Genomic DNA, 144,179 nt, shown 5'->3' on the forward strand with positions numbered 1-144,179 from the left:
CTGAACTACAAGTGGAGAGAGTTTGTCACAAGGCTAAACTTTTCAGGCTCCTCCAGTGGACAGGGGTTTGTGGGGGGAAATCCTGGCTAAAGGAAGCTTGGACCCCAAAGACCCCAGCCCTCTTCAGCCTACACAAGCGCTCAGTTAGTGACCGTTCCAAGTTACAACGGCACTGAAATGTGACTTATGACCATTTTCCACGCTTCTGACCATTGCAGCATCCCCACGGTCACAGGATTTACATTCGGATGCTTGAGAAGAGACTCATATTTATGACGGTTGTGGTATCCCGGGGTCATGTGATTTACGACCTTCTAACAGGCAAAGTCAACAGGGAAGCCAGATTCACTTAACAACCGTGTTACCAATGGAACAAGTGCAGTGATTCACTTAATGAATGTGGTAAGAAAAGTCATAAAATGGGGCAAAACTCACTTAACAAATTTCTCACTTAGAAACATAAATTCTGGGCTCAGTTGTGGTCATAAGTTGAGGACTACCTGTACTCAGTGTCCAGTAAACCACAGCCGACTCCAGAAGACAGCAAAACCACATGGTTTCTTCATCCAGGAAATTTCCCCCCACCCCATCTCCCAATTCTACACCCAGGAGACAAAAGCACAGAAACCTTTGATACAGGAAATATGATTTTATTCTTTTTACTCAAAAATCCCAGCACACAACTGTCTCAAATACATCCCCAGGTAAACATTTTGCATATCAAAAACAGTTATGCAAGGTTTTTTAGCTTTTTAATGGAACAATGACTGAAAAATTGTTCCTTGAAAGAGCTCTGATATCCCATCCTAATCCCAAATCCATTTTCTAAATTTAAGTTAGTTTCCTATAGTTAAGAAAAAGCAAATACAAATTCATTTATTTATTCTCCCCATTCAAGAAATATATGGCTTTATACTGAATATGGCTTTCACCTGGATTTGGGGTATTTTATGCTTACTCTTTTCATCTCTATCAAAATGCTTTAATATTCATATTTCCAGTAAAATAAATCTGAGTATAAAAATACATGATTCAATTCATATTTTCTATAGATGAAATCCCTGAAGTCAGTTAAATTTCAAGCAAAAATGACTTTTCAAAAGAATCCCAATTTTCAGGTGCAAAGTATTTCCATTCGCAGAATAAAAGGGGACTCCAGCTTAAAGTGCTTTGAATGATAAAAGTGCAAATTCAAATAGTCCTGAAGAACTCTGGGGGGTTAATTTTGGGGGTTATGAATCCATCAGAGTAAAAAGGTAAACTTCCTGAGTATATGAAATTTTTCATACAGGAAAGTATTAATGTGCCTTTCCTTTCGCAGAGTCCCTGCTGAGACAAAAAGAACAACAAAAGAGATGTTGTTCTTTCTTCTAATGTTGGTCCAGGAGATCCTGAAGAGACCTAGTTAGCCACCAGCTGGATCCAGCCATGCAGGCGTGGGAGATTCCCTAGAATTCAATGTGGGAGAGGTTTAATTAGAAGGAGGTGCTGTCCTTTTGTGTCCCCAGGTCCTCTTCTGTGGCATATATGGTAGGTTCTGAGTGATGTATAGAACTGGGCCTGGGATGAATTCCCCATGAAAACTACAAAAGATGCTTTGGATTTGTTCAACGCTCGGTCCTCATGGCTATTTGTCCAACTAGGCCATTTATGAGTAGCTGGAAGAGCAGAGAGAAATATGTGGCTGTTGGGAATCTTGATCTCATTCTCCCTAAATCCTGGAATCCTGTGGAAGAGAATCAACTGAGGGCCAATCTTTGTGGGTCAAAAGGACTTACCAGCAAAGTTGGGGAATCTTCCTTGGAAGGCAGAAGATACCTGGAGGCCTCCTGGAATTCTCCTTCGGAGGGAAGAAAAGGAGAAAGCAGCGTGAGGCACATCTTGAACTCCAACAGGAAAACATCCTTGATGCGATTTAACTGCAAATATTGTTCATATCTTTTCTGGATACAGTCAATCCTCAAAATTAAAAAAATCTGTCCGGCTTCTGCCTGCTTTCTTTTTTCTTTTTTTGTAAAGTTTTTTTTTTTAAAAAAAACACACAAACAAACATACATCTTTTCTGAACAGAATATTGGCCTGGTATTAAATTTGTACAGACTTTTGTTCATCTTTAACATAATTTTATATGTTCAATTTTTCTCTTTACATTTATTCTCTTTAATTTTAAGAAACCAATATTGCCCTTCATCTTGACTTCTCATCCTATTATAGCTCAATTTTTCTTTTCCCTCTTTAAAATTTGAACCCCTAAATTTAGATTCACATAACATAGTACAATCCCCAATTATTTCCTTAAATTCTCTTCTTCTAATCACCAATAATTCTTTTATCAACTATTCCCAATAATACAACTCAACGTATTAGTTGAGTTGAGTTAACCAATTAACTATATATCTTAACCCAAATGTTCTAACTACTGCAATTTTATGTATTAAAGTCTTATTTCTGGGTCTTATTTTCAAGTCTTAAACATCCCTACATTTTGTCATTTCATATTGACTTAGATAATTCATTATTACCATTATATTATTTCATCAATTATTTATATTCTTATCTCTTATTTTAAAAGTAATCCATTTATCATAATTTCATTAATTAATGAAACATATTCAATAAAAAATCAATTAAATATCAATCTTACTCTAGTATCCCTACATTTAAACTCATACAACATAGTACAATTCCTAATTATTTTCTTAGAATCTCTTATTCCAGTCTCCAAATTTTTTTCTTTATCAACTGTTCCAAATAATACACCTCAACATTTTTATAAAAACCAGTTAATTGTATCTAATTCATTGATAATCCAATATCATTTCAATTTTCTTTTCTCATTTAGTTAAGTTCCAAATATCCATTTGAAAATATTCCAGTTATTACAATCCCCTTAATTAAAAATATTCCAATTATTATGGACGAATGGATGGACAATGAGAGAGAATTCTGCCCTTTCTCTTCAAACAGAAGTATATCAAGGCTGGAAAGGGCCACTTCCTGGAACTTACCACCAATTGCTGAACAGCCTAAGAGCAGAATAAAATATGCTGCGTCTCTGGATCCGCCCTGACCTGAAATGGTAAATATGAGACACTTGGAGGCATTGAGAAAAACTGGATTTAAATACTGGATATGGGAATATCCTTCAAATTCATAATGGGAATTGATGGAAGGGAATATCAGTGCTTGGAATATTTAATTTTGTGCTTTTTACACATCAAATACTCTATGAATTGGCAGACACCAGCATTGGGTCTTCCAGAAATGAAAAACTGAAAATTAGGGGAGGGGGGTGAGCTGGGGTCCTATTCAGGGAGGGTGAATTCCCAAAACTAGAATTTGGGGTAGACCCTTTCCCCCCATGCAGTGAAGTATGAACAGAGTCCTCATTCCTCAGCTGTCCAGACCAGACTGTTGGTTAAAATGGGGAGTGGGATTTTCAAAGAATTGCACTTTGAAGTATTAGAGAAAGGAGTGAAGTTTACGTAAATCCTGACTGATTCTCAAACCAACCTAGGAATATCTTCCAAAATCTGCTTACCTTTCCCAAAGAAAATGGAAGTTCCAAGGAAGCAAAGCTGCCCCTGGACCTGTGAAGAAACAGCCATGAGACACTTGTGATAGCTGAACCCCCCAGAGTCTGAGCAAAGCTGTCCCACAAAACATCTTCCCTCAATGGGGATTGTGAATTTCCCCCCAGGACCCAACTGTTCCCCAGAGCTCTCTTGGAATCCTCTGGACCTGTGGCTCCCCCTGATCCCAAGATCCAAGGGGGCTTCCATGCAAGGAGAAGGAGCTGCCACTAAGTCACCCCCCCACACACATTCATGCTGCCAACAATTCCTCTGCAGGACAAGATTCCCACTTCTCTCCCACACTCACCTCTGATCCCAGGATTCCCAGCCTGGATTTGAAGATGGGCTGCAGTTTGGAATCCATCCTGATCTAGAAGAAAAACAAAGAAGCCCCTTCAGAGAGTTGGTCACCATCAGCACTTATGGAACAGCTGTGCAACATGGGCCACACTACGGACTCCAAACACCGCATTCTGCACCAGTTTAGCTTCTGAACAGTCTTCAAGGGTGGGCCCAAGGAGAGCCCAGTGCAATAGTCCAAGCAACAGATGGCCACATTTTCACTTTTTATGCCTGTTTAGCCCCAAATACACAGGAGGTGTTCAAATGAAGTCAATATACAGAGAATATACTGAGAATTTGTGGCCTTTTTACTCTTCACCCCTTTCTGAGTTGTATCCCTGTGTTCTGGGCAGGGAGAGGGTCTCTTCTGAAGGGGTCCCACTGGCTGGCAAAAGATCTGACCCTGTTGGGCTTATGGCTTTCTCAAGTAGAGGCTGCACAAGTATTTATCCAGGAAGCTTTGATCTGGATTGGGACTCTCAGGGGAAACCAGATTTGGGGGCCTAAAAACCCTCCTCTGGGATTCTGCGGCCGGACAGGTCGGGATGGGTCCTGGTGGGGGAGGGCAGGGCTCAGCTACCTTCATGGGGGGGGGCAGCCCCTCCCTTTCAGGGGCAGCCAAACTCCAGCTTTTCTCCAAAGGTTTTCCTGGAAGATCCCTCAAAAAAAGTGAGTTTAAGGAAGCCGGAAGCCATTCATTGCCAAGAGTGTCTTTTACTCATTTGTTGTTGTTGTTTACCAGCATATTTTGTATGAAGGGGAGGTGAACAGTCAATATGTAAAATGTGAAATTTTGTGGAAAAGGCAGGGAGTTGGGGAGAGAATTGCAGGCTCTCTTGCAGGATCTTCTGGGAAGCCCTTGAGGGAGCCAAAAGGAGGAAGGCGAGCGCTTGGATTGGGGCAACCTGGGTCCAAGCCCTACATGACCCAGGGCCCCTGGGAGAATTTGGAGCCTTCCGTCTCCAGCTGGTTTCTCTCACAAGGTTGTTATTGACAACTTCCCAGGAAAGATTCTTGGGAGAAAAGACAAAGGATGTTAATGCAACAAGAAACAAAGAAAACCACAAATACAGGAATGGCAGAGGCTGACCTGAGACTAGAGAAAGGCCCAGTTGTATGTTCAAGTACAATCCTCTCCAGGCTTCATTTTGACCTGCAAGGGGAATAACAGTAAGAGAGTTGGAAGGTACTGTGGAGGTCATCTAGTCCAACCCCCTACTCACGCAGGAGACCTGTACCAGGGATACCGCCTAACTGCCGACCTTTCTGATTGACAAGCTCAGTGTGTTAGCCACTGAGAATTGACTTGAAATGAATACTCTCCCTCCCTCCCTCCCTCCCTCTCACACACACACACCCTCACACAAACACACACACACATCAAGTTGCCCCAATATTTTTCAAGAGATTCCCTTTTACTTCTGTGTGATAAAGAAAGTAGTTGAAAGCAAGGAAAGAAAGGATGGTGGTTTTGGAGTAAAAGTGGGAATGATGGGAGGAGCCCCCCCCTCCGAAACCATAATCCAAACTCTCCCCTCTCCCCCAACTCCTTCTTCAGAGGGAGGGCCTCCCTCCCATCCCCCACTGGATGGAGGCAGGCGGCAGGGAAAGGCCCAAGGAGTCCCACTGACCTCCGAATCCGGGGGCTCCTGGTCGGAGAGACAGAAGCAGGGACAGCTCGAGTCTCCTGGGTCCTGCAACAAGGAACAGAGGGAGAATTATCCAGTTGACCCCAAATCAGGGTATTGTCTTAAGGCCCTCTGCTGGTCACAGCTGGAACTGCATTCTCATTTCTAAGGTCGACTTCCTTTGGGAACTTCCACCAGATTCTGACTCGTCGAATGAGAACCCAGCTTTATTTATTTATTAGTTAAGCATATATAATATTACAGAGAAAAGTATAAACATGATTGTGAATACATGAAATATATAAACATGATTGTGAATACATGAGATGTTTACAAATAAAAGGGGACATTAGGACAGGGACGGTTGGTGCCCTTATGTACGCCCCTTACAGACCTCTTAGGAATGGGGTAAGGTCAGGGATGAAATGCTTCCAGTTCGCCAAACCGGTAGTAAGAAATATAACAAAAAAGTTCCGATGATCAGCTGAGCGACGCGCGACCGTCAGAACTTTTTTTTAAAAAAATTTTAGAATCTTTTTTACTACTGGTTCTCCAGAACCGGTAGTTAAAAATGCTTTAAAAAGTTTTTTAAAAAAAGTGTAGACAATCGCGCATCACTCAGCTGATTGTTGGAACTTTTTTTTTTTTCTTTTTAGGCATTTTTTTACTACTGGTTCGGTAGTAAAATAAATAGTAAAAAAATGCTTTAAAAAAGTAGAAAAAAAGGCTCCGACAATCACAGCTGTGCCACACAGTCCGCGGAGCTTTTTTTTTTTACTTTTTAAAAGCATTTTTTTACTACCTATTCGCCGAAACTGGTAGTTTAAAAATGCTTTTAAAAGATTTAAAAAAAGGTTCCAATGATTGCGTGGCACACCTGATCACCCTCCCCTCTGCGCTTTCTACCTACCTTCCCAAGCCTCCTTTTGGCTCGCGTATGGTGTGCACTATGCATACGAGCACGCAATGCATGTTTAGCATGCAGTGCGCATGTGTGGCCAACAAACTGGTAGTAAACCGGTTCAGATTTCACCATTGGGTGAGGTCAACAGTAGACAGTCTAAGGTTAAAGTTTTGGGGGTTTGGGGAAGAAACCACAGAGGCAGGTAGTGCATTCCAGGCATTGACCACTCTGTTGCTGAAGTTGTATTTTCTGCAATTGAGTTTGGAGCGGTTTACCTTAAGTTTGTACCTATTGTGTGCTTGTGTGTTGTTGTGGTTGAAGCTGAAGTAGTCATTGACAGGTAGGACATTGTAGCAGGTAATTTTATGTACTACACTTAGGTCAGACCGAAGTTGTCTGAGTTCTAAGTTGTCTAAGCCCAAAAGTTTGAGTCTGGTGGCATAAGATATTCTGTTGCGAACAGAGGAGTGGAGGACTCTTCTTGTGAAATATCTTTGGCCCCTCTCAATTGTATTAATATCCAATATGCAGTGCGGGTTCCAGACAGATGAGCTGTATTCGAGAATTGGTCTAGCAAATGTTTGGTATACTGTAGTTAGTAGTACAATATTAGCAGAGAAGAAGCTACGCAAGATTAGATTAACAACTCTTAATGCCTTTTTGGCAATGTAGTTGCAGTGGGCTCTGGCACTTAGATCATTAGAGATGAGTACTCCAAGGTCCTTGACAGAGTGAGTGTCATCTACGAGGTCCTATCCGCCCAGCTTGTATTTTGTCTTCTGATTTTTTTTGCCAATGTGTAAGACAGAGCATTTGTTGGCAAGGGATGGGTTGCACCTCACAAAGACTGGGAAGAATGTCTTTGGAAAAAGACTGGCTCAACTTATCAGGAGGGCTTTAAGGTAAAATTGAGGGGGGAGGGTGACCAGTCTTTAGGATCTCCAGGACCTAATTCCAGTCAAAGATTCCTAGAAAGCAAGGCAAGCAACGAAGTAAGGAGGGATGGGAAGGAAGACAAACTCAAACACCAAATAGGAGACATAGGAAGCATACCCAGAGTCAGGCATGAAGATCTCAAGTTCCTATATACAAATGCACAAAGTCTGGGGAACAAACAGGGTGAACTTAATACACGAAGGTAGATACGACATAGTTGGAATAACAGAAACTTGGTGGGACGAAACCCACGACTGGGACATACTGATAAAAGGATACAAACTCTTCAAAAAAACTAGACCCCATAAAAGAGGAGGTGGAGTTGCACTGTATGTAAAGGACCACTATATTGCTACAGAATTGCATGAAAGCAAAGACGAAAACCTCCTAGAATGCATATGAGTCAACATAAAAGATAAAAAGAATGACATGGCCATAGGTGTATACTATAGGCCATCCAATCAAGCAGAAAAAATAGATGTCCTTTTTGCCAACCAACTTACAAACATGTGTAGGAAACAATAGTAATGGGGGATTTCAATTATCTTGATAACAATTGGAAAACTAATTCTGCACCAAGTGAGAAATCAAATAGGTTCCCGGGAACTACCAGAGGACTGGAAAAGAGCTGATGGTTCCCATCTTCAAAAAAGGGAAAAAAAAAAAAACAGACCCAGATAACTACAGACCAATCACATACTGGAAAAGATAATAAAAAAACAGGTCTGCCACCATGTAGAAACGAGTAAAGTAATAATTAACAGCCAGCATGAGTTTGTTAAAAACAGATCATGCCAAACCAATCTTATTTCATTCTTGAACAGTGACTAAATTAGTAGACCAGTGAAATACTGTGGACATAATATACTTAGACTTCAGCAAGGCATTTGACAAAGTAGACCACAACCTACTTGTTCATAAACTAGAAAAAAGTGGGAGAGATAGCTTCACCACCAGATGGATTGAAAACTGGTTGACAAAGTAGTCAATGAGTCCAACGGTTGCAGGAACTGGGCCTGGCTAGTCTAGTGAAAAGAAGGACCAGGGGAGACATGATAGCAGTCTTCCAGTATTTGAGGGGCTGCCACAGAGAGGAGGGGGTCAAGCTATCAAAGCACCTGAACACGAGACAAGGAATAATGGATGGAAACTGATCAAGGAGACATTCAACCTGGAAGTAAGGAGAACGTTTTTGACAGTGAGAACAATCAAGCAACGGAACAGAAGTTGCCTTCGGGAGTTGCCTTGCTCCCTTGTGGGAGCTTCATCACTTGAGACTTTCAAGAAAAGATTGGACTGCCACCTGTCAGAAATGGTGCAGGGTCTCCTGCTTAGGCGCGGGGGGTGGGGTGGACTAGATGACCTATAGCAGTGGTTCTCAACCTTCCTAATGCCGCGACCCATTAATACAGTTCCTCATGTTATGGTGACCCCCAACCGGGGGTGGGTTCTAAATTTTTTTACTATCGGTTCTGTGGGCGTGGCTTATTTTGTGGGCGTGGCTTGTAGGTCATGTGACTGGGTGGGCGTGGCTAGCTGGTCATGTGACCGGGTGGCCATGGCTATGTGTATAGGGACTACTCAGAGGGCTGAAAAAACTCATTTCTGACAGATCCTCACACTTTTGACTGGTCCTCACACTTATGACCATCCTCATATTTATGCCCGTGCAGCATTCTTAACAACCATGTCACTCATTTCACAACTTCTTCTCTTCACCATGGTGATAAGATAGGGCAAAAAACGTAAAATGTGAGGACAGTTGTAAATTCGAGGATTGGTCAAAAGTGTGAGGACCTGTCAAAAATAACTTTTTCAGCCCTCTGAGTAGTCCATGTGCACAAAAGGACTACCCAGAGGGCTGAAAAAAGTGATTTCTGACTGGTCCTCGCACTTTTGACCGGTCTTCGCACTTATGGCCATCCTCACATTTATGCCCATTGTGGCATTCTTAACAACCATGTCAATCATTTCACCACTACTTCTCTTCACCATGGTGACAAGATAGGGCGCAAAACGTGAAATGTGAGGACAGTCGTAAGTTCAAGGACTGGTCAAAAGTGCGAGGACCGGTCAAAAATAACTTTTTCAGCCCTCTGAGTAGTCCATATGCACATGGGGACTATCCAGAGGGCTGAAAAAAGTGATTTCTGACAGGTCCTCACACTTTTAACCAGTCATCATTTATGCCATCATTTATCTTTTAGTCCAGAGATCTCCAACCTTGGCAACTTTAAGCCTGGCAGACTTCAACTCCCAGAATTCCCCAGCCAGCTATGCTGGCTAGAGAATTCTGGGAGTTGAAGTCCACAAGTCTTAACGCTGCCAAGTTTGAAGACCTCTGAGCTAGGGCTTTGGGACCAGCCTTTTGGGGAGGGGGTCCCATTCGGAGAGACCCCCTGCCTCTCAGGAAGCATCAGGTCCAGGCAAAGAAAGTTGCTAAGGTTGGAGATCTCTGGACTAGAAACCTCCAAAGGTCCCTTCCAACTCTGTAATTCTGGTATTGACAAGCAAGCACAGTTAAGCTACTTAAATCCTCCAGAGCAGGGGTCCCCAACCTTTTGGACCTCAGGGACCACCAAGTTCATAATTTTAAATTTCGCAGACCACTAATACGAATCCAGTGTGCCACTTGCTGAAGCATTTGGACTCCCAGTGATGGAATAGAGTCCTTCAGGCACTCTCCCCCCCCTCTTTCTCTCTCTCTCCCCCCTCTCTCATTCTCTTTCTCTCCCCCCCTTTCTCCCTCTCCCCCACTCTCTCTCTCTCATTCTCTTTCTCTCCCCTTCTCTTTCTCTCTCTCCCTCTCTCTCTCTTTCTCTCTCTCCCCTACTCTCTCATTCTTTCTCTCCCCCTTCTCTCTCCCCCACTCTTTTTATCTCTTTCTCTCTCCCCCTCTTTCTCTCATTCTCTTTCTCTCTTCCCCCCCTTTCTCTTTCCCTCTCTCTCCCCCACTCTCCCCCACTTTCTCTCTCTCATTCTCTTGCAGGGGGCCGATCTGGTGTCTGCAATGGAGAGCAAAATCCAACTTCTTCTCTCTGCTGTAAGTGCAGCATCAGGATTCCGCCTTGGTATATTTGCGGTGCAAGGCAGCCCTCGTTTCCTCCCAACTCGGAGCGGTAAACAGCGTCTGGTTCGGGGAGCAGCTGGATTTTGCTCTCCATTGCTCTCTCGGCCCCATGCAAACTCTCATCTCTCGAGAAGCCCAACCAAAGTTTCCCGAGAGCTTGCAGGGGGCTGAGAGAGCAATGGAGAGCAAAATCTGCTGATCCCCAAACCGGATGCTGTTTACCGCTCCAAGTCCCAAGCTGCAAGAGAGGAGGGCTGCCTTGTGCTGCAAATATACCAAGGTGGAATCCTGATGCACACTTACAGCAGAGAGAAGAAGCCGGATTTTGCTCTCCATTGCAGACACCAGATCGTATTGCACCACCTGCAAAAATGCAAAAATTTCCAAATGTAGCCCTGCCCTCTTACAACCCTCCTGATATTCAACTGTTGTCTCTCAAGGAGGATACTTACTTGGCCATCTTCATGCTTGAAAGGATTCTACAGTGTAACAGCAGATGTCTCCCACCTTGGCAGCTTTAAAACTTGTGGACTTCAACTCCCAGAATTCTCCACAATTCCCCAGAATGGGCTAGGCGGGAGTTGAAGTCCACAGGTTGAAAAAGAGCCACAATTGCCCAGCCCTGGGCTAGGGTAGGCTGATGCCGCGCGGGTGGGAGGCGAGGGGCGGATGAGCCCTCAATTTAACAAACAGTTTGGTGTGCTGCGAGGCCAATAAATTGCAAAAAAACACTGAACCGTTTGTTAAATTACTGGCTCCCCCACCCCTCCCCCACTATTTATTGGCAAGGGGCGGCGAGCCAGCAATTTAACAAACGGTTTGGCCAAACCACCTAGAACCGGCAGAATCCCACCACTGGTTTGTTTCCCTCTAGCCATCAGCTGGGACTCCGGAGGCAGCAATAGATTGGGAGTGGGCGGGGTAAGCGAATGGCGACCGGGCGATCCAACAGAGGCAGAGGGTGAGGGTGAGTGAAGGCGTGGGGGGGGGGGGGGCGAGAGAGGGCTTTGGCGACCCCTGTGAAATGGCCGTTCGACCCCCAAAGGGGTCGCGACCCCCAGGTTGAGAACCGCTGACCTCTAGGGTCTCTTCCAACTCTGTTAATCTGTTAAAAACATACTTCATTTGTTTGCGTGGAATTTAGCTCCACCGCCTCTCAGCCACGACCTATAAATTAAACGTAAAGAGCTAAAACTGCATAAAACATAAAACTGGACAATCTCTCAATGAAAGGATCCGCTCAGGCGCCGCTCTCCCCCCCCCCTTTCTGTGACTGCCCGCAGAGCAGATCGCAGCCCCCCCAACCTGTCTTTGGCCCCCAGAGGCTCCCGCTGCCCTCCTCCTCCCCAAGGCGAAGGCGCCCCTCTTCTCTTCCCCCTGCGCCCCATCTCAGCCTCACCGCGCTGCAGGGCTCCTTCTCCGCCGAAGTCCCAGCCTCTAAGCGCCTAACTAGCGCACAAGTGCCACTCCCGCCGGCCTCGCCCGCCCGCCCGCCAGCCTCACCCCGCCCCGCCTTCCCTTTGCCGCCTCAATCTGATGGGCTGAATCACGTAACATTCCTCCTCGCTGTGGGACGTATTCCCGCCTTTAATAATTGCGGCGGAGCTTTCTAGGCTCCGCGAAAGCGTCTGCATTGCTTTCGCCCGCCTCCTCGTTTCTTGGGCCCGTCCGTCGCGAAGAAACGGTGACTGAGGGCAGAAGCCTTTCCAAGATCAGGGAAAGCCGAGGGAGCTAAATCTGAGCAAATATTGTTGCAATATTTTGAGGATCAGACTCAATAAATAATTCAGGAACAATTTCTTCAATCAAAGAACTGTTTATTTACAATAGGCATTCTACGTTCTCTGCTGAATTACAGATAGAAGCAAGGAGGAGGTGCATACATCCTCTTTTATATCAACAAGGCGGAGTAAAGGATGGGAGTGGTTACATATGAATATATTAAGGAAGGAAGAATAAATTAACCCCTGATACCCTGTGTATATACATTTCCCCTATTAGAGAATAAGGCATTTACTTGTGACAAATATTAAATACATGAAGCGCGCCAACAATAGTACTGGAGGATCTTAACTACCCTGACATCAGCTGGGAGACAAACTCTGCCCCAAGGGGCAGATCCAACCTGTTCCTGGCAAACCTAACAGACAATTTTGTCTCCTAAACTGTAGAGAAGGGAACTGGGGGGTCAGCCAAATCCTCACAAACAGGGAGGAAATGATAGAAGGCATTGAATATAAGAACCTTGGGGGAGACCGACTGTGATTCTCAGTCATCCAGGTCACGGTTGTCCCAAAGTTTCTTTTTCAGGAGGCAACTGGACTTTCTTGTTTTTTCTTTGAAGATGTTTCTCTTCTCATCCAAGAAGCTTCCCTAGCTCTTGACAGGATAGTGGGGAATGGAAGGATTTCTATTTCTTGCAGACAGCTGGTCATTTGCAACCTTTTAAGAGGGTCCTTGAAGCCCTTGGAGGTTTATCTGTGTCCTCAGGGTCTCCCTGCAGAAAGGGCTGCCACGAGCAGTGGGGCTGAGCGCACCTTTGGAGGGCTACCCAAGAGCCCGGCAAAGTCCTGGAGCGCAGATCAGTGAGTCAAACAATCCCATGGGGGCAAGAGGAAGAGAGGAGAGCTGTCCAGGGAGCAATGCTGTCTGTCTGTCCTGGTCTGAGGGGGGAGGGTGGATCCCGCAAAATACAGGTCATCCTCAACTGACTTAAACAGTTCATTTGGTGACCATTCAAAGTTAGAAGGGCACTGAAAAAAGTGATTTATTACCATTTGTTTGTCATTTACCGTATTTTTCAGAGTATAAAATGCACCTCCCCCCCCCAAAAGGGGGTAAAAATTTAGGTGCGTCTTACCCACCAAATGTAGCCCCGCCCATCCACTGGCCTCCACCCTTTGGCCTCTGCCTTGCAGCAGTTACCTCCTTGCAAGCAAACAGCAAGAAAAAACAGCTCCTTTCAGCTTCAGCCCAGCCTAATTAGCACAAGTTGATTCCATCTGCCTCCCCACTCTCAGATGATTTGCTCTCAGCTGTTTTTCACGGGGCTCTGCTGCTTGCTGCAAGGAAGAAAATTGCGGGAGCAGATTTTTCCCCCCTTGTGCTAATCAAGCTATGCTGAAAACAAAACTGAAAGTAAAGCAGGCTGTTTGCTGCAATGAGGCAGAATTGCTTAGAGGCAGAGGGAGATTTCTTTTTCTTCTTTTTGTCACCAAAAAAGCTAGGTGTGTCTTATACTCTGGTGCGTCTTATACTCCAAAGTCCTGGTCTTACGCCTGGACTACTGCAATGGGCTCTACATGGGCCTATCCTTGAAGGCTATTTGGAGGCTTCAACTGGTGCAGAATCCCATGGTGTAGGCAGTGATGGCTGTGCAGCCTCCTCAGGAACACGGGATTGCAATCGGGATGCTTGGCAACCCATCCGCACTTACCACCTATTGCCAATCGCCCTACAACTATGAGATCACAAGAGACAAACTTTCCTGCTGGTTCCCCTGAAGGCCAAGGGTGAAGCCAGAAAGCCAGCAGGCTTGAGGCCTTCCCACCTGACTGGTTCCTGAGGGCTGGCTGGAAAAGGCCCCCCCGAAATCCAGACTGGCTTTTTCCAGCCAGCCTCTGGGAGAGCAAAACTGCTGCTTTTGGCAGAGAGAGTTTGTCCCACACAAGGCTAAACTTTTCAGGCAGGCAGCTCTTCGCTCTCTGGCTGAAAAACTCCTCCAGACACACACACACACAAACAAACACAAACAGTTAAAGGCCCTGAATCTGGCCTTTTAGAGACTCAAAGCCTTGAGCCTTTTCTCTCTGGAGAGGGGAGGACTGAGGAGAAGACGCTGAGGCTCTGAGGCTGATCCCATTAAGAGACACCTGGAGCAAAATAGCAGGAGGCCCTGTTAACTGGTCCAAATCAGGATTGATCCCAGGAGGTGAAAGTCCCTGGAAGGCCCGTGGGAAAAGGACCTTCCCAGGGACGGGATCTGAATGTTCCTGAGGCCTCCACGGAGAGATCCAGGACCCACCTGCCTTCCTACCTGCCTCAGCTCAGTTTTTGGCTGGGAGGCACCTCCAGCTCTTGCCAGTCAGATTTCAGGCCTGTGCAGGTAGCCCTCAACTTACAAGAGTTCAGTTAGTGACCGTTCCAAGTTACAACGGCATTGAAATGTGACTTATGACCATTTTCCACGGTTATGACCATTGCAGCATCCCCATGGTCACAGGATTTACATCCGGATGCTTGAGAAGACTCGTATTTATGGCAGTTGTGGTATCCCGGGGTCATGTGATCACCTTTTACGACCTTCTGACAGGCAAAGTCAATGGGGAAGCCAGATTCACTTAACAACTGTGTTACCAATTTAACGACTGCAGCGATTCACTTAACAAATGTGGCAAGAAAAGTCATAAAATGGGGCAAAACTCACTTAACAAATTTCTCACTTAGAAACATAAATTCTGGGCTCAATTGTGGTCATATGTTGAGGACTACCGGTACTCCGTGTCCAGTAAACCACAGCCGCCTCCAGAAGAAAGCAAAACCACATGGTTTCTTCACCCAGGACCCTCCCCCCATCTCCCCCCCCCCAATTCTACACCCAGGAGACAAAAGCAATGCAAACTTTCATACAGGAAGTATGATTTTATACTCAAAAATCTCAGCACACAACTGATCTCAAATACATCTCCAGGTAAACATTTTGTATATCAAAAACAGTCATGCAGGGTTTTTTTTAGCTTTTTAATTGAACAATTACTGAACATTTGTTCCTTGAAAGAGCTCTGATATCCCATAAACCCAAATTTATTTTTTGTTATTTTTTACAAATTTCCTGCAGTTAAAAAAAAGCAAAAAGAAATTCATTTATTTATTCATCCCATTCAATAAATATCTGGCTTCATTCTGAAAATGACTTTCACCTGGATTTGTGATAGCACTTAGATTTATATACTGCTTCATAGTGTTTTATAGCCTTCTCTAAGTAGTTTACAGAGTCAGCATAATGTCCCCAATAATCTGGGTCCTTATTTTACCAACCTCAGAAGGATGGAAGGTTGAGTCAACATTGAGCCTAGTGAGATTCGATCTGCCAAACTGCTGGCAGCTGGTGATCAGCAGAAGTAGCCTGCACTACTGCACTCTAACCACTGCGTCACTGCAGCTCATGATATTTTATGCTTCCTCTTTTTATCTCTATCAAAATATTTTAATATTCATATTTCTAGTAAAACAAATCTCAGTATAAAAATAAATACAATTCATATTTTCTATGGGTAAAATCCCTGAGGTCAGTTAAGTTTCCAGCAAAAATGGTTTATAAAAAGAACCCCAATTTTCAGATGCAAAGTATTTCCAATCGCAGAATAAAAGGGGACTCCAGCTTAAAGTGCTTTGAATGATAAGAGTGCAAATTCAAATAGCCCTGAAAAACAGTGTGGGGTTAATTTTGGGGGTATAAACCGGGGGTGAAATGCTCCCGGTTCAGACTGGATCGCCCGATCCGGTAGCGATGGTGGCAGGTGGTTTGTCTCCTTCTTTCCTTCTTTACCTCCTTCCTTCCTTTTTTGCTTCCTTCTTAGCTTTCTTCCTTAACTTCCTTTATTGCTTCCTTAGCTTTCTTTCTTCTTTCCTTCCTAGCTTCCTTCCTAGCTTCTTTACTTCCTTCTTAGCTTCCTTCCTTCTTTGCCTCCTTCCTTCATTTTTTGCTTCCTTCTTAGCTTCCTTAACTTCCTTTATTGCTTCCTTAACTTCCTTTATTGCTTCCTTAGCTTTCTTTCTTCTTTCCTTCCTAGCTTCCTTCCTAGCTTCTTTACTTCCTTCTTAGCTTCCTTCCTTCTTTGCCTCCTTCCTTCATTTTTGCTTCCTTCTTAGCTTCCTTAACTTCCTTTATTGCTTCCTTAACTTCCTTTATTGCTTCCTTCCTTCTTTGCTTCCTTTTTAGATTGCTTTCTTTCTTCTTTCCTTCCTAGCTTCCTTTTTTCTTCCTAGCTTCCTTCCTTCCTAGCTTCTTTACTTCCTTCTTAGCTTCCTTCCTTCCTTCTTTGCCTCCTTCCTTTTTTGCTTCCTTCCTTCTTTGCCTCCTTCTTTCCTTTTTTGCTTCCTTCCTTCTTAGCTTTCTTCCTTAACTTCCTTTATTGCTTCCTTCCTTCTTTGCTTCATTTTTAGCTTCCTTCCTTTCTTCCCGCTTCGGGAGCGGGGCAGAAGCTCTGGCGAAGGAGCCAAGCGGAGTCCGTGAAGGGAGAAGCGACTCCCAAGCGCCGCTCTTTCCTGCTACCGCAGCAGCTCCGGCCACCTTCGGGGCTCAGTACCGGGTAGCATCTGAGGCTCCTTTCCCAGCTCCGGGATCCAAAGAGAAGCGCCCCCCACCCGACCCTTCCGCCCCCTCTTCCCGCTTTCCCCGGAGGGGAGAAAAGGCGGCGCGGCTCCCTCGCCTTTTCCGCGCCTGGGAAGAGCCGCTGCCGCCGTTTCCCGCCAAAACCTCCTCCGCGCTCAAGGTCAAAGAGTGCGGGTTCCTAGAGGGGCAAAGCGCGGCAGGTGCCCCGCCCCCTTTCTTGCCCTTGAGCTAGAGAGCCTCGCTGGGGGCATTGATTTCAGTTCGCGCAAAGGCCCTGGTGCGCATGCGCCTTTCGTGCTCACTAGACACTAGAAAGCCGCCCCAGCTCCAGCGCTGGCGGAGCTTTTGGTTCGGGGCGAGGGAGGGCGCGAGGGGTGGAGAAGGGCGAGTGGGGGTCGGGGATGATGGCGGAGGCTGGAATGAGCAAATCGGCCTTGGGATGGAAACCGTTTTTATGGTCGTTTCCCTGCAGCTGGGATTTCTCTGTTCCCGAATCTCCTGGGAAATGTGGGTGTCTCCTTGGGATAGGTGGAAGAAGTGGGGGAGACCCAAAGGTGCTTTTTTTCAAGAGGCAACTGGACTTTCTGGTTTTTCTTTGAAGGCCTTTCGCTTCTCATCCAAGAAGCTTCTTCAGCTCTTCTTCAGAAGCTTCTTGGATGAGAAGCAAAGTCTTCAAAGAAAAACCAGAAAGTCCAGTCGCCTCTTGAAAAAAAGCACCTATGGGACAACCATGACCTGGATGACTGACTGAAAGTGGGGGAAGAGAGCAGACTGGACCAGTGGTCACCAAACAGTGGTCCGTGCACCACTGACGATCCGTGAGAAAATGTTGGTGGTCCGCAGAAAAATTATTTGCATTTTTTATATTGCACTAAAATACTATTTATCTTTTTTAAAAAATCATATTAGTGGTCTGCGGGATTTAAAATTATGAATTTAGTGGTCCCTGACGTCCAAAAGGTTGGTGACCCCTGGACTGGACAACCATTTCACCCAGATGGTATAAGGGCTCCTGCCTTGAGATGGGGGTTGGACTAGAAGACCTCTGAGGTCCCTTCCTATGATTCTGTGTTCTCTATTTTCAATGAGCAGCAGGACAGACGCCCAGCAAGGCGATTTATTTATTGGTTCGATTTATATGCCGCCCTTCTCCGGAGACTCAGGGCGGCTTACAGTGCGTTAAGCAATAACCTTCATACTTTTGTATATGCCTGCTTAGTAGGGCTTTTGCCACCCCCCAAGTGGTGTTCTTTTTTATACAAAGGTTATTGCTCCCACAATCCGGGTCCTCATTTTACCTACCTCGGAAGGATGGAAGGCTGAGTCAATCTTGAGTCTGGTGAGATTTGAACTTGCAATAATTGCAGGCAGCTGGTGCTACTTAACAGTGCTTTAGTCTGCTGCGCTACCAAGGCTCTTTTTATTTGATTTGGTCAACTGATTCTTAAGTAAGGAAGTAAATGGTCTCCAGGTTCCTTCACACCAATTTGGTGGCTTTGTCATAATCCCTGTGGTTCCTCTCTATGGTGGTATCCTCCTTTGTCTACGTACTTCAGTCTGCCCTTTTCTATTTCTACTTTTTCTGTTCTGTCCACGGCTTTACTTTTTCTTGGTTGTTTCTGGCTGGTTGGTTCTTGAACACCCAATTTCCAGGGGCTGCACAACCTAAAGAAACAGAAACTGGTCCCCTGGGCTGGCTTTGCCCCTCCTAGCTTAAATGGAGGACTCAGTATTGCCGGCTGTGATGATTGGGATTCAGATAGCAAAAAAATGAATACGTAGAAGGAGATGCCTAGAGAATTACAGTTAAGAAGAGTATTAATAAAGTATACAAATACTTGGAATGTTGAAAAGTCTCTTCCCTCAAATGCATGGGACAGTGAGGAAGAAATGGCCATTGCAACTCATAAAGGATTGCTTTTATGAGGCAGATCTGATGATCCCTCCCTCCTTCCCACCATCTTTAGGGATGCTTACTCTGTCAGGAGAGGATAACAAGAGGGAAGGAACATCATTTGTTTAGTTAGATCTTAAGAGGAAAGGAAAGAAAGAAAAAGCTCACGTGGACAATAGACAGCTGTAGGAGACAAAGAAGAAGCCTAACCTTAAACTCCCTTTTTAAATTCGGGGTAGAGTCGGGGCGACTGGATAGAGCTGAGTGTTTACAACTTATCCTCCAAGCTGTCCCAAAGGTGCTTTTTCAGGACGCAATTGGACTTTCTCATTTTTCTTTGGAGACGTTTTGCTTCTCACCCAAGAAGCTTCCAAAACAAATAATTCCCTGTCAAACTATTTACTAAGTCTACACTACTATTAATCTTCTCATCGTTCCAATCACCCATCTCCTCCCACTGATGACTGTATGACTGTAACCTTGCTTGCTGGTATCCTTACAATTTTTATTGACTCTTTCTTAATGTGATTTGATTGCTTATTTGTACCCTATGATCAGTGGTGGGTTGCTACTGGTTCACACCCCATCGGGTGAACCGGTACCAGTGATGGCGGGAGGCTCTACTCACCCATCTGGACATTTCTGTGCATGTGCAGAAGTGCCCCCTGCACACGCAAGCACACATACACGAGCAAACCGTAGCAATGGGATTTGGAACCCGCACCTGCCTATGACTATCATAAAGTGTTGTACCTTATGATTTTTGACGAATGTATCTTTTCTTTTATGTACACTGAGAGCATATGGACCAAAGACAAATTCCTTGTGTGTCCAATCACACTTGGCCAATAAAGAATTCTATTCTATTCTATTCTATTCTATTCTATTCTATTCTATTCTATTCTATTCTATTCTATTCTATTCTATTCTATTCTTCGGCTCTGGATAGTGGGGAATGTAAGCAGGGGTGAAATGCTCCTGGTTCGGACCGGATCACCTGATCCGGTAGCGATGGAGGCGGGTGGTTCAGAGAACCGGTAGCAAAAATCCCTGCCCCCCCCATGCCCAGCTGAGCTGCACAATCATCAGAGGCTTTTTTTTTTTTACTTTTAAAAGCATTTTTTCTACAACCTCTTCGGCCAACAAATGCTTTTAAAAGTAAAAAAAAAAGCCTCTGATGATCGCGCGGCTCAGCTGGGATCATCAAAGGCTTTTTTAAAAAAAACATTTTTTTTTCTTTTAAATGCCTCTGACAATCCAAGCTGAGTTGCCTGATCGGCAGAGGCTTTTTAAAAAGCCTCTGCTTTTTAAAAGCAGGCAACTCACCTGGGATCGTCAGAGCCTTTTGAAAGCATTTTTTTTACAATCTCTTCGTCTAAGAGGTTGTAGAAAAAATGGTTTTAAAAGTAAAAAAAAAAAAATTGGCCATGCCCACCCAGTCACATTACCCCCCCCACCAAGCCACGCCCACAGAACCGGTAGTAACAAATTTTAGATTTCACCACTGAACGGAAGGATTTATATACCTTGCAGACAGCTGGTCATTCTAAATCCTTCCGTTCCCCACCATCCAGAACTGAAGAAGCTTCTTGGATGAGAAGCGAAATGCCCTCAAAGGAAAAAACAGGAAACTCCAGTTGGCTCCTGAAAAAGCACCTTTGGGACAACCATGACCTGGATGATGGCTGAGAATCTCCATAGCCCCACTGTTTATTTAGCAATCATTTTACTTAACAAAGCAGATTCCCTGCACTACTGTGCCCACCTTCCAAACCTTGCTGTGTCCTTAAAAAAAATCTGAAACTGAAGTTCCATAATTCTCAGCCAGCATTGCCTTCATCACTTGAGATCCAGCACACGGCAGACAATGTGATTTGGTTTCAGTTCAGCGCTCCTGCATATAGAAGTGGCCTCCTCTACACATTGCCCACCAGACCTTCAATCTGGCCCTCTCCATCATGTCTGCTCTCATTAAAACCCGAGAGTGGTTGATGCTAATCATCTCTTGCACCCCAAATGTGCTTTTCCTCATTCTGCTCATCCTCTGCACGGTCAACAATTTGATGAAAAGGCTGCTGTGCTAACAGAAGGAAGTGAAACAGGGAGAATCCAATCTCAGAACTGGAGCTGCATCTAGATCCAGCAGAGGGCGCCTAGGATCGCTAAAGATCTCTGTTATCGCTGAATCGGCCCTACAATTTCTCTAAATTCAGAACAGAACAACCCAGTTGGAAAGGATCTTGGAGGTCATCTAGTCTAACCCCCTGCTCATGGAGGACACCTTATACCAGTGGCCCCCAACCTTTTGGGCACCAAGGACTGGTTCCATGGAGAAAGGAACTAATCTCTAATCTCTAATGATCTAAGTGCCAGTTAACAACATTGCCAAAAAGGCATTAAGAGTTGTTAACCTAATCTTGCGAAGCTCCTTCTCTGGTAATATTGTACTGCAAACTAGGGCATACAAAACCTTTGCTAGACCAATTCTTGAATACAGCTCATTTGTCTGGAACCCGCACTGCATATCGGACATTAATACAATTGAATGAGTCCAGAGATATTTCACAAGAAGAGTCCTCCACTCCTCTGCTCACAACAGAATAGCTTATGCCACCAGGTTTGAAATTTTGGGCTTAGACAACCTAGAACTACGCTGCCTTTGGTCAGACCTAAACATAGTGCACAAAATTATCTGCTACAATGTCCTACCTGTCAATGATTACTTCAGCTTCAACTGCAACAATACATGAGCACACAATAGATACAAACTTAAAGTGAACTGCTCCAAACTCAATTGTAGAAAATATGACTTCAGCAACAGAGTGGTCAATGCCTGGAATGCAGTGGTGGGTTCCTTCCGGTTCAGCCCGGTTCCGCCAAGCCGGTAGCGGTGACGATATGATGTCACCGAACCGGTTCTGCCTCTCCACCCCCCGCCCCCCCTGCATTATTCTTACCTTTTATTTGGCCCCACCCCCAATCTATTGCTGCCTCCTGAGTCCCAGCTGATCGGCTAGAGGGAAAAAAACTGTTTAAACTCTTGCCACAGAGCTTCAAAGGGCCGCCCTGCAGCTGATCAGTGTTAAAAGAAAACAAACGAGTAGACCGGTGCCTGCAAAAATAAATGGGTAGACCGGTGCCTGCAAAAATAAATCAGTAGACCAGTACAGCTCTGCAAGCAGTTAAAAGCCTGGTAGACCAGTACCTCTGCTAAATCCTAAAGAATTGTCATTATGACCATCAAGCCACACCCACAAAATAAGCCACGCCCACAGAACCGGTAGTAAAAAAATTTAGAACCCACCCCTGCTGGAATGCACTACCTGACTCTGTGGTTACTTCCCCAAACCCCCAAAACTTCTAACCTTAGACTGTCTACTGTTTTGTTTTGTTTTTTTTAATTTGATTTATATGCCGCCCTTCTCCGGAGACTCAGGGCGGCTTACAATGCGTTAAGCAATAGCCTTCATTCTTTTGTATATTTTATACAAAGTCAGCTTATTGCCCCCACAAACTGGGTCCTACTGTTGATCTCACTCCATTCCTAAGAGGTTTGTAAGGGCACCAACGTGACTACCGTCCCTGTCCAACTGTCCCCATATATTCATATCTTTATTCTGTATTCATAATCATGTTTATACTTATATCTGTTATGTGTTTGACAAATAATAATAATAATAAAAAAGTTTTTCCCCGCAGACTGGAGGAAGTGTGGTTTCTTGTGCTGCCTGCATCCCGTGGATTGGGCTTCACTTGTTTGCACGACCCGGTTGCTGGCATGCGGCAGACCGGTACTGGTCGATGGGCCATGGGTTGGGGACCCCTGCCCTATAGTATTTTGGCTGTCCAAAAACTCTTCAAAAGTTCTCAAAAACTTCCAGCGATGGAGCACCCACAACTTCTGAAGGAAAGCTGTTCCATTGGTTGACTGTTTTTTTAAATAAACACTTTGTTAAACTTTTATTACATTAAAAACATGTAATAATACATGTTATTTATTGTTGTTGAGTGAAATAATATTTTATTTCACTCAACAACAGCTAATTGTGGTGTTTTTCTTGTGACAATAATTTGTGCATTATTTACAAAAATTAAATTGTGCATATTTACATTCTTATTTTATCTATTACTTGTACTTAATAACTATCTTCAATCTATCTCCATTCTGTCCAGTTATACCACTGTTCCCACACATTGTAAAATATCAATGTCTCTTTATCTTTTAAACTCAGCGTTAATTTGTCCATTTCTGTGCAATGCATGACCTTTTCTATGACCAGTTTCTCTGTGGGTGTACATGGCTGTTTCCAACATTGAGCATAGGCAATCCTGACAACAGTTAATGTGTGTAATATTAGATATTTTGTGCCCGTCACATATTTTTTTTGGCTGTTTTTGATTGTCAGAAAATTTCTCCTTATTTCTAGGTTGAATCTCTCCTTGTTCAGTTTCCATCCGTTGTCTGGCCTTCAGGTGCTTTGGAAAACACCCCCTCCTCTCTGTGGCAGCCCCTCAAATATTGGAAGACTACTCTCAGGTCACCCCTGGCCCTTCTCTTCACTAGAGTAGCCATGCCCAGTTCTTGCAACCGTTCTGGATGGATTCAGTTCAGGTGCCAGTGGGGCACTTTGGAAGAACGGAAGGATCAGGTTAGGAACAGATCCTCATGGAGAAAACCTGGGTCGTTAGGAGCCAGGTAAAAAAGTGTTTAATCTCTGGGGGTGGGCAAGTGTTAGAATGATTACTTGTTCTAACTGTCAAAAAAAAAATTCTTGCTTCTTGTCCTGCCTTCAAGTGCTTTGGATAATAGGTTGACCCCCACTCTTCTTTGTGCAATCCCTCAAATGTTGGAACACTGCTATCATGTCTCCCCAATCCTTCTTTTCATTAAACTAGACATACCCAGTTCCTGCAACCGTTCTTCATATGTTTTAGCCTCCAGTCCAGGGGTGGGTTCTAAATTTTTTTACTACCGGTTCTATGGGCGTGGCTTACTTTGTGGGTGTGGCTTGGAGGTCATGTGACTAGGTGGGCGTGGCTAGCTGGTCAGAGTCATTTCTGGAAGGTCCTCACACTTACAACCAGGCCTCGCACTTACGACCCGACTCATTTGTTTGCTTTTAACACTGATCAGCTGTAGGACGGCCCTTTGAAGCCCCGCGGCAAGAGTTTAAACAGTTTTTTTCTCTCTAGTCATCAGCTGGGACTCAGGAGGCAGCAATAGATTGGGGGTGGGACCAAATAAAAGGTAAGAATAACATGAGGGGGTGGGAGGGGGGGAGAACCGGTTCGGTGATGTCATATCATCACCGCTACCGGCTCAGCCGAACCGGACCGAACCGGAGGAACCCACCACTGCTCCAGTCCCCTAATCATCCTGGTTGCTCTTCACTGCACTCTTTCTAGAGTCTCAGCATCTTTTTTATATCGTGGTGACCAAAAATGGATGTAGTATCCCAGTTTTATACTCATATAATGTCTTGTCTCTGGAATCTGAGGTGGCTCTGCAGTGTCTCTAAATTGGTAGATTTGTGCAGGCTGCATATTATAAATAGTATTACAGTTGTTCCAAAGCACGTAAAGCTAACTTTCATCACACACCTAAGTATGAGCATAGAAGTAGGTTTTTTAAGCCTTGCAGAAAACCAGCAGGATTGCGGTCAATTCAATCTCCAGTGGGATGATATTCCCCAGGCTAGGCTACCTATAGTATGTTATTCACAGTCTCAGTATAATTCCGTACTTGGGAAAATAATCACATGCTTCTATCCAAGGCTTTCACCATTTGTCGCTAGGAAGCAAGACAAGGGGGTATGGACAAGTGCATAAGAAGCTAATCTAAACTTCTCCAGACTCCTTATCTCTAGTAACTGTCCAACAGGGAGAGCTAGTATCTTCTGTGTAGCTAGGGGATATCCGGTCTGTGCTTCAAAGCAGTACAAGTTGACTTTTCTCTAGTCCCCAATTCCAAGATAAAACAGAAGCTCAGATAAACAGGAAGAGATGGATTTTACTATGGAAACAAATACATATTCTTTTTAAAAAACCCAAACCACTAGATATGTTGAGGGTCAGACAAGGTAACTGATTCAAGGCTGTAAGGCTGGTAATGCAAAAAGTGAGGTAAATACTATTACAATTTAAAACAAAGGTTGTTTCTGAATCCTGCGTATAGCTGGTGTGAGGATTGAGATGCTCTGTATTGTGGATTACAATTCTAAATCAAAGCCATTCTGAAATATTTTGGTTGATCAGTGTTGAGTCTGGGTTACATACAGGTGGTCCTGGACTTGCAACCACAGTTGAGCCCAAAATTTCTATTGCTAAGTGAGAGAGTCGTTAAGTCAACTTTGCCCCATTTTACGATCTTTCTTGCCTCAGTTGTTAAGTGAATCACGGCAGTTGTTAAATTAGTAACACGGTTGTTAATCTGGCTTCCCCATTTTCTTTCCTTAACAGAAGGTCACAAAAGGTGATCCCATGACCCCGGGACACTGCAACCGTCAGAAACACAAGTCAAGCATCCAAATTCTAATCTTGTGATCATGGGGATTCTGCAACAGTTGTAAGTGTGAAAAATCGTCATAAGCACTGGTGGGTATCTACCGGTTCGCCCCGGTTCGGGCAAACCGGTAGCGGTTGTGGCGGGAGGCTCCGCCCACCCGCCCAGACGTCATCACAGACGCAAAAGATATCAAGAAAGGCTGCAGGATTTGGGTTTGGCTAGTCTAAAGTAAAGAAGAATTAGGGGTGACATGATAGCAGTATTCCAGTGTTTGAGGGGTTGCCACAAAGAAGAGGGGGTCAAATTATTCTCCAGAGCACCAGAGGGTAGTAGGACAAGAAACAATGGTTGGAAACTGATCAAAGAGAGAAGCAACCTAGAATTAAGGAGAAATTTCCTGACTGTGAAAACAACTAACCAGTGGAACAGCTTTGCCTCCAGAAGTTGTTAGTTGCTACCTCACTGGAGGTCTTTAAGAAAAGGTTGGACAGCCACCTGTCTGAAATGGAATAGGGTCTCCTGCTTGAACAGGGGGTTGGACTAGAAGACCTCCAAGGTCCCTTCCAACTCTCTTATTCTGTATTCTATCTCATGATCTGATTTCAAACAGCATACAAAGTCAAATTGTAGTAAGACTCTAGTGCAGTGATGGCAAACCTTTTCGGCACCAAGTGCCCAAATCAAAATGCGCGTGCACATGCACGCACTGGAAACCACAGAGAGAGCTTTGCCTGCCACCTCTGGCACATCAGAGGTGGGTTTCAGCAGGTTCTGACCAGTTCTGGAGAACCGGTAGTGGAAATTTTGAGTAGTTTGGAGAACCGGTAGTAAAAATTCTGACTGGCCCCGCCCTCATCTATTCTCTGCCTCCCAAGTCCCAGCTGATTGGGAGGAAATGGGGGTTTTGCAGTAACCTTCCCCTGCCATGCCCACCAAGCCACGCCCATCAAGCCACGCCCACAGAACCGGTAGTAAAAAAATTTGAAACCCACCACTGTGGCACATGTGCCATAGGTTCACCATCACGGCCCTACTGTGTTATTCCAAGCAGTTCTTTTGCTCCTATCAAATGAGTGCTTGGATTTGACAGAATAGGAAACTTGATATAGGAGAGTTAAGAGTGAAAACTCTAAATATTATTGCATTTTTAAAGCCCAGCCATCTCCTACTAACTCCATGTGGGCTCTTTCTCTGCTCCCCCAATAGGGAATCAGCATGCCCTTTTCTTCTTCTAGAATGCTTGTTCAACTTCCCAATCTACCCTATGGACCCGTCATTTCCTAGCGGCCTTCATTTCAAGTACTGAGCAGGTCTGGCCTCACTTCACTTCTTAGGGGTCAGTGGCAGCAAACTGTGAAAAGCAGAGAAGTCAGATCTTAGATGGTTGGAACAAACATAATAGAAATACTTGCTAGAGAATTCTTAGAGCAATGGTTTTCAAAGCATTTAAGATATGCGGATTTCAACCCTCAGAATTCTGCATGCTGGTTGGGGAATTCTGGGAGCTGAAGATCCACACATCTTAAAAGTCGCCAAGTTTGAGAAACACTATCTTAACGTGGCAGCAGGAGGTTAAAAAAAAACAAAACCATTCACCAAATCTTTGGGCGACTACTGAGATGCTGTTTAGAAGTCCAGTTTTCCACAACATGGAAGGAACCATCACAAGGAGCATTGTGTCAGCAGAGATCACATCAATAGAACCATCACAAGGAGCATTGATATGCTACAAGATTTGGTTGAGCTTCAGGCATCTCCCAGGAGTTCAGCTCAGATCTCCGCCGCTTTACCGCTGCACCCCCTTTGCCCACCTCCTCATCCTGAAGACGAATTGTTGTTGTGTTTCCATTTCCAGCACAAGTACATCGTCTTTCAGAGTCTTTCTACTCTGCTTTTGTTCCTTGGTCTAATGTTCCCTTCTTCCTCATCAGCCACCCACCCTAATCGTTCCCACCCTTTGTCCACTGTTGACAACAGTGCCCTGGGTAACAGGAAATCTTTCCCGTCCCAGGCATTGTGTGGGGCAGGAAGTCTTCGACAATGGAGAACAGAAACGGCAGGATGTGTCCTGTATTTTTTAAGGGAGGGCAGTGATGGGGTGTCACACAGAGTCCTAGGTTGTGTCTGAAGAAACTGGGGTGCTTCCCCGGGGTGCTCCCTCTAATAGCAGTCATCCTCAGCCCTGGCTTCAATTTGAGCCCGCTTTTTTTGGATACCCAGATTCTGCTTCCCAGGTCCTCTCCTAGTGTCGGATGGAGTGATGAGGGTGTGGAAGAGCGATCTAAAGGAGAATGAAACAGTTGCTACTGCTCATGTTGATCCCGTTTGCTGGAGGTAAGTTAAAAAGAGACTTTTAAAGAGATAAGTAGAATGGAGTAGATTTTTACATGAAGGCTGTGCATAGCGTCATTAATGAATTATCTTTTTTCCTGGATCTGCCCAATACCTTGAAGCCTAAACTCATCTTATGGACTGATTTCCTGCCACCAGAAAAAGCTAACCATCCCATTTACATCCTAGTTTCTAGCCTACCCAATTTTTTATTTTTATTTTTAAGGCTTAATGTTTCAGTGTTTTTAACTTCAATGTTTTTATATTCTTGTTTTTATGATGTGGTGGGCTGCTTGCTTGAAAGTGAGATGGGTGACATATTAATTACTTAATTAAATAACCAAGGTTTATATGCTGCAAAAAAATACAACCACTAAGTCTTGATCTGATCTCGTTTATTTGTTTGCGTGTTTATCAAATTTATATGAGCTGTGGTGGCGCAGTGGTTAGAATGCAGTACTGCAAACTAATTCTGCTGACTGCAGGCTGCCAGCAGTTCGGCAATTCAATTCTCACCAGCTCAAGGTTGACTTAGCCTTCCATCCTTCCGAGGTCGGTAAAATGAAGACCCAGATTGCTGGGGGCAGTCTGCTGACTCTTAGAGAGGGCTAAAAAGCACTGTGAAGTGGTATATAAGTCTAAGTGCTATTGCTATATATCCAGCCATCTCATAAAACGTGATTCTGGGTGGCCTATGACCAGTGGTAGGATTCAAATAATTTAATAACCGGTTCTCTGCCCTAATGATTTCTTCCAACAACCAGTTTACCAAACTGCTCAGAAAGTTAACAATCGGTTCTCCCGAAGTGGTGCGAACTGACTGAATCCCACCACTGCCTATGACATAATATAAAAGTAGGCAATATAAAAATATATAACAAGCACCTTGCTATGGAGCCATCTAAGCATATCTCGGGTTCCTTGAGAGGCCCATACCTGGATGACATAACCAGATCTCGAGGGACTTCTGGCATATCAAGAATATCATGGTTTAAGTGTGTTGCACACACAACACCAGCGAAGATAGATTACAGCCATTAATCAGATGTTGGAGCAGTTTCACTGCAGATTTTCAGCAGCGTTTTTGTGTATGTATTTGTGTTTTCTAGTGTTGATGTCTACAAAGAACTTGCTGCGTCTATCTGTTGTTAACTGTTTTGTGGTATCTTGTGGACTAGTACAGTTGTCATTGTGTAAAGGTCATGGATGGCAGTCCACCTCTCTATGTTCACACACTCTTGTACAATTATACCTCTGCTTGCTTGTCTTAAAAAAAAAGCTTTTGGCAGAATATGGAGCAGAGCAACCTGAGAAAAAGGATGTTAGGATGTTGTCTTCTTCGCTGCTTCTGAAATATTCTCCTTTAACAAGATTTACCTAGCAGCACAATCAGATTGCTTGTTTACAAAGCTAAAACCCTTCTGTTCTCTTGGATAATTACAGTATTTTGGAATTCAAAATGTTGATATTATTATTATTATGGTTGGATGCACAGTCAGCCAGAGGTTTAGACCGAGTTTGGTTGTTTTATCCACTCCACCTGGGAGAGGCAGATGTTGAGTTTTGCTGGTGTTAAAGGTGTCCTAGGCTCTTCCAAGTAAAGCTGCCTTTTGCAATTGACTGATGATGTTTTTGTCAATGCCGATGGTGTTCAAATGGTACTCCAGTTGTTTTGGGATCGCCCCCAAAGCGCCTATTGGCTACTATTGGTACTGCCTTTGCTTTCTTTTTTTCCACAGTTATTCTATTTCTATTTGCAGGTCTTGGTATATTGTTACCTTCTTGATATTGTTATTATAATATTATATGATTATGGTTCATTGCACAGTCAAGCAGACGGGGAGGCCATGACAATCATAAGAGCCTTGGTGGTGCAGCGGACTAAGTGCTGTTACGTAGCACTTAGCTGCCAGCTGCCTGCAATTAGTGCGAGTTCAAATCTCACCAGGCTCAAGGTTGACTCAGCCTTCCATCCTTCCGAGGTAGGTAAATTGAGGACCCAGATTGTGGGGGCAATAATTTGACTTTGTAGAAACATCGCTTATGGGGGGCCAAAAGCTCTAATAAGCAGGTATATACAAAAGAATGAAGGCTATTGCTATAAGTGCATTGTAAGCCTCCCTGAGTCTTCGGAGAAGGGCGGCGTATAAATTGAACTAATAATAATAATAAATAAATACGTGTGAGGATTGGTCTTAAGTCACTATTTTCAGAGTTGTTGTAACTTTGTACGGATCACTAAACAAATGGTTGCAAGTTGAGAGCTATCTATAGATGACACTCATTCAGAACGCACATAGAAAAACAGTTGTGACGTGTTGTCTATTTACAGGGGAAAGCGTTCCTCTACCACTAAAAAGCTCAGGTTGTGTTTAAACTGCATCGGGTATGGGTTAGGAATGAAGTAAAGGTAATAAAGGGCTGAAGTGGTGCAGTGGTTAGAGTGCAGCACTGCAGGCTACTTCAGCTGATTGCTAGCTGCAGTTCAGCAATTCAAATCTCACCAGGCTCAAGGTTGACTCAGCCTTCCATCCTTCCGAGGTTGGTAAAATGAGGACCCAGATTGTTGGGGTTGATATGCTGACTCTGTAAACCACTTAGAGAGGGCTGTAAAAGCACTATGAAGTGGTATATAAGTCTAAGTGCTATTGCTAATATGTTAAATTTATTGCCCACCCAGAGTCACCTTGTGGTTGAGATAAGCGGCAAATAAATTTAATAAATAAATAAAATAAATAAATAAATAAATATCAGAAGGGAACAGGAGAAAAAGTCCCCTAACTGTCAGGACATGTTTGGTCCAAAGTTAGGGGTGCGTACCTTCCGTCGCATGCTTAAGACGTTCCTATTTCATCAAGCTGGCCTGACCTAAATTTTCCTCTTTTAAATGGGAATTTTAAATTTGGTTTTAAATTATTGGGGTTTTAAAATGGTTCAGCCAAATTTATTTAATCGGTTTTATCTCTGTTTTAAATTTTGTATCTATATGTTTTATTTTTATGGCTGTTCACCGCCCTGAGTCCTTCGGGAGTAGGGCGGTATACAAATTTAATTAAATAAATAAAAAAAATAAAAAACGGGAGACACCCTTACCCTGTCTTCATTTACCATGTTTCCCCAAAAATACGACATACCCCGAAAGTAAGTCCTAGCTTGACTTTTACATGAGTGCCCGATATAAGCCCTACCCCTAAAATAAGCCCTAATTAAAATCCCGCCCATTCCAGGGTGCATGGGTAAAAATTAAAATAGGGTGGGGATGGGTGGGGGGTGGAGCTGTACCTTCAGACAGTTGCAGTCAGGCCTCGTACACCCCGACACCTGCCTTGCCGGCCCATTTCTTCTGCAGTCGGCAAGGCTTTCCTGAAGGCCTCTGCAGCTGATAACAGCTCCAGATCAATCCGGAGCTCTGTTATTGGCTGCAGAGTCCTTCAGGAAAGCCTTGCTGGCCACAGAAGAAGTTCCTGAAGGCCTCTGACAGCGAAAAGGAAGCTGGGGGTGACACATGCACGTGAGGTGAGTCATTGGATGACACACCCACACCCGAAAATAAGACCTGGTGCCTTTTTTTGGTGGCAAAAAAAAATATAAAACCTGGTCTTATTTTTGGGAAAACATGGGTGTTAGGCTCACCTAGGTTGATGGTTTTTGCAAAAATTTAAATTTGAAGTTAAAAAAACCACCAGCCTTTTTTTAAAAAAAGAAACAGAACAAATTCATCATTTGCAAAGGAACTGGGGAATGTTGCATGTTTAGCCATAAGGAAGTTTCAATTCCCCATAATCTAATTGTGTGTGTTCCTTGGCAGAAACTTTCTTTCACTTGAAGATATCAAGCAAGAGACATAACTTGACTCCTTCTGGGCACAAATGTTGGTTGTAATGCTTAATCATAAGCTCCCTCTTTATTTCTCACAAAAGGCTGCAAATGGAGGTCGGTGGATTGCAAGGATCTCTGAGGCAGGCAAAAATGAATAAATTAACAATTCCTTTCTTCCAGTGGTGAAATCCAAACTTTTTTACTACTAGTTCTGTGGGCGTGGCTTGGTGGGCATGGTGTGGCTTGGTGGGCGTGGCAGGGGAAGGATACTGCAAAATCTCCATTCCCACTCCACTCCTGGGGGAAGGATATTGCAAAATCTCCATTCTCACCCTACTCCTGGGGGAAGGATATTGCAAAATCTCCATTTCCACCCTACTCTGGGGCCAGCCAAAGGTGGTATTTGCCGGTTCTCCAAACTGCTCAAAATTTCCGCTACCGGTTTTCCAGAACCTGTCAGAACCTGCTGGATTTCACCCCTGCTTTCTTGCCTGGGACAGCCAAACTCTGGAGGAAAAAATATCATTCTGGCTAAATTTACACCTTCCTCTCAGACATGCTAATTTTCTGGCTGCAGGAAACATGTTTGTATTCATCGCTCTTCATCCTGAAGATCGTGTGATCCTATTGGGCCCCTATGGATTTTTCCATGAATGAATGAATGAAGAATGAAGTCTAACTGAGCCTGTCAACACCTATAGTAGCAATGTGGAAGACCATAGTTATTCTGAGGAGTTTAGTGACAAATTTTGATTTCTCCTTCATAGTAAGAAAAGTCTAGAAGTTTAGAGCTCATTCTCAGCCAGCCTGCTTGGTTTTTCTTTTTTTTATTATTATTGTTTACTGAATAAAGGAGAAGGGGGAGGAATTTTCATGTAGCTTCAAGGCTCTTGAAGGCATCTAGAACTAAGGAGAAAGTCAACCTATTACTATTGCTATTGCTTAACGCATTGTAAGCCGCCCTGAGTCTCCGGAGAAGGGCAGCATATAAATTGAACCAATAAATAAATAAATAAATAAATAAACCTAGAACTAAGGAGAAATTTGACAGTTAAGACAATTCATCCGTGGAACAACTTGCCTCCAGAAATTGTGGGAGCTTCATCATTGGAGTCTTTTTAAGAAGAGATTGGATAGCCACTTGTCTGGAACGGTATAGGGCAGTGGTGAAATCTAAAATTTGTTACCACTGGTTCTGTGGGCGTGGCTTGGGGGGGTAATGTGATTGGGTGGGCGTGGCCAATTTTTTTTTTAACTTTTAAAACCATTTTTTCTACAACCTTTTCGGCGAAGAGGTTGTAAAAAATGCTTTCAAAAGGCTCTAACGATCCCAGCTGAGTTGCCTGATCGGCAGAGACTTTTTTTCTTTTAAATGCCTCTGATGATCAGGCAACTCAGCTTGGATCATCAGAGGCATTTAAAAGAAAAAAAGGGTTTTTTTTCTTTTAAAAGCCTTTGAGGATCCCAGCTGAGCTGCGCGATCATCAGAGGCTTTTTTTTTTTTACTTTTAAAAGCATTTTTTTATCTGAAGAGGTTGTAGAAAAAATGCTTTTAAAAGTAAAAAAAAAGCCTCTGATGATCGTGCGGCTCAGCTGGGCATGGTGGGGGGCAGGGATTTTTTCTACCGGTTCTCCGAACCACCCGCCTCCATCGCTACCGGATCGGGCGATCCGGTCTGAACCGGGAGCATTTCACCCCTGGTATAGGGGTCTCTTCCCAAAGGTGCTTTTTCAAGAGGCAACTGGACTTTCTTTGAAGACATTTCGCTTCTCATCCAAGAGAGTGGAGTGCATACTTCAAGAGCTGACATCACTTCCACCAACAGAAGTATTGGAACAGGTCACAGAACTTATAAAGAAGGCACAACTATCATAACACAACAAGAGCAAAGAACAACAAAAAGGCAAATCCAGAGCTGAAGAATGGATGAGAAGTGAAACATCTTCAAAGAAAAACCAGAAAGTCCAGTTGCCTCTTGAAAAAGCACCTTTGGGACAACCATGACCTGGATGGCTGAGAATCTCCATGGACATTTAGGGTCTCTTGCTTGAGTAGGGGGTTGGATTAGAAGACCTCCAAAATCCCCTATAAGTCTGTTGTTCTGTACGCTGTGTTTTTTGTCTCTGGATCCAAAAGAACCAATTGCCTGGGTATCCGATTCCTAGCTTGAAGTTTGTCAAAACAACGTCTCCAATTTGTTCCATGATATGGTTTATTTTGTACTGGGGGATTTAATTCCCCCAGACCAGTGGTGAAATCCAATTTTTTTTTACTACCGGTTCTGTAGGTGTGGCTTGGTGGGGGTGGCAGGGGAAGGATACTGCAAAATCTCCATTCCCTCCCCACTCCAGGGGAAGGATACTGCAAAATCCCCATTCCCTGGCCACTCTTGGGGGAAGGATATTGCAAAATCTCCATTCCTTTTTTTTTTTTTCTAATACACAAATAAAATATACAATCCTGCCATCATGGTATAATATGATTACATTGTCCATAAGTATAAAATCATTCCTTTATACATACATATTTGCCACCATATATATATATACATCATCATATATCTATTCTATCCCACCTTTTCTGGACCCAATCGTACCATACTTTCCAACTGTTATAAAATTCTGAATCTCCATTCCCACCCCACTCTGGGGCCAGCCAGAGGTGGTATTTGCTGGTTCTCCAAACTGCTCAAAATTTCCGCTACCGGTTCTCCAGAACCTGTCAGAACCTGCTGGATTTCACCCCTGCCCCAGACACACACTTCTATCTGCAAATATTAAGGCAAGGGCCTTTTTCTGAACCTCTTGGTGTTTCCGTTTCCCCAGCTGAATCTTGTCCTCGGATGCCCTGCAAGAATGGTGGGACTTGTTTGAAATACTCCAATGGGACCTCTTCCTGCCTGTAAGTAGTAGTTGTTGTTTTTTAAGTGTCAAGATTCCCATAATGGTTAAAACTGAAGGACAAGCAGAGCCTCAACATGTAAAGATTTCTCTCCCCTGCTTGATTCGGTGTACAGGAAATGCCGCTGCTATTTCTGTCCATCATAAGAAGGCAGAGGGGTGGAGCTGAGCTAGGAATTCAATTCATGCCGTTTCTGGCAAAACGTGTGCAGGAGAAATAATATTCAGCCTATTGTACAGCCATGATCATGGAGATACCATATATACTCGTGTATAAGCCCACCCATGTATAACTTGACTCTCCATTTTTTAACCAACATCTCGATAGTCCTCAACTTACGATCACAATTGAGCCCAAAATTTCTGTTGCTAAGCGAGACAGTTGTTAAGTGAATTTTGCCCCGTTTTACGACCTTTCTTGCCACGGTTGTTAAGTGAATCGCTGCAGTTGTTAAGTTAGTAAGTGAATCTGGCTTTCCTATTGACTTTGCTGGTCAGAAGGTCACAAAAGGGGGTCACGGGACCCCAGGACACTGCAGCTGTCATAAATATGAACCAGTTGCCAAGCAATGGTCATAAGTGTGAAAAATGATCATAAACCACTTTTTTCAGTGCTGCTATAATTTCGAATCACCACTAAATGAACTGTTGTAAGTCAAGGTCTACCGTTATTTTCCAGATGAGATATAAGTACATTTAACTTCCAATGTTTCTACTCAGCTGGGCAGCCTGAGAACTTGCATATACTATCTATATCAGGGGTGAAATGTAAAATCTGTTACTACCGGTTCTGTGGGCGTGGCTTGGTGGTGGTGGGGGTAATGTGACTGGGTGGGTGTGGCCAACTTTTTTTTAAAAAAAACTTTTCAAAGCATTTTTTCTAATGCTTTGAGAAGCCTCTCTGCCGATCAGGGAACTCAGCTGGGATCGTCAGAGAGTTTTCAAAGCATTTTTTTTACCACTTTGGCCAAGAGGTTGCAAAAAAAAATGCTTTGAAAAGCCTCTGATGATCCCAGCTGAGCCACGCGATCATCAGAGGCTTTTTTTTTTTTACTTTTAGAAGCATTTTTTCATCGGAAGAGGTTGTAGAAAAAATGCTTTTAAAAGTAAAAAAAAAAAAGCCTCTGATGATCGTGCGGCTCAGCTGGGCATGGTGGGGGGGAGGGATTTTTGCTACCGGTTCTCCGAACCACCCGCCGCCATCGCTACCGGATCGGGTGATCCGGTCTGAACCGGGATCATTTCACCCCTGATCTATACTTTCCCTAACTCCTAGCTCCAGATTAAGTTCAGATCTTCAAAAAACATCCTGTTTCTAACATTTTTCTTTTAAACCTTTGGCTTCTCTGTTTCTTTCCCATTTTCTGACTGTCACAGGTGCTCTCCTGGCTATGTAGGAGACACGTGCCAGTTTGCAGATCCCTGCACCCCTGTGCTTTGCCAAAACGGGGGCAGCTGCTCCTCCAGGGCTCTTCTTCCTCAAGCCGCCCCCGAGTACGTGTGTGCGTGCCCTCCTGGTTTCACTGGGGATAAATGCCAGGGTGTGGTTGGTGATCCCTGCTTCCCGTCACCCTGCCAACATGGAGGGACATGTCAGCGGATCTCCAGGAAAGAGCATCAATGCCAATGTCTACCAGGATGGACAGGTAAAGTAATCAACTGGGAACTTTGAAGTTGTCCCAGTTCATGTGTTGTGGTGCATGTAAAAAAACCTGAAGAATTTAGATCAGAGATTAGCAATCTGTGGCTCTGGAGCCGCATGTGGCTCTTTCATCCCTCTGCTGTGGCTCCCTGTCATCGGTTGGCTCCACAATTGATAGGGCTTTTGGTTAGGACAGGTAGAGGAAAAAGGATGCCGTGCTAGGAGGAGACTCTATGGTGGGGGGACCGGATTTCCGGTCGGCTCCAGAATTGAACAGGGGGCTTCCGGTTAGGACCTTTATGGCTCTTTGAGTGTTTAAGGTTGCCGAGCCCTGACTTAGATTGTATGACTAAAGGAGAGTATTTGTAGCTCAGGGTTGACATGAGGGGTCCTTGGTGTTCTCTGAGCTTGCTTGTTTTCTTATGGACATTTCATTACCCAAACTAGGTAACATCATCAGAGTTCGTGGGGGCAGTCTTAGAGATTCTTTGGTTATTGTTATTATTATTAATTTAATTTGTATACCGCCCTTCTCCCAGAAGGGACTCAGGGCGGTGAACAGCCAAAATCAAAAATACATAGAATACAAAAGTTAAGATAATTAAAAAAGATTAAATCAATCGGCCTCCCAATTTAAAACCCCAAATCTATAAAATTAAAATCCCATTAAAAACCAATTTAGGCTAGGCCGGCTTGCCTAAATAAATAAATAAATAAATAAATAAATAATGGTTGGGCTGTTTACTGATGGCTCTTTGACAGTTTCTGGATCAAGGTATTGTTTACTTGATTGTTGGTCTGATGTTAACTTTGGAGTTAATATATGTATCAAGGTTCCAAGTAATACACCCATAACGAACAGAACTCCGAGGCAGGCAGATTCCGCAAAGAATAGCTTTATTGGGTATATCATATTGGCACAGATCTGGTGAAAACCGACTCTGAATGTTTCCACGGTTTTCACCTAAATAAAAGTAAAAGTTTTCTTCCTTCCCCAAACAATCAGTCACACGGTCCAATCAAAGTACCGTCTGGTTGCCTAGTAACTTCACTCCTCCTCTCTCCGATCACCTGTGGGAATGTGGCAACACTCTGGCAAAACTGCAGCCTCAAGATGGCCTCGGTCAGGTCAGCTTCAGGGTTGACACTATGCTGATGAGCTGTAGTGGCGCAGCGGTTAGAATGCAGTTGTCAATCATCCGACAGTTCCGATAGTCCCTTTTGGGCTGGTTGCAGTGGTGGGTTCCTCCCGGTTCGGCCCGGTTCAGCCGAGCCGGTAGCGGTGATGATATGACATCACCAAACTGGTTTTCTTTGTTCGGGAGCTGGGCCCTCCCGCCCCCCCGCCCCCCCCGCCCCCCCGTGTTATTCTTACCTTTTATTTGGCCCCCGCCCCCAATCTATTTGCTGCCTCCCAAGTCCCAGCTGATCGGCTAGAAGGAAAAAAACAGTTTAAACTCTTGCTGTGGGGCTTCAAAGGGCCGCCCTACAGCTGATCAGTGTTAAAAGGCAGTGTGGTGGTAGACCAATGCGCTCGAAAAACAAATGGGTAGACCGGTGCCTCCAAAAACAAATGGGTAGACTGGAACGCTCCAAGAACAAATGGGTAGACCGGTACAGCTTTGCAAGCAGTTAAAAGCTTGGTAGACCAGTACCTCTGCTAAATCCTAAAGAATTGTCACATGACCATCAAACCACGCCCACAAAATAAGCCACGCCCACAGAACCGGTAGTAAAACGTTTTAGAACCCACCCCTGGCTGGTTGATTGTCTCTTTTGCATAGTTTATAGATGCTGTTAATGTCTGTGTGTCTATTGATGGCTAATTTGTCAGGGTGCCAAACAGCCCAACCAAAGAATCTCTAAGACCACCTCCCGTCCACCAACACTGACAGGGCAAGTCATCAGAACATAAACTGGCAGCAAACTGCACACCTTACTAGCACTGATGATGTTGCCTAGTTTGGGTCATGAAACGTCTTCAAGAAAACAAGCAAGTTCAGAGAGCACCGAGGATCCCTCAGCTTAGATTGTATTGCCATAGTTGCCATTTTGACTTTTTTTGACCAGGCACTGCTCACCCTCCAAGATTCTCTATCCTGTGGATAGAGAGTTCACTTTAAAGCAACTGATTGACTTATCACTCTGCTTTCTAGATCACCCAATTCCAAAAAAAGTGACTGTGCATGAGTTGGGTGGTCTAGAAAACAGAACCCCGTCAGAACCCCCTGTCACGGTTCCAAGTTCTAGATCCATATCAAGCAAAACTCCAAGGCAGGTTGACTCCTCAAAGAATAGTCTTACTGGAAATATCATATTGGCACAAATCTGATGAAAACCGACGCTGAAGACTTCCACGGTTTTCACCTAATTAAAAGTAAAAGTTTTTCACTTTTTCAAAACAATCAGTCACACGGTCCAATCACGGCGCGGTCTGGCTGCCAGGTAACGTCACTCCATCTTCCTCTGACCAGGTGTGAGAATGTCCTTGGTTCCCAAGAGAAAATATTTTGTTTTGGCTACAGAATCCCAACTATCTCAAATCCCTCCTCCCTATTCCTCAGCTCCAGTGTGGCAACACTGAAGCTGTCAAAAATGCCTTCGGTTAGATCAGCTTCAGGGTTGACACCACCTGTAGTAAGAACTTCCTAGAACTCAAGGAAGTTCTAGGGACTTCCTAGAAGTCATTGATTGTTAGAAGATGCTGGATGAACTTGTCCTCTGATCTTCTCTTCTCCCAGACTGGAGGAGAAGCTGTGAATCACGTTGACTTTGATTTCTCTCCTAGGGAAGAACTGCCAGTTGATGGATTTCTGCCCAGCCAACCCTTGTGCCAACGGTGGGACGTGTGTCATCACCTACCCTTTCATTGTTTGCCAATGCTGGCCAGGCTTCGAAGGGCACACCTGCCAACACGACATCAACGAATGCTTTGCGTCTCCCAGCCCCTGCCTCAATGGGGGCAGTTGTATCAACAGCATCGGCTCCTTCCGCTGTTTGTGCCCATCCAACTTCTCTGGTCCTCTCTGCCAGTACCGACGGGGGCCTTGTTCCTTGGAGATCTGTCTCCACGGGGGCACCTGCCATCACGTCGATGGAGGATACCACGGCTGCCTCTGTCTGCCAGGGAATTATGGTTCATTATTATCAGTGTTGTTATTGCATTTGTTGGTTAAAAGGCATTGCAGCTCTACCCCAAGAGTATTCAAAAAATAGTTTAAGTAAGACATCCAAGGAAGGAAATGTGAATGGATGCCTTTTCTCAAAGATCAAGCGAGAGGATAAATGGGATTGTGAAGGGAGACCAAGTCACTGTTTGGGAGCTACATGGGACAAAACTCTTCTCTATGTGCCCAGCAATTGAGACCTTGAACGGGGGAAGTCTTGGGTGTCAACCCTCCAGTTTACTGCCCATAGTCTTTAGTAAGCAGGTATGTTCGTGGTGAGATAAACATCATAAACATTGGTGGATTCAAGATATCAATTCAGGTTGTAGATGGCAAGTTGGTGAGATCAAATATTACTTCTTCTTCTTCTTCTTCTTCTTCTTCTTCTTCTTCTTCTTCTTCTTCTTCTTCTTCTTCTTCTTCTTCTTCTCCTTCTCCCTCTCCCTCTCCCTCTCCCTCTCCCTCTCCCTCTCCCTCTCCTTCTCCTTCTCCTTCTCCTTCTCCTTCTCCTTCTCCTCCTCCTTCTCCTCCTCCTCCTGCTTAGCATCTTATGGTAAGTTAGTTCATTTATTATGAAGCAATGAGCGCATTCTGTAAATGAAACCATGCTTCTTTTTCCTCCCACAGTTTTCTCCCAAAATTTGCCCCAGAAACAGGGTTGGGTCTGATTTCTTTACCACTGTAGTCTAACTGTTTAATAGTTGCAAGCCAATGCCTTGAACGGAACTAACCAAAATGACTTAATGTCAATGCTCTGTTAATAGTGCCAGTCTTAACAACCAAGTTGTTGGTCCCAATTGTGGATGCTAAACAAGGACAATCGACCGTATTTTAGGATAGTTCCAAAATTCCTGCTCCATCACCATTTCAAGATTAGAGTGTTGCAACAGAAGAATGATGTTTTTGTGATCAGGAAGCTTCCCCTTATAATGACCACAGGATTACATTTTGGGTTTATTTGGTTTTTTTTTTTTTCCAATGAAGTCACTACATGTCCCATTTCTCAGCATTTTGAGGTCAACAGCAGATGATCCCAAGTCTTTTTCAGGTTGTTTTGTGACGATTTGAGGAACCAGAAACAATGTGAGTGAAAATATCCTAGGAAGTGAGAGGCTGGAATTGCTGTTCATCTGAAAGCCTCCCTTGTCTTTGCCGGTGACCCTGTCTTGTCTCCCCCCAAATGACTCTAAGTTTATTACCTCCTGTTCTTCCAATAGGCTACACTGGTCAGTACTGCGAGGTGAATCCAGATGACTGCGCAGGGCATCAGTGCCTCAACGGAGGTACCTGCCAGGATGGTATTGGGACATACACCTGCCACTGCATCCAAGGCTGGACAGGTAAGATGCAAGCAAGAAACAAAGAGGCAAATCTGCAAAGGTTTGTTTGTCCATGCCAAAATATATCGAATTATGGACTTACAGAACAAACCTATAAACATACCTAATCAAGACATTCGCCTTATTGCAGAAGAATCTTCCTAAACCACGCTAAACTTTCTTTTTCTTGATCAAAGTTGCTCTGTTTATTAACATATTACCATAACCGTTGAAAACGGTCCCCAAATAGAACATCACAACTGGTCAATCTATTAATGTGATCATCCAAATCGATATGCTGTATGGGATTGCACGGATCTTTCTCAGAGTTGGCTAGAAATATCAAGGACCAGGGGTGGGCTGCTGTGGGTTCGGGAGAACCTCTTGCTAAGATTCTGTGCAGGTCGGAGAACCCCCAAATCCCACCCCTCCCAGAAGTTACCACGCAGCCTGTTTTGGATGCAGGTAAGTGCAGGGCGCACACAGAGGCTCAGGGAGGGTGAAAAACAGATCTACTAGAAGATCAGGAAGGCTGGAAATGGGCCCGTTTCCGGCTTCCAGAGGGCCTCCGGAGCATGGGGAGGCCGTTTTCACCCTCCCAGAGGCTCAAGGAAAGCCTCTGGAGCCTGGGGAGGGTAAAACCCCCCCCGCTGTGGTGCAGGTGGTCGACTAGGCCACGCCCACCATGGCCACGCCCACCCAGCAACTGGGCAGAGAACCCCTTGCTAAAATTTTTGAAGCTCACCCCTGGCAAGGACCGGACTTGGAATCTGGCTGACGTGAAGGAGAAGCACCTGTTCTTCTAAGCACGTGGCTCTCAGTCCCTCCAAAGTGAATGGCGGGAAGGAGGTTTGGCCACACCAGGAAAGGAGAAATAGGTTTTATCATTCACAATTGATGCATGTGACCAGAATTGCCTGGCCTGTTTCCATAGGTCATGAGTGACATTTCCCATCTGGTAAACCAGGGGTCTACAGTCTTGACAACTTTAAAACTTGTGGAGTTCAACTCCCAGAAGTCCCTGGGCTAGCTGAGGAATTCTGGGAGTCCACAAGTCCTAAAGTTGTGAAGTTTGGAGACCTCTGTGTAAACTAATGTATAGGTCAGTGATGGCTAACCTTTTTGCTGTCGTGTGCCAAAAGCGCGGGGAGCACGGGGGGGTCACGCGTGCCCGTACCCACATCCATAATTCAATGCCCCCGTGCCCCACCCCCCACGCATGCGTGCATGGACCCCCACGCTCCCACTTTTGGCACGCAATGGCAAAAAGGTTACCGGTGGGCCGGTAGACCTGTTTTTCACCCTCCCCAAGTTCCAGAGCCTTTCTAGGAGCCTGGGGAGGGCAAAAACGGCCTCCCCCACCTGCCCAGAGGCCCCCCAGAGGCTGGAAACGGCCCATTTCCCAACTTCCGGTGGGACCGGAAGGCCCGACAATCAGCTGACCAGCGCGCACCTGCGCACTGGAGCTCAGCTAGGGCAACGCTCACGTGCCCACAAATATGGCTCCATATGCCACCTGTGGCACGCATGCCATAGGTTCGCCATCACGGGTATAGGTAGTCCTCAACTTACCTCCACTTGCTTAGAGACCATTTAAAGTTCTAATGAACCTTCCTGGAGGGTGTACCAGATTTGAAGTTCTGATGGTCCCCCTCCATGGTCACGTGGCTGCAGTTTGGGCATTTACGAACATTTGCAGTGTCCCATGGTTACATAACCACATTTTATGATGGCTTTGCCAAAAACTAGCCTTACTTCAGGGTTTTGGCAAAATTGCACCCATAGCAAACCATTGGTTTATTTAATGACTAGGTCATTAACACTTAGTGACAGTCACAAAAACAGTCACAAAATCATTTTATGGTTCATTTTATGGTCATTTTATAGCTGCCATGAGTTATGAGTTATGACCGTGATAGGCAGGCTCCATTATGGTTGTAACTTAAGAACTACCTGTATAAACACTCTCTGGCATCTCAAATAACAGTTGACAACCTTGGTTGGAGCTTGGGGAAGTGCTGGTGTTAATTTTGAAAGACCCCAAAAGATGGATTTGAAGGGTGGATTTTTTTTATCTCTGGAGACAAGAACGTTTTGCTTATCATCCCTCTCTCTTTCTTCAGGGCTTCTTTGCCACTTGCCTGATGCCTGCCTCAGCAATCCGTGCCATCATGATGCCCACTGTGACACAGACCTCCAAACTGGCCATGCCATCTGCACATGCCAGCTGGGTTATGCTGGGGCTCTGTGCTACGAAGATATAGACGAGTGCCGGATGGGTAAGATGGGCTGAAGGAATAAGGGTCAAGATAAGATATAAGATGAGATGAGGCAAGAGATAAGAGATAAGATAAAGTAAGGTCTTAGGTAAGGTACTAAGATAAGATAAGATAAGATAAGATAAGATAAGATAAGATAAGATAAGATAAGATAAGATAAGATAAGATAAGCTACAAGATAAGCCACAAGATATGATATAAGCTACAAGAGAAGAGAAAAGAGAAGAGAGGAGAGGAGAGGAGAGGAGAGGAGAGGAGAGAAGAGAAGAGAAGAGAAGAGAAGAGAAGAGAAGAGAAGAGAAGAGAAGAGAAGAGAAGAGAAGAGAAGAGAAGAGGAGATGTTAGGAAAGGTATGATAAGATAAGGTAAAATAAGAAGATGATAAGGTAAGGTAAAGTAAGGTAAAATAAGATACAAGTTAAGGTACAAGATAAATTAAGATAAACTAAACTAATCTAAGATAAGCTAAACTAAGCTAAACTAAGCTAAACTAAGATAAGGTAAGATAAGATAAGATAAGATACAAGATAAGGTAAGGTAAGGTAAGTTGATAAACTAAACTAAGCTAAACTAAACTAAGCTAAGCTGAACTAAGCTAAACTAAGATAAAATAAGCCACAAGATATGATATAAAATAAGCTACAAGATAAGGTAAGGTAGGGTAAAGTAGGATAAAATATAAGATAAGGTAAGCTAGGATAAGATACGATAAAATATAAAATAAGATATAAGTTACAATATAAACTAAACTAAGCTAAATTAAAATAATCTTTATTGTCACTTTGTTGTGTATACAATGGCATACTTTATAATGAAATTCCGATACCTGCTCTTGAAAGAAAAAATCCCCACTCACCAAGTATTGTCACCATCCGAAGGATAATAATAATAATATAATAAACAGCGACAGCACAGTCCAACATGTATCACAACCCAGAAGTTTACATTGTTCTTCTGGAAGGGGGGGAAAAAATACCCAATTCCCACAAGTGAGCAATACAGGTAGTCCTCGTTTAGCAGCCATCATTAGCATGAGCAACTTGGTCGTTAAGTAAAGCAGTCGCTCAGCGAAACCGCAATTTTGCTTACCATTAGCTTTTACAGACCTGCAAAGGGCACAAGTGCAAGGATGGATTGCCAAGTTGCTTTTTCATTACTGTGAATGGGCACTAAACAAGGTCGTCACTAAATGAGGACTACCTGTTTCTGGACCAGACCGAGTGTCACCCAAACACCTGCAAATTTCTAAATCGGTCTTCATTGCTGCCTCAGTCAAAAACTGCCTTAGCTTTTGTGCTGAGGGGCTGAGACAAATTTTTGCAGTGCACCAGCGCCCTCTTGTGGTAGAATGTAATTTAAATGCCACCTCTTCCAAGAAAACTTGACAAACTTTTATCCTTGAAATATAAAGTTAGCAGAAGACTTGGGCTTAGACTAACTTTATTGTCACAAAGCAATCTCTTTTCTACCCCTTTTCTCCAGTCTTGATTTCCTTAACCATTTTGCTTGAACAAGAAATCCAAAGATTTTCAACCCCTGCATATTTCCGATGATTTTTTTTAGATGGTTTGTTGAAAATACTGCTCTTAAATGAATAAGGTATATTGTTGCAATATTTTCAGGATCAGACTCAATAAAGATAATAGAAGTTAGAGATTTAAATATATTTCTCTTTAATCATAATAGGCATTCTATATTCGCTGAATATTCAAGATAGAAGCAATGAAAATGGGGAGGATGGCTCCTTATATATACAAGGGGTGGAGCCAGGAATGGGAGTGGTAAATTATGAATACATTAAAGTCCAAAGAATGAGTTAACCCCTGATGTTCCATATATACATTATTTACACATTAGAGAATAAGGCATTTACATCTGACAAATCCCCCTCTAAATGCCGGTTCGTTATACAACACCAGTTACATTCAGATTCAGGACAATATAATACATATAATTTAGAAGTTAAATATTTGTGTTGTTTAGAAGGTAAGGGTTTTGTTAATATGTCAGCTAATTGTTCAGAAGTATCACAATGTATTGCTTTGATGAATCCGTCTTGAGATAGTTGTCTCACGTGCTTAAATTTTATATCAATATGCCTGGACCTTTGTCCAATTGCATCGGATCTAGATATTTCAATGGCCGCTTTATTGTCTTCATGCATAATAAATGGTAAAGTAGGTTTCTTCCAAATATCTGTGATCAAATCATTGAACCATACAAGGTTATTTGCAGCTTTAGACAAGCAAACATATTCCGCTTCTGTGGTAGAAGTGGCTACCAGTTCTTGTTTACCAGTATACCAGTAAACTGGACAATCGTTCAATAGAAAAACATAACCAGAGGTACTCTTTCTGCATGATGTATCACCAGCCCAATCTGCATCAGCATAACAAGTAATTTTTGGTTCTTTGTCATTATTGGGTTCCAATATTAAACAAAAATCTAATGTACTTTTTAGATATCTTAAAATTCTTTTGACAGCTTCCCAATGATACAAGGTTGGTCTGCTAACATATCTTGACAATAAATTGAGAGGTAATGCAATATCTGGCCTAGTCCAATTAGATATATAAAGGAGTGAACCTATAACTGATCTGTAAAATGTGTTGTCTTTAAACTCAGGGGAAGATTCATCAATGTTTCTGAGAAAATCAGTTTGCATAGGTGTGTCACATGTTTTGGCATTATTTAAGTTACATTTGTTTAGGAGTTCAATGATTTTATCTTTCTGAGTAAGTTTGAATCCCCTTTTTGTTTTGTTAATTTGTACACCAAGGTATTTGTTCACTCTACCTAGTGATTTCAATGAGAAGTGTTCGTTTAACTTATTTACAAAGATTTCCCTGCTCTCTTTATGCTTTCCAATATATAAAATATCATCCACATAAATTAATACAAATTCAATATGATCATTACTCTTTTTTACAAAGAAACAGTTATCAGCAGTGGTGGCGTTGAAATCCATGGTTTTAAGTACTTTTACCAAACAATCGTACCATCTTTTGCCAGATTGCTTCAATCCGTACAGACTCTTATTTAATAACCAAATTTCGTTCTTATTAGTGTATTGACTGTGTGGTGCTCTTACATATATTTCCTTATCTAATTTTGCGTGTAAGTATGCAGTCTGTATGTCATATTGAAACACGTCCAGATTGAGTGCAGATGCTACTACAAGAGCTGTTTTGACACTCTCTGTTCTCACTGTTGGTGAATATGTGTCAGTATAGTCTTCTGGATATTTTTGTGCATAACCTTGTGCAACTAGTCTGGCCTTGTATAAGGTATTACCTCCTTCTAAATTCTTAATTTTATAAATCCACCTGGTACCTATAATTGTTTTATCCTTAGGTGCGATCGCAGGTGTGAATACATTTAATCCTTGTAAACTTTCCATCTCTTTTTCCATAGCTAGTTCCCATTTTTCTCTTTCTTCACGGGGAAGTTTCAATACTTCCTCATATGTATTAGGTGTTATTTGTTCTCTATCCATATGCATTATGTAATCTTTGTATTTATTTGGTATTTGGTTTCTATTGTTTCTAATATTTCTTTCAGGTTTGCTATGGTTGTCATGCAAATATCTAGCTTCCTTTTTTGTTAATGTGTCTGTCTTTATTTTATGCTGACTATTTGTCCAAGTTTTGGTTTTGTTCTTACTTTTGTTAATACTTTGAATTTCTGTTGTTCCTTCCTCGCAAGATATATTATCTTTGCTTTTATTAGGAAATATTTCATTAAGGTGCAATTTAGACCAATTGGCCTGCTCATGGAACACAGCTGTTCTGGATACTATAAATTTGTTATTATTATCAATGAATCTGTACCCTTTGGTTCCAGTTTCGTATCCCATGAATCTTAATCTCCTGGATACGTTTTCTCCCTTTCTCCTCAATTGTTTAGGTATGTGTACGTCTGCAGTAACTCCAAATATGTGCATGTGTGCTAATTTGGGTTTTCTATTGTACATCACCTCATATGGTGTCTTATTCACAATACTGGACCATGTCCTATTTTGAGTGTAATTTGAATAATGTAAGGCTTCTGACCAAAATTGTTTGCCTAAACCAGCATCCTCTAATGTGCATCTAATCATGGTTTGTAGTGTGGAATTCTTTCTCTCTGCAATCCCATTTTGAAATGCAGAAAATGGATTGGACGTGAAATGTAGCATCCCTCTATCCTTTAACCATTGGGAGAATTCTTTAGACATGAATTCACATCCCCTATCTGTCATAATTTGTTTTATTCTAATATTATGTTGTGTTTCTATGCGTTTGTAGAATTCCTTAAATTTCTGAAAGGTTTCATCCTTGTGCTTTAATGTGTAAACAAAACCATAGCGACTGTAATCATCCACTATTGTTAGGAAGTAACGTTTTCTATAGGTAATTGATGGAGTTAATGGACCAACTAAGTCCATATGTACCAAATCAAAAATATTGTTGGTTGATCTGTTAGATTTTTTTGGTCTGGGACTGGTTTTTAGTTTGGTGGATTTACATACTGAGCATTCCAAATAATTTTCACAATTTTTTATTTTGACACCTTCTGCGTGTTCAGTCATTTTTTGTACTACAGGAAAGCTTGCATGTCCTAACTTCCTATGTAAGATGTGAGCACACTCATCATGAATTGGTTTACCTATTTTTGGTTTCTTCTCATTGTGTGTATTTTTGTTATCATGAGTTATTTTACATTCATCATTGTCACTGTTACTGACATTTTCATCATCTGCTTCAATACAATCTTCCATATTTGAATCAATGTTATGTAACCATCTTTCTTTGGTTATCAGATAGGGTAGACCCCCTTTTATCATCACAGTGCCTACATTTGTTTTGTTCTTTTCTATAGTTGCTTTCCCCTTTGAGAAAACTATATTGATGTCAGATTCTCTGCTTAGTTTTATAGCACTCAGTATGTTGTGAGGTATTTCTGGGATTAATAATACCCCCTCTATTTTCCCTAAACCAGGCAAGGTCACATTTCCTCTGCCTAATACTTGAACCTTTTCTTGATTAGCTACCTTTATCACAAACTTATCTTCTGTAAATGAAGATAATATACTTTTGTTGTTAGTGGTGTGATTTGTTGCACCAGAATCAATAAGCCAATTATTGTTCTCATCTTGTTGTGTTCTGGTGCTGTCTTGTTTATTTAGCCCATTTAGTGACCCAGATTTTCTCTCTTTTGAATTTTCTCTACCCCCTCTACTTTCTCTGTAATTTGGTGGACTTCTATATTTGTGTCTATCTGTGGAAGATTGTCTGTAATTGTATTTGCTCCTGTATTCTGGCCTATGTCTCTCCCTTGGGACTTTGGGACAGTCTCTTCTACTGTGTTCCCTGGATCCACAATTGTGGCATCTAAAGGCCTCATTATATTTATCTTGAAAGACTACTTTCCTAAAAGATTTGTGTTCTGTTTGGTTACTGAAACGATTTTTTCTTGAATTGTCTTCTGCTATCAATTTGTTAGATAAATTTTCTATTGATAAATATCCCAAATTAATGGTATCTAAGTGTGACATAAAGCTATCCCATGATGGATCAAGTGAATTGATAATAACACTTTTCATTGTTTGATCTGAAATCACTTCCCCCCTCAATTGCAGCTCAGCTCTTATTTTGTTTAGATTTATCAAATGCTCACTTATAGAAACCCCTGGTTTCACTCTAGAAGAAAAGAAATCCTTAGACATTCTTGTGGTTGTGGCTACGCTATCGCTGTGAAATAGATTAAACATGCATTGAATTATTTCTGATACAGTTAGGTTTGGTTTGATGCTATGATACATTGCAGGAGACACGCTAGAAATTATTATGAAAAATGCTCTATGATGTAAACAATCTATTTTTAAAGTCCAAGGTCTTCTTGGAGGACTAGTTATAAAGAATAGTAAATTTTCTTTCATAAAAATAACCTGAAGCTGTTGGTACCACTCTTGTAAATTAATGCCATCAACTCTAAGTTTTGGGAAGTCACTGGGTAAATTCCCTACATTATTCTGTCCATTACTTACAACCTGAGGCAGTCCGTGGTCTCTCAAGTGCAGGAAATTACAGAACGGCATTGGGATGCTTGTAACGAGTCTGCGCGGTTCTCTGGCCAGTTCAAGTCTTTCGGGGCCGTCTACGTAGTTTTGCACATGCGCGTTGCTCATTTCTTCTTTGGCGCCGTTGTGGAAGGTTCTCTCCATTTCAGCTCTCTCGATCCGCTCCTCTTCAGATGAGTCGGTCTCTGGCTCGGTTTTTGGGGCTTTGGTGATGGCGACGGTTCTTCTCTTTCTCTTGTGTGCGCTGGCACTCGATTCTGTCTGCGGTGTAGGACGGAATCGGCATGGCTCTCTGGGCTCGGGTGTCGTCGTTTTCGAAGTCAGGATGGGAGCGTGCAGGTCTTGAGTTGTCGGTTTGATTTCTTGCTTCTTTGTTGATGTCTTGGAAATTTTCAATCTTGGCCCAAAAGCAGCAAAAAGCGTTTTCATTGCTGACTTTACTTGAGACTTTGTTAAATCGTCTTCACTTTCTGATTTTGGTTCATCTGAAGAGTTTGAGACTTCTTTTTCACTTTCTTCGTCTGATAGCGTTTTTCGCGCCAGAAATTTTGAACTGAGCGTTTTGATTGGCTCTGCTTCACTCTCTTTTGAAGTTCGTTGAAACCAAGATGGCTGCCATTCAAAATTTCGCGCGATGTCACATCTTTTCTTTTTTACAACTATTTTCTCAGTAGTCATTTCACTCACAGTTTTTTGATCTTTGGGTTTTTCTTTAATGACGTTTTTCTCTCTCGCTGCTCCGCTGTTTCTCAGCATCTCCTGGAGGTCCGCGATGAGGCTTTCATCATTCTTTTGGCTTTTTAGTATCTTTAATATCTCTGACCTGAGTTCGTTATTTTCTATCTCGATTTCTTCCTGGTCGTTATTTTCACTCATCAGTTCTTCTTCTTCAGTGGTGTATTCTTCGGATTCTCTCGAAATCGCATTAGTGGATTCGTTGATTGTCTCTTGATCAGTTTCTATTTCTTTGCTGTAGGCCCTGGTGTTGGGCCTATCTTTCTTGGACATTTTTAATTACTTATTGAGTCAATTAACCATCCTCTGCTACCAGCTTGTTGCAATATTTTCAGGATCAGACTCAATAAAGATAATAGAAGTTAGAGATTTAAATATATTTCTCTTTAATCATAATAGGCATTCTATATTCGCTGAATATTCAAGATAGAAGCAATGAAAATGGGGAGGATGGCTCCTTATATATACAAGGGGTGGAGCCAGGAATGGGAGTGGTAAATTATGAATACATTAAAGTCCAAAGAATGAGTTAACCCCTGATGTTCCATATATACATTATTTACACATTAGAGAATAAGGCATTTACATCTGACATATATGTTCACCCATTACTCGGCATACATTAAGATGAAATTTCATTGCATACAGCTCTCAAAGGGTCTCCATCTCTAATTTTGTTGTTAGTTGTGAAGTCATGTCCGACTCATGGACAATGTTCCTCCAGGCCTTCCTGTCTTCTACCATCCCCCGGAGTCAGTGGTGGGATTCAGCCAGTACGCACCACTTCGGGAGAACCGGTTGTTAACTTTCTGAGCAGTTTGGTGAACTGGTTGTTGGAAGAAATAATTAGGGCAGAGAACCGGTTGTTAAATTATTTGAATCCCACCACTGCCCGGAGTCCATTTAAGCTCATGCCGACTGCTTCAGTGACTCCATCCAGCCACCTCATTCTCTGCCGTCCCCTTCTTCTTTTGCCCTCAATCTTTCCCAGCATTAGGCTCTTCTCCAGTGAGTCCTTCCTTCTCATTAGGAGACCAAAGTATTTGAGTTTCATCTTCAGGATCTGGCCTTCTAAAATACCTAAACATGACTAAATACAATACAATACAATACAATACAATACAATACAATACAATACAATACAATACAATACAATACAATACAATACAATACAATACAATACAATACAATACAATACAATACAATACAATACATATACCCACCAGGGTTGAAATCCAGCAGGTTCTGGAGAACTAGTAGCGGAAATTTTGAGCAGTTCGAAGAACCGGCAAATACCACCTCTGGCTGGCCCAAGAGAGGGGTGGGAATGGAGATTTTGCAATATCCTTCCCCCTGGAGTGGAGAGGGAATGGAGATTTTGCAGTATCCTTCCCCTGCCACTCCCACCAAGCCACGCCCACAGAATCGGTAGTAAAAAAAATTGGATTTCACCACTGATACCCACATATATATTACATGACATGAATTTCTCTAGACTCTTCCTCTCTCCTGCTCCAGGGAGCAACCCATGTGAACACAGAGGAAGCTGCTACAATACGCCCGGCTCGTTCACCTGCTCCTGCCTCAGGGGCTACACAGGCTCCAGGTGTGAATCGAACCTCAATGAGTGCCTCAGCCAGCCTTGTCAGAACGGGGCCTCCTGCTTGGACCTGCTGGACCGTTTCCAATGCCTCTGCCCATCCGGTAAGAAGGCCTTGGATTAGGCAAAAATGCAGCTAAATATCATGGATTTCTTTTTTTATTTTTATTTGAACAGATAGGAAATCAGTCGGAGTCGAGCAGCGCCTTTTCTGAAGTAATACTTTTATCTGAGGGCATAAGCCTTTCTTAGAATGTTTCATTTCATTTCATACCAATAATCTCACTGGTTGCTTAGCAGCTGTTCAAAGTTACAGTGGACCTCAAAAAAAGGTACTTATGACCTAGATTCGAAGTTCTGAGGTCTGCCCCCCTTCCCCCACCCCCCGTGCAGTCACATGATCATATTTTGGGCACTTGGCAACCTGCCCACAATTATGGCTGTTTCCAATGTCCCACAATCACGTGACCGTGATTTATGGCTGTTTTGCTGGAATCCAGGGTTTATTTCTGGTTTCTTGCAAAGAACACCCCTTGTGGACAATGGGTTCAGTTAATGACTGCTATGTTCACTTAATGATATACAACTGTAATTCCAGGCTCAATTATCATTCATTATATACTATAGTGTACTATAATACTATACTATAGTATAGTATTACTACCTGTGATACATTACATATAGTCCTTGACTTATAACAATTCATTTAGTGACTGTTCAGTGTTGCAGCGTCACTGAACAAAGTGATTGATGACCATTGATGACATTTACGACCTTTGTAGCGTCCCCAGGATCATGTGATCAAAATTCAGACACTTGGCAACTGGTTCGTACTTATGACCGTTGCTGTGCATGTGATCCCCTTTTTGCAATCTTTTGGCAAGCAAAATCAATAGGGAGGCCCGATTCACTTAACAACCAGATTAGTAACTTATCAATTGCAGTGATTCACTTGACAAAACTGTGTCCAGAAAGGTCGTAAAACGGGGCAAAACTCACTTGACAAATTTCTCACGTAACAACAGAAATTTGGGCTCAATCGCGGTCGTAAGTCGAGGACTATTATGAGGCCTAAGCTGCAACACCTGGAAATTTATGACTTAGTTATAAATTTCTATAAATTAGAAAAGGTACTCCTGATTTTTGGTTAGACCAGGGGTGTCAAACTCGATTTCATTGAGGGCCGCATCAGGATTGTGTTTGTCCTCGGGGTGGGGTGGGCATGACTGGGGTGGGCGTGGCCAGCTTGACATCACTCGTGTCAGGGGCGTCTGTGGTGGCCCGAGTCTCTGCCAGCAAAAACAGGCTCCCAAGCTCCGTTTTCAGCTGGGACGAGCTCCTGCAACCCTCTGCCAGCAAAAACGGAGCTCAGGAGGACCGTCTGCAAGGCCACTGGCAGAGGCATCCTTCGCTGTTTCCAGGGCGGCCCTGCGGGCCAAGTCTAAGCACCCTGCGGGTGGCATCTGGCCCACAGACCTTGAGTTTGACACTCCTGGGTTAGACAATATGACTCCCGTGTTTTAGATTTAATTGATAGACATGTATGCTGCACAACATTTGACAGACGCTTGTTTGGTCCTCCTTCTTCTCGGTCCCTTAAGATCTTTCCTTTACAGGGTTCGGTGGGCCATTGTGTGAAGTCGAAGAGTGTCTCCAAGGCCACTGCCTCAACGGGGGAACCTGTGTACTCCAGAGCCATGGCACAGCCTGCCTGTGTCCCCCTGGTGAGTGAGGATGGCGAAGAGAGTGTTATGACCGAGGCCCACGTAGTGATTACCAAACACAATTCAGTCCTGAACAAGCTTACTTTATTAAAACAGCTGAGAATTAATTCATTCTCAGCTTTAGTCCAAGACAAATTCTTCGGCCTTATCACCAACCTTTGATGTCTTTGGCAACCTGCCAAAGGCTTTTCTTGGCAAAACCCCCATAAAGTTCAAGAGATGCTGACAAGAAGCACTGGAATCAACGTTGTTTTTCTACAAAGAACCCAACGGCTTGTTGCTGCTCTTTTAAGCCTTATGGGAGGGGCCAATCATCTTCTGGCCTTACTCCTGAGTTGTCCTTTTTGCTTCAGCTGCTCTTGCCTACTGACAGCTCTTTGCATGCGTGCACTAGGAACAGGCTCCTCCTGCTCCTCTGCCTCTCTGCTGTCTGCTTCTGGAGGCTCTGGAGTCCACGCATCGCTCCCAGATGGCCCTGGCCCCATCTCTGCCTCCGACGCAGAGCCCACATCCGGGCCTTCCCCTGACTCCAGGACTGGCCCATTGTCCTCCCCATCCTCCTCACTGTCCGACTCCGCTGCCAGCTCCGCAGGCTGCTGGCGGACCACAACAGAGAGAGCCCAGAGGACATGATCCCTCCATCTTCCCTACAGAAGATCCTCTTTGGACTACCATCTTTCTTTCTTTTTTTTAGATATATTTTTATTGTTTACACCTGAATATATTGAATACAGTGTAATTGTCCTGGCATTCCACTTACCCTAAAACAAAAGTTAAAAAACCCCAACAGAATAACATATATACTATTTTAAACAGTGCTAGCGTTGTGCAATAATTTCTGACCATCATATTCTATTATGTCAACTTATCTATCATTCTAATAGTTACGTTCCTGGACTACCATCTTCCAACTTTAGAACCCTCCACCTTCTGCTTCAGGCCTCTGTACCAGGGTGAAATGTAAAATTTGTTACTACCTGTTCTGTGGGCGTGGCTTGGGGGTGGTGGGGGTAATGTGACTGGGTGGGTGTGGCCAACTTTTTTTTTTTAACAACTTTTCAAAGCATTTTTTCTAATGCTTTGAAAAGCCTCTGCTGATCAGGCAACTCAGCTGGGATCGTCAGAGAGGCTTTTTAAAAAATGCTTTGAAAAGCCTCTGCTGATCAGGCAACTCAGCTGGAATAATCAGAGACTTTTCAAAGCATTTTTTAACCACCTCTTCAGCCAAGAGGTTGCAGAAAAAAATGCTTTGAAAAGCCTCTGACAATCCCAGCTGAGCCGCGCGATCATCAGAGGCTTTTTTTTTAACTTTTAAAAGCATTTTTTTGTCCGAAGAGATTGTAGAAAAAATGCTTTTAAAAGTAAAAAAAAAAAAAAGCCCTTTGATGATCGTGCGGCTCAGCTGGGCATGGGAGGGGGAGGGCGCAGGGATTTTTGCTACCAGTTCTCTGAACCACCCGCCGCCATCACTACCGGATCGGGTGATCCGGTCCGAACCGGGAGCATTTCAACCCTGCTCTGTACCCATAAAGGAGAATATCTGTAGCTTAGAATTGAAGTGAGGGGTGATCTCCGAGCTTGATTGTTTTCTTGGAGATGTTTCATTAGCCTAACTGGGTAACATCATCAGGGCTACTGGTAGTAGTATGAGCTGTGGGGTGGCACAGTGGTTAGAATGCAGTATTGCAGGCTGACTCTGCCCACTGCCAGAAATTTGATCCTGACCGGCTCAAGGTTGATTTAGCCTTCCATCCTTCCGAGGTCGGTAAATTCAGGACCCAGATTGTTATTTTCCAAAGCACTAGAGGGCAGGACAAGAAACTACGGATGGGAACTAATCAAGGACAGAAGTAACCTGGAATTAAGGAGAAACTTCCTAACAGTGAGGACAATTAACCAGTGGAATAGCTTGCCACCAGAAGTTGCAGATGCTTCATCACTGGAGGTTTTTAAGGAGAGACTGGGCAGCCACTTGTCTGAAATGGTATAGGGTCTCCTGCTTGAGCTGGACTAGAAGACCTCCAAAGTCCCTTCCAGCTCTATTCTGATTGATTGAATACGCTGACTCTGTAAACTGCTAAGAGGGGGCAGTAAAGCACTATGAAGTAGTATATAAATCTAAGCGTTATTGCTAAGTGTTAGCGGCTAGCGGTACATAATTTTGTGGCTGAAAGTCACAGATTTCCTTCCGTTTTAAGGCAGGAAACCGAGAGAGAGATTGTACCCTGGCTATCTCTTGAGTGCCTCAGTCTTAGAGTGATTAAGACTTTTTCTAAGGTTGGCTGGAGTTCAGCATTTATTTAACAGATTTACTATCTAACCACTCATCTTTTAACCACCTCTGGGTGGCTCCATTGCACTCATCCCTAAAGTAAATGTATGTATGAGAACTACGCAGTCATAAAAGAAAAGAGCAGGTAGTCCTTGATTTACAACCATCCATTTAGTGACCATTCGAAGCTACAACCGCATTGAAAAAAGTTATTTATTTATTTATTTATTTATTTATTTATTTATTTATTTATTTATTTATTTATTTATTGGTTCGATTTATATGCCGCCCTTCTCCGGAGACTCAGGGCGGTTTACAATGCATTAAGCAATAGCCTTCGTACTTTTGTATATACCTGCTTAGTAGGGCTTTCGCCGCCCCCCCCCCCCAAGTGGTGTTCTTTTTTATACAAAGTCAGCTTATTGCCCCCACAATCCGGGTCCTCATTTTACCTACCTCGGAAGGATGGAAGGCTGAGTCAACCTTGAGCCTGGTGAGATTTGAACTCGCAGTATTTGCAGGCAGCTGGCAGCTAAGTGCTATTTAACAGCGCTTTAGTCCGCTGCTCCATCAAGGCTCCTTAATGGATTTATGACCGTTTTTCACACTTATGACCGTTGCAGCATCCCTGTGGTCACGCAATCAAAATTTGGATACTTGGCAACTCGCACTTATTTATGACAGTTCCCAAGGTCACGTGATTCCCCTTTGCGACCTTCTGACAAGGAAACTCAATGGGGAAGCCCTATTCACTTAACAACGGTGTTACTAACTTAACAACTGCACTTAAGAACTGTGGCAGGAAACTGTCTTGCTTAGCCACAGAAATTTTGGGCTCAGTTGTAGTTAAGTTAGTAACCAGGTTGTGAAGTGAATCTGGCTTCCCTATTGACTTTGCTTGTCAGAAGGTTGCAAAAGGACAGTGCAATGTGTGGGAAGCAAAATCCGGTCCGATTCCAAGCCAGGAGAAAGGTGCTAGAAATAAAATGGAGGCTGATTGGAGGCTGCAAGGAAAGAAGGTTTATTTGGATTCCAGAAACTTCAGTGACAGAAGCAATTTTTCCTTGGTGGCTGACCCCTTGGTTTAGGAATGGATGGATTTTTATAGGGTTCTGAGATGCTCCAGGGGGTTGTACAGTGTAATGAGCCTTGTGTCTTTTCCTAGTCTAATGGTGGTGAGTTAATCCTATTATGTCCTAGAGGTCCTGTCCTTAGAATTTAGGTGGGGGATGTAAATTCTTAATCCCATCAGATGAAGCTGGAGCTGTTCTTTTGTGTGTGTGAATAGGCTGGCTCAGTCTTTCTCAATGGGCACAAAATATCCATCTCTAAAGACTTCAGGCATTTGCTGTGCGCTATTAAGAAAGACTGGGGACTGCTTTCTGCCTTTAAGAACATGTTTCTCCATTTCTCCTTTGGGGAAATATAATATTCTGCCTCTCTTAATATTAAGAATAAAGAATATTTAATCGGGGGGTGGGCTTCCTATAGTTGTTTAGCAGCGCAGTAGCATGGACGGGGGGAACTGCCTTTGTGTCTGGTTGTCTTGGCATGCAATTCCCTATAGCGTCACCTTGAGGGAAGAAGTTGAAACAATTTATGGCCAGGATGTGAGGGGTCTGTCAATATTTTCACAGCCTTCTTTCTGGCTCGTGCAGTATACAGGTCCTCAATGGAAGGCAGGCCGGTTGCAATTGTTTTTTCTGCAATCCTAACTCTCCGTTGAAGTCTGTTTGCCTGTCCTGTTTGGTTGCTGTGCCAAACCAGATGGTTACAGAGGTACAAATGACAGACTCATTAACTCCTTTGTAGACCTGTATCGTCATCAGCTCCTGGGGCAGCCTGAACTGTCTGAGTTGGTGCAGGATAAGCTTTGGATAAGGGTAAGGTTAAAAGCAGGAAAAGATTGATGGTGTCAACACTTTGTCCCCAGGTTTCGAGGGACTTCAGTGCGAGAGAGATACTGATTTCTGTCGTGCTGCCCCTTGCGAGCATGGAACCTGTGTCAATGCCCCCAGCTCCTTCACCTGCGTTTGCGCTCCGGGGTTCACAGGATCCCTCTGCAAGGAATTCAGTGACCCTTGTTGGACGTTTCAGTGCCTTAACGGAGGCAGTTGCCACGGGACAGAATCCGGGTAAGGATGGATCCATCAGTTCTTCAAGGTAGACCGGACTAGGAAACCAAAGTCATGTATGTAAATATAAATTTACTTTTATTAAAGTAAAATAAATATACCTTTATTATAACGTTATAGGGACGCGGTGGCTCAGTGGCTTAAGATGCTGAGCTTGTCGATCAAAAGGTCGGCAGTTCAGCAGTTCGAATCCCTAGTGCCGCATAACGGGGTGAGCTCCCGTTATTTGTCCCAGCTTCTGCCAACCTAGCAGTTCGAAAGCACGTAAAAAAGGCAAGTAGAAAAATAGGAACCACCTTTGGTGGGAAGGTAACAGCGTTCCGTGCACCTTTGGCGTTGAGTCATGCCGGCCACATGACCACGGAGACGTCTTCGGACAGCGCTGGCTCTTCGGCTTTGAAACGGAGATGAGCACCGCCCCCTAGAGTCGGGAACGATTAGCACATATGTGCAAGGGGAACCTTTACCTTTTACCTATAAGTTTATAGGAACAGAACCCTGCAAGTCTCAGTAGTGTTCTTTCCTCCCTCCCTCTAACTTTATGAGAGCTAGAACACACCAAAAGTCAATGGAGATTCTCAGTCATCCAGGTCATGGTTGTCTCAAAGGTGCTTTTTCAGGAGGCAACTGGACTTTCTTACTTTTTCTTCAAAGGCCTTTTGCTTCTCATCCAAGAAGGTTCTTCAGCTCTGACTGGATGGTGGGGAATGGAAGGGTTTATACTCCTTGCAGACAGCTGGTCATTTGCATCCTTTTAGAGTGTCATTGAAGCGCTTGTGGTTTATCTGTGCATTTGCACTACTCAGGTGACCCCTGGTGGCTCAGCAGACTGATAGCATTGTAATTTAACACCAGCTGCCTGCAATTACTGCTAGTTCGAATCTCCCCAGGCTCAAGGTTGACTCAGCCTTCCATCCTTTCTAAGGTAGGTAAATTGAGGACCCAGTTTGTGGGGGCAATAAGCTGACTTTGTATAAAATATATCAAAGTATGAGGGCTATTGCTTAACGCATTGTAAGCCGCCCTGAGTCTCCGGAGAAGGGCGGCATGTAAATCAAATTTTTTTTAAAAAAAGGACTATCTAAAAGGATGCAAATGACCTGCTGTCTGCAAGGAATATAAATCCTTCCGTTTCCCACCATCCAGTCAGAGCTGAAGAAGCTTCTTGGATGAGAAGCAAAACATCTTCAAAAAAAAACCCACAAGAAAGTCTAGTTGCCTCCTAAAAAAGCACCTTTAGAACACACCAAAATTTGTAGATCACTTCATTCAAATTAAGACCCTATATTTATACAAGAATGCAATAGCATTAGGGGTCTTAATTTGAATGAGGTAGTCTATAAATAGATAGAGATAGAGATATACATAAAAAACTGTTATTAGTCACTTTTTTCAGTATGATTGTAACTTTGGATGGTCACTAAACAAACTGTTGTAAATTGAGGAGTATCTGTATCACACATACATCACACATTAAAAAACAGGCAGAGGTTAATCGTGCTGCCACTGTCACCATTTTGAAATTTTGGGCTACAATCCAAAATTGAACTACAATTTGTACTACAAACTGGACTACTAGATTGTGAATTACTGTTCATCACAGCCAGGGACTTCCTTTTTTATTAAATGTTTCAGGATCAGAGACCCAGAACCATGAAAAAAAATAATCTGGTAGACGTAGTATATATAGAGAGTTAGTCCTTAACTCAACACTATTTGTTTAATAACAGTTTGAAGTTATGATGGTGATGAAAAAAGTGACTTACAACCGGTCCTCACATGCATGCGCAGAAGCGTCCGGGCAGGTGGGCGGAGCCTCCTGTCGCTGCCGCTACCAGTTTGCCCGATCTGGGGCGAACCGGTAACAACTCACCACTGCTGGGATCACGCAATCTCCATTTGTGACTTCCCAGCCAGCTTCCGATAAGCAAAATCGATGGGAGAAGCTGGATTTGTTTAACCACCACATGATTCATTTAAAAACTACAGTGATTCGCTTAACAACCATGCCATAAAGTGTCATAAAATTAGGCATGACTCAATTAGCAACCATCCTGCTTAGCAAAGGAAATTTTGGTCCCAGTTATGGTCGTAAATCAAGGACTACCTATATATAATTTTACCTTCCCAAATCCCAGAATAGAACCTCAGTTTAATGCTCTCCAGCTTATTGGATTTCAAACTCCCTGAAATTTCCATCCAAGCAATTCCCAAAAGGGCCCATGAGGAGCCTGTCTGCATCCGAAGGAGTCCAGTCCAAGCCCTTTAAAAGCCATACGAAATAAACATACCTTATTGGCCCAATTCCCTTCATTAGCATCGCAGCATCTTTATGCAAATAGCCCTCCTTAATCATTTGTGTCAATTAACATCATTTGCATTACGGTATAATTGCACTAATAGACATGTATGACCTAATTTGCATAATGTGCATCCTGTTAGGAGTTAAGTCATGCAAATTGCAATGGGGAGTACGCTGGCATTTAATAAAGACCTGCAGATGAGATAAGCCCTCTCCCCAATTTGGTCTGTGAAGCTGTGATTTCACTGTCATTCTTCTGCAGTAATATTACAAAATCCCTCTAAAATAAAGCTAACCAGAACCAGGTTTACCATGGCCATGAGATGGGACACCATATAACCTGTTAATAAAATAAAATGAAATATAAATATAAAAATGTAAAATATAAAAATGAAATAAAAATAAAATATAAAATAATATCAAATAAGATTAATAATAAAATAAAGTATCAAATAAAAAATAAAATATAAATAAAATATAAAAAACTAATATAAATATAAAATCAATAATAAAATAAAATAACAAATACAAAAATAAAATAAAATATCAAATCAAATATCAAATATCAAATCAAATATCAAATAATATCAAATAATATTAATAAAAAAATAAAAAGTAAAATATAAAATTAACAGTAAAATAAAATATCAAATCAAATATCAAATAATATCAAATAATAAAAAATAAAAAAGTAAAATCTAAAATAAATAATAAAATAAAATATCAAATAAAAAATAAAATGAATCTAAAATAATCTAAAATGATCTAAAATCTAAAATAAAATAAATAATAAAATAAAATAACAAATACAAAAACAAAATATAAAATAAAATAATTTTCTCTTTCTCCCCCCTCTCCTCTCTTCTCCTTTCCCAGACCACTTTGTACCTGTTCACCTGGATGGACAGGCCAGATGTGCGACACAGAGGTGAATGCTTGCAATTCCAGCCCATGCCACCAGAGGGCTACTTGTTTGACCCGCCAAGGATCCTTCCAGTGCATCTGCCCCAGCGGCTACGTAGGTAACACGGTCTGAATCTGTCAGTTCCTCCTTCGGGCAGCCCAGCAGCTCTCAAACACATCTGCTCCCTTCCTCCCTGGGTCACCGACTCTTCCCTCCCTCGCAGGGGCAGTGTGCGATGCAGATGAGGACGAATGCTCTTCGAGCCCCTGTTTGAATGCTGGAACTTGCCTTAACAGCCCTGGAAGTTTTCACTGCCTCTGCCCCAGAGGTTATTCAGGACCCAAATGCCAGGTTACCCTGGATCTTTGCTCAGACTGTGAGTATCTAGCAGCAGCACCAGCTCTGTACAATTTCTGAAAAATCCTCTTGGCTGATTCTCTCACACGTCATTGCTCTGCAAAGTACATGTTAAATGGAAGAGCCAAAAGTTTTTTGGAATATTTCTTTTATGTTAGTGTTTTTCAAACCGGGCAACTTTTTAGGATAGTTGGACCTCAACTCCATGCTGACTGGGGAATTCTGGGAGTTGAAGTCCACAGATATGGCTCAGCTTGAAAAAAACCCACTGTTTTATGTGATGGAATACACACTTTGAAAGGACCAAATTGGAGAGGATCCCAATGTTCATTTTATTACTTTTATTACTATTTTATTAGCTGTTTTAGTCACCAATCTCTAGTACCCATAAGGGCCTCTAGATCAATGTTTCTCAACCTTGGGTATTTTGAGATATGTGGACTTCAATTCCCAGAATTCCCCCAGCCAGCGTGATGGCTAAAGAATTCTGGGAGTTGAAGTCCACACATCTTATAGATGTTGAAGTTGAGAAATGTTATATATGTCTCATGTAGAATGATGACCTAAGATCTTTAGAACATGTACATTAATTGGAAATTTTGACAGAGAGAACAGATAGGAAACAAAAGATAGGTAGTCCTTGACTTACAACCTTAATTGAACCTGGAATTACAGTTATAAATCATGGTTTATGTTGCAATATTTTCAGGATCAGACTCAATAAAGATAATAAGAATTAGAGATTTAAATATATTTCTCTTTAATAATAGGCATTCTATATTCGCTGAATATTCAAGATAGAAGCAAAGAAAATGGTGAGGGTGGCTCCTTATATATACAAGGGGTGGAGCCAGGAATGGGAGTGGTAAATTATGAATACATTAAAATCCAAAGAATAAGTTAACCCCTGATGTCCCATATATACATTATTTACACAATAGAGAATAAGGCATTTACATCTGACAAATCCCCCTCTAAATGCCGGTTCGCTATACAACACCAATTACATTCAGATTCAGGACAATATAATACATACAATTTAGAAGTTAAATATTTGTGCTGTTTAGAAGGTAAAGGCTTCGTTAATATGTCAGCTAATTGTTCAGAAGTATCACAATGTATTGCTTTGATGAACCCATCTTGAGATAATTGTCTCACGTGCTTAAATTTTATATCAATATGCCTGGACCTTTGTCCAATGGCATCGGATCTGGATATTTCAATGGCTGCTTTATTATCTTCATGCACAACAAAAGGTAATGCAGGTTTTTTCCAAACATCTGAGATCAAGTCATTGAACCATACAAGGTTATTTGCAGCTTTGGATAAACAAACATATTCCGCTTCTGTGGTTGAAGTGGCTACCAGTTCTTGTTTACCAGTGTACCAGTAAACTGGACAATCATTCAATAGAAAAATATAACCAGAAGTACTCTTTCTGCATGATGTATCACCAGCCCAATCTGCATCCGCATAACAGGTAATTTTTGGTTCTTTGTCGTTATTAGGTTCTAATACTAAACAAAAATCTAATGTACTTTTCAAATATCTTAGAATTCTTTTGACAGCTTCCCAATGATACATGGTTGGTTTGCTAACATATCTTGACAATAAATTGAGAGGTAATGCAATATCTGGTCTGGTCCAATTAGATATATAAAGGAGTGAGCCTATAACTGATCTGTAAAATGTATTATCTTTAAATTCAGGGGAAGACTCATCAGTGTTTCTAAGGAAATCAGTTTGCATAGGAGTGTCACAGGTTTTGGCATTGTTTAAATTACATTTGTTTAGAAGTTCAACGATCTTATCTTTCTGAGTAAGTTTGAATCCCCTTCTAGTTTTGTTAATTTGTACACCAAGGTATTTATTCACTTTACCTAGAGATTTCAACGAGAAATGTTCGTTTAACTTATTTACAAAGATTTCTCTGCTCTCTTTGTGTTTTCCTATATATAAAATATCATCCACATAAATTAATACAAATTCAATGTGATCATCACTCTTTTTTACAAAGAAACAGTTATCAGCAGTGGTAGCGTTGAAATCCATGGTCTTTAGTACTTTTACCAAGCAATCGTACCATCTCTTGCCAGATTGCTTTAATCCGTATAGACTCTTGTTTAATAACCAAATTTCATTCTTATTAGTATATTGACTATGTGGTGCTCTTACATATATTTCCTTATCTAGTTTTGCGTGTAAATACGCAGTCTGTATGTCATATTGAAATACGTCCAGATTGAGTGCAGATGCTACTACTAGAGCTGTTTTAACACTCTCTGTCCTCACCGTGGGGGAGTATGTGTCAGTATAGTCTTCTGGATATTTTTGTGCATAACCTTGTGCAACTAGTCTAGCCTTGTATAAAGTATTGCCTCCTTCTAGGTTCTTAATTTTATAAATCCACCTGGTACCTATAATTGTTTTATCCTTAGGTGCGATCGCAGGAGTGAATACATTTAATCCTTGCAAACTCTCCATCTCTTTTTTCATAGCTAGTTCCCATTTTTCTCTTTCTTCACGAGGGAGTTTTAATACTTCCTCATATGTATTAGGTGTTATTTGTTCTCCATTCATATGCATTATGTAATCTTTGTATTTACTTGGTATTTGATTTCTATTGTTTCTAATAGCTCTTTCAGGTTTGCTATGGTTGTCGTGCAAATATCTAGCTTCCTTTTTTGTTAATGTGTCTGTCTTTATTTTATGTTGACTATTTGTCCAAGTTTTGGTTTTGTTCTTATTTTTGTTAATGTTTTGATTTTCTATTGTCCCTTCCTCGCAAGATATCGCATCTTTGCATTTATTTGGAAATATTTCATTAAGGTGCAGTTTAGACCAATTGGCCTGCTCATGGAACACAGCTGTTCTGGAGACTATAAATTTGTTATTATTATCAATGAATCTGTACCCTTTGGTTCCAGTTTCATATCCCATAAATCTTAATCTTCTGGATACGTTTTCTCCCTTTCTCCTCAACTGCTTAGGTATGTGCACATCTGCAGTGACTCCAAATATGTGCATGTGTGCTAATTTAGGTTTCCTATTGTACATCACCTCATACGGTGTCTTATTCACAATACTGGACCAGGTTCTATTTTGAGTGTAATTTGAATAATGTAGGGCTTCTGACCAGAATTGTTTGCCTAAACCAGCATCCTCTAATGTGCATCTAATCATGGTTTGTAGTGTGGAATTCTTTCTCTCTGCAATCCCGTTTTGAAACGCAGAAAATGGATTGGACGTGAAATGTAGCATTCCCCTATCCTTTAACCATTGGGAGAATTCTTTAGACATGAATTCACATCCCCTATCTGTCATAATTTGTTTTATTCTGATATTATGTTGTGTTTCTATGCGTTTGTAGAATTCCTTAAATTTCTGAAAGGTTTCATCCTTGTGCTTTAATGTGTAAACAAAACCATAGCGACTGTAATCATCCACTATTGTTAGAAAGTAACGTTTTCTATAGGTAATTGATGGAGTTAATGGACCAACTAAATCCATATGTACTAAGTCAAAAATATTGTTAGTTGATCTGTTAGATTTTTTTGGTCTGGGACTGGTTTTTAGTTTGGTGGATTTACATACTGAGCATTCCAAATAATTATCACAATTTTTTATTTTGACACCTTCTGCGTGTTCAGTCATTTTTTGAACTACAGGAAAGCTTGCATGTCCTAACTTCCTATGTAAGATGTGAGCACACTCATCATGAATTGGTTTACCTATTTTTGGTTTCTTCTCATTGTGTGTATTTTTGTGATCATGAGGTATTTTACATTCATCATTGTCACTGTTACTAACATTTTCATCATCTGCTTCAATACAATCTTCCATATTTGAATCAATGTTATGTAACCATCTTTCTTTTGTTATCAGATAGGGTAGACCTCCTTTTATCATCACAGTGCCTATATTTGTTTTGTCCTTCTCTAAAGTTGCTTTCCCCTTTGAGAAAACTATATTGATGTCAGAATCTCTGCTTAGTTTTATAGCACTTAGTATGTTATGAGGTATTTCTGGGATTAATAATACCCCCTCTATTTTACCTAAACCAGGCAAGGTCACATTTCCTCTGCCTAATACTTGAACCTTTTCTTGATTAGCTACCTTTATCACAAACTTATCTTCTGTAAATGAAGATAATATACTTTTGTTGTTAGTGGTGTGATTGGTTGCACCAGAATCAATAAGCCAATTATTGTTCTCATTTTGTTGTGTTTTGGTGCTTTCTTGTTTGTTTAGTCCATTTAGTGACCCAGATTTTCTCTCTTTTGAATTTTCTCTACCCCCTCTACTTTCTCTGTAATTTGGTGGGCTTCTATATTTGTGTCTATCTGTGGAAGACTGTCTATAATTGTATTTGCTCCTATATTCTGGCCTATGTCTCTCCCTTGAGACTTTGGGACAGTCTCTTCTACTGTGTTCCCTGGACCCACAATTGTGGCATCTAAAGGCTTCATTATATTTTTCTTGGAAAGCTACTTTCCTAAAAGATTTGTGTTCTGTTTGATTACTGGAACGATTTTTTCTTGAATTGTCTTCTGCTATCAATTTGTTAGATAGACTTTCTATGGTTAAATATCCTAAATTAATAGTATCTAAGTGTGACATAAAGCTATCCCATGATGAATCAAGTGAATTGATAATAACACTTTTCATTGTTTGATCTGAAATCACTTCCCCCCTCAATTGCAGCTCAGCTCTTATTTTGTTTAGAGATATCAAATGCTCACTTATAGAAACCCCTGGTTTCACTCTAGAAGAAAAGAAATCCTTAGACATTCTTGTAGTTGTAGCTACGCTATCGCTGTGAAATAGGTTAAACATGCATTGAATTATTTCTGATACAGTTAGGTTTGATTTGATGCTATGATACATTGCAGGAGACACGCTAGATATTATTATGAAAAATGCTCTATGATGTAAACAATCTATTTTTAAAGTCCAAGGTCTTCTTGGAGGACTAGTTATAAAGAATAGTAAATTTTCTTTCATAAAGACAACCTGAAGTTGTTGATACCACTCTTGTAAATTAATGCCATCAATTCTAAGTTTTGGGAAGTCACTGGGTAAGTTCCCCACATTATTTTGTCCATTACTTACAACCTGAGGCAGTCCGTGGTCTCGCAAGTGCAGGAAATTACAGAACGGCATGGGGATGCTCGCAACGAGTCTGCGCGGTTCTCTGGCCAGTTCAAGTCTTTCGGGGCCGTCTACGTAGCTTTGCACATGCGCGTTGCTCATTTCTTCCTTGGCGTCGTCGTGGAAGGTTCTCTCCATTTCAGCTCTCTCGTTCCGCTCCTCTTCAGATGAGTCGGTCTCTGGTTCGGTTTTAGGGGTTCTGGTGGTGGCGACAGCTCTTCTCTTTCTTTCGTGTGCGTTGGCACTTGATCCGGTCTGCGGTGTAGGACGGAATCGGCATGGCTCTCTGGGCTCAGGTGTCGTCGCCTTCGAAGTCAGGATGGGAGCGTGCAGGTCTCGAGTTGTCGGTTTGATCTCTTGCTTCTTCGTTGGTGCCTTGGAAATTTTCAATCTTGGCCCAAAAGCAGCAAAAAGCGTTTTCATTGCTGACTTTACTTGAGACTTTGTTAAATCGTCTTCACTTTCTGATTCTGGTTCTTCTGAAGAGTTTGAGTCTTCTTTTTCACTTTCGTCGTCTGATAGCGTTTTTCGCGCCAGAAATTTTGAACTGAGCGTTTTGATTGGCTCTGCTTCACTCTCTTTTGAAGTTCGTTGAAACCAAGATGGCTGCCATTCAAAATTTCGCGCGGGATCACATCTTTTCTTTTTCACAACGACTTTCTCAGTATTCATTTCACTCACAGTTTTTTGATCTTTGGGTTTTTCTTTAACGACGTTTTTCTCTCTCGCTGCTCCGTTGTTCTTCAGCATTTCTTGGAGGTTCGCGATGAGGCTTTCATCGTTCTTCTGGCTTTTTAGTATCTTCAATATCTCTGACCTGAGTTCGTTATTTTCTATTTCGATTTCTTCCTGGTCATTATTTTCATTTATCAGTTCTTCTTCTTCAGTGGTGTATTCTTCGGATTCTCTCGAAATCGCGTTAGTGGATTCGTTGATCATCTCTTGTTCAGTTTCTATTTCCTTGCTGTAGGCCCTGGTGTTGGGCCTATCTTTCTTAGACATTTTTAATTATTTATTGAGTCAATTAACCATCCTCTGCTACCAGCTTGTTGCAATATTTTCAGGATCAGACTCAATAAAGATAATAAGAATTAGAGATTTAAATATATTTCTCTTTAATAATAGGCATTCTATATTCGCTGAATATTCAAGATAGAAGCAAAGAAAATGGTGAGGGTGGCTCCTTATATATACAAGGGGTGGAGCCAGGAATGGGAGTGGTAAATTATGAATACATTAAAATCCAAAGAATAAGTTAACCCCTGATGTCCCATATATACATTATTTACACAATAGAGAATAAGGCATTTACATCTGACAGTTTATTTATTTACTATTCAATTCTTATAGCTGCCCATCTCAGTCAATGACTCTGGGTGGTTTATAAAAAAAATACAAAGTTTCAAATAGCTTATGAATGAAATCTATATTTCCTTTTTGAATATGTTTAGTTAGTTGAAAGGGGAGTTAAAGAGCAAGGGGGAGTTTGGAGACCACAGAAAGTTAGCTTATTTTAGCTTATGTTTGTTATGCTATACTCTGTTTTTGCTCTGGGAAGTCCGGGGGTGGGTGTCGAGGGGGGGTTGGAGGGAGAGGGGGGATGGGGGGGTGGGAGGGGGAAAAATTGTTGTAATGATTGTTAAAACTTTTTAAATAAAAAAAAATACAATTAAAAACATTTTAAGACAATAAAAACACTAAAAACATCGAGATTAAGTACCATATTTTTCGGAGTATAAGACGCACCTTAGTTTTTGGGGAGGAAAATAAGAAAAAAGCGGAAATTTTGAGGAGTTCGGAGAACCAGCAAATACCACCTCTGGCTGGCCCCAGAGTGGGGTGGGAATGGAGATTTTGCAATATCCTTCCCCTGGACTGGGGTGGGAATGGAGATTTTGCAGTATCCTTCCCCTGGAGTGGGGTGGAAATGGAGATTTTGCAGTATCCTTCCCCTGCCACACCCACCAAACCACGCCCACCAAGCCACACCATGCTCACCAAGCCACGCCCACAGAACCGGTGGTAAAAAAATTTGAATTTCACCAATGTTTGCGCCCCTGCTCCTGTGCTTTTAATTCCATTGTAACAGAGAGAAATAGAATAGGTAAAACTTTTCTTATTATTGAATTAATCACCCAGAGAAAGGCTCAAATGCTGAAATTCTGGATTTTATGCAGTTTTTCCCCACACATTACAGAATGCAGCTGAATAAGCAGGTGGCATCTCAAAACCCTCCCTGAGCTAAATGCCTGTCAACTTGGGTCTCCCCATCTGTTTCTTTCTACCACATGCCACAGACACCTGCAAGAACGGAGGCCGATGCAGAGTGAAGGAGTCTGGACCCCACTGCTTCTGCCCTCCAGGATGGGGTGGCCCCCATTGCCAACACAGGACCAAGCAGAACGGAGACAACTGCACGGACCAGACCGGAAAAGATGGTTGCCAGGTGAGTTTAGAACAATACCCAGCTCAAATGGTTGTCCAATCTCATCTATCAGGTGGGTGATGGCATCTATCTGTTAGATCAGAGAGGGTGAAGTTTGGGGACTTGACACCTCAAAGTTTTGGAAAATGACTAATTTGACTCTGCTGGTGTGTCATTCTCCCTTCCCCCCAATGAAAGAGAATTCTCTATAAGATCATTTATATATATAAAAAATAGTCAAATCATGTGGTGGTTGCAATAGCAATAGCACTTAGACTTATATACTGCTTCACAATGCTTTACAGCTCTCTCTAAGCGGTTTTTACGGAGTTAGCATATTGCCCCCAACAATTTTGGATCCTCATTTTACCCACCTCAGAAGGATGGAAGGCTGAGTCAACCTTGAGCCTGGTGAGATTCGACCTGCCAAATTGCAGGCAGCCGGCAATCAGCAGAAGTAGCCTGCAGTACTTCATTCTAACAACTGCACCACCACGGCTCCTGCTATGTACTTTATAAAGAAATGTCAGATAATTATGAAAACGACATATAGCTCAAACAAACTTATTTCCAGGGCTCCGGAGGTTGCATGAGAACACGGCCCTCTCGCACAAATTCCAGAAGGTCTGAAAGCTGTGCAAGACCATACCCACTGGTGGGATTCAGCCGGTTCTGTCCGGTTTGGTCAAACTGGTAGTGCCAACTGCGACAGGCCCCGCCCATCCACCTGGACGTAATGCCGTCCTATTTAGACACATTTTGGAGGCTGTGTGCATGCGTGGGAGGCACGTGTGTGAGCATAGAGCATGTGCGGAAAGTGGCGCGTGCGAGCAAAGCGAGCGTATGCGCGCGCGATCATATTTGCGAACCGGTAGGGAAGGTAAGTGAATACCACCTCTGACCATGCCCCATTCTTATGTAGCCTCCGTAGCCTACAAACATTGTTCAAAGGCATGCCCCATTCTCACACAATTTTTAGAGGCGCTGGAGGCCACGCGAGCGCACACCCTATCCTCCCACAGTCCTCCACAACCTCGAAAAAAATTGCATGAGAACATGTTTTTGAGAATCGTTGTCGGGTGTGGATGATGGATGGCCTGTCACCCAAATGCGGCGTGTCACTTCTGACACACGTGTCATAGCTTCGACATCACTGTAATGCAGTGGTGAAATGTAAAATTTGTTACTACCGGTTCTGTGGGCGTGGCTTGGTGGGGGGATAATGTGACTGGGTGGGCGTGGCCAACTTTTTTTTTTTTTTTTTAACTTTTAAAAGCATTTTTTCTACAACCTCTTTGGCCGAAGAGGTTGTAAAAAAAATGCTTTTAAAAGCCTCTGACGATCAGGCAACTCAGCTGGGATCATCAGAGTCTTTTAAAAGCACGGCGAAGCTGGGCGCGCTCAGCTGGGCATGGGGGGGGCAGGGATTTTTGCTACCGGTTCTCTATACCACCAGCCGCCATCGCTACCAGATCAGGAGATCCGGTCTGAACCGGGAGCATTTCACCCCTGCTGTAATGGATTCTTGAAACTCTCAAGGAGGGAATGTAACCCGATCAGAGGTGGGGGCGGGGACGGAATTCCCTTTCCTTTTAACCGTAGCTGCCCCTCCAGGAATGAGCAGAGAAAATGTCATTGTGTGGAAATCCATTCAAGGATTTTTGATGTTGATCTGCAAAGGAAGCAGCTGTTAAAAATGCACGGGGTTGGTTGGCAGTGTGAGTTAGTCTGCTCCACCCAGGGAACACGTCCAGTTCCTCATTTTCAGTCCTCGTTTCTGACTTTATTTTCTTTCCAGCCTTTTGTGTTGCTCAATTTGACTTAAATTTTAGGTAAAACGTCTCAATCCTAAGATCAGGTCTACCGTGGAACCGAACGACAAGGGAAACAAGCTCCCATTTGCTGGACGTTTCCTTGGAGAAGCTGACCAAACTTCTGTAAGTGATACTTGAACTGGACTTGTTTGCTTCAATATTGTAGTCCCAGATCCAGGGTTCCTGGATTTTATCACTACTGCAGGTAGTCCTCGATTTACGACCACAATTGAGCCCAAAAATTTCCATTGCTAAGTGAAACATTTGTTAAGTGAATTTTGTCCCCTTTTACGACCTCTCTTGCCATGGTTGTTAAGTGAATCACTGCAGTGGTTAAGTTAGTAACATGGTTGTTAAGTGAATTTGGCTTCCCCACTGCCTTAGTTTGTCAGAAGGTTGCAAAAAGTGTTGGCATGACCCCCACCCCAAGACACCACAATCGTCGTAATATGAGTCAGTCGCCAAGCATCACATGGCCATGGGGATGCGGCAACAGTCATAAATGTGAAAAATGGTCATAAGTCACTTTTTTCAGTGACATTGTGACTTCGAACGGTCACTAAACAAACTGTCATAAGTTGAGGACTACCTGTCGTGACAAATTCTCTCCTTCCAGTGCCTGCCAACACAAAAATGTCTCAATGGAGGAACCTGTATCAAGATGGCAGACGGTTTTCGATGCTTGTGTCCTCCAGGAACAAAAGGTGAGGGAGAGATTTGTGTAGGCCTGAGCAAAACACACTGAGCCAGGAACAATCAACTGCCTCCCACAATCAAAATGGCAGAAGGCTTGGTGGTCAAGTCTCAGGTGGAACACACCATATTAAGATAAAATGAGGTAATAAATTCTATGCCCCAAAGAGCATATGGGGCTGGGAATGAGCCTGCCATGTCAGCCTAAGGAAAATGGGGTGTGTGCCCCACACCATGCAAAAGAACCAACACTTGCAAGACACTCCCCAGACGGAGATACCGTATTTTTTGGAGTATAAGATGCTCCGGACTATAAGACACACCTACCTTTTTTGGGGAGGAAAAAAAGAAAAAAAATCTGCCTCTGCCTCCCAGCATCCATCTGGTATTCATCTGGCCCATTTGCCGCAGCCCATTTGCCACCACCCATTTGCCGCTGCCGCCCGTTCACCACCGCCACGGCCCATTTGCCATGACCTATTTGCCACCACCCCGGCCCATTTGGTGCAGCCCATTCGCCACCGCCTGTTTGCTGCGGCCTGTTCACCACTGCCGCGGTTCATTTTAGTGCAGCCCACTTGGCTCGGCTGTTCGCTACCGCTGCGCCCCCTTCCCCACTGCCACGGCGGCCCATTCTAGAACATCTGATTGGCTCCGCGTCAACCCCCCTCTCCCTCGCCGCAACATTCGCTGTATAAGACGCACCAAAATTTTCACCCACTTTTTGGGGGGGGGACTGCATTTTATACTCTGAAAAATATGGTATATCACTTATAATATAATATATCTCTGATAATTGATCTCTTATGGATATAAGTATTTCAAATCCATCCAGAGCGATATATTGGAGTGATCAGAGCAGTGTTTCTCAACCTCAGCCATTTTAAGCTGTGTGGACTTCAACTCCCAGAATTCCCCAGCTGAGGAATTCTGGGAGTTGAAGTCCACATGACTTAAAATGGCTGAGGTTGAGAAACACTGGATTAGAGCCACTCTTTGTGCTGGATCACACAACTGGGTTGCCAGTTTGGACCCACACTGCTGCTCCCAACCCGGCCTCTCATCATTTTAATTAAAAGGACCTTTTGCCTAAAATAAAATGAAAGCTAGTGAGGTTGACTGTGTGGGCGAAGAAGAGAGGAATCTGACGTTCTTTTTGTCCTTCCAGGACCCAATTGTCACCTGGATCCCTGCTCTCTAGCCAGCCCTCCCTGCTACTATGGCGGGACCTGCGTGGCTCAGAATGAGGGGTTTTTGTGCATCTGCCCCACTGGATATGTGGGAGAAAGGTGTCAGGGGGTGGTGGATGCCTGCTTCTCCCAGCCTTGCCGCCAGCCTGGGTCCCAGAGCTGCCAATCTGATGAACATGGTTTTCACTGTCTCTGCAACCCTGGATATTCAGGTAAGGTAATAGCACTATAGCAATAGCACTTATATACCGCTTCACAGGGCTTTATAGCCCTCTCTAAGCAGTTTACAGAGTCAGCATACTGCCCCCAACAATCTGCGTCCTCAGCCAGAGGTGGCATTTGCCAGTTCTCTGAACTCAAAATTTTACTACCAGTTCTCCAGAACCTGTCAGAACCTGCTGGATTTCACCCCTGCTTACAACCATTTTTCACACTTAACAACTGCTGTAGCAGTTTGGACTCTTTTGCAACTGACTCATATTTATGACGGTTGCAGTGTCCCGGGGTCATGTGATCCCCTTTTGCGACTTTTGGATAAGCAAAGTCAGTGGGGAAGCCAGATTTACTTTACAACTCTGTCTGTTACTAGTTTAAGAACTGCAGGAGTTCACTTCACAACTGTGGCAGAAAGGTTCTAAACTGAGGCAAAACTCACCTCATAGCTATCTTGCTTAGCAACCAAAATTTGGGTTCCATTGTGGTCGTAAGTGGAGAACTACGTACAAATCATCAGAAATTGACCTTGTAGCAGAAACTGCTAACATCAAATTGCCAGAAGTTTAGAAAAAAGGAAGGGACAACACTGGTAGATTGCAAAGAAGAAACCAATAGAAGTAAAATTTAAAACAAACTCTTTGGCACTGTGTTTGTTCTTCCCTCCAGGACTTCTGTGTGAGTCAGTGATTGACAGTTGCCAATCAAATCCTTGCCTTAATGGTGGAAGCTGTAGCGTGCTGCCCAAGAATCCTATTGAATTCACCTGCCATTGTCCACAGGTATGAATGGGTCAATTAAAAAAAAAAAGTAGAATTGAAGAGCGGAAGTCTTCCAATATTTGAGGGGCTGCCACAAAGAAGAAGCCGTCAAACTATCCTCCAAAACACCTGAAGGCAGGACAAGAAGCAATGGGTGGAAACCTATGAAGGAAAGAACTAAGCTAGAACTGAGGAGAAATTTCCTGATAATGAAAACAATTAATCAGTGGAACGACTTGCCTCCAGAAGTTATGGGTGCTCCAACACTGGAGGTTTTCAAGAAGAGTTTGGAAAGCCATTTGCCTAAAATTCATTAAATTTAATGAAAAGAAGGACTAGGGGTGACATGACAGCCATGTTCCGATATCTCAGGGGTTGCCACTAGGAAGAGGGAATCGAGCTTTTCTCCAAAGCACCTGAAGGCAGGACAAGAAGCAATGGATGGAAACTAATCAAGGAGAGAAGCAACCTAGAACTGAGGAGAAATTTCCTGATAGTTAGAATTAACCAATTCACAACTTGCCTCCAGAAGTTGTGAATTTTCCAAACACTGGAAGCTTTTTTTTTTTAATTTGATTTATATGCCGCCCTTCTCCGGAGATTCAGGGCAGTTTACAATGCATTAAGCAATAGCCTTCATACTTTTGTATATTTTTTATACAAAGTCAGTTTATTGCCCCCACAATCTGGGTCCTCATTTTACCTACCTTAGAAAGGATGGAAGGCTGAGTCAACCTTGAGCCTGGTGAGATTTGAACTTGCAGTAATTGCAGGCAGCTGATGTTAATAACAGTGCTTTAGTCTGCTGCACCACCAGGGCTCCTTTTAAAGAAGAGATTGGACAGCCATTTGTCTGAAATGCTATAGGGTTTCCTGCCTGAGCAGAGGATTGGACTAGAAGACCTCCAAGGTCCCTTCCAACTCTGTTATTCTATTCTATTCTATTCTATTCTATTCTATTCTATTCTATTCTATTCTATTCTATTCTATTCTATTCTATCCTATCCTATCCTATCCTATCCTATCCTACCCTACCCTACCCTACCCTACTCTACTCTACTCTACTCTACTCTACTCTACTCTACTCTACTCTACTCTGTTTGAAAATAGGTAGGGTTTCCTGCTTGAGCAGGATGTTGGACTAGAAGATCTAGTCCAACATGTTAAATTAGATGGGATAGTTAAAGTTTAATACAAAAGTTAGTAACTTTTCGCCCATCAAGCTTGCAAGAGGCCCAGTCAATCACTGCGAAATAAATCAACGACGTCTTTTAAAATTCCAAAATCACATAAGACAAGAATACAAAACAAATTTACAATATTTCTTTGGGCATAATGTGGACACGGACCAAGCTATGGTGTTTGGATGATCTGGGTTTAAGGATAAGCATGTTGTGTGGACCCAATGAGTAGTTCATAACATAGTTTATAGCATCCTTTTGCTCAAACAGCCCAGGTCCCTTCCTTGTCCAGATGGATATAAATCGTGGCTAATTCTGCTTGCTAATAAAACATTTCCTGGGTGGTTGACTCTTCTTAATCAACACTGAGGACCAGATGGAGATTAACAAGCGAAACCATAGAAGGAGGGAGGTGAAATAAAAAGCTCTTGAAAAGACAAGGTTGGTGGCCATTGGATACACCGAACTGGGAAGGACCATTTTCCCAAGAAAAGCGATGCCAGATGCCTCCTAAATATTTTGGACTCCAGTTCCCTACTTTCCTAGTCACATGGTCCCACGTCTCTACTGACTGGGAATGATGGCAACTGCTCATCAGTGACAGTAACAGAGTTGGACTGGGCCTTAGAGGTCATCTAGTCCAACCCACTGCTCATGCAAGAGACCTATACAATTTCTGACAAACGACTGTCCAGTCTCTTCTTAAAAGCCTTCAGTGATGGGACATCCGCAATTTCCAAAGGCAATTTGTTCCACTGGTTGATTATTCTCACCATTAGGAATTTTCCCCTTAGTTCTAGGTTCCTTCTCTCCTTGATTAGCTTCATCCATTGTTTCTTGTTTTGATTTCAGATGCTTTGGTAAATAAGTTGACCACCTCTTCCTTGTGGCAGCCCTTCAAGTATTAAAAGACTGCTATTATCTCACCCTGGTCCTTCTTTTCACTAGACTAGGTATCCCCAGTTCCTGCAATCGTTCTCTATATGTTATAGCTTCTAGGCCCCTAGTCATCTTTGTTGCTCTTCTCTGAACTCTTTCCAAAATTTCAACATCCTTTTTGTATTGGAGTGACCCAAACTGGATGCAGTATTCTGAGTGTGGTCTTTAGGGCTTTATAAAGTGGTACTAATATTTCACATGATCTTGATTCTATTCCTCCGTTTGGCTTTTTTGGCCGCTGCTGCACACTACTAGCTCATAGTTAGAGGGTTGTCCACTAGGACTCCAAGATCCATCTTGTAGTTACTACTATTGAGCCAGGTTTCACCTAGTCTGGACCTGTACTTTTGGGTTTTCTTGCCTAAGTGTAAGTCCTTGCTTTTCTCTACATTAAATTTCATTTGGAAATTTCATCACCCAGACAGAGGTCTAAGCTTAGGGAATGTTGAGTAAATATCTGGTAAGAAGATGGGATGTTCTTTGGTTGAATAGGCCAAGGATCTGATCTAGCATAAGGTGGTTTCTGCAGCCGCCCGAGAGCTATACTGTATAAGACGCACATTTCCCCCCCTAAAAGAGGGTAGAAATGTTGGCGCATCTTATACACCAAAGCCCCGCCCCACTCATTCCATTTTTGCGAAAAACAGACCCGTTTTTTGCCTGATTTTATCAGAAATGGGGTCATTTTGCCCTCCCCCAGCCCTCAGGAGCACTCTGCAAGCCTCCCAAACTTTCTGCGCATCCCGTTTTTCGCAAAAAAAGGCCCATTTTTCGCAAAATGGGGGCGCTTTTGCCCTCCCCCAGCCCCCAGGAGCACTCTGCAGGCCTCCCAAATCCTCTATGTGCCTCGTTTTTTGCTCCTGGGGCTGGGGGAGGGCAAAAATGCAAAAAAACCAGCCTTTTTTGTGAAAAACGGGATGCACAGAGGGTTTGGGAGGCCTGCAGAGTGCTCCTGAGGGCCAGGGAGGGTGTCAGCATTCTGATGCAGCCATAAAAAGACGAGGCTTGACTTTTCTCCTACTTATTTCTCTGTAGATAATATCCCCTAGGAGATGGGATGGTGGGGGGAACATTCCTGTGGGGTGAGGTCAGAAGCTGGGGAGACTGACTTGGAAGATGGCCAATGAGAAGATGAGAATTGGGGAACGGAAAGGGAAGGGTTTGGGGGTCAGAGGGTTAGTATCGGCTACGACGAAGTCGGGGCCAGATCTGTCGTACTCAATAAATGGAATATTTCAGCAAAGATTAATTGTTTGGGAGTGCAATTTATTTGAGATGACATCGAAACCTGACAGAGGGCAAAAACTTTTTTCCCTTACTTACCTCTTTGAAATCTTGGTGCGTCTTAAAAACTGTGCGTCTTATAGTCTGAAAAATATGGTAAGTGGGAAAAATTCTGAGGTGCCACCCTATAGCCAGTGATTTGTATGAAAATAATCCAGCAAGACTGAGAAAGGATCTCCTCCACCCCAGGGTTATGATGGATCGACTTGTAATCTGCCCGCCCCACCTTGTGGATCCTCCTACTGCCACAATGGAGGGATCTGCATCGCCCGCCCATCTGGACCTCGATGTCTCTGCAAGGAAGGCTTCTTTGGGCCAGACTGCCACCAGCCTCCATGTTCCTCAGCCTCCTGCCCTGCTGCCAATGCCACCACGCTCTCCAGGTGCCCATCGTTGGCAAGAGATGCTCACTGTGACCGGATCTGCAGCTCTCCAGAGACCAGCTGGGATGGGGGAGACTGTGCACTGGGGTTGCTCAATCCTTGGGAGAACTGCCCGAAACAAGACCTGTGCCAGCGGGTTTTCCGAGATGGTCACTGCCAGCCCCCTTGTAACAATGAAGAGTGTCTGTACGATGGATTTGACTGCATCCCGCAGAAGGAGTGCAAGTGAGTTATCTTCAGATGGTACCATGAATCGGGAGGGGGGGGTGTAGATGGGTGGGTGGTGCACCAGCCAGGAAAGGATTCTCCTCCCCCCCCGACATAGTGTTAACCATCCCATTTGGCACCTTCTCCAAAAAAGTAACTCCTGGCAGTTAGGAATTATCAAGAGTAAAACTTTATTGAAAGATCCATTTAGGCACAGCAGAAGCAAAGTCAGCTCTGAGGTTTTCCCGTGAAAACCCACATAGGTAAAAATCCCTCTTCACCCCCTGGGCCACCCATGGTTCGTTGTCCACCAATCACACTCAGTACTTTTGTTTTGGGAAGACAATCTGTGGTGGTAGCTCCAAGAACTTGGCCTTGGTGGGTATCTCCTCTCCGGGCAGCAGAAGGCTTTCATGCATTCCTTAGCCTCCCCCCTCACCCTATGAATTTACCAACCTGTCCCCTCCCGTTTCTGTTTGGCAAACTGCGAGCTGGAAGTTGATGCAGGCAACGATGAAAGCAAGTCAGTTTTGACAGCAGGAAACAACTGCACACCTACCACTGGTGCTGTGTAAAGATAAAGTTAAAGGTTTCCCTGTCCGGTTGTGTCCGACTCTAGGGCCCAAAGCTCATTTCTGTTCCTTGGCTGAGGGAGACAGCATTGTCCAAAGACTTTTTCCACTGTTATGTGGCCAGCATGGTTATATGCCAAAGGCATATGGAATACTATTACCTTCCCACAGAAGTGGCAGCAATAGCAATAGCACTTAGACTTATATACTGCTTCAGAGTGCTTTTACAGCCCTCTCTAAGCAGTTTACAGAGTCAGCCTCTTGCCCCTAAGAATCTGGGTCCTCATTTTACTCACCTCAGAAGGATGGAAAGCTGAGTCAACCTTGAGCCAGTGAGATTCGAACTGCCAAATTGCAGGCAGCCGGCAGTTAGCAGAAGTAGCCTGCAGTACTGCATTCTAACCACTGCACCACCGCGGCTCTTGTAGAGGAGGGAATGGAATGGGAGTATGTCTGCCTTTGTGCAGTGCGCTCCCCATTAAGGACCACTTCTCCTCAGCCCTTCCTATGCCCGATATTGTCGGGACCGCTTCTCGGACGGACACTGCGACAGAGGCTGCCACTCGGCATCCTGTGGCTGGGATGGTGGGGACTGCGCCTCTTCTGTTCCACCGGTAGAGTCCACGTTGGCGCTGGTGGTTCTGCTACCCCGGGAGAGCGTGCCGGAGCTCCTGCGTTCCCTGGTCGTCGCCACGCGGGCAGAGCTACGAATTCAACTGGACCGTCAGCACCGGGAGCGGATTTACCCTTACACAGGGAAGGAAGAGCTGGGGAGCCGGAGCAACTGGACAGGGATTCGGACAAAAGATTTGGCAGAGACCGTCGGGTAAGAAGGGTTCTCTTATTTCTCACTGATACCTTCATCCTAAACTCCCTCCGTATGCCTGCTACTTAAAGAAAAAAAAAATCACAGTCCTCCTTTAGTGACAGCAATTAAGACCTGCAATTCAGTCGTTAGGTGAAGCGGTTGCTAAGTGAAACCACCAACTGTGCTTACATCTTTTCTTGGCTTTACAGAACTGGATAGGCTGTAAATGCAAGAACTGATTGCAAAGTTATTGGTTTTTTTTGGTCACCCTTGTAATTGAACAGTCATTAAATGAAGAAGTTGCTAAGTGATATCTACCTGTTGCTGAAAAATTATCAATCAATCCATCCATCCATCCATCAATCAATCAGAATAGAGCTGGAAGGAACCTTGAAGATCTTCTAGTCCAACCCACTGCTTAAGCAGGAGACTTTATACCAGTGTTTCTCAACCTTGGAAGCTTGAAGATGGGTGGACTTCAACTCCCAGGATCCCCCAGCCAGCAGGGCTGGCTGAGGGATCCTGGGAGTTGAAGTCCACCCATCTTCAAGCTACCAAGGTTGAGAAACACTGCCTTATACCATTTCAGACAAGTGGTTGTCCAGTCTCTTCTTAGAAACCTCCAGGGATGAAGCAGCCACAACTTCTGAAGGCGAAGCTGTTCCACTGGTTAATTGTCCTCACCGCTAGGAGGTTTCTCCTTAATTCCAGATTGCTTCTCTCTTTGATTGGTTTCCATCCTTTGTTTCTTGTCCATATGATGCTGGCATCTTGCAAAAGAAAGTGTCAGCCACACATCTTAAAGTTCCTGAGTTGAGAAACACTGAACTAGTTCAAAGCAGATCAAAACCAGGTTTGTATAATTTCAGCCTTGTTACAATGCAGAAGATCATGAAATACTCACACGGATATCCGAAAGGTGCTTTTTTCAAGAGGCAACTGGACTTTCACTTCTCATCCAAGAAGCTTCTTCGGCTCTGACTGGATGGTGGGGAGCCTTTTTTAACTTTTTAAATTGTCAATGGGTTTTAGTTTGAATGTTTTAAATTTTGGGCCAAAGTCATATAATTCTTTTAAAAATTTTAAATTTTGTATTGGTATTTGTTTTAGTTCTGGCTGTGCACCGCCCTGAGTCCACTTGGAGAAGGGCGGGATATAAATTGAATAAATAAATAAATAAATAAATGGAAGGACGAATACTCCTTGCAGACAGCTGGTCATTTGCATTCTTTTAGCAAGTCATTGAGGCCATCTGGAGTCATCTAGGTCTCCCCAACGACTCGCTAAAAGAATGCAAATGGCCAGCTGAATGCAAATCACCATTCCCTACCATCCAGTCAGAGAGTCCAGTTGCCTCTTTAAAAAAGCACCTTTGGGACATCCATGACGTGGATGACTAAGCATCTCCATAGACACTCAAATGGATGGTCAATCAAATGATGTCAAAAATCATAATTCTTTTTGTACTGGTCATTCATGTTTGCATTCGAATGGCACAGTGGCCTACAAGTAAAGATGCTCACTTGCCAATCGGATGCTAGATGTAATTATCATAAAATTCATGTCAATATTCATTTCAGGATTTCATTATTCTCAATAATTTATAAAGAGCAATGCTCTTTATAAGTAGATAAGTCTTTGTAGGGTTTTCCAAGTTCTGTAAAATATTACGAAACTTCATCTCTGTGGGGAGATAGCATTGCATATCAGCCTATAGAAATCTTCTCTAAATGGGGGTGAAAAACCCCACAGCTCTGGCTGCTCCAACTGTTGGAAGGACAAACACTTGGGTGATAGATGGAGGAAGTAATTCCAGGAAAATATAAGTCACTGTACTTATCGGTCATCTTTGTTTCTTCTTAACTGCAGATATACCATCTTCCTGGTTGTGGAGGGGAGCTCGTGCCAAGGGCAGTGCCCCACTTCTGCCAAATCCGCCCTGAATCTTTTGGGTTCCTTGATGGCCAAAGGGATTTTGTCATCTCTGATCCCTCACCGAATAGTAGCAGCCTGGTTTGAAACTGTAGAAAATGGTATGTGTGAACATAAGAGAGAGAGAGAGAGAGAGAGAGAGAGGAAGGGAGGGAGGGAGGGAGGGAGGGAGGGAGGGAGGGAGGGAGAGAGAGAAGGTGTGACATCCTCCCTAACACACACAGTGCCTCCTGCACACTCCTCTCACACCCTTGTATACAAGTAGTCCTCGACTTAACGACCACAATTGAGCCCCAAATTTATTGCTCAGTGAATTTCTCCCCATTTTACGACCCTTCTTGCCACAGTTGTTAAGTGAATCACTGCAGTCATTAAGTTAGTAACATGGTTGTTAAGTGAATCTGGCTTCCCCATTGACTTTGCTTGTCAAAAAGTCACCAAAAAGGATCACATGACTCCTGGACATTGCAACTGTCATAAATATGAGTCAGTTGCCAAGCATCAAGGTTGACTCAGCCTTCCATCCTTCCGAGGTGGATAAAATGAGGACCCAGATTGTTGGGGGCAATAGGCTGACTCTGTAAACCACTTAGAGAGGGCTGTAAACACTGTGAAGCGGTATATAAGTCTAAGCGCTATTACTACTGCTATCTGAATTTTGATCATGTTACCATGGCGATGCTGCAGTGGACTTGAACTCACGGTCTTCTGCCTTTCTAGCCTGGCGCCTTAAGAACTAGACAAAACTGCTGCCCACCATTTTGGCCGACCCACTTTACGACCGAAATGTCTTACGACGATAACAGGGAAGTTCTATTACAGTTGTAAGCTGAGGACTAACTGTACACATGGCTTATTGTGTGTGGAAACTCAGCGAGGTTATTTAACAGGGAATTCTCAGCATGTCCATCAAATCCAAATTCTTGGCTTTAGAAGGAGAAGCTTTGGTCATTGAACTAGTCTGAAACTGATCTAAGGTCTGTAGCAGTGGCAAAATCCAATTTTTTTTTACTACCGGTTCTGTGGGTGTGGCTTGGTGGGCGTGGCTTGGTGGGCATGGCAGGGGAAGGATACTGCAAAATCTCCATTCCCACCCAACTCCAGGGGAAGGATACTGCAAAATCCCCATTCCCACCCCACTCTGGGGCCAGCCAGAGGTGGTATTTGCCGGTTCTCTGAACTACTCAAAATTTCTGCTACTGGTTCTCCAGAACCTGTCAGGACCTGCTGGATTTCACCCCTGGTCTGTAGTGTAGATCAGCAACCTCCAACCTTTGGGGCACCAGGGACCAGTTCCGTGGAGAGAGGTTTTTCCATGGACCGGAGGGGGCCTGATTTTGTTTGTTGCCTGCATCCCACGGATGGGGCTTCGCTCGTTTGCATGGCCCAGTTGTTGGCATGACACGGACCGGTACTGGCCAAGGACTGGGGATTGGGGACCCTTGATGTAGATGGGTTCAAAAATGGAGGCAACAGGGAAGAGAATGAGACGGACATTTGACAATCTTCCTTTTCCTTTGACCAGATCCCGAGCCCTCCTCCTCCCATTTTTCTGGGCCCCTCGTTTATTGTGTGGGTGTTGGGGCACTCATACTAGCTCTGGTGATCTTTATTGGGGTGTGGAGAATCCGTCGACCTCAGCATCGGGAGCACGGATCTCTTTGGCTCCCGCCAGGATTTGCACCCCGCCAAGGCAAGAAGCGTCGCTGTCGGAGGGATCCGGTGGGTGAAGATGCGATTAGACTGAAGTGAGTATTGAAAAGTGGATCGGGGGCTTTGCCTTCAATGGAGCATAGGTAGTCCTTAAGTTACGACAGCAATTGGGACCAGAATTGCCATTGTTAAGTTACGCAGTCATAAAGCATGACATCTCATGACTGCGTCGATTAGCAACGGAAATTCTGGCTGTCCCAGTTGCTGTTGTTAAGGTTGTTAAGCAAGGATATAATGTGACTGGGACTTCCGATTTCCCGTCGGTTTCCCCATTGACTTAGCTTGTTGGAAGCCAGCAGAGAATGTTGGAAATTGTAATAACATGACCACGGCTCACTGCAATATTGTAATTGCGAGCTAGAGAACAAGTGCCTGAATCTGAGGACCCCTTGTTCAGCACCATCACAAGTTTTAACAGTTGCTGAATGAGTGGTCATAACCCGAGATCCATGCAGATAATTAAAGTTTCCATCCAAGTCCGGGTGAGTTTAGGATTACCGTGTTTCCCCGAAAATAAGACCCTGTCTTATATTTTTTTGAACCCCAAAATAAGCGCTTGGCCTGATTTTTGGGGAGGTCTTATTATTTTGAGGCACATGGAGCAAGATGGGGCTTTTTTTGCCGTCTTACCTGATTTCCAGCTCTGCATTTAAATATTTTCAGGGATGTCTTATTTTGGGGGCAGGCTTATTTTCTGGGGGAGGCTAATCTTAGCGCATGCGCTCAAAAGCCCAATTGGGCTTATTATCAGGGGATGTCTTATTTTCAGGGAAACAGGGTATGTCCATGTCTTCTTGAAAGTCATAAGGTAGTGGCTGTAAAGGTATGTGGGAATGGCCTTGGAACAACGGATCAAGTAGCAATAGCAATAGCACTTAAACCTATATACGGCTTCACAGTGCTTTACAGCCAGGGGTGAAATCCAGCAGGTTCTGACAGGTTCTGCAGAACTGGTAGCGGAAATTTTGAGTAGTTTGGAGAACTGGCAAATACCACCTCTGGCTGGCCCCAGAGTGGGGAGGGAATGGAGATATTGCAATATTCTTCCCCTGCCATGCCCACCAAGCCACACCACACCCACAGAACTGGTAGTAAAAAAAAAATGGATTTCACCACTGTTTACAGCCCTCTCGAAGCAGTTTACAGAGTCAGCATATTGCCCCCCAACAGTCTAGCTCCTCATTTTACCGACCTTGGAAGGATGGAAGGCTCACTCAACCTTGAGCCTGGTGAGATTCGAACTGCAAAATTGCATGTAGCCGGAGATCAGCAGAAGTAGCCTGCAGTACTGCATTCTAACCACTGTGCCACCATGACTGTGGTGCTGCCTAGGGCAGAGATCTCCAAATTTGGCAATTTTAAAACTTGTGGACCACAAGTCTTAAAAGTTGCCAAGGTTGGACACCCCTAGCCTAGGGAACAATCCAATGAGATACAGCATAGCCTGCAGATGGATAGTTGGTAAAACGAGTCTCAGAAGAGGCCCTTCCTAGCTTCTCAGACTATAAAGGGAACGGCGGGAGAATCGTATTTTCAGACTTGCAAGGTTCTATTAAGGCCGCTTTTGCAATAAAGTAAAAATTAGCTGATCTGGTATGTTTCCTGTTTGGCCTTACCTAGAAATGTAGCTCTATTGTGAGGACAGCTGAGAAGATTATAGGAAGCTCTCTTCCTGTCATTCAAGATACTGCTTATAAGCGCAATGTGCTTGGAGCTCAAAGCATTGTTAGAGACCCCACACACCTACTTTACGTTTCTGGTCCTTTTTACGTTGCTCCCCTCTGGAAGGAGGTTTCAAAGCAGTGGTGGGATGCAAATTTTTTTACTACCAGTTCTGTGAGTGTGGCTTAGTGGGCGTGGCATGGCTTGGTGGATGTGACTTGGTGGGCGTGGCAGGGGAAGGACACTGTAAAATCTCCATTCCCTCCCCACTCCAGGGGAAGGTTACTGCAAAATCCCTATTTCCTCCCGATCAGCTGGGACTCTGGAGGCAGAGAATAAATGCGGGTGGGGCCAGTCAGAGGTGGTATTTACCGGTTCTCCGAACTACTCAAAATTTACGCTACTGGTTCTCCAGAACTGGTCAGAATCTGCTGAAACCTACCTCTGTTTCGAAATATCTATAGCAGGACTACCAGATTCTGTAACAACTTTGTTCCCTATGCCATCCATCTGATAACCTCGCAGGATTCGTTTTTCTCGCCATGTACATATAGACATCCTAATTTGACTGTGTTGTTTCTCCATGTCATATAATATATGTGGGTATATGCATATTTTTATTTATTTATTTATTTAGTCATGTTTATGTAGCGTATATTAGAAATGGAGACCCTTTGAGAGCCATATGCAACAAAATTTATTTTTAATGTATGCCGATAGAAGTGACAATAAAGTTATTGTAAGTTCTAAGCCTACGTCTATATTGCCCCCTTGTGGATTATTTTAAAAAATTGCCACAGATCTGCAATTTCTTTTTGGTCTTCCATTCAAGCAATAACCATTTTTTTCCCCAGATCAAATATAAATACATTTACTTCCAAATGTTTCTACTCAGCTGGGTAGCCTTCCTAATTTCCATTTAGGAGGCTACCCAGCTGAGTAGAAACATTGGAAGTAAACTTTTTTTCCATTTAAAATTAACCAAATTTGCAGTTTAACTCCCAAATCACAGTCATCCACATGGTTGGACTATTAAGTTTTATAGTAAGCCTGGTCAATATCATCAGGAAAACATTTCTCTGGGGAAGGCAGAACCCAAACCGTTTATATAATAGTGGCAAAAATAAAGCTACAGCTAATGACTTAATATTTCTGGTATTTAAAGAAGGAGGCGATTTTTTTTCCTGGGAGGAAGGAAATAGAAACCTCATTTCAAACATATTTTTTTTAAAACCCGGGGGCTGATGAAATCTCTCAAGCAGGCTTTGTTTACTAGTTTTATTTCTACTGTTTTGATGGTGGAAGAAAAGTAGAAGAGTCATCAAGAATGCTCTAAAAGTTTCCCAGACTCAGATGTGAGCAGCTTCCACTTGAAAAGTCTCCAGTAACTGTCACGGAAAGGATTTCTACTCTTTGAAGCTGATGCCAGCCAAAAACAGTACTGATTTGGATGAACAAACTGATTTGGCCTAAATTAAAGTGCCTTCAAATCTTCTAATCCAATGTTTCTCAACTTGGCTACTTTAAGACATGTGGACTTCAACTCCCAGAATTCCCCAGCCAGCAACCTAAGTTGAAATCCACATGTCTTAAAAAAGTAGCCAAGGTTGAGAAAATGGTACTGGTCCCATTCCATGGATAAAAGCTGGCTGAAATATTAGAATTTTTCTTCCAATGTTCTGCATTACATCTGCAGACCGCAAGCAAATTTAGGGGGTCCGTGGAAATCACAGAATGTGATGAACTTTTTTCTGCTTTGGGGGGGGTGTCACCTATCAGCTTCTGTTGCTCAAGGCAACTGCTCTGCTATCTGAGAACCATGCTGGCCTTAAAAATCCAGTTTTTGTCAACACACTATAAAAAAGATGTTGAGACTGTTGAAAAAGTGCAGAGGAGAGCAACCAGGGTGATTAAGGGACTGGAGATGAAAACATATGAAGAACGGTTGCAGGAACTGGGCATGGCTAGTCTAGTGAAGAGAAGGACCAGGGCAGACATGATAGCAATGTTCCAATATTTGAGGGGCTGCCACAGAGAGGAGGGGGTCACGCTATTTTTCAAAGCACCTGCGGGCCAGACAAGGAATAATGGATGGAAACTGATCAAGGAAAGATTCAACCTGGAAATAAGGAAACCTGGAAATAAGGAGGAACTTTCTGACAGTGAAAATAATCAACCAATGGAACAGCTTGCCTTCGGAAGTTGTGGGAGCTTCATCACTTGAGACTTTCAAGAAAAGATTGGACTGCCATTTGTCAGAAATGGTGTAGGGTCTCCTGCTTGAGTGGGGGGTTGGACTAGATGACCTATAAGGTCCCTTCCAACTCTGTTAATCTGTTGTATTAAAAACAATAACAATCTTTCTTCTCACTTTCTTTTGCTCTCCTTACAAACACAGGCCAACAAAACTCAGTACTGAATTTGCAGAAGATCATGACATCTTCTCCAACCCCCATTTCGATGGGACTTTGAACCCCAAAGATATACAGGTATTTATGCTGGATGAAGAGGTTGTGGGAAATGTCCATTCTACCGATGTCTTTTTTTTTGGGGGGGGGGTTCTCTTTACAATCATCTCTTCTGTGCAGGAGGATCTTGATTCCGTCCCGATCTCAGATCAAGGCCTTCCGAAACCGAAGACACAGATGTTGGGCAATGTCGCGGTCCCAAACCTGGGGAAGGATACCAGGCCAAAAGCAGCCAAAAATCAAGAGCCAGGTAAAAGAAGAAAGCTAACTAATAACGGAGAATATTTGTAGCTCAGGATTGACATGAGGAGTCCTTGGTGCTCTCTGAACTTGGTTGTTTTCTTGTAGATGTTTCATTCCCAAACTAGGTAACATCATCAGTTCTAGTAAGGAGTGGGGTTTGTCTCAGTTTATATTCTAGTGTCTTGCCTTGTCAGTGTTGGTGAGAGTGGTGTTGGAGGTTTTTTGGTTGGGCTGTTTGCTGTTGGCTTGTTTGCCAGTTCAACAATCCAAGAAAAGGGAGATAGGGGCCTGAGCAGAAATTTTGGAAACTAGGCAGTGGAAGAGGGTAGAGGTGGGAGAAATACCTAGACTGAACAGCCAAGAAGCAGATGCAGACAGAGATAAAGGTCCAAGAGAGGAATATGGGAGGCAAGTAAAAAAAAAAAGCATGGTAATTAAAGTATTGAAGCGGGCAAGAGACGATGGATGGATGATTTCTCTTTTTTGTTGTTGTTCTGATTTGCTTCTCCTTTTCTCTCTCTTTCTTTCTTTTTTTTTTAGGTAGGTGACATGACTAGAAGTTAGGTAGGATAGAAAGAAAAAGTATTTTAATAAAGGGCGACATGATTAAAAGTTAGAATAAGTGATAGAAGTAAGAGAAGGGGGAATATTAGTGTATACACTTTTATATAATAAAATAAAAGTAATAACAAGAGAACACATGGAATAATTGAACGACGACAGATTGCAACTTAATATAAATGTGTATCAATATTAGAAATACTGAATGTAATAACTATGATTAATTCTACTAGTTTTATTTGTATTAGAATGTATGACACCCAGGTGCCATACTGTTCATGCATTGATTTGATATGTTTGCAAAAAATAAAAAAAACTTGGGGGAAAAAACAATCCAAGAAGTAACCAAGGAACTTTCTGGCTGGAGAATTCTGGGAGTTGAAGTCCACACATCTCAAAATTGTCAAGGTTGAGACATTGTCTCATGGGGTCATGGGGGATTTCAACCTGCCATCTACCGGTGGGGCGTCTGGGATGGCTCGGGAGTTTATGGCTTCCATGACAGCCATGGACCTGACACAATTAATTCATGGCCCCACTCACGTGGGAGGACACACTCTGGACTTGGTTTTTATCTCTGGTCAGTGGCGGAGTGGTCTGGATATAGGGGATATAGTTATTGAACCCCTGTCATGGTCGGACCATTCTCTCCTGAGACTGGACCTTTTGACCGCTGCACCCCACTGCAGGGAGGCGGAACCGACCAGGTGGTTCCGCCCCAGGCGCCTGATGGATCCTGATAGGTTCCAGAGGGAGCTTGGGCCAGTTCCTGAAACTCTGGCTCACGACTCGGCTGAAGATCTGGTGGCTGCCTGGGATAGGACAGCCGCCAGTGCTCTGGACCGAGTCGTGCCTTTGCGGCCTCTGACCCGACGCCGAACCTGTCCGGCCCCTTGGTTCTCCGAGGAGCTGAGGGAGATGAAGCGCCGGAAAAGACGCCTAGAGAGTGGTTGGAGGGCTAGTCGCTCCGAATCCGACCGAACACTAGTTAGGTCTCATATTAAGACCTATCTAGTGGCGATAAAAGCGGCAAAGCGTAACCACTTTTCCGCTCTTATTGCATCGGCAGATAACCGCCCAGCCGCCTTGTTTAGGGTGACTCACTCCCTCCTATATCAGGGAGCGCGGGAAGACCCCTTGCAAGGGCAGGCTGAGGATTTTGCACAGTATCTGCACGATAAAATCGCTCAGATTCGGGAAGGCTTGGACTCTGACTGGGTAGATCCCGGCGGGGTGACTGAGGCTGGTCTTGAGAATGTTACCTGGGATGAGTTCGACCCTGTGACTCCTGAGGACGTGGACAGGATCCTGGGGAGGTTAAACGCAACCACATGTTTATTGGACTCGTTCCCCTCCTGGCTGGTACTGGCCACCCGGGAGGTAACACGAGGCTGGCTCCAGAAGATTATAAATGCTTCTCTGAGAGAGGGTTTCTTGCCTCCCGCCTTGAAAGAGGCGGTGGTGAGGCCCCTCCTCAAGAAGCCTTCTCTGGACCCGGCCGTTTTGGCAAACTATCGTCCGGTCTCCAACCTTTGCTTTGTTGCGAAGGTTGTGGAGAGTGTGGTTGCGCGACAGCTCCCACAGTTCCTGGATGAAACCGTCTATCTAGATCCGTGCCAGTCCGGCTTCAGGCCTGGGTACAGCACGGAGACGGCATTGGTCGCATTGGTGGATGATCTCTGGAGGGCTCGGGACAGGGGTTGTTCCTCTGTTCTGGTCCTGTTAGACCTCTCAGCGGCTTTTGATACCATCGACCATGGTATCATGCTGCGCCGGCTGGAGGGACTGGGGGTGGGAGGCACCGTGTTGCGGTGGTTCTCCTCCTATCTCTCTGACCGGTCGCAGTCTGTGTTGGCAGGGGGGCAGAGGTCGACCTCGAGGCGCCTTGCTTGCGGGGTGCCGCAAGGGTCGGTCCTCTCGCCGCTCCTGTTCAACATTTATGTGAAGCCGCTGGGTGAGATCATCCGTGGTTTTGGGGTGCTATGCCATCTGTACGCTGATGACACTCAGCTGTACATTTCCACCCCAGACCACCCCAATGATGCCCTCGAAGTGATGTCCCAGTGTCTGGAGGCCGTGCGGGTCTGGATGGGGAGGAACAGGCTTCGGCTTAACCCTTCCAAGACCGAGTGGCTGTGGATGCCGGCGTCCCGGTATAGCCAGCTGGTGCCATCTCTGGCTATTGGGGGCGAGTCACTGACCCCCACAGAGGGGGCTCGCAACTTGGGCGTCCTCCTGGACACACGGCTCTCTTTAGAAGAGCATATGATGGCCGTGGCCAGGGGGGCTTTTTATCAGGTTCGCCTGATACGCCAGTTGCGCCCCTTTCTGGATCGGGACTCCTTGTGCACAGTCACTCATGCTTTGGTTACGTCACGCCTGGACTACTGTAACGCTCTCTACATGGGGCTCCCCCTGAGGAGCACCCGGAGGCTCCAGCTGGTGCAGAATGCGGCCACGCGGGTGATTATGGGAGCGACGTGGCGCTCCCACGTAACACCTCTCCTGCGCGAGCTGCATTGGCTCCCGGTGGTCTTCCGGGTGCGCTTTAAGGTGTTGGTTCTCATCTTTAAAGCGCTCCATGGCTTAGGGCCAGGGTATTTGCGAGACCGCCTGCTGCTACCGATAACCTCCCACCGGCCAATACGCTCTCACAGAGAGGGCCTCCTCGGGGTGCCGTCGGTCAGGCAATGTCGGCTGGCGGCCCCCAGGGGGCGAGCCTTCTCTGTGGGGGCACCCGCCCTGTGGAATGAGCTGCCTCCTGGAATACGATTGATCCCGGACCTCCGGACCTTCCGTAAAGCCCTGAAGACGTTTTTATTTCATCAAGCCGGCCTAGCCTAAATAGTTTTTTTAATTGGGATTTTAAATTTTATGGATTTGGGGTTTTAAATTTGGGTAGCCAATGATTTAATTCTTTTAATTATCTTAACTTTTGCATTTGTATGTTTTTTAATTTTGGCTGTTGACCGCCCTGAGTCCCTTCTGGGAGAAGGGCGGTATACAAATTAAATAAATAAATAAATAAATAAAATTGTCAAGGAGAGAAGCAACCTGGAATTAAGGAGAAACTTCCTAACAGCGAGGACAATTAACCAGTGGAATAGTTTGCCTCCAGAACTTGTAGGTACTTCATCACTGAAGGTTTTTAAGAAAAGACTAGACAGCCACCAGTCTAAAATGGCATAGGGCCGTGATGGCAAACCTATGGCACGCGTGCCACAGGTGGCACACGGAGCTATATCGGTGGGCACGCAAGCTCAGCTCTGGCACATGTGTGCACCAGCCAGCTGATTTTTGGGCCTTCTGGGCCCACTGGAAGTCGGCAAACAGGCCATTTCTGGCCTCTGGAGGGCCTCTAGGGAGGGTGGGGAAGGCAATTGTTGCCCTCCCCAGGCTCCTAGAAAGGCTCTGGAGCCTGAGGAGGGAGAAAAACGAGCCTACCAGGTCCGCTGTGCCATCACTTGCCAAAAAGGTTAGCCATCACTGGCATAGGGCCTCTTGCTTGAACAGAAGGTTGGACCAGAAGACCTTCAAGGTCCCTTCCAGCTCTATCCTGATTGATTGATTGATTGATTGATTGACACTGCTCTAACCCCTTTGTGATACATCCAACCTATTGGGCAAACCCAGGGAATTCAGGAACCAAAGGAAGAATTGTGTAACTTGAGTGAATATGCAGTATGCCAAATATTGTGGCAGCTTTTGCTGATGGTGAGGTAACAAGCCAGCATTTTAGCTATGATTTTCATTGTCCTGTTCAGTGGCCAGGGAAGAACGTCGATTTGTTTCCCCTTCCAAAAACCCAAATCGTGCTTACATTTCAATTTTCTTTGTATTTACAACACAGTGTACCGAACAGGGGTAAGGTCCAGGGATGAAATGTAAAATTTGTTATTACCAGTTCTGTGGGCGTGGCTTGGTGGTGGTGGGGGTAATGTGACTGACTGGGTGGGTGTGGCCAACTTTTTTTTTTTTAACTTTTCAAAGCATTTTTTCTGCAAATGCAAAAAAATGCTTTGAAAAGCCTCTGCTGATCAGGAACACAGCTGGGATCGTCAGAGCTTTTTCAAAGCATTTTTTTAACCACCTCTTCCACTGAAGAGGGTGCAGAAAAAAATGCTTTGAAAAGCCTCTGACATCCCAGCTGAGCCGCACGATCATCAGAGGCTTTTTTTTTTTACTTTTAAAAGCATTTTTTCGGCAGAAGAAGTTGTAGAAGAAATGCTTTTAAAAGTTAAAAAAAAAGCTTCTGATGATCATGCGGCTCAGCTGGGCATGGGGGTGGGGGCGCAGGGATTTTTGCTACCGGTTCTCCGAACCACCCGCTGCCATCGCTACCGGATTGGAGAATCCGGTCCGAACCGGGAGCATTTCACCTCTGGTAAGGTCTATAAAACAGGATCACTTAGTTCAATTAGATGAGATCAGATCATATTGTACTTGCCTAGGGGCATTGCATTTGTTTCTTTGTGAGTGTTTAGGATGGGTGGATCTCAGACTGCATTTTGTTGTTTTTGTTGCTGCTGGCAAAGCTCAGGAAATTGGCAGGTGCTGCATTGGATAGTTTTCAATAGCAAATTGCTAAGCATGTATACTTCAAACAGCCAGACTAGCAAATGATTTTGTTCACTTCCTAGACTAAGTAATAATATGATTAGAATTTGACTTAGAGCCACGTGTGAAACAAACTATTGTGGTTTGTAATTAAGGGATTTTGGCTGAGCTTTACATGGAAATACCTTGTTAAAGATACAGGTAGTCCTTGACTTACTACCACAGAATATTGCTATTGCTAAGCAAGGTGTTTGCTAAATGAGTCATGCCCAATTTTACGACATGTTTTGCCTGGTGGTGTTGTTAAACAAATCACTGCGGTTGTTTAAGTGAATCAAGCAGCCGTTAAACGAATCTGGCTTCTCCCCATTGATTTTGCTTGTCGGGATCCTGCTTTCCGCTATTTCTACAGTGACCATATTTTGTTGGAAAAAATAAAGAGCAAACCTGAAAAATGGGCAAATCTAAAAGAGGATCATAAGGATAAAGATAAAAATAATTAAAGGTTTGTATTAATAATTTTGCTTTAAAAAGAAAAATTTTAAGAGCAAAACCAAGAAGTTACGGCAGCACTGAATAAAGTAACTTATGACCATTTTTCATACTTATGACCGTTGCAGCATCCCATGGTCACGTGATCAAAATTTAGACACTTGGCAACTGACTCATATTTATGACACGGTCACAGCATCCTGAGGTCACATGAATACCTTTTGCAAATTTCTGACAAGCAAAGTCAATGGGGAAGCTGGATTCGCTTAAATAACTTTGTTTACTACCTTAACGACGGCACTGATTTGCTTAATAGCTGTGAAAAGAAAGCTCGTAAAATGGGGTGAAACTCACTTAAAAAACATTTCATTTAGCAATGAAAATTTGGGGCTCAAATGTGGTCATAAGTGGAGGACTACCTGTAAGAGACAATTCTTGGGCAAGGGAAGGTATGAGAAATAACAACAACAATTATTATTATTTATTATTATAAATAATTATATTATTAATTAATTAATAATTATTAATAAAATAAGTAATAAAATAAAATATTATTATAATAAATAATTTTTATTTTATTATTATTATTATTATCATCATCATTATTATTATCATTATTATCAATACCTGATACTGATAGGACGCTGGTAACCCGTATTAACCACTAGCACCAGTCAGTGGTATTTGTGATGCGTTTTTGAATGTTCAGTTGATTAAGTTTCATGTTTGGTGAGTAAAAGTTGTTATTATTATTATTATTATTATTATTATTATTATTATTATTATTATTATTATTATTATTGAAAGAGTAAGAATAATATATAAAGTAGCAGAGGGAAAATCAGATATTTGTTGTTATACCCTAACAATAGGATCAAGTTCCTGATCTGGTCTACTTCAAGGGATTGAGATTAGATCAGATCAGATCAATTGAATAGAATAACAGAATTTGAAAGGACTTTGGAGGTCTTCTAGTCCAACCCCCTGCTCAGGCAGGAAACCAGTGGTGGGTTTCTCCTGGTTCGGCCGAGCCGGTAGCAGTGACGATATGATGTCACCGAACTGGTTCTCCCCCCTCCCACCCCCCCCACACCCCCACGTTATTCTTACCTTTTATTTGGTCCCACCCCCAATCTATTGCTGCCTCCTGAGTCCCAGCTGATGACTAGAGGGAAAAAAGCTGTTTAAACTCTTGCCGCAGGGCTTCAAAGGGCCGTCCTACAGCTGATCAGTGTTAAAAGCAAACAAATGAGTCGGGTCGTAAGTGCGAGGACCTTCCAGAAATGACTCTGACCAGCTAGCCACGTCCACCTAGTCACATGACCTCCAAGCCACACCCACAAAATAAGCCACGCCCACAGAACCGGTAGTAAAAAAATTTAGAACCCACCCCTGCAGGAAACCCTATACCATTTCAGACAAATGGTTTTCCAATCTCTTCTTTAAAACTTCCAGTGTTGAAGCAACCAAAGTTCTGGAGGCAAGTCGTTCCGCTGGCTAATTGTTATCACTGTCAGGAAATTTCTCCTTAGTTCTAGGTTGCTTCTCTCCTTGATTAGTTTCCACCCATTGCTTTTTGTCCTGCCCTCAGGTGCTTTGGAGAATAGCTTGACTCCCTCTTCTTTGTGGCAGCTCCCGAGATATTGGAACACTGCTCTCATGTCTCCCCTAGTCCTTCTTTTCATTAAACTAGACATACCCAGTTCCTGCAACCATTCTTCATATGTTTTAGCCGCCAATCCCCTAATCATCTTTGTTGCTCTTCTTTGCACTCTTTCTAGAGTCTCCACAACTTTTTTACATCATGGCGACCAAAACTGAATGCAATATTCCAAGTGTGGCCTTACCAAGGCATTATAAAGTGGTATTAACATTTCATGTGATCTTGATTCTATCCCTCTGTTTATGCAGCGTAGAACTGCATTGGCTTTTTTGGCAGCTGTTGCACACTGCTGGCTCATATTAAGCAATTGTCTACTAGGACTCCAAGATCCCTCTCACAGTTACTGCTATTGAGAAATCAGAATCAGAATGCTCTCTGTCCAAAATCATTCAAAGTTGGCTAAAGATGGCAAACTGAGCTAAAATAGCCAATCCTATTTCATGTATGCTTCATGTATGCTCTTTATGCTTCCAGTTTGTGGCATGACTCCACCAACGTCCTTGGCTTGTTCTTCTGGGTTGAAGGTGGAGAGTTCTTGGACAGACAAGCAAATGGAGAACTTCGGAGAGACCCCTCTTCACTTAGCAGCTCGATACTCTCGTGCAGATGCTGCCCGCAGACTCCTGACAGTTGGAGCTGATGTTAATGCCCGGGACCAATGGGGGCGGACCCCCTTGCATAGTGCGATAGCAGCCGATGCTTTGGGGGTTTTCCAGGTCAGAAAAAGAGAAAATAGGATCAATACAGGGGTGGGCTGCTGTGGGTTCGGGAGAACCTCTAGCTAAGATTCAGTGCAGTTCGGAAAACCCCCCCAAATCCCACTCCTGGCTGGTCCCTCCCAGGAGTCCCCACCGGCCTGTTTTGGATGCAGGTAAGTGTAGGGGGCGTGCGGTGGCTTGGGGAGGGCAAAAAACGGGCCTACTGGAAGTTCGGCCTCCAGAGGGCCTCTGGAGCCTGGGGAGGCCATTTTCACTCTCCTGGAGGCTTGAGGAAAGCATCCAGAGCCCGGGGAGGGCAAAAACGCCTTCCTGCCACCATGGTGCAGGAGGCCGACTAGGCCACGCCCATCATGGCCATGCCCACCCAGCAATCAGGCAGAGAACTCCTTGCTAAAATTTTTGAAGCCCACCTGTAGATTAATATAATATGGAACAGAAAGACATTTGGTCAGGCTTTCCAGATTCTGTTGTTATATATACAGGTAGTCTTTGACTTAACAATCAGTCACTTAACGACTGATTGAAATTGCATTGGAACCCCCAAAAGGGGGGGGAACCAGATTATAAATACCCCCAAAAGGTCCTTATGACCTGGTTCTGAAGTTCCGATGACTTATGACCAGTCCTCATATTTACAACAGCTTCTCCATCATCACCTGATCAAAATTCAAGGGCTTGGTAACTGGCACATATTTATGACAGTTGCAACATGCCAGCTTCTGACAATAACAGAATAACAGAGTTGGAAGGGACCTTGGAGATCTTCTAGTCCAACCCCCTGCTCAAGCAGAAGACTCTATACCGCCGTATAGACCCTAGAGCCTCCCTGAGTCTCTGGAAAACGGCGGCATATAAATCGAAATCGAATCGAACCAATAATATACAAAGTCAATAGGAGAAGCTGGATTTGCTTAACGGCTCCATGATTCACTTAACAACTGCAATGATTCGCTTTAACAAGCGTGGCAAAATGGTCACAAAGTTGGGTATGATTCACTTAACAACCGTCTGACTTAACAATGGAAATTCTGCCCCCCCCCAATTGTGGTCGTAAGTCAAGGACTTCCTGTAAATTGATTTCCCATGTAGAATAAATGCCAAAGTGAATAATTTGCTGAAAATTTCACTGAGAGATTAGCTCCTCATGGGGCAAGGCAGTTTAGCAATAAAACGTCATCCCTCAAATATTGTATTTTGCTCTTTGCACTTACATCTCCTGATGGTGAAATGGCCTCCATCAGATCCTTCTCCGGCAGAGACAGACAGAACTGGATGCTTCGGCAGACGATGGCACCACCCCTCTCATTCTTGCCACACGGCTTGGGGTCGAAAATATGGTGGAAGAGCTGGTGGCCAACCACGCGGACATCCATGCCATAGATAAGAGAGGTGAGGTTCACGGCTCCAAGATGCTGGCTGAGTTATAAGCGGAGGTAGTGGTAATGACAACTCTTCCAGGGAACTGTGGTAGAAAAGACCAAAGGACTGCAATTCTGAGATCTGTCCATTTCTGACAAAGAAAGGGAAATAAACATGGAAGAAGTACCAGAGAAAGGAGGGGGCTATTGATGCCAAACTCACCTTGAAAAATGGCCTGAAAACTGCCTGAAAAATGGCCCGAAAAACAGCCAAAATCCAGGCTGGTTTCAGGCCAGTTTTCCGGCCAAAATCGGCCCAAAAATTGGCCTGAAATCAGCCTGAAATCAGCCTGAAATCAGCTCGAAAAACGGCCTGAAACAGCCTGAAAAACAGTCTGTTTTGGGGCATTTTGGGGTTGTTTTCAGACTGTTTTTCAGGCCAATTTCAGGCCTTTATTGGAGCCGTTTTCAGGCCGTTTTCAGATCTTTTTAAAGGCCATTTTCAGGCTGTTTTTTTGGGCCGTTTTCAGGCTGATTTTTGGCCCAATTTTGGCCGGAAAAACGGCCTGAAAAAGGGCTGAAAAACGGGTGGGGCCAGCCAATGGTCCGATTTGCCAGTTCTCCAACCAGCACAGAATCGTAACAACTGGTTCGGGTGAATCGGTCCAAACCAGCAGCAGCCCACCTCTGGACAGCAGATTGAGAAAGGTCAGTCTGGGGGGGGGGCACCATTTCCCATTATCTACTTATTATACATTAGAATCCAGGGCAGGATTCTAATCTTTCTCAGAATTCCCTAAAGCAGTGGAAGGAAAAATTCAGAGATGGTTTGCCCACCATTATTGTTTGTTTGTTTTATTGTTTTGTTTTATTAAATTTATATACCGCCCTACTCCCGAAGGACTCAGGGTGGTGAACAGGCATAAAATAAAATACATAAATACAAAAGTTAGAAACATAATTTAAACCAAATTAAATAATTTAGCCCAAGACAATTAAAAATCCCAATAATTTAAAACAAATTAAAATTTCAATTTAAAAATTTAAAAGAAAGGGGACAAAATTAAGCCAGGCCGGCTTGCTGGAATAGGAGGGTCTTAAGAGCACGGCGGAAAGTGCAGAGATCCGGGATCCTCCGTATCTCCGGGGGGAGCTCGTTCCAGATAGTGGGTGCCCCCACAGAGAAGGCTCTTATTGAATCAAGTCCAATGTTTATGAAGATTCTCAATCATCCAGGTCACGGTTGTCCCAAAGGTGCTTTTTCAAGAGGGAACTGGACTTTCTGAAGAGCTGAAGAAGTTTCTTGGATGAGAAACATCTTCAAAGAAAAAAAACAGAAAGTCCAGTTGCCTTTTGAAAAAAGCACCTTTGGGTGAATCAAGTTTCCCACCCACCATCCTAGACTCAAATTCTTTCCTTCATGCCTGGATTTCTCCTGTCTCACAGGGAAGAGTGCTCTACATTGGGCTGCAGCAGTCAACAATGTCCGGGCTGCCCTCATTCTGCTCAGAAATGGAGCTGAGAAGGACATTCTAGATAATCAGGTAATGTACATTTGATTTCTTTTGGTGGATCCTTCTCTAGAAGGCTACCAACTCGTGAAGATGCCAAACGGATTCCCCCAAGCACTAGAATATAAAGAAAGTTGCCTTCCCCCTCTTTGTGGCAGCCCCTCAAATACTGGAAAACTGCTATCATGTCACCCCTAATTCTTCTTTGTCCCATTTCACTGTCTGCAGGCCCAAACCCCTCTGTTCCTGGCTGCCCGGGAGGGAAGCTATCAAGTGGCAGGTCTACTTCTGCAACATGGTGCCAAGCAGAACCTCCGGAACCATACGGGTCACCTCCCCAAAGACGTGGCACTTGAGCGTCTGCACCACGATATCCTCTCCCTCCTGGACAGATCCTGCCTTCCTCCTGGGACTGGCCAGCTTTCACCACACAGGCCCCGCCCACAGCCTTCATCCAAATTGCACAGATGGCCGTACCCAAACAAGCCTTCCCAGCTAACTCCCGTTCCAGAGAACGAGGGACCTTTTAAGGATGCTACCCCATCGGAAGAGGCCATGGAGCAGACGGTGGAGTGAATCCTCACCCCCTGCGTGAGGACACTGTGGGTCAGCAATGAATAGGAGCTGGAAGGGAACTCTGGCCAAGGACATAGCTTTCCCCAGTGACATATGCAGGGCAGTGGCTTGGATTGGTGAAATATCCAAGGGCAATGTGGAGAAATGAAGAAATTCCAGCAGTGACCTCAAAAAGCTCCAGATGTTTCTGCTGTCCCATGCGTGATGCAACATGACTTGGATTCCTAATGTCATCTTACAAAATCTGAAGCATATAGAGTAGCTCATCCCACCTTGGTAGATCTTCCCCAGAATATCTTCCAGATGTGTTGGATTTCAACTCTCAGAATTCAGGCCCGTAGTCCTAGCAGCAGGATTTCAGCCCATATATCAAGAAGGAGAATGGAAAAGACACAGCCATTGACTCAAGAGGAAGTCTCTTCAAACTCATTGAGACTTACTAGGTTGTCTTCTTACAGCTGTCTTCAGAGTTGGTCTCTGCAGGGAAGGATGGAATAACCTGGCAATTTAGGCTGCTGAGAATTCTAGAAGTCCAACATATATGGAGGTTGGAAAAAGCAGGCGTGGGATGGAAAAGGATAATCTCAAGCTAGGTTTCATCAAACCTTCTACCCCCACCTTTTTCTGATTCCACTGAAGTGTTTTGCAATTCAGCTCACCTTCCTCTAAGAACGTCTCTAAAGAATGGAATGTTGTTACCGATTATTATACTCATTGTGCAAAAGCCTACAGGCATGAAGTAAAGTTAAAACTTCCCCCAAACTGAATTCAGTTCCTGGTGATTTCATTTGTAGACAAGATTCCTCAGGTGGACGTTTTCACCTTAGGTGGGAATTTTCACCTCTGTTTTCACAGTAATAACTACACCATCTCCCAGTTTGCAAACCAGGATGTCGACCTGACTAGGTGGCTCAGTGGCTAAGACACTGAGCTTGTCAAACAGAAAGGTTGGCAATTCGGTAGTTTGAATCCCTAGTACAGGTCTCCTGCGTAAGCAGGAGGTTGGACTGGATGATCTCCAACATTCCTTCCAACTCTGTTACTGTTACCTGCTTGCAAGCAAACAAGACAGATAGCAAATGCATTTGAGATGTCATATCTGAAATGCATCACTAGACTAGAGGGATTACCAGCAAGAAAAATTAGGTCATACTCCTGCTATATACAGCTTTAGTCAGACCTCAAGCATCCAGTTCTGGAGACCTCATTTAACAAAAGATATTGAGAAGACTGAGGGAGTCCAGTTCTGGGCCACAAACATGGTGGAAGGGAGTGGTAGGTTGCCCCCGGTTTGGACCGGTTTGCAAGAACCGGTAGTAAAACCGGCGGGAGGCCCCGCCCACCACCCCAGATGTCATCATCAGCGATCTGCGCATGCGCAAAAGCTAGCAAAGCGAGCACGCACGCGTGCACAATCCCATTGCGAATCGGTGGTAAAGGTAAGTAGAACCCACCCCTGGTGAAAGGTATGAGGGACAAAACATATCAGGAAAGTTTGGAGGAACTGAATATGTTCAACCTGGGGGACAGGAGGGAAAGGGGTGGGGACATAATGTAAACCTTTAAATATACTAAGGGTGTGAATCAATGGTGAGCTGCCCCCAGTTCGGACCAGTTTGCAAGAACCGGTAGTAAAACCGTTGGGAGGCTCCACCCACCAACCCGGACGTCATCAGGAAGTTTCTGCGTATGTGCAGAGGTGCACGCACATGAGCATAGCAAGCGCAGTCCCACTGCAAACCAGTAGTAAAGGTAAGTAGTACCCACCCCTTATTCACCCCTGTGAATAAGGCTCTAGAACAGGGGTCTCCAACCTTGACAACTTTAAGACTTGTGGACTAACTCCCAGAATTCCTCAGCCAGCAAGTCTTAAAGTTGCCAAGGTTAGAGACCCCTGTTCTAGAAGGTAGTATTTTCAATATTAACCCATAAATCAAGAAGACGGGGGCATGACCTCAAACTGACAGGAGGGAAGTTCAAAAGTAATGTTAGAAAGTATAACTTCACAGAAAGAATAGTGGAAGCTTGGAACTAACTTCCAGCGGAGGTAGTGGGTCGATCATCAGTAACTGAGTTTAAACGTGCTTGGGATAAACACATGTCTTACCATCCGAAAAAATACAATCATAAAAACGAAAATAAAAATAAGTAAAATATTTTTTAAAAAATCAATTAAAAACAATAAGCTAAAAAGGAAACAAAAACAAACTCAAAGTGTTACCCTGTGGTAAGATGGGCAGCCATCTTACCACAGGGTACCTCTTTGATAAATTTAATACATAAAATTTAATATTTAATCTAATAAATAAAAATAATATATAAATAAAAAGGCAGGCTCAATGAACCACTAGGTCTTTTTCCTGCCGTCAGTGTTTCTAGGTTTCGATGTTTCCCTGTGGAGATATTGGGGGGATTCAGGGAGGGAAATGTCATATCCAGTTCTAGGGTTGTAAGGCTCAGCTTGCTGATAGCAACACAGACTGGGAGACTTGTAGTATGTTAAAAAAACACACACAAAAACTACAGATTTATTGCGGTAGGACCCTATGACACTAGCAACCTGCTAGCAGTTGACAATGCTGTAAGGGCTTTGTTGAAAGAAAAGCTGAGCTATGGAAAGTTACAAATCTCTCCTCGCTTTTCCCCCATTATAAATAATCATTAAGTCCACTCGGCATCTTGCAGCTGCCGTTCTAAGACCAACCATGCAAATGGGGATGATGCCAAAAACAGGAACATCGTCCCGAGTGGCAAACTTTGCGGTATTTCCATGTTTCTCCTCACTCAAAGGAAAAGCCCAAGTCACACGGGGCCTTGGAAACAAGAGGGAGAGAGATTGGGTCACACCAGCCACCAGAAGCGGACGTAGAGTAGAAGCACCATGAAGATGAGGCCGGTGGCGGCAGCTTTGGCATAAGCAGAGCGGCTGTTGAGGAGCTTGGCATCCTGGCGGTATTTCTTGGAGAGGGTTGACAGGTTGCTGGCTTTGGAGTCCAGAACTGAAGAAGGAGAGAAGGCAAAGTATACACAATGGCCTCAGTTGTCTTTCTATTCAGCTTTGCCAGGAAAAGCTGCTGTGGGGGTTTCCCACTTCTGGGGGGGTGGGAGGAGAAGGAGTAGAGCAAGGCTCAGAAAGGGGGCTGTTCAAGAGCAGAATCAGCCATTTTGAATGGCCTCCCCAGACAGATTAAAAGCTAAAGGTAAAGGTTCCCCTCGCACATATGTGCTAGTCGTTACCAACTCTAGGGGGGCAGTGCTCATCTCCGTTTCAAAGCCGAAGAGCCAGCACTGTCCGAAGACTTCTCCATGGTCATGTGGCCGGCATGACTCAATGCCAAAGGCGCACGGAACGCTGTTACCTTCCCCCCAAAGGTGGTCCCTATTTTTCTACTTGCATTTTTTACATGCTTTTGAACTGCTAGGTTGGCAGAAGCTGGGACAAGTAATTGGAGCTCACCCCATTACGCGGCACTAGGGATTCGAATAGCTGAACTGCCAACCAGACAGATTAGATGGCCTCTTTTCTATAGTAATTTTATTCAAAATGACAATTAAATGACAATTAAAAAGATAAAAACTATGGGCAGTCCTCGACTTTTACAACACTTCATTTAGTGACCAAAGTTACAACGGCACTGAAAACAGTGACGTATGGCCGTTTTTCACACTTATAACCATTGTAGCGCCCCCATATGGTCAAATGATCGAAATTTGGACGCTTGGCAACTGGTTCGTATTTACTTAACGACTGTTACTAACTTAACAAATGCAACAATTTACATTTACAACTGCGGCAGGAAAAGTCCTAAAATAGGGCAAAACTCACTTAAAACGTTTCACTTAGCAAGATAAATTTTGGGCTCAATTGTTGTCGTAACTCGAGGACTACCTGTACAAACTAATATATATACATATATATATACACACACACACACACACACACACACACACACACACACACACACACACATATATATATATATATATATATATATATATATATATATATATATATATATATATATATATATTCGTAAGTTCAAATGTATAATCCTTTTGTAGTCAGGGCTTTTTCTTACGTAGCTCAAGATGTTTGTATAGCCATAGTGGGGTGATATCTCAAATCACCACTTTCAGGCTTTATCAGACATTTTGTGTTGTCTGTGGTGAGACTTAAGGGAGACTGGGATAGTACTATTTCTGTCTTATGAGACTTCATCGGCCAGCCACACCCTTATTTTATGACTCCTCCCTGTAAAGGTCAAATATTTATTCTTATTTTGTTCTTTTAATTCATAAGTTCAAATGTATAATCCTTTTGTAGTCAGGGTTTTTTCTTACGTAGCTCAAGATGTTTGTATAGCCATAGTGGGGTGATATCTCAAATCATCACTTTCAGGCTTTATCAGACATTTTGTGTTGTCTGATATGTGTGTGTGTATAAAAGATTTAAAAGAATAGTCAGTGCAGTAAAGAAAAAGTAGAAAAGAAAAAAAAAAGAATATATAGATAGTACTTGACTTACAACATCCATTAGTTTAGTGACCAAAGTTACAACAGCACTGAAGTGACATGATTGTTTTTCACATTAATGACCGTTGCAGCCTCCCAGTAGTCACATGATCAAAATTCCAAGAGTTGGCCACTGGTTCATATTTATGACCATTGCAGTCTCCTGAGGTCATGTGATCCCCTTTTGTGACTTTCTAACAAGCAAAGCCAATGGCAAAGCCAGATTCGCTTAACATCTGTGTCACTAACTTAACTCTACTGATTCACTTCACAGCTGTGTCAAGAAAGGTTGTACAATGGGGTAAACTCTCTTAACAACTGTCTTGCTTAGCAACAAAAATTTGGGGCTCAATTGTGGTCGTAAGCAGGGGTGGGCTGTTGGGGGTTCACAGAGGTTCGGGAGAACCTCTAGCTAAGATTCTGTGTAGGTCGGAGAACCCCCAAATCCCACTCCTGGCTGGCCCTACCCAGCCCGCCCCGCCCCTCCCAGGAGTCCCCATGCGGTCCATTTTGGATGCAGGTAAGTGCAGGGCACGCATACAGGCTTAGGGAGGGCGATAAACGGGCCTACCGGGACTTTGGGAACGGGCCCATTTCCAGCCTCCGGAGCCTGGGGAGGCCATTTTCGCCCTCCCAGAGGCTCGAAAAAAAGCCTCCGGAGCCCATAGAGGGCAAAAACGCACCCCTGCCCCGCCGTGGTGCAGGAGGCCGACTAGGCCGCACCCACCATGGCCATGCCCACCCAGCAACTGGGCAGAGAACCCCTTGCTAAAATTTTTGAAGCTCACTCCTGGTCATAAGTCAAGGACATCTTTAGTAAAGAAAAAGGAAATATATAAAGAAGTGACTTCCTAAAACAGGATGATCGCTGCAGGAATAGGGTTTCTGCTCTGAATTGTGAAAGAACTTGGAAAAGTGTAAAGAGACTTTGCAAGACATCTTGGCCACCCTCCATTTACCATAAAAGCCACAATACAGGTAGTCCTCAACATACAACCATAACTGAGTTTGTAATTATAGTTGTGGTTTTAAGTTGAGGTACCCACGTGATCGAAAATAATTTTCTGGCCTTTTCTGCAGCAATTGTTAGGTAAATGCAGAGATGGCTAAGCAAACCCATTCATGTAGGTCTCCATCCTGTACCTGATAAGGTCTCCCCTCTTTGGAGGACTTCTTCAATGTTGGTCACCATGATCTTCTGAACGTCCTGGAGCTCCGTATTGATGCTGCTTAGATGGCGTTTTGACCAAGTGTCTAGGTAGGTTTTCTTCAGCTTCTGGATGTAAATGTCTAATAAGGAAAAATAAGACAAGCCACATCTTTGCATTGCAAGTATTTTGTTCCATCTACATCAGCCTTCTACAACCTGGTACTCCAAACCTTTCCCAACTCACCATGGCACATGAGATTCCTTACTCAGCCGTGATCCAACTTTTGCATTCCTCTCACCACAAAGAGCAATGGTTCTCATTTTATTTGTTAGACTTTTAAACTATGTTCAATATTTCAATTGTAAGATCAGATAATTAATATCAATGTAATGAATGCTGTTGTAAATCTTGATGATTATTGCATCAAGATTTTTGTACTCAGATGATACACTGCTTAAGGGAAGATGGAATGTTTATATTAAAAAATAAAAATTAATAATAAAAAAAAATGACAGCCCAGGTGGTGAAAAAACCTGGGAAGAAGCATTACAGAACATTTAAAGAAATCTTCAATAAAAATCAGGGTGCAAAGTTGCAGATTCCAAGTTTCTATATTCCTTCCAAATGAGCCTTTAAGATCCCTGTCTGAAATAATGTGCATAGCTCTTCCTTCCTTGTTCTTATCCGACTGCCTGGAGTTTGGCACGACCTGCATTTATGGCGGAGGTCTGGATTTCAACTCCCAGAATCCTCCCAAGCAGCATAGCCAGCCATAGGCCGCTTTGAGTACCTTGGCAAGATCTCAACATAGTGGGCAAAATCTGTGTTTAGATACCAATGGCGTTGCGTTTCCGTTGAATGTCCCACTGAAATCAATGGGCAAATGACAATATCGATCCCAATGATTGCAAGGGAAACACAGTGCAAGCAACTTGGTCTGGCCCAGTGGTGAAATCTGAACCGGTTTGCGCGCATGCAGATTCACACCAAATGCAAGCTTTTCACGCATGCGCAGTATATAAGTTTGGGAACCCCTGCTCTACAGACTCTTCACACTGTTTCCCTGTTCTTCTGCCCTGCCAACAACTGGAATTCAGAAACAAAAATATACAGGAAAGACTTGTCACAAATTATTCTGGGCCTAGAGCACAACTACCACACTAGATGGCAGTGTTATTTTATTTTTTAAAAAGAGAAACAGGCAGATGATTGTGGCAGATAAAATTTTGCACTCCGTGGAGGAAGGAAGGAGAAATGTTCAACACAGTGTTTCTCAATCTTGGTAACTTTAAGACATGTCTCTGGCAATGAATCCCATCATAAAGAGGTTTGCCAACGTGGCCACTCTGGGCACCAGGGTATCTATCCCCATCCTAAAGGTCTGGCTGAGGAATTCTGTGAGTTGAAGTTGGCACATCTTAAATTACCAGATTGAGAAATTCTGATCCAACACAGTGAAATTTTGAGGATTGAGGACAGATCATCTCTTTGAGGCTGCCCAGGTCAAGAAGCAGACATGGGAAGAATTCTAGGAACGCTCTTTACAAGGTAGTCCTTGACTTATAATCACTATTGAGCCCAAAATTCGCTAAGTGAAACATTTGTGCAGTGAACACTGCCCCATTTTACGACATTTCTTGCCACAGTTGTTAACCGAATCATTGCAGTAAAGTTAGTAACACGGTTGTTAAATGAATCTGGCTTCCCCATTAACTCTGCTAGTCAGAAGGTCGAAAAAATTAATCACACGACCCAAGGATACTGCAACCTTCATAAACATGAGCCAGTTGTCAAGCGTCTGAATTTTGACTATAAGGATGCTGCAATGGTTGTATGTATGAAAAACAGTCGTAAGTCACTTTTTTCAGTGCTGTCACTAAATGAAAGGTTGCAAGTTGAGGACTATCTGTATTGCAGAAAAGTAGAACATCAGGACCATGAAAATTCATGCCATTCCTTCCCTGCTCCCATTTACATACAAGAAAATCAAGGCAGGATCATTTTGAGCCTTCAGATGACTTTTAAGGATGTGTTGTGGCCCCCCAAGTGGCCAGCAGAACTGGCAGCAGATTCGGACAGTAAGTAGGTTGGGGTGGAACATGGGCCAGTCCGGGGAAGGCTCTGATGAAGGCAGAGATGGGGCCAGGGCCATGCCAGTTATCAGCTGCCTTCAGAGTCAGACATCAGTGAGGCATTCAAACAGCTGGAGCCTGTTCCCAGTGAGCGCATGCACAGAGTTGCCAGACGAAGAGAACAGCTAAAGAACAAGGGTCGACTTGGGAGTAAGGCCACAGGTGGACGATGAATGGCCCCTCCCGGAGGGAATAAAAGAGGAGTGAAAGGGGAGGGGAGTTTGCAGGAGACAATTAGTTTGCTTAATTGGTTCGTGACTCTCCGTGACTCCTTGACAAGTTTTGAAGATATCGGCCTGGCAGTTCCCTAAACCAGATAAGGTCTGTAACTGTAAATTCATCCTTGAAAGACTTAGCTGGATGTGAATAAGAAGAATTTACAGTAAATTAATAAAAAGGGTTTTTTGTCGGGATGAGGAGTCTGATTCGTGGTTTGGGGAAGCCTAGGTCAGAACAGGATGGGGACAGATAACTTGAGGCCCAGGGATGCCATGTTGCAGACCTCTTTATCGTGGGATTCCTTGTCAGAAATCTATTCACCTTTACACCTACCAAACTCAATGAAGGCGTAAGGCCGGGACACCGATGAGATTTTCTTCCCGTAAAGTTCCCAGAATTCCGTTTGCAGCTCCTCCAGAAAGGCGAAGGCCAACTTCTTTGAATAGTTAGCTTCACAGAGTGTCAGGTAACAAATCCCCTGGCTGATCAGGTAACTGTAGGGAAAAATGCAGCAGACATTAAGGGAAACGAGAAGAAGATTTGAGAAGTAAATCTGCATGTAGGTTTGGAAACAGTAGAGATTCTCAATCTTGCCCCAAAGTTGCTTTTCCAAAAGGCAACTGGACTTTTGGGTTGTTTTTTTCCCCCTTGAAAACGTTTCACTTCTCATTCAAGAAGCTTCTTCAGTTGTCCGAAGAACTGAAGATGATTTTTGGATGACAAGCAAAATGTTTTCAAGGAAAAAAAGGCAAGGAAGTCTAGTTGCCTTTTGGAAAAGCACCTTTGGGATAATTGAATTTACAAGAATTCATATCAGCTTCCCTGTGGACATGCTGTACACATCTGTAAATTATTCGTGAGTGCATCACCATATCTCAGGGTATGTCATATTTCTCATTATGGACGTCCCATTGCTTTTGGACAAGCACGATTGTGTCACACATCATTATGTCACACACACATCTGGAGCGTTTAGTTTGATGGTAGCAAACACCCATATAAGGGATGCGGTGGCTCAGTGGCTAAGACGCTGAGCTTGTCGATCGAAAGATCGGCAGTTCAACGGTTCGAATCCCTAGTGCTGTGTAACAGGGTGAGCTCCCATTACTTGTCCCAGCTTCTGCCAACCTAGCAGTTCGAAAGCACGTAAAAAATGCAAGTAGAAAAATAGGAGCCATCTTTGGTGGGAAGGTAACAGCGTTCCATGCGCCTTTGGCGTTTAGTCATGCCGGCCACATGACTACGGAGACATCTTCGGACAGCGCTGGCTCTTCGGCTTTGAAACGGAGATGAGCACCACCCCCTAAAGTCGGGAATGACTAGCACATATGTGTGAGGGGAACCTTTACCTTTTCCTTTAGCAAACACCCATGGTGATGTCTGCATCTCCTACATTTCTTGGTTTAAATATCCCTTTACAAAATTTGGCAGCAAATTTGTCAGACGGTCATAAAAGCAGGTGTTCTCATCCATCATAAAGTACGAAGCCGAAAGACTTGATTGTCTAAGTTAGTTTAACCATTTTTACTTTTTTAAATAAAACTCCCAAGTATTTTTGTCTCCTGCCACAAAAGCATACAAGTGATATTAAATTGTCATAAATATGTACTTTAAAACCTTGGAAAATGAAGGAAGTCTTTTCTGATTGTGCATGGCAGGCCTCTGGGATGAAAATACCACACAGTGCTACACACTGATAATGCCCCTTTGTATAAAAAATTAGCTTACTGTCATCCCTGCATCCCTCCATTTATTTTTATTCCACCTTTTTTTTATAACTCAAAGCAGTGAAGATTTCTAATACTCCTTCCACCTCCTATTTTCTCCACAACAACTTTGTGAAGTGGGTGGGGCTGAGAGTCACCCAGCCGGCTTTCACGCCTAAGGGACTAGAAACCTAGTGCCTTAACTATTTTTTTTTTTAATTTGATTTATATGCCGCCCTTCTCCGGAGACTCAGGGCGGCTTACAATGCGTTAAGCAATAGCCTTCATACTTTTGTATATTTATACAAAGTCAGCTTATTGCCCCCACAAACTGGGTCCTCATTTCACCTACCTTTGAAAGGATGGAAGGCTGAGTCAACCTTGAGCCTGGTAAGATTCGAACCTGCAGAAATTGCAGGCAGCTGTGTTAATAACAGGGTGCATTAAACCACTGTACTACCAAGGCTCTTTTAAACCAAACTATTAAACCAAACTACCCCTTCCATCCATTTTACACACCGCTGCCCTCCATTGACCCTCAGTGCTTTATACTAAATCAGTTAAGAACCATCCAAGAAAATATTTGGGATGAATAAACTTAAATGGGTGAATCTGTTGTTTCTTTACAATAGATAAAAAACAAGGAGGCTTCAATCAACAAGCTAATTTAGAACCACCCAGGTCATTGAATCATGGATTAATGTTGGATTAATTTCTTGACTTGTGCTAAACTTCAATTTCCCAGTTTAAATAACTATGAATCTATAGCTGGTAGATATTTCATGCCAAGGAGCTGTGTGAATACTGAAGCTGGCCCATATGATGTTCAGTTTAATTAAGATCTGATTTAGTGTGAAAATACAATCACAGTCCCCTAAGTGTTTCATCGCTGTAATTTTTTAAGCTAGATTACAGGGGTAGGCAATTGTGGCTCTTTTACAACCTGTGGACTTCAACTCCCAGAATTCCTGAGACAGCTTGGCTGTTGGGAATTCTGGGAGTTGAAGTCCACAGGTTGTAAAAGAGCCACAATTGCCTACCCCTTAGCTAGAACAACAGTTGCAGGAACTGGGAATGTCTACTCTAGTCTAACAAAGAGAAGGATTAGGAATGACATGACAACAGTCAATATTTAAGGGGTTGCCACAAAGAAGAGGGGACCAACCTATTCTTCAAAGCACCTTAAGGCAGAACAAGAAGCAATGGATGGAAACTTATGAAGGAGAGAACTAACCTAGAACTAAGGGGAAATTTAATGACAGGAAGAACAATTAACCAGTGGAACGCCTTGCCTCCAGAAGTTGTGGGTGTTCCATCACTGGAGGTTTTTAAGAAGAGACTGGATTGTCTGAAATGATATAGGGTCTCCTACTTCAGCAGGGGGTTGGGCTAGAAGACCTCCAAAGTCCCTTCCAACTTTGTTATTCTGTTATAAAGCATTTGACAGGCAAAAGGGCTGACCAGGTTCCAGAAGTTACTAAATATTGGTGTTGAGTTTATAATCCGGTAATGAGTTCCCTCATTTTTAATTTTTTTTTTTTTTTTTTTGATAATTCAAGTCCTAAGGCATTGCAAGAAATTTCAAGCTGACGGAATAGGCGCATTCCTCAGTTGTTTCGCCATGGGATGGGTGCAGTGGTGGGTTGTCCCCGGTTCGGACCGGTTCTATAGAATTGGTAGTAAAACTGGTGGGAGGCTCCGCCCACCAACCCCGACGTCATCAGGATGCTTCTGCGCATGCGCGCGGCCCTGTTGCGAACCAGTAGTAAAGGTAAGTAGACTCCACCCCTGGATAAAGTGGTGGGTTCCTCCCAGTTCCACCAAGCCAGTAGCAGTGACGATATGATGTCACCAAACCGGTTCTGTCCCCCCGCCCCCCCCCTCCGCGTTATTCTTACCTTTTATTTGGCCCCACCCCCAATCTATTGCTGCCTCCTGAATCCCAGCTGATCGGCTAGAAGGAAAAAACTGTTTAAACTCTTGCCGCAGGGCTTCAAAGGGCCACCCTACAGCTGATCAGTGTTAAAAGGCAGTGTGGTGGTAGACCGGTGCCTGCAAAAATAAATGGGTAGATCAGTGCCTGCAAAAATAAATGAGTAGACCGGTGCCTGCAAAAATAAATGGGTAGACCGGTGCCTGCAAAAATAAATGGGTAGACCGGTGCCTGCAAAAATAAATGGGTAGACCAGTACAGCTCTGCAAGCAGTTAAAAGCCTGGTAGACCAGTACCTCTGCTAAATCCTAAATAATTGTTACATGACCATCAAGCCACACCCACAAAATAAGCCACACCCACAGAACCGGTAGTAAAACATTTTAGAACCCAGCCCTGCCTGGATGGGGGGCATATAAATTTAATCAATACGTTTCTTCTCCACCTCACTATGAATCGGAAAAACTTACTGAAAAGTCATCGTTCCAGCCTGCAGAGAACATCGATTTGGCGAATGAGCCCCAAGTTTTCGGAAAAGCTGTTTGGCTTGATTGTGATATTCTTGGAAGTTCCGATTTGACTTCAGATACATGCGGGAAAAAAGTTCGTCATTCAAAAAGCCAGAGTAGAAATTCTAATCCCTCACAACTTTGAACAGAAGCAGGTCGGAGAATTCTACCATTAATTTCACCTAACCTAAGTGACGGAAGGAAAATTATACACTCTGCTTTTGCAGGGTAGTCCTCGACTTACAAACAGTTCGTTTAGTGACCGTTCGAAGTTACAACGGCACTGAAAAAAGTGACTTATGACTGTTTTTCACCCTTTTACAACCATTGCAGCATCCTCGCAGTCACGTGACCAAAATTCAACTGCTTGGTCATGGGATCCCTTTTTTGTGATCTCCTGACAAGCAAAATCAACGGGGAAGCCAGATTCACTTAACAATCGTGTTGCTAACTTAACTGTAGTGATTCACTTAACTGGAGCAAGAACAATTGTAAAATGGGGCAAAATTCACTTAAGCAATGTCTCACTTAACAACAGATGGGCTCAATTGTGGTCGCACGTTGAAGACTACCTGTATTTTGACGCCCTGGTCGTAAGCCGAGGACTTCCTGCATTTAGCCAGGAAGAGCAAGGCCCTCTTTGCTTGGTCCTAACGTGCCAGGAATAAATAAAATACCTTTTGCTAGTATTCTCCTGTATTCCCACAACTCTGCCTAAGGGAGGGCGAAGGGTAAACCCCCAAATCAGGGATGAAATCCAGCAGGTCCTGACAGGTTCTGGAGAACCGGTAGCGGAAGTTTTGAGTAGTTCGGAGAACTGGCAAATACCACCTCTGGCTGGCCCCAGAGTGGGATGGGAATGGCGATTCAGCAGTTTCCTTCCTCTGGAGTGGGGTGGGAATGGAGATTTGGCAGTATCCTTCCTCTGGAGTGGGGTGGGAATGGAGATTTGGCAGTTTCCTTCCTCTGGAGTGGGGAGGGAATGGAGATTTGGCAGTATCCTTCCTCTGGAGTGGGGTGGGAATGGAGATTTGGCAGTTTCCTTCCTCTGGAGTGGGGAGGGAATGGAGATTTGGCAGTATCCTTCCTCTGGAGTGGGGTGGGAATGGAGATTTGGCAGTATCCTTTCCCCAGGAGTGGGGAGGGAATGGAGATTTGGCAGTTTCCTTCCTCTGGAGTGGGGTGGGAATGGAGATTTGGCAGTTTCCTTCCCCCAGGAGTGGGGAGGGAATGGAGATTTGGCAGTATCCTTCCTCTGGAGTGGGGTGGGAATCAGTGGTGGGTTGCCCCTGGTTCACACCGGTTCTATAGAACCAGTGGTGGGATTCAGCCAGTTCTCACCACTTCGGGAGAACCGGTTGTTAACTTTCTGAGCAGCTTGGCAAAGTGGTTGTTGGAAGAAATCAATAGGGAAGAGAACCGGTTGCTAAATTACTTGAATCCCACCACTGTATAGAACCAGTAGTAAAATTGGGCGGGAGGCTCTGCCCACCTACCCCAACATCATCAAAATGCTTCTACGCACGAGGCCCCGCTGGGAACCGGTAATAAAGGTAAGTAGAACCCACCCCTGGTGGGAATGGAGATTTTGCAGTATCCTTCCCCTGCCACGCCCACAGAACCGATAGGGGAAAATATTTGAATTTCACCCCTGCCCCAAATTAACAGTAACAGAGTTGGAAGGGCCCTTGCCAGCAAATAAAATAGCAGGGAGGAGGAGGGAAGGGGAGGCAGATATCTAAATAAAACCAAGTGCATTGTTTTCCCCAAAGCTCGTAAAGCCGCCTTTACTGGCTTCAGAATGAGCTTTAAAAACCAAATAAAAACCGCGGGAGAAACCCCATCCATTCTTTCCAATTAAAAACTGTCACCTGTCGAATTTCTTTTAAAAACAAGGAGCCTTCTTAAGGAAATCGCAGGTGCGCTCCAGAACAACCGAGGCGGCTGAGCAACTGGGGAAGGAAAGGGGGGGGTATAGAGCCGCATTGGGGGGGTGCAGGACGTCCCTCTTCTCCCCCCATAACTCCCCCACCCCCACTCCCATTTACCTGCTCCGATTCTTGCATGGAGGCAGCCAAAAGCAGCCCGTCTTGGACGCGGCTGATCATGGTAAGCAGAACCATGCTGGCTGGTGGGAGGGGAAAAAAGAGGGCAAGAGGGGAAAAAAGAGGATCTTTAGCCCAGGGCGGGGGGGCGGCAGCGTCCCGGATCCCCCACCCCCCGCCAGCTCCTCTTCCTCGCCTCCGTCCCTCGGTGAAAGTCTTGCAGCCGGGACTTCAGTCTCCCGCTGACGTGGCTGATCCGGCCGGTGAGAGGAGGGGGGGGTGGCTGGGGGAAAAAAAGGCGGAGCGAGACAGGCGAGAAGTTTTACTTTTGCCAAGTTGCCAGGGCGTGTCCGCTACTTGAGTGTGTTTGTGTGTTTGTGTGTGTCGGAAAAGCGGAACCGCAAAAGTTTTTCCCTCCCTCCCTCCCCGATCCTCCCCTCTCCGCTTCGGCCGAAGCGTCTTGGGAGGATGCCGTGGCGGTGAAACGAGAAGTGCGAAAAAAAAATATATACGGCCCTTGGCGCTTTGCGTGATGGAGTGGCATTGCTTTTTTTTTTTTTTTTTTTTTGGTTAATCGCGCGGGGAAGTTTTTCGCGTGGGGCGTGGGGGGGGGAGGCAAGGAGCCGCGATTTATTCGCGCAACATGATGTACGTCGCTTTTTCGCTCGTTAGAACTCGAGCCGGTTTCGCGGTGGAATGAAAGCTTCGGAGTTCAACGTTTAAAACGAGAGAAAAAAAAAGAACGTTCCGATTGTGACGTCACAATCGCACTTGCCGAACGTTCTCTCTGGCCTCCCTCCCCGCAAAGAGAGCAGGCGGAGGGAGAGCCACGTTGTGTTTTTTTAGTTTTATTTAGCTTATTTTGGATTTATATACCGCCCTACTCCCAAAGGACTCAGGGCGGTGAACAGCCAAAGATAAAACACATACAATATAATATAAAATTTAAAAAATTTTTTAAAACACATTAAATAAATTTGACAAATAATGATTAAAACACCCGTTTTTAAAAACAAATTAAAATTAAACAATTTAAAAGGAGTCAGGCCAGCCCAGCCTGCTGGAATAAAAAGGTCTTGAGGGCACGGCGGAAAGTGCGTAAATCCGGGATCCTCCGTATCTCCGGGGGGAGCTCGTTCCAAATGGCAGGTGCCCCCACAGAGAAGGCTCTCCCCCTGGGGGCTGCAGGTCGACACTGGTGGCCCCCATCGCCAGTAATCCACCGCCAAGATAAGATCACGAAGGGAAGACACAACGCATCAACCCTGGATTGTTTGGTAAATAAATGTATAAGCTCTGCTGCTTTCTTCAAAAGCTTTCTTAGCTTTTTGAAAACAAGGCGAAGACTGACAAATTATAACCTTTATTATTGTGTATCAAATAAAGTAGTAATGATGAGCCTTGGTGGCGCAGCAGACTAAACTGCTGTTAAATAGCACCAGCTGCCTGCAATTACTGCCAGTTCAAATCTCACCAGGCTCAAGGTTGACTCAGCCTTCCATCCTTCCGAGGTAGGTAAAATGAGGACCCGGATTGTGGGGGCAATAAGCTGACTTTATATAAAAAAGAACACTGCTTAGGGGGGGCCAAAAGCCCTACTAAGCAGGTATATACAAAAGTATGAAGGCTATTGCTTAACGCATTGTAAGCCGCCCTGAGTCTCCGGAGAAGAGTGGCATATAAAATCGAACCAATAAACAATCATCAAGAATGTCATCAAGAAATTAATGCTTGATGCTGTGGGAAGCCCTCCTCCTCCCCACCTGCAGAAGAATGAATTTTTTTTTTAATTTGATTTATATGCCGCCCATTCTTTTGTATATTTTATACAAAGTCAGCTTATTGCCCCCACAAACTGGGTCTTCATTTCACCTACCTTAGAAAGGATGGAAGGCTGAGTCAACCTTGAGCCTTGGAGAGATTCGAACCAGCAGAAATTGCAGGCAGCTGTGCTAATAACAGGGTGCACTAAACCACTGTACTATCAAGGCTCTTTTGGGGGGGAAATATTAAAAAAGGCAGAATATTATATCTCCCCAAAGGGAGAAATGGAGAAACATGCTCTCAAAGGCAGAAAGCAGTCCCCAGTCTTTCTTCATAGCCCACAGCAGATGCCAGCACTTAAAAGAGATTAAAGAGTTTATTGAAAGAGGAAGGCAACTATCTAGATAGCTCTATTCATAAGCAAAGCAAACACCGCAGAGGCAGAAATCCATTGGAGACAGGATATTTCGAAACTCCTTGCAGCAAAGTTTGGCAGCTAACAAAAGCAGAATGGTAGGATTAGAAAAAGTAGCCCCTTACCCAAGATCCAACACAGGACCAAAGCCATTAGCCACAACAGGAATTGCTCAACATCTTTTCAGAACAGAAGTCCCTTCATTGCACCACCCTCAGAACAGCTCAGACTTCAAAGTCACGGAAACCTATAAAGATCCATCCACTCATTCAACTATTTGTTCGGCTGACCCAGAACTGTGCTCTGTCTTTGTGTGTGGTTCTGTTATCAATAAACTTTCTTTCCAATCAGCCTCCATGTTGTTTCCAGCGTCTTTCTCCCAGCTTGGAACTGAACCAGACAGATTTTCCTTCCAACAATGTCCTTTAACGACTTTTTAAGAAGAACCTAGAGCCGTGGTCGGCAACCTTAAACTCTGCCGTGTTTGCTTTGCTTATGAATAGAACACTGCCAGTGCCAGTTATGATGCGTCACATGATGACAACTTGTCTTCATGAGTTTGACACCCCTGCTTTAGAGAGCTGAAGTAAAAAGCAACCAACCACCCCTCATTTTGGCCAAAACTCCCTTAAGAGGCATTAAACAATACAGGTAGTCCTTCACTTACAACAGTTCATTTAGTGACTGTTCGACGTTACCACGGCACTGGAAAAAGTGACTTGTGACCATTTTTCACACTTATGACCATTGCAAAATCCCCATGGTCCCGTGATTTACGTTCAGATGCTTGACAACTGACTCACATTTATGACCGTTGCAGTGTCCCGGGGTCATGTGATTCCCTTTTGCGACCTTCTGACGAGCAAAGTCAAGGGGGAAACAAGATTCACTTAACAACAGTATTACTAATTTAACAACTGCAGTGATTCACTTAACAAATGTGGGAAGAAAAGTCGTAAAATGGGGCAAAATTCACTTAACACATTTCTCACTGAGCAACATAAATTTTGGGCTCAATTGTGGTCATAAATTGAGGACTACCTGTATTTAAGGTCTTGGGGGTACAATTAGTGTGTGTGTGTATTAAATGCACTTTATTTCCCAAAATTACATTTAAATCCAGTCAGTTCATGTTCAAATTCTCAGATGAGAAGAATGAAAGTCACTCTGGGAAAACAAAATCATTTTGTGTTCTGCAACTCAATGGGGACAGATTGAGGAGTCAAATCCATCCCCCATTTATTTTGCTTTTCACAATCAGTTTTATTGTTTTCCCCACTAATTTTTACCTCAGAAGAAGTGGTTTGGTCACGTACAGGTAGTCCTCACCTTACGACCAGTAGCTTAGTGACTGTTCAGAATTATGATGGATCATAATGGCCATGAGTTTATTTAATGACCACTGCAAAAAAGGTCATAAAAACGAGTGCAGTCATGTGGCGACTCCCTTAATGGCCACCCTGATTTACAATAATAATTCCAGGCTCAATTATGGCTGTAAATCGAGGACTATCTGTAGCCATTGATAATCCACAAGCAATTCTAATATGTGGTAAATTCCTAACTCCTTTACACATCTGTAAAGGGCTGCTATGAGATATTGTCAAAAAAGCCAAAATGGCAGCCGCAACAATATGATTGCAACACTGCCTGTTTTTAAATGTGTGTTAACTAGCTACATTCAGATAGAATAAACCTAAATTATTCCAGTTTATATAGTCCACAGTGGACTATAGTATAATAGTCCACTGTGGACTATAGTACTGTATAATAGTCCACAGAGTTTTTTCATTCTTGTTTTACCTCTCTCATGCAAGTGGATGAAGATACTAGATATAATTTAGAATTGTGATAAACGCATTACTTGGTTTCCTATCTCTAAATTAATTCTGTTCATAATCTTAACTTGTTCTAAAAAAAGAGGAATCCAGGTTCAGATAGAATTCGAAGCAAGGCATTTCTAGTTTATCTGGAACAAAATGAGAATAAATATACTGCTCAAAAAAATAAAGGGAACACAGGCAGACGACATTCGAGATCTGAATGAATGAAATAGCCTTATTAAATACTTCGTTCTTTACATACAGTAATTTATACACTGCTCAAACAACTAAAGGGAACACAAAACTACTGTATGTAATGAACAAAGTATTTAATAAGGCTATTTCATTCATTCAGATCTTGGATGTCTTCTGCTTGTGTTCCCTTTATTTTTTTGAGCAGTGTAGTCTGCTTACACCCATACATCACTCATTCTAAATAAATCAGGAATCAGGGCTTGTATCATTCTAAGCAAACAGAGGCACAATATCTATTATTATTTTCCTGTTAGACAACCTGTGACACCTTAGTTGTCTAAAAGGAAAATAATAATATTGGTATTTTTCAAAGATATTTCTTGACCAGATCTCTCCATGTCTTCAACAATGGCAGAGCTTCTAATGTACTTTAAAAATTCTCTAAAAATCCAGGGAGACCTTCAAGAGATGTCTCTGCCTTGAAAGTAGACTGTACTGAACTATCCAGCAATCAAACATTAACAAGAGGAAATGTTTTATAACATTTTGTATTATGGCCTAAGCTTTTACAATCATTTTTATGTCATGAAATATTTAATAACATTTCCGAATTTCAAATCCAGAGGAGTCGTTTTGGATGCATTCTATAAATTAGTCCATTTGAGGTACCTTGGTTAAAAAATTGCTGCCCTATGAGGTACCATTTTGCCCAGTTAAAAGTTACGGGAATTTTTAATGGTTTAGCATCACCCATTTGTTTGTTCCTGATTCACATTTCTACCACATGCTCACCCATGCTTGAACTCTCTCTTGCAGAGAAACACAACACCGTAGCTTCGCAACAAAATTTATTACGACCGCGTTAAAGCGCAATTGTGCATGGAGAATGAGAAGCAGTCAACAGCTGCAGGTTTTGTTAGCTTTTATGTGCTAAATATGTTTGGGGGAGAAGTAGTTTAATTGGTGAGAAAATTCAATTACGGTTCCACTTCCAGGCAATTACAAATAGAAAATGTGGAACTCAAGAGCCCCCCCACCCTCCCCAATAGCCTTTAAATCTAGATACATTAGGATAACATCACCTTGAATTTGGGGAATTATACTCTCAAGATATTGAGAGTAAAAATCAGACTGCAGAACAACATAGCATCTGCAGGTGCTGATTTATACATCATACCTCTCGCGGGTTGATTCTAGCAGAGAATGTCTCAACCCTGGTGACTTTTAAGATGTGTGGACTTCAACTCCCAGAATTCCCCAGCTGGGAGTTTAAGTCTACACATCTTAAAGTTGCCACGGTTGAGAAACACCGTGCTAGAAACAAACAAGTGAACTGCATGCAATACATTGCATTGAGTTAAGAGTTTTTCAACTGTGGCAACTTTAAGATAAGTAGACTTCAACTTCCAGAATTCCCCAGCTAGCCACATTGGCTGGGGAATTCTGGGAGTTGAAGTCCACCTGTCTTACATCTGTCAAGGTTGAGCAACTCTGTTTTAATGCCTTCCCTTCAAATGTTATAAATTCCAAAACTTCCCTTGTGCACGAACACTATATTCCTCCAAACAGGAATACTATGTCATTTCAACCGTCCTTTTTTTAAATATATATATATATATATATTTGGAATGGGACGTACCTATAGTTTAATTATTAAAGGAATTTACATGGTTATCCATCTCACAGCAGGGACTCCGTACCTAGACATTGTGTGAGAGACTGCCATGGGGCCCAAGATCTGAAAAGTCCCGTGACTAGGGAGAAAGAGGTGAAGAAGGCGCTCGCTCTCCAGTCTAGGCTTGTGAGCTTCCCCAACACAGCCAATAGGCCACTGTGTGACTCAGAATGCTGGTTTGCATGGGTTAACGGCCAGGCCCAGCAGGATTCTCTAGCAATTCTTAAATAAAACAGGATCCCATAATATGTTTAAGAATTAGAAGACTATCAACCTGTCTCTTTTCTTCGCAGGCAAATGAAAGCAGCTACATTTATTTTGTTGTTTTCAAATAAACTCTTAGGTCTAATTTGCTAGACCTATTGAACTATTTCCCTAGGATGGCTTTGCGCAGGACAATTGGAGGGCTCCGGATTCAGAAACATTGCACTAAACATCAAATTATTTAAGAAAAGTGCTAACTTGAGAGCTCTTTCACTGCAGGGACGAATTACCTCAGACGTTATGCATAGTGCTTTTGGGATAAACATGCTAAGTTTAAATCAGGGATGAAATACAGCCGGTTCTGGAGAAACGGTAGCGGAAATTTTGAATAGTTTGGAGAACTGGCAAATACCACCTCTGGCTGGCCCCAGAGTGGGGTGGGAATGGAGATTTTGCAGTATCGTTCCCCTGGTGTGGGGTGGGAATGGAGATTTTGCAGTATCCTTCCCCTGCCACGCCCACCAAGCCACGCCCACAGAACCGGTAGTAAAAAAAAATTGAATTTCACCATTGGCTTAAATCCACAGTCTCGTAGCATCTTAAGACTCCCGTGTATTGCAAAAAGAGATTTTCCCATGCCCTTAATCAGCGGTACGTTCCTTTTCATGCTGCCCCTAAACCGTTAAAAATCATGGCAACGCTGTGACTTTTCATTGGTCCTCTAAATACGTGTAAGTCTTCGACTTACAATTTAGATAGTGACTGTTCAAAGTCACAACGGTGCTGAAAAAAGTGATTTACAACTGGTGCTTGAACTTATGACCATTGCAGCATCCATATGTTCATATGATGAGTGCTTGGGAACTGACATGTTTACAATAGTTGTAGAATCCGGTGTGTGTGTGTGTGTTTGTGTGTCACGTGATTGCCTTCCCAGGGGATGTCCGGCAAGCAAAGTCAATGGAGAAAGTCAAATTTGCTTAATGACTCTGTGATTTGCTTCATGACTATGGCAAAAAGGTAAAATCAAGCACGACTCACTTAATGACCATCTCGCTTAGCGACAGAAGTTTCAGTCCCAATGGTGGTTGTGAGTCGAGGAGTACCTGTACTGTCACCATGGGCTTTTGGCAGGGAGGAGGCAGAGAGGGAGGAGCGGAGTTTCCACCAAGTATTAGAAAGGATAGATGTCAACCCCACCCCCCTTCCAGCATTGATGACGTTACCTAGTTTGGTAATGAAACGTCTGCGAGGAAAACAACAAGCTCAGAGAGCATCAAGTACATGTTCATAGCCAGTAAAAAATTAGCCACTTGCAAAGCTGTGTTTGTGGTGGAACATGAGTTTTTCCTCATCCTTTTCTTGCAAAGCGTGGTATCTTTCCTGCACGAAGTCTTCCAACACTGTTTGATTTTCAGTTCCCCACTCTTGAGATCAACCCAGTTCCAGCTTCTGACCAGGTCAAAAGTCATTTGAACTCCGAAACCATGAAGGAAGGAGGAGTTTCATACTGTAGAAAGGAGGGTTGTCTTCCTAGCAAGGGTGGGCCAGCAAGGCCCGGAGGAAGGGTAGAGCGCTGATCTTCCATCCGGGTCCCTTGAGCTGTGAGCAATAAATCCAGCAGCCCTTGAATTCCCACCGGGATAGGAGGCTCCGTGCGCTGATCCTCAAGACGCTGGCTCTGCAGAAGAGGGAGAAGGAGTGTTAGAGGCTACAGGTAGTCCTCGACTTACGCCCACAATTGAGCCCAAAAGTTCTGTCACTAAGCGAGACATTTGCTACGCGAGTTTTGCTCCATTTTACGACCTTCCTTCACTGCAGTTGTTCAGCTAGTACCTTGAATCTGGCTTTCCTCGTTGACTTTGCTTGTGAGAAGGTTGCAAAAAATACTTTGATTTTGGGTTTTACCGGTTAGACTGATAGATCTTTATAGAAATGGCTTGTTCCAGGGGTGAAATCCAGCAGGTTCTGATGGGTTCTGGAGAACCGGCAGCGGAAATTTTGAGTAGTTCGGAGAACCGGCAAATACAACCTCTGGCTGGCCCCAGAGTGGGGTGGGAATGGAGATTTTGCAGTATCCTTCCCCTGGAGTGCGGTGGGAATGGAGATTTTGCAGTATATTTCCCCTGCCATGCCCACCAAGCCACACCACGCCCACAGAACCGGTAATAAAAAAATTTGGATTTCGCCACTGGCTTCAGTAGTGGGTTGCTCCCGGTTTGCACCGGTTTGCAAGAACCGGTAGTAAAAATTTGTAGTAGTTCCGAGAACTGGTAATAACATTGGCTGGCCATGTCCCCAAACCAGTCCCCGGCCCGGTCGCCGCTCACTTACCCCGCCCACCTCATCAGTGGCTTTTTTTTTTTTTTTTACTTTTAAAAGCATTTTTCTACAACCTCTTCAGCCGAAAAAATGCTTTTTTTAAAAAAAAAATAAAAAACAAAGCCTCTGATGATCCCGCAGCTGAGCTGGGAACATCAGAGGCTTTTCAAAGCATTTTTTTCTACAAGCTCTTCAGTCAACATTAAATTGATTTTAATGTTTATGTAATTTTTTGTTCCTTCTGGTAAGCTGCCCTGAGTCCTTCGGGAGAAGGGCGGCATATAAATTACATAAATAAATAAATAAATAAATATTTCACATTGGGGTTTTTTTTAGTGGGAAATGAAACAAAGCGATGAGCTGGGTTAAGCTGGCCCTCTAAGATAGATGCAAATGAAGTCCAGTGGACAGCCTCAAACATGGGTTCGGAGCTCTCCTCTTGGTTTATTTATTTATTTATTGACCCTCCAGAGAGGTCCCTGCACTGGGCCACCCGCAGGTTTAATGTAGATGAAAATCTAAGAAGAATCTGCTTCAAATGAAAATCTAGGGAGTTTCTCCAGGTCATGGTTGTCCCAAAGGTGCTTTTTCCAAGAGTTTTCCAAAATGCAGTCATATGACTGGGGGGACAGGCATCAAAACTTTGGAACCGGGTGATATCTTTTGGGGGGGATCCATGGCAACTGTAAATGTTTGCTAAACAACTGGTCAAAAGTTGAGGACTTCTGGTAGGCTATAATAACAAAATCTTGCAAGTCTACCCATGTCCCAAAGCTGCTTTTTCAAGAGGCAATTGGACTTTCTGGTTTTTCCTTGAAGACATTTTGCTTCTCATCCAAGAAGCTTCCCACAGCTGAAGAAGCTTCTTAGATGAGAAGCCAAACGTCTTCAAAGAAAACCCAAAAAGTCCAGCTGCCTCTTGAAAAAGCACTTTTGGGAGTTTAAATGAAAGATAGCCCAACCCTATCCATATTCTTGAGGTATTTTTCTCATAGCCCTCACTGACTGCCCTCAGCAGATGAAAAAGAAGGGGGGGGGGGAAGGCAGGAATGAAGGTCTATGTTTGTTTTTTATACACACACACACAGAGGCAAACACACAAAAGAGCAATTCGTGTAGTTTTAAGGTTTTTAAAAGCAATGGACGTTTGCATCTGAAATAGATAAATCTCCAAGAAGCAGTAAATTGTTCGAACAGTTACATAGCTATATTTATTATACACAGTCACATTTAGTTTATTCTCTAGTTTCATAAAATTCACTGCTGCTAGATGAAGAAGACAACTCCGAAATCGTTTCCAGCTCAGGCTCATTGAATCATAAAACTAAACATTTGCAGACCCTATGAATGCATCCAATAAAACCCACATCTAACTAATTTTATTGGCTAGAGAATCCTCCCCAAAGAAGAAATTTATGTGAGATAAGTTTAATTTATTTGCCACCTTGTGTGCTGCTTCAGATATACATAGTTTATAGACTGTGTGTAGCAGGGGTGGGTTCTAATTTTTTTTACTACCGGTTCTGTGGGCGTGGCTTATTTTGTGGGTGTGGCTTGGAGGTCATGTGACTAGGTGGGCGTGGCTAGCTGGTCAGAGTCATTTCTGGAAGATCCTCGCACTTACGACCAGTCCTCGCACTTACGACCCGACTCATTTGTTTGCTTTTAACACTGATCAGCTGTAGGACGGCCCTTTGAAGCCCCGCGGCAAGAGTTTAAACAGTTTTTTTCTCTCTAGTCATCAGCTGGGACTCAGGAGGCAGCAATAGATTGGGGGTGGGGCCAAATAAAAGGTAAGAATAACATGGGGGGGTGGGAGTGGGGGGAGAACCGGTTAGGTGACATCATATCATCACTGCTACCGGCTCGGCCGAACCGGATCGAACCGGGAGGAACCCACCACTGGTGTGTAGGGAGCCAAGGGGTTGATTTCGGAGAAGGAATCTAGAAGCTTTTGGGTGGGAGGGAATCAACCAAAAACTGGAAACCAGAGAGGTGGGAAAATATTCCAGAGACTCATAAAAACCCATTGTGGTACAGGTAGTCCTCTATTTACAACCCAGGGGTGAAATCCAGCAGGTTCTGACAGGTTCTGGAGAACCGGTAGCGGAAATTTTGAGTAGTTCAGAGAACCGGCAAATACCACCTCTGACGAGCCCCAGAGAGATTTTGCAATATCCTTCCCCCAGGAGTGGGGAGGGAATAGGGATTTTGCAGTATCCTTCCCCTGTCACGCCCACTAAGCCACGCCCACCATGCCAAACCACACCCACCATGCCACGCCCACAGAACCGGTAGTTAAAAAATTTGAATTTCACCACTGTTACAACCCTTCGTTTAGTGACAGCTCAAAGTTACAACAGCATTGAAAAAAGTGACTTATGAGCATTTTCCACACAACCGTTGCAGCATCCTCATGATCACCTTATCAAAATTCTGATGCTTGGCAACTGGTTCATATTTACGACGGTTGCAATGTTCCAGTCATGTGATTAACTTTGGCGACTTTCTGACAAGCAAAGTCAATGGGGATGCCAGATTCATTAACAACTAGGTTGCTAAGTTAAGAACTCTGGTGATTCACTTAACAACTCTGGCAAGAAAGGTTTCAAAATTCCCTTAACAACTGTCTTGCTTAGCAACAGAAATTTTGGGCTGAATTGTGATTCTAAATCAAGGACTATCTGTATAAGAAGGAGGGAAGAAAAGACACGGGCAGTCTGTCTATGGAGATTCTCAGTCATTCAGGTCACAGTTCTCCCAAAGGAGCTTTTTTCAAGAGGTAACTGGATTTTCTTGTTTTTTCTTTGAAGACGTTTCGCTTCTCATCCAAGAAGCTTCTTCAGCTCTTCTCAGAGCTTCTCAGAGCTGAAGAAGCTTCTTGGATGAGAAGCAAAACGTCTTCAAAGAAAAACAAGAAAGTCCAGTTGCCTCTTGAAAAAGCACCTTTGGGACATGGGTAGGCTTGCGAGATGTTGTTATTATAGCCTACAAGGAGTCCTCAACTTATGACCAGTTGTTTAGCAAACATTTACAGTTACAATGGACCCCCCCAAAAGATATCACCCGGTCCCAAAGTTTTGATGTCTGTCCCCCAGTCATATGAACTGCATTTTGGGCACTTGGCAACAGGCCCACATTTACAGCCATTTGCAATGGGCTCGTTGAAAGGCCACCACAAAAAAGGTTGGAAAATTAGGTTGGTCCTATGGGTGACGCACTTTATGACCATCATGATTTATGACTGGAATGGGAAGAGTCCATTATGGTTGTAAGTTGAAGACTGCCTGTATCTCAAGAAAGCGTCATTCTGGTTGTTCTATAGAGTTGGCTTTGCCTCTTGATTCTGCTTTTTTTTTAAAAAAAAAAAAAACTAACAGTTTCTATGACCTGAAAAAGTTTGAAAACCCTTGCCTTACGCCATACGGTAAAAACATCACATGACTGATACCTAAAAACTGTGTGTCCAAATACTTATGGATTAATAATAGTGAATCTTTAAGAAAAAGAAATCCTCTTTTAATCCTTCAATCATGATTGGAGTCCTTGAAGAGGTTTAATATTGGAGGGAAATTTCGAATTTATCAAATGTAAAATTTTTAATTTTACAATAAAAATTATCTTGCTTGCAACTGCCTATTTCTTCAACCGCTACCTTAATCATTCTTAGGTCCTTGGTGGACTTGAATTATTAAGTTTTCACCCTCAATTGACTGTGAGTTTAATTGTAGATTACCCCCACGCAATAATAGACAGAGAAGCAAAGTCTGCTCTCACACTTCCTGCAGCAAATTCATTCTATCTTGCTGCCACAATTGACAATATTTTTCTTTTCTAATTTGTACTGCTAACCTCTCTGAACATATTCCTGACATAAAAAATAAAAACTGCAATAAAATGAAAACCTAAGGAATGCTTTAAAATCTGAGTAGATACTCCTCATTTGGGCATTTGGACTAGTCTGGGCTATTTTTGTTTTTCTCAAAAATCCTTCAGTTTTTCTACAAAACATGAAGTTTCACCAAATCTCCAGAAACCTTACTCCTGACGGATTCTTCCCATGCAAATTTTGTTTAAATAAACAATGGCATTTCTATCCTGAAGGTGTGTGTGTGTGTGGTTGTGTAAGGGTGGTGTAATTGTCATTGTTAACTGTTCTATATTGAATTTGCTTTTCCTTCTCAGCATGGATGTCTTGTATTGTTACAGTCAGTTTATTTATCCTTCCATATACTGCCCAGAGTTGCTGGTGAGGGGGAATCCGTCGAAATAGATTAAATACATAAATCCTCACCCTGGAATTATTATTCATTTATTTTCTTATTTTTTGCATAAATGACAGTACCTATTTTCCCTTTGCACCACGGTAATTCCAAAGGAGAGACCCATAAGAGGACTGCAACTATAAAACTAGGGTTTATAAAGCTGTAAAACCATCTCATTACAACAACTTAAATCCTAAATTCTACAATTTTGAGCATTTGGAAGGAGGATGATCCTGGAAAGATTAAAAAAAAAAAAAAAAAGGAGTCCTCCAGGAGGACCAGAGGTTGGAGGATCAATGGCACGTACATACCTGGTGAGCTAGAATAGTGTCATAGAGTTGGTCTTCTGATATCCCAGAATTCTCTTCGCTGGCAACTTCAGGCCCTGCAAAATCCGCCCGCTGGTCGTTGAGCCTCCGGGCCTGGATTGTGGCCACCATGTCGAAAAACTCTTCAGCCTGGAGGGAAGTCAGAGAAGAGAAAAAGACTGTGCAAACGGAAGAAGAAGAAGAGGAAGGAGAAGAAGACGGAGGAGAAGGAGAAGAAGGAGGAAGAGGAGGAGGAAGAGGAGGAGGAAGAGGAGGAGGAGGTGGTGGTGGAGGAGGTGGTAGTGGAACAGGAGGAAGAGGAGGAAGAGGAGGAGGAAGAAGAGGAGAAGGAGGAAGAGGAGGAGCAGGAGGAAGTGGTGGTGGAACAGGGGGAGGAGGAAGAGAAGGAGGAAGAGGAGGAGGAGGAGGAGGAGGTGGAACAGGAGGAAGAGAAGGAGGAGGAAGAGGAGGAGAAGGAGGAATAGGAGGAGGAGGAGGAGGAGGTGGAACAGGAGGAGAAGGAGGAAGAGCAGGAAGATGAGGAGCAAGAGAAGGAGGAGGAAACAAAAACAACAACATTGGATGAATTCATGCCCCACAATTATCAAGCTTCCCCCTTTTCTGATTTTGCACAATCCACTTGAACCAACGTTTCTCCAGAAGGATGGGCCTGCGCGTTACAACAAAGCAAAACAACAAGCCACGTTAAAACTTAACTAGGTTTGTGCGTGGTGAGAAATGCTACCAGTACTAAGCCCTGTGTGTTGACTTGGATAAGCATATAGTAAGAACCGAGACAAGGCATCGGATGACTCGCAGTGGAAACTGCCGGAGCTGAACAAGCCATGCAAGAGGAGGAGGAGCTTTCCAACAACACCCAGACCAGGTTGTGAGGCTCCCCTGCCTTTCTCTCCTCCAGCACCCCTCCCTCCTGTGATCCCTTGCAAGGAAGGGGTGCGGTCCTCCAGCAGCCCCCCCTGATTCTGCTTGCTCTCTGCACAGCACAACCACCTGGGAAAAAAAAAATCTATCCAAATTTTGAGCGACTTGTAGGCCGCTTGGCTGGGCCTGCAAGAATGAAGCCAGATGCAGCAAGGCCTACAAGCCTGACCAGCTATGTGGGAAGGTTTTGTCAGAAAGGTTACCAATGGAGTTGCTGACCCAGAGATCTCGGCAAGATTTTTCAGAAGTGATTTGGCCATTTCCTCCTTCATGGGTCTCGGAAAGAGAACGTCTTGGGTGCAAGTAAGAGGAGTAGGAGGTTTCTACTCCAGGAAGAGGAGTAGAGTTCAAAGCGCAAAAAGTTCATATTATATGCTACCGTACCACTACACAAGAATTTGATCTGGCAAACCGGCGCTAGATAAGGGTTTCAAACTTCCTTTCGAAGAAGCCCCTTCAAAAAAAGTAGTATCTGCCGCGTGTTTTTGTGTGTGTGTAAAGCGTTTCCTTGAAAAATGGGAGTCTCCCCTGTTTCTGGGCTTCCTAAAAGTTGGACATTTTAAGGGAAACGACCTTTCTCAGCGTGGTTTCTGGAAAGAAATATAGAAGAGCGAAGTTGGACATTTCTTGAGTTTTTTAACATTTCCCTGTCTCCTAAAGTGACCGTCGTTGTGTCATTGAAGGTTGTTGCAGAGCCCAGGTTGATGTTTATAGTGAAGATCATTCACAATCAATAACAACTGGCATTAAAATTAAGGCATTTGTTGTGTTCTTTTATGGTAATTGTGTTCCTCTATGGCAGGGGCCTCCAAGCTTGGCAACTTTAAGACTTGCGGACTTCAACTCCCAAAATTCCTCAGCCAGCTTTGCTGGCTGAGGAATTCTGGGAGTTGAAGTCCGCAAGTCTTAAAGTTGCCAAGCTTGGAGGCCCCTGCTCTATGGTACCCAAATATCAGGAGGGGTTTTCAGTTTAACACAGCTTATTCAAAGAGATTAAAACCGCCATTCATTTAGCAACCATTCGAGTTACAATGGCACTGAAAAATGTGATTTACGGCCAGTCCTCAAATTTAAGACCCCCCCGATTTAAGACTCCCCACGATCACATGATCAAAATTTGGGTGTTTGACCACTAGCGTGTATTTTTGATGGTTTTAACATTCCTGAGATGATGTGATCATCATTTATGACCTTTCCAGCTGGTTTTTGACAAAGTTAATGCGGGAAGCCAGATTCATTTAATGACTGCGTGATTCACTTAACAACTATAGTGATTCACTTATTTGTGGCAAAAAAAAAAGATCATAAAATCTTAACAACTGCCTTGCTTAGCGACAAAAATCCTGGCTCCAATGTGGTCATAAGTCGAAGACTATCTGTAACTCACAGATGCCTTCTCACTAGAAATAAAAACAGCCTCTCCTTTTAATTTCAGAAATTCCTACTAATATGTCAGAGAAAAATGCACCATCTGAGTCCTTTTTCTGTGGTCCTAGACACCTTCTGTGGACTACTGTGGATTACTATGGACCACATGGAGTCCTTGACTTATGACCGCAATTGAGCCCAAAATTTCTGTTGTTAAGTGAAACATTTGTTAAATGAGTTTCACCCCATTTTACATCCTTCCATGTCAGAGTTGTTAAGGGAATCGCTGCAGCTGATAAGGTAACATGGTTGTTAAATGAATCCTGCTTCCCCCATTGGTTTTGCTTGTCAAAAGGTTGCAGAAGGTGATCATATGACCCTGGAACCCAGCAACGGTGATAAGTATGAACCAGTTGCCAAGCATCTGAATTTTGATCTCATGATCATGGGGATGCTCCAAAAATTGTAAGTGTGAAAAATGGTTGCAAGTTACCTTTTTCACTACCGTTGTAACTTTGAACAGTCACTAAATGGACTGTTGTGAGTTGAAGACTACCTGTACACAAATTCCTTGTGTGTCTATTCACACTTGACCAAATAAAGCTATTCTATTCTATTCTATTCTATTCTATTCTATTCTATTCTATTCTATTCTATTCTATTCTATTCTATTCTATTCTATTCCATTCCATTCCATTCCATTCCATTCCACTCCACTCCACTCCACTCCACTCCACATCACCCCACCCCACCCCACCCCACCCCATCCTATTCTATTGTCAAAAGTCAGACTCCTGGCTTTTTACATTTTGAGGTACCAAACTGCTAGCCCTACTACGTAAACCAGATCAGGAAATCAACTTCATAAGAAGACTAAAACTAATTTTTATTGCGATGGGCTATAACAATAAATCTGGGCCATCCCTCCACTCCCTCTTATACACCAGTGAATCAGGAACGTGTCTGCCTGAGTCGCTTCTGAATGTTATCTCGTTGCTCTGGACTTCAAAAATGTTTTGGGCCCTTTTACCTATGTTAGTGTTTCTCAACCTTTTCTTCACCACGGACCAGTTTTAAGTACTTTTTGTGACCACAGACTATGGCCACGGACCACCAAGACTTAACTCAAGATTTAAATCATAACATTTCTACAAGCCATCGCGGAGCCCCTGTGACATCATGCCCCCCCCGAAGTCCGTGGACCACAGATTGAGAACCACTGACCTAGGTAATTGTTATTACAGACTTCCATTAAGATCACCTTCCTTACTCTCTATAGCATTGGCCCCCAAAGTTTGGGACACCAGAAACCGGTTCCATGGAGAGAGGTTTTTCCGCGGACCGGAAGGGTGTGATTTTGGATGCTGCCTGCATCCTGCAGTTGGGGCTTCACTTGTTTGTGTGGCCTGGTTTTTGGCATGCCACAACCCGGTGCTGATCCAAGGACCAGGGGTTGGGAACCCCTGATCTATATGACAAGTGGACTTCAACTCCCAGAATTCCCAAGCCAGCAAGGGTGTGTGTGTGTGGGGGGGGGGGAATGAAAATTACAATCCCAGCTCCAGATACCTCTGAGATACCTCTATCCCCAAAGCTGTTAAATACAGTCCTCGGACACAAAAAAAAACCCTCTTACTTTTGTAGAAAGTTAGCACCCACCCCTCTCCTTAGAAGAATGAAATATTTTGAGAAATATTAAAAAGGCAGAATGTTATATTTCCCTGGATGAGAAATGGAGAAACATGCTCTTGGAAAGCAGCCTCCATCTTTCTTAATAGCCCTCAGCAGATGTCAGCACTTAAGAGATAAAGAGATAGCTAGCTCTATTCATAAGCAAATTCCCTCACCCAAGATCCAACAAAGATAGGATTAGCCCTCAGTCCAGGGGTGAAATGCTCCCGGTTCGGGCGATCCGGTAGCGATGGCAGCGGGTGGTTCGGAGAACAGGTAGCAAAAATCCCTGAGCCCCCCCCCCATTGCCCAGCTGAGCCACACGATCATCAGAGGCTTTTTTTTTTACTTTTAAAAGAATTTTTTCTACAACCTCTTCAGCCGAAAAAATGCTTTTAAAAGTTAAAAAAAAAAGCCTCTGATGATCGCGCGGCTCAGCTGGGATCGTCAGAGGCTTTTAAAAGCATTTTTTTACAACCTCTTCGGCCGAAGAGGTTGTAGAAAAAATGCTTTTAAAAGTTTTTTTTAAAAAAAGTTGGCCACGCCCACCATCACATTACCCCCCACACACACCTAGCCACACCCACAGAACCGGTAATAACAAATGTTACATTTCACCACTGCCTCAGTCACAATAGGAATTGCCCAAAGCCCCTTCATTGCATCATCTCAATTGTACCACCCCCAGCATTTTAAACTTCCACCAAACGTAGCTCAGACAAACTCCTAGGTTTTGTACATGACACCATGGGAGTCTGACAACAGCCAATAGAATACATGTTCTTGCACAGGAACAGGAAGTTCTAGTGCAAAGCCCAAGAGAAGGTATAAATACCCCCCACTCTCAATTCCATCTGGTCAGCTGCACCAGAACCACAAACATGTGGTCTGTGTTCATCAATAAATGGACCCTTTTTCCAATCAGCCTCCAGCCTCCATTTTGTCTCCAGTGCCTTTCTCCCAGCTTGGAACTGAACCAGATGGATATTTCTTCCAACACTTTGCTGCTCATGAACACATTCTTTTGAGAAAAACAATTGTGCAAGAACAATTGCTGAAACTAGCGTCAAAGTTGCATCTTGTGGGAATTTTAAGCGCTGTCCCTTCTAAACTAAATTGGCTTAGTCCACATTTCGTACCAAGTGCTGGAAGCTTCTGTTGCACAATTGAAGAGAATTCCCCAAAGTTCTTGTTTTTTTGTTTTCTTTTTTAAAGTAAAACTGTGCTTACGTTATAATTAGGAAGTAAGAAAATAATGGCAGCTTATTTTGTCGGGCAGTTGGCTTTTGGCTTTTGTCAAATACCAAATGCAAAAAACGAAAAGCAAAAGGATATCCATCATGCGCATAAAAAGGTGTCTACAATATAGTTTGACTCCTTGGGTTAAAAATTGGACTTTGGCGGAGGTCTTGTTCTTTGCCACAGGGGGGCAGTGCTGAGCAGACATCCAATTTTCTCAGCTAAACCATTGAACCACAATAGATTTCCTACTGTGGAAAGTGTGCTTATAGTGTACTTATACAACCTAAGTACACAACTTTTCTTCTGATGTGACACAGAGGGTCTAATTAGTGAGGAATGCCAAATATCTCTGCCTTTTGAAACTCAGCACTATTTTATCACCCCAGCCATTTCATTTCATGATTTTTAAAGTAGCGTCAAACTTCTATATTCATAAATAGTATACATTACTGAATTAAAGGAAGGGGTTATCCTAATTTTTTTTCTCTACTACAGAGGGGAAAAAAAGAAATAAAATAAGTGGAAAACACCCTGAATGGAATCTTCACTCTGTAAACTTGATTCCTGGATCCCCACAATTTTCTAAATTAGTGAAACATATTGGATTATAAACAAGACAGAAAAAAAAATTCAAACTTGCTGTTGTACTCTCACTAAATGACCTGTTATAAGCCGAGGACTACCTATATTATATATATATATATATCCCTTGGACTGCAAGGCGATCAAACCAGTCAGTCCTAGAGGAGATCAACCCTGACTGCTCTTTAGAAGGCCAGATCCTGACGATCAAATTCAAATACTTTGGCCACCTAATGAGAAGGAAGGACTCACTGGAGAAGAGCCTAATGCTGGGAAAGATTGAGAGCAAAAGAAGAAGGGGACGACAGAGAACAAGGTGGCTGGATGGAGTCACTGAAGCAGTTGGAGTGAGCTTAAATGGACTCCAGGGGATGGTAGAGGCCAGGAAGGCCTGGAGGAACGTTGTCCATGGGGTCGCGATGGGTCGGACATGACTTTGCAACTAACAACAACAACCTATATCGGAATGGGACAAGTCCTAGACCCACCTATATTAGGAAACAAGAGAGGACAAATATGCAGATCTCTTCTTACCTTTCTGGTCTTTTTCCAGTAATCCCGAAGGAGTGGGAGGCAGCGATTTCCAGGGACGGACAAGGGCGTGCTTCTGAGTTCGTGGCTTCGAGCGCAGAACCGGACTCTGGCTTGGCAGAGCACTGAATTCAACTTGAGAAGTGAGGCTCTGGATTCGGAAAGCAAGAGAAAGAAAAGTGGAATGGGGTGCTTATCTGAATCGAACCTAGCACAATGTCACTCACCCTTGGAAACTTGAAGATGTGTGGACTTCAACTCCCAGAATTCCCCAGCCAGCAGCATCTTCAAGTTTCCAAAACTGAGAAACAGTGCTTTTAAAACAGGCTGCATTTTAATTAGAATATTGTTGTAAGTTTCAACTGTTTTAGAATCTTACTGAAGGATTACGGGTAGTCCTCGACTTAAAACCATCCCTTTGTAGTGACCGTTTTAAGTTACAACGGCACTGAAAATAGTGACTTATGATCATTTTTTTCATTCTTATGCAACTGTTGCTTGCAGCATCCCCCTGGTCATATTATCAAAATCCAGACACCTGATAACTGGCATCAGGGATGGGCTGCTGGGGGTTTGCAAGGGTTCGGGAGAATCTCTAGCTAAGATTCTATGCAGTTCAGAGGACCCCCCCAAATCCCACTCCTGGCTGGCCCTGCCCACCCCACCCCTCCTCTCCCAGAAGTCCCCACGTGGCCTGTTTTGGATGCAGGTAAGTACAGGGCGCACGCGGAGTCTTGGGGAGGGTGAAAAGCGGGCCTACCGGAAGATTGGGCCTGTTTCCGGCCTCCAGAGGGTCTCCGGAGCCTAGGGAGGCCATTTTTACTCTCCCGGAGGCTCAAAGAAAGCCTCCAGAGCCTGGGGAGGACAAAAATGCACCCCTCCCCCTGTGGTGCAGGAGGCTGACTAGGCCACATCCACCATGGCCACGCCTACCCAGCAACTGGGCAGAGAACCCCTTGCTAAAATTTTTGAAGCCCACCCCTGACTGGCATGTATTTATGACAGTCAGTGTCCTGCGGTCATTTGATCACCTTTTATGACTTTCTGACAACAAAAGTCAACGGGGAATCCAAATTCACTTAACAGCCATTAACAACTGCAGTGATTCACTTAACAATGCTGGCAGGAACGATTGTAAAATGGGGCAAAAGTCACTTAACTCTCTTGGTTTAGGAATGGAAATTTTGAGCTCATCGAACTCCTGTAAAATATTGTTGCATATTCTAATTTAGAACGTTACCGAAAGGCTTTATCTCTGTTCTAGCATGGCTTATTGCTTGGGAAACCTAGTTTGGAAAGGCAGGATCCACATTTTGAAAACCTTAAAATAAAAAGGCATATAGGCCCTCGCTGAAGGATGGGTTGGTGTGCTAAGAAGACACAGATGCTTTAATGAGTTGTTGAGTCCCTTTAAAGCAGCTCCATCTTTTTCCAGGTTCCCTCAGGAGCATTCTGGCTGGGGAATTCTGGGAATTGAAGTCCATACATCTTAACATTGCCAAGATGGGCAAACATCACTCCAGTTATTTTAGGGCTGCTGTCACGAGATGACTAGAAGAATTACAGGAATTAACACATCTGGAAGGCAGGACACTGAGGAAGGCTGCTCTATGGTTTTTTCTTAAAGGGCCAATTCATTCTCCTCTTTCTGCTTTTCAGCTGCATTCCATCTCTTCCATTACGCTCATTCCCAACTACTGTTCAGGGAAAAGTTGCCTCTTTGTGTGTTTTTAACTTGTACTTTTGCATCCTTGGGGTCGATCCTATGCTACAGCTTCCCTCAAGTGATAGGGACCGATAATGTTTGCATAAGGTGCCTTTGCTTGACAGATGGGCCCCTTACCCGTTTTCCTGCCGTTCCTGCTGTTTCTGCATCTGAAGCATCACTCTTTGGTGTCTGTTCTTCTCCTATTGCATTCATTTCATGCTCCATTTTTCTTTAACTTGCTCCAAATGGATTGTCTGAAGACTCTTCTATGTGGAAGGATTTTCTGCTTCGCTAGAAGAAAAAAGAAACAGATTCAAGTCCTATTTGAGAATTTCAGGTGTAGGAGTTCCGAGTGAAAAGATGGTTTTGAAAATCGACTCATTTGAGCTGTGGTACCGGAGAAGGTTCCTGCAAATTCCTTGGACAGCAAAGGTGTCTAAGAAGCAAGTACTTGAACCAATAAAAGAGAATATTTGTAGCTCAGGATTGAAATGAGGGTCCTTGGTGCTCTCTGAGCTTGCTTGTTTTCTTGCAGACGTAACATCATAATCAGTGCTAATTATGATGTTACCTAGTTAGGGTAATGAAACATCTGTAAGAAAACAAGCAAGCTCAGAGAGCACCAAGGACCCCTCAAGTACTTGAACACATAACACCAGACATGTCACTGAAAGGCAATACCACAAAACTGCATCTCATTTATTTTGACCGTATCATGTGGAAGAATTCACTGGAGAAAGCAATTGTGCATGGAAGAGTTAGCGGTAAAAGTAGCGCAGTGGTTAGAGTGCAGTACTGCAGCTACTTCAGCTGACTGCTAGTTCAGCAGATCAGCGGATCAAATCTCACCGGCTCAAGATTGACTCAGCCTTCCATTCTTCCGAGGTGGGTAAAATGAGGACCCAGATTGTTGGGGGCAATATGCTATTTAGTATACTGTCTTTGGTGTAAACCACCCAGAGTCCTCGGAGAATGGGCAACATAGAAATATGACTAATTAATAAATAAATAAATAAACCAGGCCATCAAAGAACACAATGGCTGGACAACATCAAAGCTGACACCAGCATAGAAAAAAAATCAAAGATGTTGAGACGTTAGAAAGAGTGCAGAGAAGAGCAACAAAGATGATTAGGGGACTGGAGGATAAAACATGTGAAGAATGGTTGGGTATGTCTAGTTTAATGAAAAGAAGAACTAGGGGAGACATGAGAGCAGTGTTCCAATATCTCAGGGGTTGCCACAAAGAAGAGGGAGTCAATCTATTCTCCAAAGCACCTGAAGGCAGGACAAGAAACAATGGGTGGAAACTAATCAAGGAGAGAAGCAACATAGAACTAAGGAGAAATTTCCTGACAGTAGAACAATTAATCAGTGGAACAACTTGCCTCCAGAAGTTGTGAATGCTCCAACACTGGAAGTTTTTAAGAAGATGTTGGATAACCATTTGTCTGAAGTAGTGTAGGGTTTCCTGCTTGGGCAGGGGGTTGGACTAGAAGACCTCCAGGGTCCCTTCCAACTCTGTTATTCTATTCTAAGTGCAAGAACAGAAGTTATGGAGAGACCTGGCCCATCAAAACACCATGAGTCACACTTGACTGAATGGATAACATCATCATCAAAAATTATACAGTTGAAATTATTTTTAATTAAAACAATTAACATATATATTAAATATATATATAGTACATAAGGGCAGGTTATAAAAACACAAATAAAAAAAATTAAGATTGAATAAAACAGGACTTTTTTTTAAATGCATTTAATTCAAGCGTATATTGCCGTCAGCACATAGGCATTTAAACATAAACATAAATCATATTCTTTGCTTGGGGGTGGAGGAGAGAAATATACACAAATAGATTGGCTCCATGTCTTGTAAATTTATCAGTGGAACAATTAGGAAGACAATTAATGGAAGGGAGAGGCAAGTCTACAAAGAAATTGAATTGGGATTGCCAATTTACCAAGGGAAAAAGTCATTTCCTGCTCCTGGGATCTTAATAGTAGTTTACTTGGGAGAAAAGCAGCAGTGGCCAAGTCTTTTTTTTTTAGACATGTGTGGGGGGAAAAAAAAGTACTGTCTGTTAAAGCTGCCTATCCAAGTTGCTACTTACAACCATTTGTTTTAGTGACTAAAGTTACAACGGCTCTGAAAAACAGTGATTTATGACTGTTTTTCCACACCTATACTGTAAAACAGGGGTGTCAAACTTGTGAATGCATCCCGGGCTGGCCATGCCCACCCCCAGTTTAATGAAGGGGGGGAAAGTCGCAATACATCAAGTGATGATAACATGACACTGCGAGTTTGACACCCCTGCTGTAAAGCATTCCAGACTATGGCTTCAAAATAGACCACACTCAAAATACTGCATCCAGTTTTGGTCACCATATTATAAAAAAAGATATTGAGACTCTGGAAAGAGTGCAGAGAAGAGCAACAAAGATGTTTAGGGAGCTGGACTGGAGGCTAAAACATGAAGGAGGGTTGTAGGATTTGGGTATGTCCAGTCTAGTGAAAAGAAGGACTGGGGGTGACATGATAGCAGTGTTCCAATATCTGAGGGGCTGCCACAAAAAGGAGGAGGTCAACCTATTCTCCAAAGCACCAGAAGGCAGGAGAAGAAGCAACGAATGGAACCTAATCAAGGAGAGAAGCAACCTGGAACTAAGGAGAAAATTCCTGACAGAACAATTAATCAGTGGAACGGCCTGCCTTCAGAAGTTGTGGGTGCTCCATCACTAGAGGCTTTTAAGAAGAGACTGGACAGCCACTTGTCTGGAATGGTATAGGGCCGTAATGGCGAACCTTTGGCACGCGTGCCACAGGTGGCACCCAGAGCCATATCGGTGGGCACGCAAGCTCAGCTCTGGCCAGCTGATTTTTGGGCCTTCTGGGCCCACCAGAAGTTGGGAAACATGCTGTTTCCGGCCTCCGGAGGGCCTCCTGGGGGGGAGACCTATTTTTGGCCTCCCCAGGCTCCTAGAAAGGCTCTGGAGCATGGGGAGAGGGAAAAATGGGCCTTCTGGTCCCACTGGAAGTCGGCAAACAGGCCATTTCTGGCCTTTAGAGGGTCTCCAGGGGGTTGGGGAAGGTCGTTTTCACCCTCCCCAGGCTCCTAGAAAGCCTCTGGAGCCTGAGGAGGGTGAAAAATGGGCCTACTGGGCCCACCGTGCCATCACGTGCCAAAAGGGAAGGTATGGGGGGGGGAGCCGCACGTACATGCGTTAGGGGGCAGGACACATAGAATTATGGGTGTGGGCACATGCGCGCGCGACCCCCCGCGTTCCCGATTTTGGCACACGATGGCAAAAAGGTTAGCCATCACTGGTATAGGGTTTCCTGCTTGAGCAGAGGGGTTGGACTAGAAGACCTCCAAGGTCCCTTCCAACTCTATTATTCTGTTTGCCTAGCTGCCACTTGCACTCCTACTACAATTTTTCAGCCTGATTCCCGTTATGCCTATTCACTCTAGTTAAGAGCTAAAATATGTACAACAAGGAGTTTCAGTTTCATCTGTAAGTGTAGGTTGTGTCGCAATACCATGTGTGCATCTGTGTGTGCGAGCATGCAGATAGGTATGTGTAAGGTGACCAGATTTTAACATTGGTAAAGAGGGACATTGTGGGCGTGGCTTATTTTGTGGGCGTGGCTAGCTGGTCATGTGACTGGGTGGGCGTGGCTAGCTGGTCATGTGACCGGGTGGCCATGGCTATGTGTATAGGGTAAGGTGAACAGATTTTAACATTGGTAAGAGGGACACCATTGTGGGCGTGGCTTATTGTGTGGGCGTGGCTCGGAGGCTATGTGACTGGGTGGGCGTGGCTAGCTGGTCATGTGACCGGGTGGCCATGGCTATGTGTATAGGGACTACTCAGAGGGCTGGAAAGTCATTTCTGACAGGTCCTCACACTTTTGACTGGTCCTCACACTTATGACCATCCTCACATTTATGCCCGTGCAGCATTCTTAACAACCATGTCACTCATTTCACAACTGCTTCTCTTCACCATGATGACAAGATAGGGCAAAAATGTAAAATGTGAGGACAGTCGTAAGTTCGAGGACTGGTCAAAAGTGCGAGGACCAGTCAAAAATAACTTTTTCAGCCCTCTGAGTAGTCCATATGCACAAAAGGACTAACCAGAGGGCTGAAAAAAGTCATTTCTGACAGGTCCTCGCACTTTTGACTGGTCCTCACACTTATGACCATCCTCACATTTATGCCCGTGCAGCATTCTTAACAACCATGTCACTCATTTCACAACTGCTTCTCTTCACCATGATGACAAGATAGGGCAAAAATGTAAAATGTGAGGACAGTCGTAAGTTCGAGGACTGGTCAAAAGTGCGAGGACCAGTCAAAAATAACTTTTTCAGCCCTCTGAGTAGTCCATATGCATAAAAGGATACAGTAATTGAGAGGGATGAAGGAAGGGAAGGGAAATTAGAGTAGGAGTGACGGTTAAGAGAGGGAGGAAGAGAGGAGGAGAAGGAGAAAGGAAGAGGAAGTAGGGAGGAGAAGAAGAGGGGGGGAAGAGAAAGTAAGAAGGAAAGAAAAGAGAGGTGGTAGGTTTGAGGAGAAAGATTGCTGTACAATAAAAAAGATGAAAGGGAAGAAAGCCAACCCCAAACAAATATAAAGATATTAAGATAAAGAATGAATTGTTAAACTTTAAAGAATAAAAGAGAACAAATATGAATAAATAGCAATAATTAGAAACACACATACATACAATGTATTTTCTTTGAACAGAATATTTGGCTGGTTCACAAATTTAAACAGTGTTTAGTCATTTCAATTAAATTTACAATTTCTATATTTCCTTTTTGCCATATTTATTCCTCATCTATTTTTTAAAAAAAAAACAATATTACCCTTCATCCTCATCTCTAATCTTAATCAAATTCAATTTTTCCCTTCTATTCTATTTTATACCCCTTCCCATTGTCATCTATTTTTATATCCATCCTCACATTGGTTAATTATGTAATTATGTAATACAGTTGTTTAATACAAATTCAACATTTTAATATAAATCAATTAGTTATATAACTATCTTTTTTGTATATTAATCAATATGAACATGAATATTCCAATTATTTCCATGCAATCCAATTTCTTACAAATCAATTAATTATACTTACCAATAATAATAAACCAAATAATTTCCCCCATATATTCCTCCAAACCACAACTTAACCATTTCTGCTTTCAACACAGTATACAATTAATAATATCTCAATTATTACAATTCCCTAGTTAAAAAGAGCTTTTTTTTCTTTTGTGTTTTAAAATCTTGAACTCTCCTCTTTTGCCCTAAATAATTTTCCATTGTTTGCACTTACCTTTTTTGGTGAGGAAAAGGAAAATAAATCTGCTGCCTAATTTTCCAACGTTGCAAGCAAACCGCAAAGCCAACAGCCTGTTTTACTTTCACTTTCGTTTTGAGCTTGGTTTGCACAAAGAGGAAAAAAAAACTGAGCAATTTAGCAAGAGCAGAGCCCTGTGCAAATCAGCTGAGAGGGGGAAGCCAGCTAATTAACGTAGGGCGGCCCTTTGAAGCCCGGAGGCAAGAGTTTAAACAGTTTTTTTTCCCTCTAGCCATCAGCGGGGATTCAGGAGGCAGCCGGGAACCAGGAGGCAGAATGAAAAATCGGGACTTTTTTAAAACGCCGCGGGACGCGGGACAAATTGCTCAAAAGCGGGACTGTCCCGCCAAAAGCGGGATGTCTGGTCACCTTAGGTATGTGTATATATGTACGGCAAATTAAACAAAATGTTTAAAAGTTGTATGTATGTAGTTACTTACCAAGCACAACTAAATTATATTAAAATAACCAAAATATCTTTACAATCCACGAGGCACATCACAACTTTTGAGCACCCCTAATGTTTGGAAATTGAAAGTTGAAAAATTGTGTGTGAGATCTATGTGTGGAAGGCTCAAGGTTGACTCAGCCTTCCATCCTTTCTATGGTAGGTAAATTGAGGACCCAGTTTGTGGGGGCAATAAGCTGACTTTATGAAGGCTATTGCTTAACGCATTATAATCCTGAGTCTCCCAGAGAAGGGCGGCCTATAAATCAAATTAAATAAATAAAAAAAATATGAGTGTATGTGCAGCCGTATAGTTTTTAAATTTGTGACTGTGTTACTTAATGATGAAGTTAGCATTATTAAACAAGGTCTAAGGTAAAGATAAAGGTTCCACTCGCACATATGTGCTAGTCGTTTCCGACTCTAGGGGGTGGTGCTCATCTCCGTTTCAAACTCGAAGAGCCAGCTCTGTCCGAAGATCATGTGGCTGGCATGACTAAATTCCAAAGGCGCATGGAACGCTGTCACTTTCCCATCAAAGGTGGTCCCTATTTTTCTACTTGCATTTTTTACGTACTTTCGAACTGCTAGGTTGGCAGAAGCTGGAACAAGTAACAGGAGTTCACCCCGTTACGTGGCACTAGGGATTAGAACCGCTGAACTGCCGACCTTTCGATCGACAAGCTCAGTGTCTTAGCCACTGAGCCACCACATCCCACAAACAAGGCCTATAGTACCTGTATTCTGAACACACTTCATGCATGATTCTCTGCAAACTGCCTACTTTCTTCTCTTTCACTCTGTTTCCATACACAGAAATTGCTGTATGCAATACAGACAGTGGCAAGGATGGAAATATATCGTAAAAAAAGGGAACAGCAACAAAATGTTAAATAATAGAATAGAATAACAGAGTTGGAAGGGACCTTGGAGGTCTTCTAGTCCAACCCCCTGCCCAGGCAGGAAACCCTACACCACTTCAGACAAATGGTTATCCAACATCTTCTTAAAAATTTCCAGTGTTGGAGCATTCACAACTTCTGGAGGCAAGTTGTTCCACTGATTAATTGTTCTAACTGTCAGGACATTTCTTCTTAGTTCTAAGTTGCTTCTCTCCTTGATTAGTTTCCACCCATTGCTTCTTGTTCTACCCTCAGGTGCTTTGGAGAATAGTTTGACTCCCTCTTCTTTGTGGCAACCTCTGAGATATTGGAACACTGCTAACATGTCTCCCCTAGTCCTTCTTTTCATTAAATTAGACATACCCAGTTCCTGCAACTGTTCTTCATATGTTTTAGCCTCCAGTCCCCTAATCATCTTTGTTGCTCTTCTCTGCACTCTTTCAAGAGTCTCAACATTTTTTTACATCGTGGCGACCAAAACTGAATGCAATATTCCAAGTGTGGCCTTACCAAGGCAGTATAAAATATCCGAAAACTGAGAAGACTAAACTTCTGGTCCCTGTGACCGACCCAGATTGGATCCTGCACTATAAAATATTTCTGCAAATCAGTAATATTCCAGAAAAATATTGCCTTCCACAAAAATCTGTTCAATTGTTTTTCCTCTTGCTAGTTTAAAGACTAGCCTTAACAGAAATTTTTTTTTGAAATGATTTTACTTCCGGTTAAATTCTCTCACCTCCCCTTTTTACAGATGGATAATTAGTCCTGCAAATCTTCCGTTCTTCTCCAAAGCAGTTGTTGATCCACCTTGTGGCGTAAGTAGAGTTGTTTTGCCCGCATTAGGGTGTCACACTCAAATAATGAGTTCCCTGTTAAGCCAGACTTCCTCAATCTGATTTTGTCTGGCTCTGCTGGTCTATAACACCAATGATATTCACTTAAATGCCTATGTGGACTTTGTACATGGGAACTGTAACAGAATAACAGAGCTGCAAGGGCCCTTGGAGGTCTTTTAGTCCAACCCCCTGCTCCAACAGGAGACCCTATACCAGGGGTGTCAAACTCGTGGCCCATGGGCCGGTTGCGTCATATGCTGCCTCTGCCCCCGCCCAGTTTAGCGAAGCGGGAGGAAAGTCCCAATATGTCACGTGACACCGCCGTGATGCCGCAAGTTTGACACCCCTGCCCTATACGATCCCAGACAAGTGGTTGTCCAGTCTCTTCTTAAAAGCTTCTAGTGATGGAGCACCCACAACTTCTGAAGGCAAGCCGTTCCCTCTGGTTTATTGTTCTCACTGTTAGGAAATTTCTCCTTAGTTCTAGATTGCTTCTCTCCTTGCAAACCAAGGTTCTAAAGCTCTTTAAAATACTCGAAACAGCCACAAATATAGACCGTCCTGGCCAGAAATATTTGCATTTTTTACTGCCTTATTTTTTATGAAAGTGAAATGTTTCCTGAATGTGATCAGATCTTAACAACAACCACAAACAATTCCCTTGGGAGGGGAGATTCATAAGCAGTCTCACCTGAGAGGGCATTCAGCATTAAATTGCCAGAGTTTTGAACCCTAAAATTCAGGATTCTGGTTTTCCCTTTGCTTCATTCTCAATATAGGATGGATCAGAACTGCCCTGCCACTTAATAGGTTATGCCATAACAATTGCACAGATGTACAGTATATTTTACTGGGGACATGTTAATGGCTTGTTTGGCCCTGTTGCAATGATAATGATAATTAAACCCCTCTTCTGGCCAAATCGGGGGTGGGGGGTGGGAGAGGGTTATTTCGGCATTTCCTCTGCCCTAAACTTGATCAAATCAAGTCTTCCTCCCAGCTAGCATGTTATAATACCCTGGTATTTTTTTTTTCTCCTTTATCTATTAAAGACACAAAACAGTCCAGGTTTGAGAAAGCCACGACGTGGCAAAGATTTCCAGTTCCAGTTCCTACATCAGGTGTCCACTATTTGAGCAGACAGTCCACTTTTTTCACATTATGTTCACTATTTTTTTTTCACAAAATAGTGGACATTTTTTTTTATTCAAAAGCTTTATGATGAAATGGTACGTAATCTAAAGCTGTACAGTCTAAGAGAATAAGGATAGGAGAATCGCGTTTTGTCTTTTTTTTCGTAAGTTAGAATGAGACAAAGATCGAATATCCATTGAACTCGATTCTCCAAAAAAATTAATGATGAGATTAAAATAAAAATATATTATAAAATTATGTACAGTTCACATTTTTAAAATGTATTGTAGCTTGTGTCGACTGACCTAAAATGGCGTGTTAAAATGTTTGTAAGAAAATATATAATTTAATTGTAATTTTTTATTTATTTTTTTACTACTTAACCCCCCCCTCCCCCCCCGCTTGTCTGCTATTTTTTGGAAGCAGACCTGGCAACCCTAGTGCCATGTTTCTAGTTCGGCCCAGTTTCTCCTTCCTCATATTAGCAACCTGGTTAATAAAGATCCATGGTTATCAACAGCCAAAACCCACGACATCGTCCTCTTTGACTCCCTCTGTGACCATTTGCAATAAAAACCTCCAGTACATTATGATTATCACTATGCCAACTTTCTCCAGTGCGATCCTATTGGGGCACACGACTCCCAGAATTCCCAGTCACCGCACACTGCTTAGAAATGCTGGGGGCTGTAGTCCACCGTATCCAGGAAGCTCTCTGTCAGCCACTGTCTGGTTTTGTCTGTTTATTATCTATTTACCGGACTTGTGTGGCTGCTTATCTCATACAAGGTGGTTCACCACAATCTTTAAAACATGGTTAGAAGCACCATGCTTAGAAACATCCCCCAGGCACCAGATCAAATATCCTTACAGCCCAACCTCTACCCTAATAAAGAAAAATCGTATCTTCACAGCTTTGGGTCTTGACTTAGAATTATGGGGTTGGACCCCAAAGAATCTGGAAGACGGCAGGTTGGAGTTACATCTTTCTCAATCTTGGCAGCTGGAAGATGGGTGGACTTCAACACCCAGAATTCCCCAGTCAGCCATGCTGACTGGGGAATTCTGGGTGTTGAAGTCCACCCATCTTCCAGCTGCCAAGATTGAGAAATTCCTGGTTTAAGGTCCCAGGCCATTAGGCCTATTCAGAACCTCTGAGTTGAAAAGCCACCTCCTACGCAGAAGACTTCCTTGTCTCTAAACAAAATCAACTTCATGAAACAAGTCCTTCTGGCACCCCACCTCTCACCTTTCTGGTCCTCTTGCTTTCACACCGCTGGCAGTTTCCGGCAACGCTCCATTCCTCATCCCCTTCGTTCTCACTCTGGCTTGGCTGGCGTCTGGCCTTCCTCCATGTCAGCTCATTCGGACGGTTGCTTTGAGAGAGTTTCTCCTACTGCTGCTTCCGCTGCCTCTCTCTCTCTCTCGGCTCTGCCTGGCTACGCCTCGATTTCTACACGGGAAACCGCAGGCTTCCTGTTCTGGCATGCTGCTCGGCTTCAGGCAGCCATCGGATCATCTCTCGTTCACACAAACACACACACCAACCCCCCCTCCCCCCCTCCCCCCCCCCCGGCTGGCCAGAGCAGCAAAGGAAACAGACAGGTGTGTGGATGGTTTTCGTTCTTCGACTTGCTCAACCTTCAGTTTCTACAACCACTTCCCCTGTCGCAGACACTTGGGGGAAGATGGTTAACGAAAGTCTGCCTCCTTCCCATGGCACATCTGCAACACGCTGGGTTCACTTGGAGCTTTGTTTTTCCTTTCTTCAGGCCTCCCCTTCTTAATACATAGTTCGCTTTTAACAGATAACAGATTAACAGAGTTGGAAGGGACCTTACAGGTCATCTAGTCCAACCCCTCGCTCAAGCAGAAGACCCTACACCATTTCTGACAAATGGCAGTCCAATCTTTTCTTGAAAGTCTCAAGTGGTGAAGCTGCCACAACTTTGTTCCATTGGTTGATTGTTCTCACTGTCAGAAAGTTCCTCCACATTTCTAGGTTGAATCTCTCCTTGGTCAGTTTCCATCCATTATTCCTTGTCTGGCCTTCAGGTGCTTTGGAAAACAGCTTGACCCCCTCCTCTCTGTGGCAGCCCCTCAAATATTGGAAGACGGTTATCATGTCTCCCTTGGTCCTTCTCTTCACTAGACTAGCCATGCCCAGTTCCTGTAACCGTTCTTTATATGTTTTAGCCTCTAGTCCCCTAATCATCTTGGTTGCTCTTCTCTGTACTTTTTCAAGAGTCTCAACATCTTTTTTATAGTGTGGTGACCAAAACTGGTTGCAGTACTCTAGGTGTGGTCTTACTAAGGCTTTATAGAGTGGTATTAGTACCTCACTTGATCTTGATTGTATCCCTCTGTTAATGCAATTTAGGATTGCATTGGCTTTTTTAGCTGCTGCTGCACACTGCTGGCTCATATTTAGCTGATTGCCCACTA

At 43.4% G+C, this 144,179-nt stretch overlaps 3 protein-coding genes across 3 annotated transcripts; 1 reads left to right on the forward strand and 2 right to left on the reverse strand.

The window, feature by feature from the left end:
- The first annotated feature begins 27,479 nt into the window (after positions 1 to 27,479).
- NOTCH4 (notch receptor 4) lies at positions 27,480 to 98,536 on the forward strand. Its single transcript, XM_070936578.1, has 26 exons — positions 27,480 to 27,522; positions 34,165 to 34,240; positions 35,617 to 35,885; positions 38,670 to 39,017; positions 40,266 to 40,388; positions 42,491 to 42,646; positions 50,961 to 51,146; positions 52,659 to 52,766; positions 56,972 to 57,173; positions 60,352 to 60,497; positions 60,603 to 60,755; positions 68,185 to 68,333; positions 70,145 to 70,249; positions 70,743 to 70,830; positions 71,988 to 72,221; positions 72,892 to 73,004; positions 76,577 to 76,995; positions 78,049 to 78,375; positions 80,227 to 80,390; positions 81,815 to 82,037; positions 86,063 to 86,153; positions 86,253 to 86,382; positions 94,123 to 94,364; positions 95,609 to 95,756; positions 97,172 to 97,269; positions 97,465 to 98,536. Exons 1-26 carry the CDS (start codon positions 27,480 to 27,482, stop codon positions 97,810 to 97,812), a joined length of 4,689 nt encoding a protein of 1,562 aa, XP_070792679.1. The 3' UTR covers positions 97,813 to 98,536.
- Positions 98,537 to 100,327: 1,791 nt separating this feature from the next.
- LOC139312067 (vesicle-trafficking protein SEC22b-B-like) lies at positions 100,328 to 112,228 on the reverse strand. Its single transcript, XM_070936590.1, has 5 exons — positions 112,023 to 112,228; positions 109,936 to 110,045; positions 106,160 to 106,320; positions 103,468 to 103,614; positions 100,328 to 100,811 (listed from the first exon to the last, which is right to left on the reverse strand). Exons 1-5 carry the CDS (start codon positions 112,095 to 112,097, stop codon positions 100,654 to 100,656), a joined length of 651 nt encoding a protein of 216 aa, XP_070792691.1. The 5' UTR covers positions 112,098 to 112,228; the 3' UTR covers positions 100,328 to 100,653.
- A 5,619-nt stretch (positions 112,229 to 117,847) lies between these two features.
- GPSM3 (G protein signaling modulator 3) lies at positions 117,848 to 143,112 on the reverse strand. The gene is made up of 5 exons (XM_070936591.1): positions 142,984 to 143,112; positions 133,170 to 133,325; positions 131,330 to 131,477; positions 124,994 to 125,169; positions 117,848 to 119,776 (listed from the first exon to the last, which is right to left on the reverse strand). The coding sequence occupies exons 2-5, from the start codon at positions 133,257 to 133,259 to the stop codon at positions 119,564 to 119,566; spliced, it is 627 nt and encodes a 208-aa protein (XP_070792692.1). The 5' UTR covers positions 133,260 to 133,325; positions 142,984 to 143,112; the 3' UTR covers positions 117,848 to 119,563.
- Positions 143,113 to 144,179: the final 1,067 nt, after the last annotated feature.

This window comes from Pituophis catenifer, unplaced genomic scaffold, assembly GCF_029215685.1.
Source record: "Pituophis catenifer annectens isolate HBS135680 unplaced genomic scaffold, rPitCat1.0.hap2 SCAF_2, whole genome shotgun sequence".
In the NCBI taxonomy this organism is placed as follows: domain Eukaryota; kingdom Metazoa; phylum Chordata; class Lepidosauria; order Squamata; family Colubridae; genus Pituophis; species Pituophis catenifer.

Coding starts and splice junctions, on each gene's coding strand:
- NOTCH4 (XM_070936578.1), top strand. CDS start 27,480: ATGAAACAGTTGCTACTGCTCATGTTGATCCCGTTTGCTGGAG. Junction 35,886..38,669: donor ATGTCTACCAGGATGGACAG/GTAAAGTAATCA, acceptor TTTCTCTCCTAG/GGAAGAACTGCCAGTTGATG. Junction 94,365..95,608: donor ATGCTTTGGGGGTTTTCCAG/GTCAGAAAAAGA, acceptor GGCCTCCATCAG/ATCCTTCTCCGGCAGAGACA.
- LOC139312067 (XM_070936590.1), bottom strand. CDS start 112,097: ATGGTTCTGCTTACCATGATCAGCCGCGTCCAAGACGGGCTGCTTTTG. Junction 110,046..112,022: donor CCATGCAAGAATCGGAGCAG/GTAAATGGGAGT, acceptor ATGTATCTGAAG/TCAAATCGGAACTTCCAAGA. Junction 103,615..106,159: donor TTACGCCTTCATTGAGTTTG/GTAGGTGTAAAG, acceptor TTTCCTTATTAG/ACATTTACATCCAGAAGCTG.
- GPSM3 (XM_070936591.1), bottom strand. CDS start 133,259: ATGGAGCATGAAATGAATGCAATAGGAGAAGAACAGACACCAAAGAGT. Junction 131,478..133,169: donor CAGGAACGGCAGGAAAACGG/GTAAGGGGCCCA, acceptor TTCCGAATCCAG/AGCCTCACTTCTCAAGTTGA. Junction 119,777..124,993: donor ACACTATTCTAGCTCACCAG/GTATGTACGTGC, acceptor CCTCTTCTGCAG/AGCCAGCGTCTTGAGGATCA.